This window comes from Sminthopsis crassicaudata, chromosome 5 (assembly GCF_048593235.1).
Source record: "Sminthopsis crassicaudata isolate SCR6 chromosome 5, ASM4859323v1, whole genome shotgun sequence".
NCBI classification, from domain to species: domain Eukaryota; kingdom Metazoa; phylum Chordata; class Mammalia; order Dasyuromorphia; family Dasyuridae; genus Sminthopsis; species Sminthopsis crassicaudata.
Window position 1 is genome coordinate 134,538,763 of NC_133621.1, and position 144,179 is coordinate 134,682,941.

At 33.8% G+C, this 144,179-nt stretch overlaps 1 protein-coding gene across 3 annotated transcripts; it reads right to left on the minus strand.

Moving 5' to 3' along the window:
- Window positions 1-21,416: 21,416 nt before the first annotated feature.
- Window positions 21,417-89,659, minus strand: LOC141543288 (uncharacterized). 3 transcript variants are annotated; one of them, XM_074268275.1, is made up of 11 exons: window positions 89,337-89,651; window positions 75,817-75,906; window positions 69,894-70,001; window positions 63,004-63,088; window positions 60,603-60,664; window positions 59,988-60,170; window positions 51,915-51,997; window positions 37,380-37,465; window positions 23,035-23,143; window positions 21,698-21,742; window positions 21,417-21,565 (listed from the first exon to the last, which is right to left on the minus strand). In XM_074268275.1, the coding sequence occupies exons 1-10, from the start codon at window positions 89,541-89,543 to the stop codon at window positions 21,715-21,717; spliced, it is 1,041 nt and encodes a 346-aa protein (XP_074124376.1). In that variant the 5' UTR covers window positions 89,544-89,651; the 3' UTR covers window positions 21,417-21,565; window positions 21,698-21,714. The 3 variants fall into 3 exon arrangements, 2 of the variants coding, with proteins under 2 accessions (XP_074124376.1, XP_074124377.1); XR_012482402.1 differs by lacking the exon at window positions 37,380-37,465 and having other exon boundaries at window positions 89,337-89,659; XM_074268276.1 differs by lacking the exon at window positions 69,894-70,001 and having other exon boundaries at window positions 89,337-89,652.
- Window positions 89,660-144,179: the final 54,520 nt, after the last annotated feature.

Sequence of the window (144,179 nt, forward strand, 5' to 3'; positions counted from 1 at the left end):
AGAGTAAAATAATTGAAAGAACATAATATTATGTTTATAATAGGAAAAGGGGAGAATCAATAAAAAAAAACTGCAGAGACAGATGAAAAAAAAAAATCTAAACAGTCCAGGTGACAAATTAGTTAAGAAAGCAAAACCTTGTAATCTGTTGCTTATAAAACAAAGACAAGCAAAATGAAACTGGGGGAAATGGAAAAAAAAATTATTATGCTTCAAATGAATAAAAAAAAGGCTTACAATCATCAGACAAGGCAAAAAAAACTTTCAAAAATAAAATGGGACAAGGAAATTATATAATGCTAACAAAAACCCAAACACACCAATACCAATAATAAAAGTATGTGCTCCAAATGTTTTTGCATCCCAATCTAACAGAAACATTATCTGAGCTTTGAGAAGAAATAATAACATAATAGTGATAGGAAACTACAACATCCCTCTAATAGTTTTGACTATTCTATAATAATATTTGGTTAAGAAAGATAAGTAAAAGGGAAAATAGAAAACTAAAACTTTTTTGAAAATTAAAATTTAAAGACATGCTTTTTAAAAATAGGACAGCAAAAAATATATATACATATTTTTCTGTACCACATGGAATTTTACAAAAGTTGACTATGTACTTGATCTCAGGGATATTGCAAAGAGATGTAAAAAGGCAGAAATAGTCAACAAAATCTTTAGAGACCACAATTCAATAAGAATAGATCTTGGTACAAGTAAAACATATAGACCCAAATGGAGACTTAACAATGAAATCATAAATAATGAAAGGATCAAAAAACAAATCATAAGAAGAAAATCAATATGTAAAAGATAATGACACAACATAGCAAAATTTCTCAATTCCAAAATAGTGCTAAGGTGGGGCAAGGAAAATCATATCCTTATAATCACATATTAACAAAATAGAGAAAAGGAAGATTAGTGAACTGCATATACACTTTTAAAAATTAAAAAATTAGTAAATACACATAAATTAGTACAAAAAGATATTGAAAAGTAGAGGGGAAATTAAAAAAAAGAAATTATAAATAAAACTAAAAGCTGTTTCTTTGAAAAGATTGACAAAATGATAAACCCTTAGCTGATGTAATTAAAGAGAGCAGAAAATTAAATCAATAAAATAGCAGATAAGCAAGGTTGAAATCATGGCACACCAGAAGAAATAAAGACTATTCAACATATTATGTAGAGTTATAAGTTATAAAAACTGAGACTACAAAAAAAATAAAATATCTTCAAAAATAAAAAAAAAACAATCACACTATCAGAAGAACTGATCTTCCATAGCCTGCTGTCAGAAAAAAAAATTAATCTAGCTTTAAAAGAATTACCAAAGGAAAAATCTCCTGGCCCTAAAAGATGCACAGGAGAATTTTATCAAAGCTTTAAAGAAAAATCAATACTTATACTTCACAAATTATTCTCAAAAAATTAAGATAGTGCCCTAGCAGAATTCTTTTACATTGTTGGTGGAGCTGTGAAATGGTGCAAGCAATTTGTAGTTCTGCAAATAAAGAGGCCAAAATATCTGTACCCTCAGATCTGTAGACTCAGATACTGGGCTTATGCCCCAAGGATGAGGAAAAAAATTCCCCATCCATTCCAAAATGTTTATAGAAGCACTTTGTGATAGCTAAGAATTAGAGACAAATTAGAATCCATTGATTTGGGAATGGCTTAATAAATTAAATAAATATAAAAATCTAATGGAATACTACTCTGTTGTAAGAAATTATGTGTATGATGAATTCAGGAAAGAAGTGATGCAGAGTGAAGTAGGGATAGCCAAGAAAATAATATATGCATAATTACCACAATAATGTAAATGGAAATAATGCCAAAAATCAAAAGTAAATACAACAAAATTATGAAGATCAAGTGCAATTTGAAGAGCTCTGAGAAGATATCTCTAATCTACTCTTTTTTGGAAGTGGGAAGTCCACAAGTGTTACATTTTGCACATTTTTTAAATACTTTTTTGCTGTATTAATCATTTGTATTGATTTTTCCTCCCTCTATAAAAAAAGCACTTTCATATAGCATGGCTCTTAGAAAAGAAGAGGGGAAGAATTCATGGGATAGTATGGTGAAATAGCAATAATATGGTGAATTGATAATTGGTTTTTAAATAATGTTATTGATATTATTGATTATATGTTATTCTAAACATTCCAAAAACTAGATTTTTTCTGATATCTTTCACAATTAACAACCAACTAGAAGCCTTAACAAAAAGAAATACAAATGTAAAAGTATCATATTCCAAATGTCATCTGGTATTGAATAGTTCTCTACCTTTTGTCATTTACAGATACAGTATTTGGGGATAACACCTCTTTTTCACATCTGACTCTTGTCTTAAGTCATTACCAATTCAGTTATTAAATCTCATTCCAGCATCCTAAGGCAATCAAGTGGTATGTTCTGACATTTTTCAGAAACTAATGGAAACTAATGAGCTCTAATTTGTTAATTAATTCTGATTATCCACCTTAGTTAATACAATAAATCAAAGATATATATTTTCCCATAAACTTTCACTCCTCTCAAAATCCCTAAACCCATAGGCTCATGTATTTAAAAAATTAAAGTTTCTAGATTTACAATTTATTAAGAAACAAATATTTCACAGTTGTTTCAATTATGAATCATAGTGAAAAAGATCAAAATGGGAATTATCTCTATAAGCTACCAATTATAACTGTTGACTTCTCAACTGTAGAAAAAGTCCCATCTATCTCTTAGATTGGCAATCAGTTTTTAACAAATTCTTTTTAGGATATCATCTTCACAATGTAAGAAGTAAAACTCAAGTCTCTCAGGATATATGTCTTCAATCTTTTTGAAAGGAGTCAACTCTGTCTTGTAAGACAGTTTTCTCTAGTTCTTTCTCTGTACATCTCAAAGTATCTTTCCAGCTTTGACAACTTGTTGATATATTTCCTAAAATCAAAATTAAACAGTGTCTCCAAGATTTTTACTCCCTACTAAAGATATTGTGACACTACTCATAATTCCTGTGAGAAAGACTTATTGAAAATTTGGTCATAAGAAGAAAACATTATAGCTGAAAATAAGATTGATGAGGATGTTGAGTAAGTAAGAGAGCAAGGGACTTAGCAGTTTATTATGTTCTTTTGTACACAGATGCAACAGAGACAAAGGATGAGCAATGGGTAAGAAAGAAATGCAGTTACAGCAATTCAGAATTGGAAGTTATTTGAATGACATGTATTCCCACTTGTACCTATACAACACATCCAGTAAAAAGTCACCCAATCTCTGTATGAAAGCTTCTAAAAAAGAAGAAATAATGACATCAAACCTAAATTTTATTCTTTGCATTCTTACCAATTACTTCTGGTTCTATTCTCTCCTCTAAGCCAAATATGATTTCTTTTACAAGACAGGTTTTTAAATATTTAAAGACAATTATTATTTTCTTCTCCAGTTCCTTAATTTCATCCTCCCCTGGCAAGGACTCAAGCCCCTTCATTATCCTGATTGTCTTCCTCTTTGGACTCTCCATTTCAGTGTCCTTCCTAAACTGTGATTCCCACAATTGACGTCAGTATTATAGATGTGTTTAACTAAAAGAGAGTACAACAGTATTATATAACTTTATTCCTGGAAGCTATGCTCCTTTTCAATGCAGTCAAAATCAAATTAGATTTTTTGACTGTCACATCCCATTATTGACTGCAATTGATTTGCCAGTCACTAGAAATTCCTACCTCCCTATTCTTTTTCAGAACTACTATTTAAGTATAATTGTTTCTTTAATAGGCCATTCTAGAATTTTCTCAGGAATGGAAATCAAGCGTAGTGACCAATAGCATTCAGATTATTCTTTTGTTTTCCATCTTCCCCCCCTCCCACACCTTTTATAAAAATATCTAGACAAGATGTTTATACCTACAATCTGTGTAACCCTGGGTAAGTCAATTAGCCCAGTTTCTCTTTCTGTAAAAGAGGTGGTACTTTCCTCATGTTCTATGATCATTCACATACCACCAGGAATAGCTCAGGAATCACATCTGCCAATTCTTTTAGTGCTTGAGGATGAAGTTCATCCTGGGCTGGATTAGGGAACCAGGCTACCTCCTTTAAGGATGTTTTCCTGGCTTTCCAAATTGTTACTTCTCCCTCAAAACTGCTTTTAACTTATTTTCTATTTATCTGTGAACAAGGTTTGCTCTCTCAGTAGAATATAAGATCCTTGAGAGAAGGGATGGTATCACTTTTACATTTGTATCCATTAAGTTGCAAATTTCTAGATTAACAGAGACTTCTTTTTTTATTAATAGTTTTTATTTACCAGATATATGCATGGGTAATTTTACATTGACAATTGCCAAACCTTTTGTTCTAATTTTTCCCCTTCTCCCCCCCCCCCCAGATGGCAGGTTGACCAATACATGTTAAATATGTTAAAGTATAAATTAAATACAATATATGTATACTTGTCCAAACAGTTGTTTTGCTGTCCAAAAAGAATCAGACTTTGAAATAGTGTACAATTAGCCTGTGAAGGAAATCCAAAATGCAGGTGGACAAAAATAGAGGGATTGGGAATTCTATGTAGTTGTTCATAGTCATCTCCCAGAGTTCTTTCACTCGTTGTAGCTGGTTCAGTTCATTACTGCTCTATTGGAACTGATTTGGTTCATCTCATTGTTGAAGAGGGCCATGTCCATCAGAATTAATCATAATATAGTACTGTTGTTGAAATATATAATGACCTCCTGGTCCTGCTCATTTCACTCAGCATCAGTTCATGTAATTAACAGATACTTCTTTTGTTTTTCTTTGTATCCCCAGAATGTAGAATAGTGCCAGGCACATAGTAGGTGCTTAATAAATGCTCAATGACTTACTGGTGCCTAGCATAGTGTCTGGCATAGAATAGGTGCTTTAATAAATGCTTGCTAATTAAATAGTTAAATGAGTTAAAGAAAATATAGTTATAAGAATGGACCATTTATCGTGAAGTTTTCTTGATACATCATGTAATTTGTTCCAAATGAGAATGGATGCTACTAGCATCCTTAATATATACTGACCTGATGAGCTTTGATTCTACCCATTTCATACTTGATTTCTTATCAATAAAAGGAGATTTAGGATTTTCTTATGATCTAACAATTGCTAGAAATGCAAATCTGCTAAATTGATTGGGCTACATATCTTCTAGCAGTATTTTTAATTCCAAAATATAGTTCATTGATTCCATTCATCTATTACATTGTCTAGGAAAAAATATGCCTACCAGAATACTTGGCTCAATAATAAATATAAATTTTCATCACAGTGGAAGGTCTCTAAACCACTGACAATTACATTATAAAACATACTGCATTGTCTGTTTATAGAAACAGATCCACAAACAAGGTTTTTTTTTATTTTAAAAAGTTAAAAACTAGAGACATATTCTGCACAACATCTTCTCCCATTAGAAGATCAGATGGATCTGGATGAATCTGACCATCCTCAGTATCATTTATATCTTCATTATGTCACCATAAAAGAATACCTAGTATGATTATATGGAGGGAGGTGTGGGGGTTTTTGTGAACACAATGATATGGTAAGCAGATCATGCCTAGAATTGCCTTATAAGAATGAAAGAGATTAGCAGGAAAACTGAACTTCTAAAACTTGATTAACTCAGGGAGGAAAGCTCAACTTAATTCAAAAACAAAGAAATGACTTAGGCTGTATACAAATTATCCGTGGTGATACAGAATAGAATCAGTTACAAAAATGGAGACAATATAAATTTGATTTTCTCAGTTTCTAAGATCTCTTCCAGTTCTACATCTTAATTATAATCCCATTATTTCAAGTATCCCACACTCCCCCAACAAAATTCCTCCTTAACACCTTCCAAATACAGGATTCATATCACATCTTCCACATCATATCATAATGACTGTCCCACTCCATACCCAGCCCTACAGGAAGATTTCATTTCAAAGTATTAAAATTAATGTTATCTTCTACCTCAGTCTTAAGTCCAGTACATCTGTTCCTTAGGCTTGTACTTGCTTGTCCTTCCCTTACAAGAGGTAAAGGATAATAGGAATAATAATAATGAAAACAGTAATTTCCAAAAACTGTGTTTGTTATCATGAGTGAACATATTCTTCACTTAAATGAGACAGAAAGCATTTCAGGAACTGCACAGAGGAAAATGCCTTTCTAGCATTGCCACAGTAAGAACCCTTAGAAAATGGTGCTATTAAGGAATGCCTTAAGGAAATCTTCCATCAATGAAAAAGCTACTTAAGAGAGTACTTGAAGACCTGCAGGAAAGAAATTACTTTCATAGCTAACAAATACACAGAATAGTAAACTTGAACACCCATAATGTCCAATTAAAAACAAAAAGAAAGCAGGTGGAAAGAAATCCCCTCCCCCAAAGAAAAAGCATATTCTAAAGTCCCTTAACCAGCAACTCAAAGTAAAAGTCAAAATGTTAAATAAAGAAATCAAAACAATACAAATAACAAAACCAATTATTCAACATCAATCACAAACTTTGCTATTCTAACTTGAGAAGAAAATTGGTTGAGACAGAATTTTCAAAGGAGAATATATGGAATATGTGTGGTCATATGTTGTCGCAAGAATTCCAAACAACAATGCTTATAAGATAAAGTGAGAAACAGAAAGCTTGAGTAGTTTTCATACAATTAAGGAGAGAATAATTATTTCAAGTGTAGTATCTGAAACTTTAGCATCTCTGCAAAACTCTGAAGTGATGGACATATATAAAATCCTTAATTGTTGACTAAACATTTTATAGTGGTACATGAATTATCAATTTCCTTTCAGATGTAAGTTCCATCCCATCTTTCTTAACAGAAAGCAACACATATTTACTACTAGAAGATGATGCCTCTGGAAAAGTAAGCTAATTATGTTTGCATACTTTGTATAGGGGCAACTAGCTCCCGCAATGGAGAGAGCTTTGAGAGCCCAGAGTCAGGAAGCTCTAACTTCAAAATTCATCCTTAGACACCTACTATCTATGCAACCCTGGGTTAGTCAATTAACCCAGTTTCCTTTTCTGTAAAAGAATTGGAGAAGGAAATGGCAAACCACTCCAGTGTCTTTGCCAAGAAAACTTCAAAAGCAGTCATGAAGAGTCAGACATGATTGAAATGACTGAACAATAAAGTACTTTTATACAAAGTAGTCTTGGATATTGCTAATTTTTTTTTCTTTTTTGGAAACTTATAAGAAAATACCATATTGCCTGAGGAGGAAAAAACCCCCAAAAGTTCCATTGGTGCGAAGAACAAGTTATTATCAATTTAGTAATTGTTGAACAAGCTGCTCAAAAGGGTTATATTTTGCTGCCTTTGTTGAATAATGCAAATCCTTGAGTTCTGAACTTCTGGTTTATTTGTACAAATAAATAAAACAAACCCAAGTAAAATGAGAATGCTAGAGTATTTGCCATATAGAAAATGATTCTACATTTAAAACATATCACCAACACTATTATGTCAAAAATAATTCAAATGAAATATGTCATCACATGGACAATATCCAAATGGACTCAAACACAACATATACATAAACAAGAACAATAAAAATACAATTGATGAATGAATAAACATAATGACTAGAAGAGGGGTAACAGAAGGTTTCATGGAGGTAGGCATCTGAGTTTAACCTTAAAGGAAGACAAGAATTATGAGAGGTATAGGTGAAAATGGTGTTTATTTCAGGTATAAGGGATAGCCTATGTAAATATAGAGAAAGCTTAAATGCCACATGTAAGAGTTTATATTGTCACTTGGGGAATCACTAAGATAGCTGTTTAACTTGGTTTTTTTTTTTTTTTTTTTTTTTTTTTGGCTTGAAATCTATTTCTTCAGTATGGAAATTTGAATCTCCTCTTTTTAACTCCAAATGGCTCTTAAATTTTGTAATTCATTCAAGTATTCCAGCAGAGGACCACCCAATATTCAGTATCTCTACAGTATTATCTCAAGTCTCATGTGTATAATCAAATACTTTCTTGAATTTCCTTTTAAATTTCTGGCATTTTTTTGAGCAACAGATTCTCTTTTTTATTAAAAGGAACTACAAGTCAAATACAGTGTCCCTGGATTTACTTAGAAGACAACCTAGGCTGGCTCATTTACAACAAATAGGTTTGCCATCTTGAATACCAGGTTATTACCTGGTTCTGATAATGTCAGATTCTTCCTTTAAACAGGTAGGGAGATGACAATTGAGACAGTTTCTGGTGCAAAGTAAAACATCATTAAGGCTTGTTGATGACATTTTCTTGATTTATGTTTTCTATATTTTCTGAGGAGGTGAAATACAGGACATTTTATATCCTATGTGTATTGTTAAGAAATTCTACTCAAAAGGAAGGACTAGATATGAGTTACATATTCTAATGTTTTTAGTATATAAGTAATAGAGCAAAGGGTTATGATTTAGGGATTAGCCCTCTGCTCAATAGAACTGAACCTAGCTTACTAATTCAAGAACTTGGAGTAGTAAATCAAAGGCAATTAACAGGTGCTTATACATTTGTTCATATGAATATATGAAGAAGCAATCAAACAATTTGTTTAATTTTATAGGTACTAAGTAGAAGTAGAATTTGCAACCAGAGTCCAACTCCGATGCTCCATTACAACATATAATATCAATATAAAGACTCTCTTCTGATTTCTTCCAGTACTGATATTGCTATAGGGGATTGACACTTTGACTCAGAGCTATACACATTTTCAGAATTTGAAGATGAGACACTGGAGTGTTTAGATCACAAAGAGTATTTAGCATTCACTCTCTGATCCATAATTTCCTTACCTGTAAAATGGGGATAATAATCATATGCACAATGTTAGGCCTATGAGACTTTCTCACTTTAAATTCAATATTAGAACAAAATGAGGGACTTGTAAGTCATTTAGTGGCTAGCAAAAGGAGGGTTAATTACCTAGTTATATATCTAACAACAGGCAAACTCCAGCACTTAGCTTGGATAGATATGCTTCCATTTGTCTCCATATGAAAATTCATCTGCATAGGACATCTCTCAAATATGAAGGGTTTCAACTGCATGTAGGTTGGTCTTTTTATCCCTTTAGGTGAGCAGAAAACCATAGCAATATGACCAGATACTACCAGGAAGCTGTTCCCATAAAGGAAGGAAAGTTGGAACCTTGACTCCCTAGGCCAATTAAGTCCTGGGACAATTTGGTTATTTTTCTGGGGGGAAAAAACTAATCTAAATATACTTGCTCAGATTAATTCAACCCATCATACTATTATTGCTCACCTTCTGACCCACACAATTCCCATTAAATAAATAAGACCAAGGTACTATTGTATACCTTGTCTTAGACGACACAGATAGTTACTTGCATCTTCTATGACATTAACTTTCCATCCATATTCTATTTTCTGCATCCTTGATATTTTATTCTTTTGTGACTTAGTCACAAAGCACCCAATAGCTGGATTTCACCCTGCCAAGTCAAACAACGATTATCATGATGAAGAGAACATCTTAATAACTCTTTGTGGAGAATGGAAGATATAATTAACAATTACAGACAGCCGTAATCCCTTTCATGCACAGTCATCTGATTTTCAAATTTGTGTATCCCTGGAACTTAATAAAATGATGAAGACATCTTTTGGTAAAAGCAGATTTACTGTCACAAACTACCTTTGACAGAAATGGTAACTATTGTCCACTTACCTCAGAACAATCAACCGTTCCTTCCCTTGCCAGAATGCTCCTAATCAGTAAAAGGTAATAATCCAGTCTCATGGATTGAGTACCCACTCATGATCCACAATTTCCTCACCGTAAAATGGAGATAATAATCATATGCATGTTATTATGGGATAGACCTATGAAAATCTTTTACTTTGGTTTCAATATTAGGACAAAATGAGGGACTTTTAATAAGTCTTCAGTAGTTAACAAAAAGAGGGTTACTAGAAAAGATATTTACTAGAGGGTTACTAGAAAAGATATTTAATAATAGGCCTCCATATTTTGTCTCCATATAAAAATTTATCTGCACGGGCTCTCAAATCTGAAAGGTTTTTACTCCCTTTGGGTGAGTAGAAAACCATAGCAATATGACCAGATTCTACTAAGAAGCTGTTCCCATCAAGAGAAAGAAAGTTGGATTCTTATCTCCCTGGGCCAATTAAGTCCTGAGACCATTAAGCTGTCTTTCTGGAGAGAAAAAAATGCTCCTAAATCATGTGGGATGACAACTCTGTTATATAGTGATCTTATCACACAACTAGGATTTTTTTGTGTGTGCTATTGGCAAGAGGAACAAAAGTAGTTGGTGATGGAGAGTTGAAGACAAATACCCAGTTACAAAGAGGGCTGCCTGCCTCTATCTCAACTAGAGAAAAAGAGGCACTGGTGAATTATTTAAGCCAGTTCTAGTACCTAGTTTAATTAGTTGATTCTTCATCCTGGAAGCCTTATTGAAGGTTGGACTAGATTGGTAACATTATTGCAAACAATTGAACACTTTTTGGGAAGGGGCTGAAAAAAGTCTTGAAGTCAATCTTTTCCTTTCCCCTCCTCAGTATATCACATTAAAAGTAGAAGAGACTTCCCAGAGCATTTAATCTGTCTGATTTTACAGAGAAGGAAGCTGAGGCTCCAAAGAAGAGAAGAGGTTTGATCACCACAACTTCTCCCTGAAATTGAGGATGAACTGTCCTCAAATGGAATCCAGATCTCACAGATTCATAAACTGCTAGCTATTGAAAGGACTTTTGATATCACCTAGTCCAACATCTCATTTTTCAGGGGGAAAAGAAGCTATTGTCAGGATAGAAACTAGAATCTCAGTTCCTAACAGTCAGACCATCACTCTGACATTGAAATTTGGTCTCCTCAAGATCAAGATCTCATGATTCAATACAAGGAGTTGAGAGGAGGGAATATGCTTCAAGGCACATGCTGGCCCCAAACTTACCTTCATTTCCATTTCAAGGAAAATTTAAGCAACTTGGGAGGGTGAAGTTCCAAGGGAAAGAAAAGTGTCTGATTCTTTATCCTTCCTTGCTCCATATAATGACCCACTTTATTGAAGAGCCAACATAGTATTCCTAATATACTTAAGTGTAATTTGGAAAATAATAGTCTTGAAGTCAGGAGAAATCTGGCTTCAGATTCTGATTCTGATACTTGCTGGCAGGATGATCTTGGGCAAATAGCTTAACCTGGGCCTTAGCTTCTCCATTTGTAAATGAGAACATTACCTTTAGTGCTTTCCTTTATAGGATTGAGGATAAAATGAGCTAAGTGGTAGAAAACATGATATGTCCGTTCTAACAGCTTACACAGATAATTTTTTTTATTATTCCTTATAAGCCACTGACTTTAAAAAATGACATTCGCCTAGAATTTTTAGCTTTTCATTTTCAAAATACATGCATAGATGGTTCCCAACATTCACCCTTCAAAACCTTGTATTTCAATTTTTTTCTCCCTTCCTTCCCATGTTCTCCCCTAAACACCAACCAATCCAATATATGTTAAATATATGCAGTTCCTCTATACATATTTCCACAATTATCATGCTGCACAAGAAAAATCAGATCAAAAAATTAGAAAGAAAAGAAAAAGCAAACAAACAAAAAAAGAGAAAATACTATATTGTGATCCACCTTCAGTTCCCATAGCCCTCTCTCTGGGTGCAGATGGCTCTCTCCATCACAAGTCCATTGGAACTGGCCTGAATCACCTCACTGTTGAAAAGAGGCACTTTCATCAGAATTGATCACTACATAATCTTGTTGCCGTGTACAATGTTCTCTTGGTTCTACTCACTTTATTTATCATCAGTTCATGTAAGTCTCTCCAGGCCTCTCTGAAATCATCCTTCTAATCATTTCTTATAGAACAATAATATTCCATAACATTCATATATCATAACTTATTCAGCCATTCTCCAACTGATGGGCATCCACTCAGTTTCTAGTTTCTTACTGCTACCAACATTTTTGCACATGTGAATCCTTTCCCTCACTTAAGATCTCTTTGGAATACAGGCCCAGTAGAGACACTGCTGGATCAAAGGACATGCAGCATTTGATAGCCCTTTGGGCATAGTCTGGAATATTTTTTTAAATTCAGATTTTTCCTTTTAAGATAGTTATATAAAAAGGTAAATTCATGAATATTTCATTAATGGGGAGGATAAAACAAATTACTACAAAAATACTTTTAAAAGTACATTTAAAAAGGTATAATTCCATATTAAGGCAAGGTAAAAGTGCAAGACAGAGGGGAAATTTTTCAAGATGGGGGAAAGAAAAGAGAAACAGATGAAGGTTAAGGGAAAAGGAAAAGGAAAGAGACTGAAAGCCACAAGAGAATAGAAGAAGAATTCAGATAAAAGGAAAAGAATATTATTTGAAAGGCACTAAATAAAAGAAGGGAAACAATGAAAAAATCTGGTTGGTCCTAAAATGTTCATTTGGGCCCAATGATCATGAAGTATAATAATACCATATGCCATTTTCCTCTGAAATATTGATTACTTGATTAGATATTACTAACAGTTCTCTTGCTTTTTATCCTTGTCTTTACAGGATGACAACAATACATACACCAAGAAGAAACCATTTTCTAAGTTCCAGTGTCATTGACAAAATGCTTTAGACTGGGTTTGTATCACAGATCAGGGAGATACCCTAACTTGTATTTATATAGCATAATTACTAACAACCCTAATCTAAACATCCCATTTTAAAAGTACCACTGACAATTATTGGCTTTGTTGGAATCAATCCTGAGACAAAATTTTATATAGGACATGATGTACAGATTTAGAGTCCTAGGAATCTTAACCTGAGGTTTCATAAAATTTTTAAAAAACATTTTGATAAGTGTTTTTCAACTTAGTTTCCTTTGAAATGCTATATATTTAATACACTTAAAATATTTTGAGGAATGAATCCACAGATTTCATGAAACCAAATGGGATTGCTCATGACATCAAAAATTGTTTAGAACCTTATCTGGAAGATAAATATTTGCTTGTAAATTTTTTCTTTCTGCCAATTGACTCTTGACTTGAAAGAACAGAAATAGAGCATCACATTCAGTCACTAGTTTTTTACAGAAAATCACACTCAGTCACTTTAACTATGGAGTTTATTGACTATTTTACAGAAAATCACACTCAGTCACTTTAACTATGGAGTTTATTGACTATCTATAAATGGATCTAGAGGACCAAGTATAGAAAGGAGACATGGAAGAGCATGCTTCAGAGCCCTCACCAGTGTCTAGCTCCAAGAGATAAAGCAGCACTCTCCAAAGTCTCAAGAAACTAGGCCGGTCTAGCACAGGACTTCCAAGATGGCCTGAGGAGCTTAAAGTCTGATGGATTTTTTGTTTGCTTGTTTTGCTTTCTTTCTTTATTCCCTTTTTGTTTTTCCTAAGACGACAAAGAGACCTGGAGGCTTTACAAATGATGCCAATCCAGAGTAATCAGACCCTAAAGAGCAACCTTTCATCACACCAGTTAGAAATAGGACAGCTGAGGATAAGCATAAGGATTGGTAGTGTTCCTTGGGTGTCTGTGCCAGATTTAATATTCTTCAGTCATTCTAGCTGTTTTTCTAGTTTCCAGCTCTATTCTATGGGGAACAAGTCCAGGTTATTCAGATTGTATTACCCTGTAATATAGTCAGAAGAGAATATAATATTACCATTTTTTCAAATATTTAAATATAGAAATATAGAAATTCAGAGAATTTGTTGTTCTTGTTCATTAATCTGCATGAAAATCATCTATAAGAATGAAGAAGTTATCAGGAAAGTGAAGAGAGAAGGGACTGACAGCTTTACAAAAGAATGTCACTAGAGCTGACACCCTGGGGTAAAGAAATAGTGGAAATCTGTCCTCAGCTCATGTGCTGGACACCTTTATGTATTTTTGATAACAGTAAAAAAGAGTATTACATCCAAGAGTCAGAAGACTTAAAGTCTTGACTCTGCCACACAATTGTATGATTTCGGACAAGTTATTTAACTTATCTGAGCCTTAGTCTACTCTGTAAAATGGTGTAAAAGTAACTCGATTACCAGCTTCATGTATTGTAAGAAAAGTACTTTTAAAAGTACAAAGCAAAATGAGATATTACAGTATCTGGGGGGAAAAAGAGACCTACAGAAAGATAGAATAATGTCAGAAATTAGCTATTTTAATCTGTACCTGAACAGGAATCCCTAGGCAATATTAGTCAGTAATAGTGATCATTAAGCCTCTGCTCTAAGACTTTCAAGATAAAGCACTCACAATCTTCCCAGACAGATCATCCTATTGCTGAATAGTTTCAACAAAGTTTTTCCCTAAATCTTTCCAAAATCTGTGTCCTTACAATTTCTATTATCTTTTCACCTTGGAGGCTTGGTTATTGATCAAAGCCTTTCTTGAAAGGCACAAATTGTTCAATCTAATCTTGAATGCTTATCTCTTGCATTCAATATTGTTCTGAGTTTTGGGGAATGATAATTCTGGATTCATGGTTCTTGCTTCTTAATTTGTATTAGACTGTTATTTTAATTTCTCCAATCATATCTTCCTTGGTTTATTATTTTCTTATCAGTGTTTAATTTTTGTATTATTTCTTTAATCATGCCATTTATTGACTAGAAAACTTATCAGGATATTTTATATTGCTTCTTTGTCCATTTCTGTCACTTCTGATACTTTAGCTGTTTCCATTATTGAGTTGTATTTCCTTTTTAATTGCCTCAGCATTTTTTATTTTCAATTTTGATTGTGTGTGTGTGTGTGTGTGTGTGTGTGTGTGTGTGTGTGTGTGTGTTTGAAGCCATGTTTCTTTCTTGGTTTATTTTTTTAAAAGGACCTGGCTTTCAGTCTTTCACTCTGCCATCTTAGTTGAAAAGTCATAGAATTTCAATTTTTAGCAATAAGTAATGAGATTTTTTTTTTTAGTTTAAAAGTTTAGTTTAGTATCTTTTAGATAGGAAATTTATCAGTTATGCTTTTTTTTCCCTTACAACTTATGCTAAAAAATGTTTAAAAAAATAAAAAAAAATATGTTACTTAATTTACTGGCTTGAAATCCAATATAGAGAAAAAAGCAATGCAAAATACATGTGGATTTTAATTTAATCCAAAAACATTTAAGGATCCTTAGTATTGAGCTGTAGTACAGGACTTTCTCTTAATGTGCTTACAATCTAATGGAGAGAATGAATATGTACAATATTCTACCATAATATTTTAAAGGCATCTATAGGTCATAAGAAAATGTATTTTGATTGTTATTTTAACGCTACCTTTTTCCTCAGGAAAATGACCACCACTCTAAGAAACTCAAGCTATCATTTTTTAAAAATAGTTTTTATTTATCAGATATATGCATGGGTAATTTTACCACATTGACAATTGCCAAACCTTTTGTTCCAATTTTTTTCCCCTCCTTCCCCACCCCCACAGATGGCAGGTCGACCAATACATATTAAATATGTTAGAGTATAAATTAAATACAATATATGTATACATGATCAAACAGTTGTTTTGTCAAATTAACATTTTTAAAAGTAGTATTCAAATTTTAATAGAATTACTTAACCAATTTCACATTTCTGCATGTTCAATACATTTTTTAGATCATGGCAAACAAATACATGGGAATAAATAAAATAATATTATTTTGCTGTTAAAACCATTTCTCTTTAAGCAGATTATTTGTATAACAACAGATGCTTACCAGCTTTACAGATAAGATTCCTAGATAATAAAGTTAATTTAAATGGCAGCTTCCTAATTCTTTATTTAATTTAATTCCCCAGCTTTCATTTATCTTTAGCATTAAAATCATTACTATTCTCATTGATAGTTCCTTTCTGAACCTGAAATGAAGCATAACATTTCATAAATATTATTTTGTAATCCCACTCTTTTCATCAGTAAACCCATAGATTAGGCTCACTGGCACCCCCTAATGGGTTCTCAGTGTCAGTAATTCACCTCTTCAAAACTGGGTATCCTTGTAATTCAGATTTGCCTATGGTACAGAATGAAGGACAGCCTTTCTCTTATCTTTTGCCCCGCTCTTTAAATAGGCATGATTTCTTTGTTAAGTTTTACCACTAAGCACTTTGGACAGTGAAAAGTGGCAAACTTATTTGGATCTTATTTTATTCTGAATTTTCATGGAAATAAAGACTTAAAAGATCTTTCCCATCCCCTTGCCCATATTAATTTTCCCCTAGCTTTTCCTTTTTGATCTGCCAAATTACACTGTCTGGTCAAATTCTAGATTGTCTATTCTAGTCTTCCCAAAATAGCTTCCTCAATCTTTAACAACATGGCGAGGAGCCCCAGCTCTATATACAAGCACTACCCTAATAATTACTCCTCTCCTGGGTTTCAGAGCTGCAATAAACATTATTTTCTCCTATAATCTTGATTCATTCATTATGAAATATGGAAAAGCTCCATAGTTATCCTCTGAGCAAAAACAAAACAAAACAAAAATCCAAAACCAAAACTCTTCCCTATAAGGATTTTAAAGATTTGAATATTGCTTACTAAACACTAAAGCATTCTTTTGCCTTCATTCTATTTCCCCTGGTTAGTTTGTTGAAGCAAATGTAGAAACCTTTACACAAATTATAATGGCTAGTTTTGCTATTTATGGTGAAGATGTTTCTCTAGGATGACATCTGGTCCTCTTTAGATGAGATATGATTCTGGGACTAAATGATAAGGCAACCATGATTACCTTGCTTTTCTTCCTCAGATCCTAGACTTTATTTATGCCTCTTGTTGGCACAAGTCCCATTCCACATTGAACTTTCTGCTATTCAAACCTGAGCTCCCAATAGATTTTCAATCAAAATTCTTTTTTCCTGGACTCCTCAGCTTTTTTCACTTATAGGCAAAAAGGACCTAACAAAGATACCCTGGGGATGAGAAACTGGAAATCTGCCCCTAGCTTCAACCATTTCCCTGTGCAGCTTTGATAATATTTTCAGATGTCTCCTCTTTGTTCCTGAGATAATGAGAGTAGATAATTACTTTCTAGAATGGTTAAATTGAATTATATCCTAAAATTCCAATGGAAATAAATACCATGTACAATTCATGATAGTAGAAATTTCCCCCCATTATTAATGACAGGATAAGGTACTACCAGTTTTATTAGAAAAATAGGCAAAATAGTTTTTTCTTCATTTAATCATTTCTTTACAACAAAGTAATATTTGAAGGTTAGGAAATGGAATACTATAAATAAGAACAAGAAAACAAGGAAAGTCCAAAGAAAATTATAGATGATACCAAGTGTATCTTAAATTAAAACATTAAAATAAAGAATAAAAATAGAGAAAAAGCAATAACCTAGCCATGCCAGAAATGCCATCTAGTTCTCTGCCCCAAGCAAGAATTCAATGACCTTGGATATGGGATTAAGTTTAAAATCACATTTTTGTTTTAAATATTTTTTAAGGCAAGGAGCAAGAGAAAATTGAGATACTATTATAAGAGACTCAGTGGGAAGCAACAAAAATAATTGAACAATAAAAATAGGGCTTTGAAAAAAGATTAAAAGAAGAGGGCTAATACCCTAAAGAAAAGAAAGCTGAGGAAGAATTTAATTATAACCTTTGTGGATACTCATGTTAGAAAAAAGCTGCTCTGATTTGTACTAGAAAAGAATAACAGATTAAAACATTCTGACCTAGAGACTATATATTCCGATATTTGATAAATAATACTGTGAAGCTTATTGCTATTAACTTTCTCCTAAGCAGCAATTCTATGATGGCATGCTAAGCAAAGATTTTCTACAAGCCCATAGATTAGAGGAGATGAAGTGACATGGAAGTTGAGTGACAGTGAAATATTTGAGGTTTCTTTGCATGTTCTTCACTTAGTTTTATAACCTAAAAATGTAATCAAAGAGATGAGTTTTGGGGAGGTTTTGCTGCAATATAGAGAAACTAGCATCTTAACTGTATGCTAGGAGCTAAGTCTAGCTGCTCAACATGAGTTTGCCTGCTTGTTGTTTTCTGACAAGCCACTAAATTGCAGGAAGGAACATGAACCAGTCATGATGGGAGAGGTTCTCTGGAATTTGGTAAAGATAAGGGACATTGGAGGTCTGATTGTAGTCTAAGGCAGGCTGACTAATGATTTCAGGGACTCTTGAATAGGACTCCGGAGCAGAAGCTAATTGATTTTTTCTTTGTATATCTAGAACCTAACACAGGGCCTGGCACACAGTAGACACTCAACTAATAAGTGATTTTTGATTTAACTTAAGCTTCATATTTAATGCTTATCTGTTCTGCTACTGCTCCATAGTTGGTAATCTTTGAAATATGTAAAAGTCTTAAGCAGCTGCTCTCTTCTAATAATTTAGAAAGATACTAATTCCAAGATGAAAGTTTCAGAGAGAAATTTCAGGAAATTTCTTCAGAAAGAAACACTGATAACGAAAGGTGTTCAAAAGTGGTCTGAATTCCCACTAAAGGTCTTCAAATAGTGAACCTCCATTTGTCAGTAAGTACACTACCAGATTTCTGCCTACAAGTGTGAACTAAATGACCTCTGAGGGCCCATAAAACCAAAACTAGAGTTTGTGAAATCCTTAAAAGAAAGCCATAATGGAGCATATATTGGGAATAACAATCTGTCTCACTTCAACATGATTATTGAGAGCTTTAAACTATTAATACAGATCCAACTTTTTTTACTTTAATTTTTTCTTAGTTCTTCATCTCTCTCCAGTCCCACTCTTGATTGTTCAATACACTCTTTGACCAGCCAGGACATTCTTACCTCCTCTCAACTGGCTTTCTCTTTTATGTTGTTCCCAATAATTCCTGGTTTCAACTTTGCCATGGTGCAATGGTATGTTTTATCTTTATCCACCATATTTTTGCTCTAGTTCCCTCCCCCTGTGAACATGTGTCTATCTCTGAGCAATGGCAAATTTTACCTTAGAATCATAACTCCCAGAATCATAAAATCTCAGCACTGAATAGAACCAAGGAAGCCAACTAGTCTGACTCACATTTAAATAAAAGTCTCTTCAACACTGATGACAAGTGGTCATTCAGCTTTCATTTGAAAACCTCCACAAAAGAAAAACCTATTCTCCTTCTAAGGTTGTCTAATTTACTTTGGAGCAGCTGTAATTATTTAAAACTTTTTTTCTTATACCAAGAAGAGACTACTTCTCCACAATTTTTACCCATTGCTCCTACATCTATCCTCTGAGACCAAGCAGAACAAGTTTAATGTCTCTTCCATATATTGTTCTTCAGTGTCCAACTCTTCCTGGCCCCATTTGGGATTTTCTTGGCAAAAATATTGAAGTGGTATGACATTTCCTTCTCCAGCTCATTTTACAGATGAGGAAACTGAGGCAAACTAGGTTAAGTGACTTGCTCAGTCATATTTGAACTTGGGTCTTCCTGACTCCAGGATCTGCCTTCTATCTACTACTATTTGTGCCTTTCATGTGATAGACTTTCACATATTTAAGGCAGTTATACATCCCCACCGAATCATCTCTTCTCCAGAATAAATATCCCTTGTCTCTTCAGTGAAGGACATAGTACATATATCACATCGTACCCAATCCCTTACTAACCTGGATGCCTTCCACATGACATGCTCCCACTTGTCAAAGTTAATCCTGTAATGTATTGCCTAAGCTGAACACTATATTTCTGATGTATTCTGACCAGGGCAAAGAATAGTAGTATTCTTTTCTCATTTTGAACACTATTCCTATCTTAATACAGCCTAAAATAACATTAGTAGTTTTTTAAATTTTTTTTACTGTCATGCTACACTGCTGAGTTTCCCTTCAATTCATTCCTCTCCCAAATTTCCCTATTTTTGTTGAAATATAACCAACCTCTAGTCACCTATGTTCACAACTTCCTGTCTTTCCCAGTTTCTTACTCATTTATCCCACATATTTAATCAGTTGTCCAATCTTATTCACAATATTTCTTACATAGTACTCTTCCCTCTACTTATATGGATACCACTTTAGTTTAGGGTCTCTTCTCTTGGTTAAATTATTGGCAAAACCTTCTATTTAGTCATTTTATCTCAAGAGACTTTTCCCTTATTTCAAAATAGCTCCATTCAACTGTTGTGATTTTCCTTAAGTATAAGTATTATTTTGTCACTTGCCTACTACTCAATGCACTTCAGTATTCTATGTTTGCTATTTAAAGCTTTTCAAAATCTGGCCCCAATCTAACTTTGCAGTTTTATTCCACAATATTCTCCTTCATAAATTCTATAGTGCAAATTGGTCTTATTACTCCTCATACATGACATGTCCATCCTATCTCCATGCCTTTGCACAGACTATCTTCTTCCTCATTTCCAGTTCAAAGACTAACTTAGTCCTTCAAAGTTCAACTCAAACACAATCTTCTACATCAAGCTTTTCCTAATTCTTTTACCTGATATTTCCTCCCATCCATCCCCTTTTTGTATAAATCAATACAAATCCAAATACGTACGTCTGCCTCAAAAGAATTTAAACTTTATGAGGAAAGAGATTGTTTTTCATTTTTGTATCCCTAAGCATTTTGTATAAGGCCCAATCCATAGAAAATGCTTAATAAATGCTTTTGGAGTATTTGACTCTTAAGGCAATAAAGTCTGATAAAATTTTTAGATCTTTACATGAACTGTTGTCTAATTATATCTTCTCTATTCTGTATTTATGAGAAAATGTTGAACCTATTTATTTAAGAATTTAACTTTATGCTATTTGCCTGTTATTCTATTTGAGCTCTTTGGAGGATCTCGACCTTGATAGTTTAAACTATCTCATCCAGTTTCATGTCATCTCCAAATGTGACAAGCATAGCAAATATGATTTCATCCAAATCAATGATAAAAACATTGAACACCACAAATCTCCAGCCCTTCTTGGACCCAGAAGATCCAGATATCCACTAAACTTGGAGAAGGCATAAGAGCATGGACATTTGATATTTTTGTTTTGTTTTGTTTTTGCTATGTTAAAACTGCTTAGTATTTCTTCCCCCTTTTCTTCTAGATACTTAGTGAAAATTGTTTTGCCCACTTCAGTCCTACACATACTGAGTGTAGCTCAGTGGGATTATCAGAAGTATGCTTCCCATGCTCATAGATAGAAATATTCCATTCCTTTTCCAGCAGTCATACACACCAGCAAAAGGCAGTCAGCCACTCCTTGTAATATTTTCATTACATAGTTTTGACTGTTGACTTGGCTATTTTCTATTTCTTTTGGTGACCCACAGGAAAGGTAAGATTGAAATAAAACCTTATCAGCTTGGATGATACCGTAGTGTAATATGCTAAGGTAAAGCAGTGCATTCATTTTTACTATTTTAAAAAGGAAAACATTATTATTCCTGAAAGGAAGACTCAGATGACACCAGCATGGCACTGTTCTTACAAGCCACTCTTCAAAATTCTGGAAAATTCATATCTGAGCTCCTTCCTCTTTGTGCAGAACCATAATGGATCTAACAAGTAAGAAAAAAAAAACAAGAAACATATTTATTTCTATCCACTTAAGAAACTGGTCCCTGAAATGTAGCCTTATATTTTGTTTAATTAGAAGAACTATTTAGAGAAGTGTGAGAGATTTGACTAACCTGCTCTCCTTGGAGTCTCATAGCCACTGGTTTATCTTCACAGGACTAGGAAATAAAAATAATAATTACAACACTTTCAGCTGTAGGTAACCAGAACTGCTCCTTGTGTGGAAAGGAAGGAATCTAGGCTATTGAATAAGGCTAGTAAAGGGAGAGTGAATATGTGAAAATGCAGAATAACACAATTTAAAACTAAAAGGGAATCATAGAGATCATCCTTTCCAAGCCCCTTATTTTATAGATAAGGAAAATGAAGCACAGAGATATTAGTGCTGTGGTAAAAGCAGGGAAAGGCTTGGTGAAAAGGGTGGATGGGTGCTGAAGTTCATATGGGACACAGTTGACTAGATTTGCCTCTTCTATTGCTGGAAATGCTAAAAACTTTATTGATATTGTACAAAGGCAACAAAAGAGTATTTCAGTGCTTATTTGTTGGGTGTAGAAACCAAAACAACTGAGAAAATCAACAAAGCTGACTGCATTCTCACAAAGCAGAAAGCAGTGGTGGAATGTAGAGAGCTGAAATTCCAAAAAGGTATGCTTGAATCAGACAACTGAGCACTTAAGGCTAATTACTTATTCGATGTGAGATAATGGTTCTAAATACATATTTAGATGAGATGGTGATATGATGGTCGCTCCTCACCAGTGTTGCTTGCTGAATGTTTGATAGTGAGATAATCGTAAGCAAGGATTGGAGGGGAGGGAGAGGGGGTAGAAGCCAGAGTCACTTGGCAGGAGGAGGAGGAGGAGGAGAAGGAGAAGGGCTGGAGACTCTGGACTCCAGAATCCAGGATATATCTTTGGCAAACCCCATGGCAGCTTGCCTGCCTCTTTCGATTTATCCTGACTCTAGCTGACCCTGAGACCCTCCAGGGAGCTATCCCGTACTTTACAATGGATTTTGTGAAAATTAAGAATTACTTTTGAATTTTTTTCAGTCACTAACAATAGGAACTAAGAAAAACCCAATTGTTTCAAACTTGTCCTCAAGTATTTCAAAAAAATCTGTGATTTCATCAGTGTGTTTCTTCCTCCTACCAAAGCAACTAGGGGCCTCTACAACTTAGTAGATGGTCATTAAGAGTTGATGTGGTTGAAATATTACTTTTCAGTTAATTTGGTCATGAACACAGGTCTTGCATAAAAGACATGCAAGATGTTATAGATTTTGAGAACACAGGGCCTAGACAAACCATAATGAGGCATTTAAGGAAAGGACTGTAGTATAGAAAATTTTTATAGTGTTAAAATTATGTTTGCTAAGAACTGAGTGAATTGGTTTCTTCCTATTTGACAAATTCATCTCATTTTCAATGAAAGAAATTTTTATTTACCTTAAAGAGTAAGGTGATATTGTGGCTGATTTCTTCAAATGATCTCTTTGTGTGGATAATATGGAAGGCATTCTAGGAGCTTTTCTCAGATTCTGTGAACTCTTTTTGCCTAAGGAATCAATGACATTTTTCACACCGAATTACATTTCAATATTTGTTTAGAAATTGCCTAATACTAATTGTAATGCTTGTTCTCTAGTTACTGAAATAATTATTTATTATGTGTTTTTCTAAAAAAAACAGTTGAAATAGGGCCAAATTTGTAAGAATATGAGCTATTCTTTAAATGATGAATATATATAGTCAAGGAAATATGTGTAGACAATTTTAAAGAGGAAGAAATCAAAGCTATCACTAGACAAATGAAAAAAAAGTTCTAAATCATTAGTAATAAAATGTGAATTAAAATCAGGTGCCACTTCACAATGACCAGATTGGTTGATTTGATTAAAAAAAAAAAAAAGAAAATGCTGTAGAGGATCTAGGAAAATAAGTACACTAACATACTATTTGTAGAATTATGAACTAGTTCAATCATTCTGGAAAGCAATTTGGAATTATACTATTACACTCTATATATCTTTTGACCCAGAGATATTGCTACAAACTCTATACTTCATGAGATCAAAATAGAGGGGAAAGGGCCCATATGTACCAAGTATTTACAGCAACTCTTTTTATTGTGCCAAAGAATTGAAGAGAGGCCTGTAATCTTGGGAAATAGTTGAAGAAATTATGATATATGATGACTATAGTGGAATACAACAGTGCTGGAAGACTTGTATGAACTGATACAAAATGAAATAAGCAGAACCTGGAGAAATTTAGCCCTTTATAGAGTGGGAGTGGGGGAAATGAGAGAACTTTGAATTGAAAAAAAAAACACTGACAAAAATTTAAAAAAAAGAAAGCTTCCAAAACATGGTAGTGAAAAAACTTCCAATGAAACTTCATATTTCCAAAAGAACTACACAACTATTAGATTATCTTCCTAGCCCCTCTCTCCCAATTCATCAATTAGAAAGAGTAAATTCTGGGTTCATGACTCAGAACATGCCAAAGCTTATAGACTATTCAATTTAGGAAAATTCAAAGCTGCTGGGATTCCCTTACTAACAAAGTTATAAATGTTCATTTGTTTCACTATGCTAGTATTTTTATTTCCAATGTAGCTAAAAAATATTATCAAAAGGAGCTTTGAATTTTTTTGTAGTCTATAAGCCCCAACATGTTCTGAGTTTTTCCATTACTGGCTCAATTTAACAAGGCACTAAAAAATGCAACTAAAAACATCAAAGACAAGATGAGGAAAAATGAAACAAGTAACCACAAAGTAATTACTACAGAAAGAAATAAACTGAAGATTACCTCTGTTGCTGGTACTCCAGCTTCAAAAATGCTTTTACCTATTCTATGTGCTTCTCTCATATGGCCCTACCTTTCTCATGACTACTGTAATTTTAGGCACAATCCCTTTGAAATAAAACCTTAGTAATATCCTGGAAGGCTTTACCTCATCTCCTTAATGGATTGGAGCCTGTGAATTCAATTATCCTTGGAGTAAGCCTAAGTAGAGAAGAAAGTTGACTGCTGAGAACAGGCTAGTGCCCAGAAGAATAAGTCTCAGAAAAAGTATAGAATAAGACTGGCACTCATTATCTTTGCCAAAAAAAAAAAACCCATATGGAATCATGAAGAGCTACTCATAACTGAAAAACAACAATAATAAATGTAGCAAATGGAACAAAATTGAAAGGAAAAGAAAAAGGGAAATTAGAAAGGAAAGTTATGTGAATTACAAAAAAAGGACATTGTTAGTAATACAATGGAAATGTGGAAATGGAAGACTTTAATATTCCTCTGTCAGAGATTGATAAATCAAACAAAAATAAATAAGGAAATCAATTAGCTCAACAGAGCTAATTAGTTTTAAATGACCAGTGGAATGAATGGAAATATGAAAGAATATTAAGTTTTCTGTAACAAAAGAATAAGTTCTTAGCATCCCATAGTGTCTTTGAAAGAGCCATAATGTACTAGAGTGTACAGGAATCATAAACAATTATAAAAAGGCAGAAAAAATAAATACACATTGTCATTACTAAGTAGTAAAACATTCTGATCTTTCTACCATAAAACTTTTGTTGAGAAAAGAATTAGTGAATAAATGGAGAATACCAAATACCATCAAAAGAAAATTATATAGATTATATTTTAACAATTGGGAAAATACTTATTTCTGATGAAAAAGTTAGCTATCTATATAAAGTCAGATTATCAACTTGTCAGAGGTAAAATCAGAATTACAAAAAAGCAATGAGAAAAATGAAAAAAAGTATAAAACTGAAACAACTAAATTCTCAATTAAACAGGATGTAAATATGGAAAATGCACAACAGAAATTACTCCAATTACATAATTTTGCATAAATTGTCTCAGCAAGCATATCAAAAGAGCTTCAAAACTATTATAATCAGCAAACATCTGACTTTGTTGGTAAAGAGAGCAAGATAACTTGTTAAAGACAGCATTGATTAGAATATAAATTTGTAAATTTTTAACAGGAAATGTGATCAATAGTCATCTTATAAATCCGAGAGAAACAGTGGAGGATAAAGCCAGTTTATAGAAAATTTGATAAGACCTTCACATAAACAAAGGAATTCTGGGAGTATTTAAGGGCAAAAAGGAAAGAACAAGCAGAATAATAATAGAAAAGATATATAAAAATCATTGTAACAAATTTTTTCTGCCAAGGGTAATGGAACCCCTGTACTTAGACCCTAACATTACATGCACTTATGTATTTACTTCTAGGAGAGGTAGAAATGGTACTGAGAAGAAAAATCATCTTTATTTGTCAAGTATAAATAGAAAAATAAATCCAATATAGAAGTGACAATTGTAGAGACATTGAGGAATTGATTAATACCGAAACATTAGGAAGTGAATACCAAAGACATGGACATTATCTTGGTTCTAATTAGGTGATTGAAAGGTCATCAATGGCCATGGGTGAATTCTCTGTGACAGACTTAATGAGGTCATGGACAAATGTTGCACAGGATGAGCAAGCATTATTGGAGAGAACTTCTGAATCAATGAGATCATAGATCCATGTGAATATTTTGAGTATAGATTTGATAAACTAAACTAAGAACTGATGGGCTAAAATTGATTAGTTAACCCACTTTAAAAAAGAAACATCAAATTACCAAAATGTAACAAACCAGACAAATTTATAACCATCAGAGAATAAATAATATTAGCAGAAACTACTACATTCACTTCATTGTATATTAGCAAAACTGGGGATTCAAAGGCAGTGAATATATATCTATAAAAATGATTTTTAAAAATTTTGTTTGGACCTGTGATTTTATGCACATTGGGAGCTCCCAGTAAGAATTTTCTACAATGTTGCTGACCATCATTGCAATTCATAGTCATAGAGTAGTTTTTAGTCCCATAGCTAGATCATATCATAGATAGGACTTGAATCCATCTTCTTGACTTCAAAGCCAGTTTTTTATCCATATGTCTATGTCTTTCATACACACAAACAAAATACCTAATTTAACAAAAACAAGAGATGAAATCAGAAATAACCTAATTGAAGAAAAATTCTAAGAAAAAGAAATGACAGAATTGGAAATAATCCAAATCCTATCCAAAAAAGTATACATAAGATTAATTGGAGTACATGAAAGCTATGATTTAAAAAAAGAATCTTGATACAATAAATACAATTTATAAAATGAGGGTTTAGATTGGATTATGTCTAAAGTCCCTTCTAACTTTTAAAGCTTTTTTCTTATGATTCTAAACACTGGCAAAGTAGAAAAAGTTTAACTCCATTTGCAGATGACTTGATGGATTATTTAGAAAATTCCAGAGAATTAATGAAAAACTACTTGAGATGAAAACTTCAATAGTATTAAATTATTATTAAAAACCCATAAAATCATCATTCCTATAAAATACTTCACAAAATTAGAAGGAAACAGTATGAAAATTTCCTTTAAAATAATTAACTGAATAACTTATGATACATGAAAATTATGAAATATTATTTTATAAGAAATGATCAGCAGGATGATTTCAGAAAGCCTTGGAGAAACTTACATGAACTGATGCTAAGTAAAGTGAGTAGAATCAAGAGAACTTTGTACATAGAAACAAAATTATGGGATGATCATCTTTTTGGTTGTTGTTTGCTCACTTTTTTCTTTCTCATTTTTTCCCCTTTTTGATCTGATTTTTCTTGTGCAGCATGATAAATATGGAAATATGTTTAGAAGAATTGCACATATTTAACATATTATATTACTTGCTGTCTAGGGAAAGGGGTGGGAGAAGAGAAAGAGAAAAATTTGGAAGACAAGGTTTTGCAAGGGTGACTATTGAGAACTATTTTTGCATATATTTTGAAAATAAAAAGCTATTATTTTAAAGATGAAATAATTAAAATAGGAGAGGATTCTGGGAAGAGGCAAAATAGGTCAGAAAAATCCAAGATTTCCAAATTTCCCCCACAAAGACGAAATAGCACCTCAGGATGAATATAGAGCAATAAAAATAAACTAGAATTAGGGTAGAACAGGTTTGGCAGGTAAACACCTTCTGGCTAATTCCTTTGAAACAACAAGCAACAAGCCCTGGGGCTAACTAGATTAAGGAGGTAATCTCAGACTCAGCCACAATAACTTTCAATCTGCAATCAGTGTGAGAGTTAGACATTTGAGTCAGAGAAGATTGAGAGAACATATAGTGATAAGGATTGCCAGGCCCAGTTGTGTTGAGATGTGGTCCTGGGCAAGAAGAAACCAACATCCATCTGGTGAATGTAGAAGCAATGGGGCAGAGATGATGCTGCCTGTGGGTACTTATAGGAGAGTGAAATTCTTGGTTTCAATTCCAGACCAGAAGGGAGCACTGACGGCAGAGGCACTATCATACAAACCCATAACTAGAGGCTGCTATTTTTTTTTTTTTTTTTTTTTTAATGAGCAGACAAAAAAAGAACCTAACCATAGAAAATTACCATGGGAATAGAGAAGATCAGCATTCATTTTCAGAGGATGATATTGAAGTGAAAAAAAAAAAAAAAAGCTTCTCCTTCCCCAGTGTTGTCAAATAGTCACCTCCTCAAAAAGATTTCATTGAATTTCTCAGAAAAGACTTAAAATCAAATGAGGGAAATTGAAGAAAATAAAAAATAAGAATAAGAAAAATAAGATTATGAAAAGAAAGTCAACCAATTAGGAAAGAAGAGCCAGTCTCAAAGAAAATAATTCTTTGAAATTTGAAATACAAGATCCAGGAGAAATATAAGATAAACATCAAAGGCTATTTGCAGGGGATGCAATAAGGACAAACTGTTTATGTTTTATATGTGGAAATAGGATTGTCAATAATTGAGTAGTTTGAGAATATGATGCAAAACTATTTAGGAAAATATAAAATAGATTAATTTTCTTTTACAAATGAGGTTTGAGAGGAAGAAATGACATAGAGGAATTACAAAGAAGAGGAGAATTGGTAGTTCTGAAACCTTACTCTCATCTGAAATGGTTTAAAGAGGGAAATATGTATGTGTGTGTGTGTGTGTGTGTGTGTGTGTGTGTGAGTGTTTGTACTGAATTTAGACTCTAAATTCAGAAATAAATAAGAGGATAAGGGAATGGGGTGAAGGGAAGGATAAAGGAAAGATTTTTAGAACCATACTCTGATGAGGTTGAAGAAGGAATATATGCTCAATATATGCTCCCCCTAAAGACCAAGGACTTTTATTTATCCTAACTCTTGCTGCTCCTGAGATTTCCAGGGAGCTAGTTTGGACTTAACACAACATATTTAACATATATTGAACTACCTGCCAACTAGGGGAGGAGTAAGGGTAAGGAGGGGAAAATTTGAAATACAAAACATTTGAAACAACATTGACAAGGGTCAATGTTGGAAAAATTACCCATGCATATGCTTTGTAAATAAAAAGCTTTAATTAAAAAAAAAAAAATTAATGAATCAGCAAAGAAGAAAGAACCCTACCATTGAAACATATTATGGGAACAGGGAAGACCAGTGTTCATATCCAGAGGATACTACTTTAGTAAAAATAAATAAATAAATAAATAAAAATAAAAGCTTCTGCCCCAAAGGATAACATGAAATGGCTCCCTGCCCAGAGAGAATTTATAAATTCAAAAATCAAATTGGGGAAAAACTAAAAAAATAAAAATAAAAATAAAAACCATGAAAAAAAAAGAAGAACCTTACATAAAGAAGTTAACCAACTAGAAAAAGAGATATAGAGTCTCAAAGATGAAAATAACTCTTTGAAAATTAGAATTGGGCAAGTGGAAGTAGTGAAGCTATGAGAGACCAAGTAGTAATAAAACAAGATTCTAAAGAAGGAAAAAATAGAAGAGAATGTGAAACATCTTATGAGAAAAATGACAGATTTGGAGAACAGATCAAAAAGAGAAAACATAAGAACAATTGGGCTATACAAAAAGTTGTGAGCAAAAAGAGAACCTTGACACAATAATGCAGGATATAATCCAAGAAAATTGTCCTGGAGTGATAGAACACAAAGTAAAAGTAGAAATAGAAAAAATTCACTGATCCCCATTCTCAAAGAGATCCTTTGTCTTAAACTCACAGGAATATAATTGCCAACTTTTGAAATAAAAGCAATAAAAAAAATTTACAAGAAACCAAAAAAGAACAATTCAAATATGCTGGAGCTACAATCAGAATTATACAAGACTTATCAGCAGCAATAATAAAAGACTGCAGATCCTGGAATCATTTCTACGGACAATCAGAACTAGGCCTGTGGCAAAAATATCATACACAGCAAAATTATCTATAGTTTTTAATGAGAAAAAAAATGGACATTCAAGGAACTTGCAGATTTTCAGGACTTTCTATCAACCAAATCCCAACTTAACAGAAACTTTAACATATAAGAGTCAATATGAAAGATCAGTTTTAAGGAACTTAACATGAACAAACTGTTTGAAGATGGACAAACTGTTTACGTTTTTTTTTTTGTTTTGTTTTTTTTTTTTAACATGGGAAAATTTATACTTTATGTTTAAGATCCACATCAACAATAGGGTAGCTCAAAAGAAAGATTGGCAGAGTCAAGGTAAAAATAATAATCAGGTTATACAAATGAAGTGCAGAGGAAGAATAAACACAAAGGCATTAGTGGGGGAGGGAGGACTTGTAGTTCTGAAAATCTACTCACATTGGGAATGAGTTCAATAGGCAACACAATATATATACTATGAAGGGTATAGCACACTCTAAAATCTACAAAGAAATAAGGAGGGAGGGATGGACAGATGGGGAAGCAAAGAGTGAGGGAAGAAGGCAAGGGTGGGTTTCCTGGGTGGGGGAAGATTAAATAATAGCAAGGCAAGTTATGGAACAGAATGTATTTAAAGAGACAGAGGTAGGAAAGACATATATGTGTGTAAGGTGTGTGTGTGTGTGTGTGTGTGTGTGTGTGTGTGTGTGTGTGTGTGTGTGTATATTTATCGACATGAGTATATATAAATAATATTTTTTCTCAATTGTAGTTTGCTTGGGAATGGGGGTAATGAAAGGGAGAAAAAGAATGAAATAAATAAAGTGTGCAGCAGAGAATCAAAGAACAATTTAAAAGGAAGTAAAGAAAAAATGGACATTCATGAATATAATTTCTTCTATTAACATATATATTTTCTTGATCTGACAATTTGTTATACATTTTGAATCCTCTGATATTTTGCTGGGCACTACTAGAATATCAATGCTCTCTCAGTTTTGCTTTGTTTTGTATTACTTTTGTTTTTCTTTTTTTCTTACCATTTTTTCAAACAAAACAAATTTTTAAAAAGATTATCAATTTAGCAAAATGCTATGTTCACTGTGAAAACTTGTCACCATATCAGTAGGCTTACTGTTTAGAAACAAGTAGCAGTAGTGGTGTGCTTAGAATCCAGGAACAGATCCTGGTCTCCGTTTAAGATTTTAGCCCAGTTTGAAGTCTGCAAAGTAAAAACAAGGCAGGAAGCCTAGGCCACATTTACTTTGAACCCCAAGAAAACAGCAACAGAATTGTTCCAGACATTCTCTCCAGAAATGCAAAACCTGCCCATTATAAAAAAAAAATAAAGTAAAAAAAGGATTACTATGGCAGAGGAAGGGAAGGAGAACAGTCTCCAGAGTGCCAGGAAGGGTCTACCAAGTTAAACATACAGCCCAAGGAATCTTGGTCACAGCTGCCACTTGTTCATAACTTGCAGAGATTAGTGGGAAAATGGGAAGATCACATGAGCTACCTTGTGATTTTGGTTTACTTGGTTATTATCCTCTTAGGGGACTTAAAAGAACATGAAAAATGAAAGTATTAAGTTGATTACAGAATCACATTTGATGTTCAGAAATTATTAAATTGGAAGATGTCTGAAGCTGTCCAAGTACAGATGCACTGCCAAGTATCAGTCAAGTATATGAATCACATAGTTAGTAAACATTTATTAAGCACCTATTCTGAATCAGGCACTGTGCTGGGGATGCAAAAAAGGGTAAAATACAGTTCTTCCTGTAAGAAGCTCACAATCTACTGGATAAGAAAATATACAATCATGTATAAAAACAAGCTGTATATAGGACAAATTGGAGATAATCTCATTGTGAAGCCACTAGAATTAAAGGGAAAACAAGAAAGGCTTCTAGTAGAAGGTGAGATTTTAATTTAAACATGAAGAATTGAAAAGTGAATATTAACACAGAGAAGAGAAAACCACAAGTTAGTTGGCCATATCCAAAGAAATTTGTGAACTAAAGATTTTTCTAAGATAGGCTGCTTTCTAAAATTATGAAGAACCATTTCCATTATCTCATTTGCTCAATGATCTCATTCTTCAGCATGGTGTATGGTTGAGATAAAATGAAAACTGAAAGACAATTTAACCTGACTCCTTTGACAACATTCAAATTATAAATTCACCAGCAATGTTCTATGCAGATCTACTTAAGACTTCTGCTTACTCCAATGTTAACCTAAAAGACTTAAATAGGGTTTTTCCAAGAAATTGATGGTATCAGAAATATACTTCATTTGCTAGAACAGGACTTAGTATAAATGAAATGTTAATGGATATAAATGATATACTTCTTGGTTTTAAAGTGACCTTTCACTCAGTGATCTCAGGAATGCAAACATGAACACACACACACACACACACACACACACACACACACACACACACACAAACTCATTTACTCTATAGAAACAAAACGTAGAAAATCTTGTATCCAGAGTAAACAATCTGACATTTTAATTGAAAATCTAGTCATCCAGTTTGGTGTTTATTTGAAATATTCCCTACTAAAACAGTATATGCTATATATAAACCTGGTCTTTACCATTTTATAGCTCAGCATGCCATAATTTGGACATGACATTTGTCATGAGAAAGTTTTATTTTCTTTAGTCTCTGATTAAAGCCTCTAATTGAAGAGAATCCAACTTTTTCTCTTTCTCTGTGAGAATATGTATATATTTGTATAGGAGAGAGTTAATTGGCAGGAAAGAATATTGGGGGAGACTGGAAAACATAACTATGAATATTAGAGTTTTTAAAGATTATTAATATTTACTACTTACTATTTAAAGATTATTACTATTATTATTACTACTCTGAAATCAATTTACAAGCATTTATTGAGTACATACTACATACCAAATATTTTCCTAAGCACTTGGGACCCAAAGAAAGTGGGAGAAGGGAAAGTAATTGAGATCTTCAGGGAATGAACATTGTAACAGATCAGACAATGGTTAAATAATAGGTAAGTGCAAATGTAACACTTTCTTGGTGTCACACTCAACTTGTACTATATTCACAGGCTGAGTTGGCCAGACCAATAATTGTCCTCAGGTTTCTAGGAATAACCCTATAGGTATATACATATATATATAACATATACATATATATGCATACAAATATAAGTGTAAATACATATGCATATATATATATATATTTTTCAACATTATTACCTCAAGTCCCAACTAGGGTACTTCCCATTAATAAACTGTAGACTTAACTAGCTTTGGGCAAAAATACTTAAAGGTTTCTCTACTTGTATTTTATGTAGCATTCCAGTCCTACATCCCTGCTGAATACTAAGGAAGAGTTACAGAGCAATTATCAATATATTTTATATCTTCAGCATGCGAATGATATCATTGTTTTATCCCTTAGCTGAGATAGATCATAAAACTGTATTCTAGAGCTGAAGTTCTAAAGCTATGTGACCTTTCATTCATTCACTAAAGAAGCAATTGATAAATATTATGTGCTAGGTACAGAAATAACCAAGTTCCTGCCCTCAAGGAGCTTACATTAAATTAGGGCAGAAACAACAGGTACATCAATATAAAAGATAAAGTAAATTCAAAGGATCTGGCTATGTATGTGTGTTGAGGATGGGGAAGATGCCCATAGCCATCATAGACCTCTATCATAGAAAAAGAAATTCCTCTGGTAAAATAGAAACAAATGCATATGAATGAGGCAAAAAAGTGGTCTTTGAGTGAGAAAGATTCAGGTTCAAATGCAGGCTGTGTTGCAAACTAACTATATGGCTAAAGGCAAATACCACTTAAATCCCCAATGATGAGACTTTTATTGCAAGTGGTCTATATCCTTCCACTTAAAAAATCACAACCATGGAGATTTTTAAAAATAATGTTGGTGGAAGTAAAATGGATAAATTTAATGACATCTAATTAAAATGTTTTGCACAAATAAGCAAGATTTGAAGAAAAGCAGAAAATTGGGAAAATACTTTTCTAGCAAATTTCTTTGATAAAAGCTTCATTTCTCAACTATATGGAAAACTGAATCAAATCTTTAAGAATACAAGTCATTCTTTGGTTGACAAATGATCAAAGAATATGAGCAGACATTTTTCAGAAGAAGAAATCAAAGCTACTTATAGTCATATAAAATGCTCCAAATCACTATGATTATATAGAAACACAGATTAAATAAAAAGTCTCTGAGGTACTACCTTACATCTACCAGATATAACGGAAAAGGAAAATGATAAATGTTAGAGGGGATATGGAAAAATATTGCCATTATTGGTAGAAATTGTGAATTGATCCAATCATTCTAGAGAGAAATTTGGAACTCCTGGAAAAGATATAAAACTTGCATATCCCTTGACCCAGCAATACTATCCCAAGAATCAAAGAAAAATGAAAAAAATATTTGTATATACAAAATTATTTATAGCAGCCCTTTTTGTGGTAACAAAGAATTGGAAATTGAGGGGATGTCCATCAATTAAAGAGCAACTGAAAAAGTTGTGGTTTTATGTGACTGTGATGAAATATTATTCTAAAAGAAATGATGCTCAGGATGCTCTTGGAAAAACCTGGCAAAATTTACATGAACTGAAACAAAGTGAAATGAGCAGAACCAGAAGAACATTACACATAGTAACAGCAATATTAGTATAACAATCAATTATGAATGACTTAGCATTTTTCACAACACTGAGATAATTCTGAAGTATTAATGAGGGAAAATGGTACTGATCTCCAGAGAAAGAACTAATGGAATCTGAATGCATATCAAAAGTATCACTTTATTATTTTTTTCTTTTTTTGATCTGCTTTTTTTTTTTGTAACATGGATAATATGGAGATGTCTTGTATACCTTCACGTGTTTAATCTATATCATACTACTTGCCTTCTCAAGGAGGGGATAAGAAATAAAAGGAAAAATATGGAACTCAAAATTTTTTTAAATGAATATTAAATTCTGGGATGGAAAATGCCATCCATAACCACAACTATGGAGACTAAATATGTATTGAAGCATGGTTTTTTCACTTTTTTGTTGTTTGCTTTTTCTTTGTTTTTTTTTTTCCTTTTGATCTGATTTTTTTTCTGTGCAACATGAAAAATATGGAAATATGTTTAAAGGATTGTATATGTTTAACCTACATAAGATTGCTTGCTGTTTTGGGAAGGGGGGAGATAAAGGAGGAAGAAAAAAATTGGAACTTAAAAATGAATGTTTGGAAATATCTATGTGTATTTAAAAAAAATAAAATACTATTGAGAGGAAAAAATAAGAAAATATGAGTGCTAATTTTTCTTTATACTTAATTGAGAAAAAAGATAAAATTTAAATGCAAAAAGAAAATTAATCTTGGCACTAGCTAATTTTCCCACAAGATAGTTTTTGTTGACCACGTAAAAGGTTAAACAGGACATTCAAATGAAGCACAGAGATCATGGATCATAGATTTAGAACAAGAAGGAATCTTTGAGAACAAAGGTCTACCTCTCCTCATTTTACAGGTGAGAGAATTGAGGATTAAAAAGGTTTTTTGCTTAAGGCCACATAAACAGTACATGGTAGAGGCCAGATTTGAACCTATGTCTTCATTAATGTTCTTTCCACTGTACCCCATGCTTAGATGGATCTTCTTTACTTTCTTATATGCACTTAGAGAGTTATGAAATAATAATGTTAATTGGCCTTTTTGGAAACCAATTTACTCAAAGACATATATCTCCCATCTTCCAGATTTTTTTTAGCTAAACATTAGCTACATATACTAAGAACACTACAATACCCAAAAAGGAAAGCCCCCGTATTATTAATCTACATGAACAGTTTGGCCAGGATAGCAATCCAGTATTCATGGAATGGATTAAATAACTGTAAGGAAAACATGTCTTTCTCTGATCTCTTCCTTTAGCAGAATATTCAATTCTGATTTCTGAATGCCCTAATAGTAATAGCAAGCACTGAGCCCCATGTTTTCACCCTTTTCATATGCCAGCCTCTTTCTCCAACTCTGAGATTCAACGTAAATTTCCCAGTTAAAATCATAATAACTACTGTATTCAAAATGGTAGACAATCTAGATTTTAAACTATTTTGTTGTTTTAACTATTATGTTCAAACATACAATATTACAAAATATTTTATGACATTCAAAAACTCTTCTTATATTTTATTCCAAATTCTTAAGCTTGATTTTTAAATTATTTTCCATCATTTGCCAGGCTGGATATTGGTAGAATAGTAATAATATAACATGTTATTCATTATATAAAATAATTGTGTTACTAACTTCTTTCATTAGCCAGATATTTTCTCTGAGTTGTTTTTCAAAAAGTGTTGGATTTGCATGGATCTATTCACATATTGTCTTCTAGTTCTTGCTGTATATACTTCTGAGGTGATGACTAAGCTAAGTTTGAAGTTGTAGACCTGAGAAAAACTAATGGTTCCTACAACACCTGAACCTATGCCTACAGATTCCTTTCACTTGTGCAGTAAAAGTTACAATTTGAACATAGATTTCTCCTGACTTCACATCCAGTATTCTCTCTACTTTTTCAGGAAGTCATGCATATTAGCCTTGTAGTCAAATAAAATTTTCTTAAAAATATTTATACTCAGAGGATTGCCATTATGTTCTTTTAGAATGCTGATATTTGATTACATTAGCTGTTGCTCAACAATATTGTCATTAGAAATGTTGAGAAAAGTTTTTTATCTTTTGCTAATGGCAAACTGACCAGATATCTCCTCTTTTCACCAGTGAAGATGCTACATAAAGTTTATATGCATCTTAGAAAAAGAGAAAAGAAGAATTATGCCCTTGTCCATTCTAAAGAGCCATACGCTAAATAAATTCTGTTACTTAAAATCTCTCAAACTTAATTAAGAACCATTAAAGATGAATTTTGCATAGTAAAGAATTTTAATTTAGAAACAAATGAACAAATAGACTATGACCAGGGTAGTTTAATAATCTAGTTGGTAAGCTTGTAAATTGAAAATGGATCTTCATTATCTTTAGTTTAGTGAATTTTATAGTCATGGCAATCATAGAAATGAGACATGGGGAAAAAAAAAGGATATCTAAACAGTTTCCAGAGATGAGTTCTAAAATAATTTCTTCCTTTCCCCATCTAATGTTTGCTTTATTATTACCATTCATAATTTTTGCAGTTTTCATTACAGGTTGTGTTTATATAACACCAAAACAACAGTTTAGAAAAAGTGAGAAATTTAACCAATTAGCTAATTGTTTTGTTCATATACTAGGTTGTCTGATTTTTCCAATGAACCAACCATTTAGATGAATGGGGCATAGAATCATAATCTAAACTTGATTTGACTCATTTCTTCCAATTATTCTTGGCATTATTAATCATAACAATATTATTTAATTTCCTTCTTAATTTTCCACACTTGAGCATGCTCTCTATTTAGTATCTATTTCCAACCTTGAGAAGCATACATACATGGTAAGTTTGAGAAATAGGATGAATATCCTTCAAATAGATTCAGTGATGTCACAGTGTGAGGAACATTGAGGGACCATAGAAATCTGTACAAAATAGACAAGAAAGAACATCTGCTTTTTTAACCTTCTAAAATTATTTTTAAAAAATCATTTTACTTCTTGATTCCATGTACTTTTCTCTATCCAAAGAATCAAATGTTATTCATAATAACTCTGCTGCTTAAAATCTTTCGCTGAGAGAGTGTGGGTTTGGGGGAAAGGGTCATAGACCAGAAAACATGGATTCAAATTTTGCCTCTTTTTTCCTTACCTATAAAATTATAAAGCTGAATTAGATGAACTCACTCCTCTGGCTCTAAATCTATTATTCTATGATCAAAATTCTGTTGGCTTTATTCTAAGGAAGAAAGCAAAATTTCTTTGGACTGGGATTCAAGCCCCTCTATATTTATCTCTCACTAAATCCCCTTCATATACCCTTATGCTCTAGCCATAATGAACTACTTATTCAATTAACATGATTTTTTTTCAACTAAATTCCCAGAATAATGCAACATCTACTCAACATCTATTACTTATTAGGCATTGTACTAGATAATAGAGATACAAAAGCAAAAATGAGATTGTTCCATTCTCTCCTTTAACTCTTGAGAATTCTTCAATCTAAAAATTTTGAGAATTTTTCAGTCTAACTCTACAGATTCTACCTGATTTTACCCAGGCTAGATCTTATCTTCTCCTCCAGTCATAAGAAGTGGTTTGAATATTCTATTCACAAATCTATTTTGTACTACAATTATTTGTGTACATACCTTATTTCTCCCACTAGAATACATTCCTAAATTACTTGAGGGCAGGTACTACATCTTAGGTGCTGAAGAAAATACAAAGATAAATAATTCCAAAGCTTTTGACCTAATGAGTTGTTGAACTGAATAGTTCTAAATAGAAGGTACTCTAAATTATAATCTCTGATCAGGGTGAAAAGGGTAGTTAGAGAAAGTTATTTATATAGGAATTCCTTTTGCAAATTGTAATGTCTGGGCTAGCTTTCTGGAGGATCTTGGGACCAGCCCAAGTCCTTGGTCTTAGTGGAGGAGGCAGGAGAGCCACCAGGATGGTCAAAGATAGAATGTCATTTCCAGTCCTTCTCAGCCCTTATATACCTTAGTACAATTACATCATTTCAGCATACTGAATATGTGTGAACTAGAGAACCATTACATCACCATACTAAGTACTAAGTATATATATGAACTAGAGAACCATTATCTCATCAATTCCACTGAGTTAACACCTTGTTTCAAGTATACTTCTCCAGAGTTCTGGCCCTCTACAGCAAATGATCAGGTTTTAATTTTCATTATCTTAAATTCTACTAAGAGAGAAGTTCTATATTTTATATCTATGATTCTTTTTCACAGATTTCCTGAACTTCAGTTTCACTATTCCCATATTACATCATTTGTTTATCTTTCTTTTCCCATTAAGACTTTATGACAAGTTTAGAAGAGAATATATTGTAATCAAGGAGAGTTAATAATATAATCAATATGCAATTTTTAAAGTTGTTAAGAAGTGACCAACAAAAAAAATAGAAAAGTCACAAAGGTTTCAATGAAGTTAAACTGTTTACTTTATGTGAAAAGATGAAACTTGTAACTCCTAAAAACTTTATTATTATTAGGACAGTTAGAAGGAAATATATATATATATATATATATATATATATATATATATATATATAGAGAGAGAGAGAGAGAGAGAGAGAGAGAGAGAGAGAGAGAGAGAGAGAGAAAGAGAGAGAGAGAGAGAGAGAGAGAGAGAGACAGAGAGAGAGAGAGACAGAGAGAGAGAGAGAGAGAGAGACAGAGAGAGACAGAGAGAGAGACAGAGAGACAGAGAGACAGAGAGAGAGAGGGCACAGGTTGGAGTTGACTATGACGGGATGATTTTTAAAAAATACTTAAGGGGTAAGAAAGAGGGATGTACTGGGAGAAGGGATAAGACAGAGCTAGAATGAGGAAAGTCTGAATCTTGTATTCACAAATCATTTATCATAAATCTCATATAAAAGAGAAACAAAGGGAGGAACTTTTATAGTGGGGGGGGAGATGGAATTGGGGGAGTGGCAATTTCAAACCTTAGTGCCTTCAGATTAGTTCAAAGAGGGAAAAATGGAGGGTGAATTAAATGAAGCAGTAGTCAAAAGCCAAATGTATTCTGGAAGAGGTATAAGACGGAGGGAGGGAAGGAGAGAGAGAGAGAGAGAGAGAGAGAGAGAGAGAGAGAGAGAGAGAGAGAGAGAGAGAGAGAGAGAGAGAGAGAGAGAGAGGAGAGAGAGATGACACACACACAGAGATGACACAGAGAGAGAGAGAGATGACAGAGAGATAGAGAGACACAAGGGGAGAAAGAGGAGAGGGAAAGAGGAGGAGGGGGGAGAGAGAGAAGGCCAGAGAAAAAAATAGAATGGAGGAAAATACAGTGTAATCATAATTGGGAATGGGAATGGAAAGAACTCACATCTACTCACAGAAGTAGATAGCAGAATGAATTAAAAACTAGAATCTAACTATGTAGTGTTTAAAAGAAACAAAAAAGAAATCATATAAACAATAATTTAATTAAGCAGGATGACAACAATAAGAACACACCAAAATTTTGGGAATGCAGCCAAAACAATCCTTAGGATAAAATCTCTATCTCTAAAGGTATCTCTAAATACCTTTATCAATAGAATAGAGAGAAGAGGTCATTGAATTGAGCATGTTACTAAAAAAACTAGAAAAATAACAAATTATAAACCCCCAATGAAACACCAATACTGTTGCATAGTATATGATGAAATATTGTGCTAGAAGAAAGCTGAGTGGGATGCTTTCACGAAAATATGGAAAGACTTATATGAATTGATGCAAAGTGAAGTGAGCAGAATAATGAGAATATTGTACATAGTAACTACAACATTTCATGATGAGGATCTGAATGACAGCTATTCTTAGAAATACAATGATCTAAGATCATTCTAAAGAATTTATGATGAAAAAATGCTATTCATCTTCAAATAAAGAACTGATGGAGTCTGCAGACTGAAGCATAATTTTTAAACTTTATTTTTCATGTCTATTTTTTCTGTTTTCTTTTTCAACAAGGCAAATATGAAATATATTTTGCATGACTTCATATGTATATTCTTTTATCAACTGCTTGACTTCTGCCTTTTTTTTCTTTTTGCTGAGACAATTGGGGTTAAGTGACTTGTTTTTTCTTCTACCTTTAAAAATTTTTTAACTGTTTTGACTTCTCAAGAAGGTAACAGGAAAGGCATGAAGGGAAAGTTGTAGCATTCTATCCACTATGTCACCTGTCTGCCTCCATATGATAAAGTATTTCTGATACTCTGTTCTCTGTACCCAAATGTGTGCTTAAAGAAGCTCCTTCATTCTAGCTGTAAAAGGGAGAATCAGATTTAGCAGACAAGTATTTATGCCTTACCTTTAATCCCTCTGTCTGGTTGATGCCTTGGGCATATAGTAAATTAATGAACTGGGAGACTGTAATTAGATTTAAAAGGAAGTGTTTATAAGGAAAGGAAAGTAAAACTATGGTCCTCTCTCAGTATTTATAACTTTTGCTGATATGGGTTAGGGTTTTTTGCTTGTTTTATAGGGCTATATGTTACTGCTATTCATTCATGTCCAACTCTTCATGACCCCATTTAAAGTTTTGTTGGCAAAGATAATGCCATGGTTTGCCATTTCCTTCTCCAGTTTACTTTTTAGATGAAGAAACATGCAAAGAAAAGCTTAAGGGCCCCTTGCCCTCCAACACCATATTAACCTGGATTTATGTTTTGAAAGCAACCAAAGTATGAAAGTAAAGAATTGACTACATAAGGGGCCTTTGGATGGCAAGGGAAGAAAAAGTGATGATAATTAAAGAGTTGTCTTCATAGTAAGAATTATATTCATATTAGGATTAAGAGATGCATATTTGATTTAGAAATCAAGGATCCTGACTTTTGTATACACTAGACTAGATGGTGACCAGAACATTTTGGGCATTCAGAAAATATCAGTTAGTGATAATACTGCCAAAAATATAATTGATGTGCAGAGAAAACCCAACAGCATGGCATTTTTACTTTACATGGAAAGCCTGGTAATTTTATTTTTAACTGAAATCCAATTTAACAAGATGAGTATAATCAGAGATTTACAATTTTTAATTTCTGGACTGAAAATGGTACACTGTTAATTGGAGAATGTAAAATAAAACTTGTATGAAAGAAGCAAATTGTTGAACAGATTCCTTTTTAGGTAATTGCAAATCTGGTTTCATTTCCTTTGATACTTTCTTCTAGTTAAATTGCTTGGTGTTTTATTTTTTATTCTGTAGCAAAGTTAGTGGAACTGAATGTTTTAAAATCTTCTACCACCAGTAATCCAGATAAAAAATTAATTGGATAAGGGAAAAACATGATTGTGACTTTTCTATGCAGATATGCAAATATGCCCAGAATGAGGATGGTATGATGAATTTATACAATACCTCTCTTCTAAGGGATTCAAATAATTTCACCTTTATTAAGTATACTTATCTTCATATGTAACCTTTGGGGAGCTGTGTCTAAATTTCACAGATCCCAAAGCACCTTTAGGGCTTTCTAAAAAGTAATACAATCTAATTAAACAGAAAAACTACAAAAGACAAAAACATTTCCAATAATGCTTTGTTTTCTTCTTTCTCCAAACATTTATTTTCCTGTTCCCTACCCAATCTTCCAGAAAAAAAACTTTATTGCGTGCATGTATGTAAGTGTATATGTATATTTATGTATGTTTTCAGTAATATGGAAAACTTATTTTTTAGGCAGGAAAAAATACTCTAAGCTTAAGGGTTAGATTTTTGTTAAAATTTGCATTTAATTTATAGCTTCATGTTGAACCTTATTTATATATTGCAGTTGCCAAGCATCTCTGAATTGAAACTACCATAGGGATCACTTTAAGGAATTTAGAGATTCTTTGTCTTTCCTGGGTTCTCCTTTTGATAGAGGGCCATGGGGAATTGGACTCTCTTCCCCCCAAACAATTTGCCTAAATGCTTCGTAGAAACTAGTTATCCCCTGACACTTTAAAAAGGATATTTCTTGGAGCTGTAGAACTTGGGAAAGGTCATTCTCTGACAAAGCTTCAGCAGAATATCAGAACCTGTATCTGGCATCACTCTGAACTCTAATAATAAGTCTTGGATCTCTGTGGCTGCTGGCAATATAAGTAGACACAGAAGACTCCTTGAACTTAGTAGGCAATATAAAATAGTAGAAAAGATAGCCTTTGCCTTAATATCAGGCATTGCCTTCAACATTGCCAGATTTCTAGTGCTGGTTGTTTTTTTTTGTGGTCTTTTTTAAACCAACTTTTTGACTTGGAGTTTAGACTGAAAATAGAAGAAGTCAGTGTTCAATGAAAGCCAGCTGTTTGGGAGATAGGAGAATAAGCCAGAGATAAGGAAATCTTTTCAGTATTTGGTTAGTTTGGTCAGTGTCCTCATCAAAAACTCAAGTGCCAAAATAGTGATTTCAGCCCCAGAGGAAAAAATGTGATAAAAATATTTTATTTCTTCTCCAGCTAGACCTATCTGCCCAAAGAAAGTAGCACTGTTAATAGGCACAGACACAGACACAGAAATCCTAAGAAAAGAGCAACAGGAAACTACTGAGCAGAGAATAGGATTTGTACTGAGGCAGGGCAAAGGAGATATTGTGGCAGCTATGGCCCTTTTATGGCATTCTTTCACAGAAGTCAGTGTGTTAAGGGCCAAGGATAAATGGCAGATCATTATACAATAGTGAATTGACTGACTGCAAGGAAATAAATGGATTTGGTATAAGAATAAAAAATCTGTGTTTAAAGTCAAAATTAAAAAAAACTGGTCAGGAAATAGAGTTAGGGAGCAACTTCAAACAAAACCCATTCCCAAATAGATAAGAGTTTGCAGAGCTTATGAGTAAAAGTTCTCAAAAGACAAGCAGACCCACTGGCAAATTATTGCAATATTGCAGGCAAAAGGCAATAAAGACCTGCTTTGGAGTGATGGCTATGTCAGAAGAGAGCAATAGTATTCAAGAGAAGATGCTGAAATCAAAAAGTGAAATCCACAGGTGTTAGTAACATATTGGAAATATGTATTTGTGGGAGAAAAGGATAGCAAGGAGTCCAAGGTGACTCCCTATGCACCATTTAACTTTTCTTTTTAAGCATGCAGATGCTATGCCATCTGAATACATATTTAGCATTTATGTCAATTTGGTGTCTTATTAATTTAGATTTATAATTCAGCAAAATGTAGTTTTCCTGTTTATCTCTTTTAATTAAAACTATTTTTGCTGCTGCCTTATTTGAGATCATGACTGTTACCTCTGCCTGTAAACCTGAACTGAAGTATAATAAATACAGCTTTAGTCCCTTATTTCTGTGTCTATATTTGTTTCAAATGTATTTTGTAATAACAATATTTTGTTGGATTCTGGTTTCTAATTCATTCTATCACCTTCCATCTTATGAGTGAGTTCATTCCATTCACATTCAGTTATGACTACTGTAATTTCCTTCCATCCTATTTTCTTATACTTTTCTTTCTATTTCTCACTGTTGCTTAATAAAGAGTGGTGACAGATGTGTATGTTCAGCATGAGTGCACTATATTTGGTACAATTTGTTTCTGTTTCCCTGCCCCTTTTCTCTTTCCCTTATTTGAGAAAAGAACACTTTATTATGTTTTCCTTCTTTCTTTCCCTCCTTTCTTTCTTCCTTCCTTCCTTCATTCTTTCCTTTTTCTTTCTATATTCTTTTAAACCTTTCTTCATGATCCATTCTTTAAAGTTTGTTTTGCTTAAAAATAATCTTTCCCATAAATCTTAAAATAAGAAATTTATCAACTTCTCAAACACTTCCACGGCCATTGCAGAAGTTAAATGGCAGAAGCTAATATTAGTAACAGCTCTAAATGGATATGGAAGGCCAACACTAATGCCTTCCTTTTAGAACCAGATGGAGCTCTACATTCTTCTTGATGTCTAATTTGGTAATTTTCATCAATTCTGTCAATTGGTCCATAAAATCATGTATATAGAGAAGCATATGCTAGTTTTTGGAGAATGATAGTATTAAATACTCTTCTTTTAGTCAGAGTAAAGTCTCTGCTCTTTACTATTCTTTCTGATGAATAATTCCAAGAGGAATAGGAGAGAATCAGATAACACACACCTTCACTGTCTCTGACAGGGCTGCCTACCATCCTTGGATTGACCAATAAGTAGATCTGAATTTCAGCACAGGGGTTCCTAGAAATAGATCAGTTATACCATCAACTGTTCTATGTGGAGTCAGCTTCTCTGCCTTGCCTATACTAAACATACTGCAACAGCTTGATACCAGAAAGCAAGCTCTGATGAAAGTTCTGGCTGGCACTTATAGCATCATGGTTAGTTTACACACTTCTTCTAGAAGTCCAAGGATGGAATGTGACTTCCCCAAGTCTCACAAATGTGCTTCAATAGCCAACTGATCTCTAGAACCACTAAACTAAATGTAGTACAAGGTCATCCATAAGTACATGCAAGGATTTTAACTCCAGATCAATAGTTCAAACTTAGAATTGTCCATGTACAAATACCAGGCTGATGAGTTCATTATAGCTGAGATCCACAGTCTTTACATCCCTGGAATTCAATTTTAATGGTTAGAAAAGATGAATGAATATAACAACAGTTAGGGGATGGAAGGAAAGCAAAGAAATCTTGCTTCTTCATTGCCTGGAGTTGTTGACAAGCCAATTTGTGGATTTTTTTCCTGGTGGATGGAACTACTTTAGGAATAGGTGTTAATAAGACTGAAAAATGGGTCTTAAAATTGCTTTTGGTCCTTAAGCTGCTTTTGCAATTCTTGTAGTTCTTGCAGGCTCACAATGATCCTGGATTGTCTGCCACAAAGCTGGGCATAATCAGAGGTTATTTAATGAAAACACACTGTAGAAAAGTACAGCTTATTGACCAAAGCTAATTCATCCAAAATCAATGTGGTCAAACCCTCCCAAAAAAAAACTATCAAAATTACAATATAGTATCTCTGCCAATTTCTGACTCAGAATCCAAAAATACCTGGTATAAACCACCATGGTTCACTAAACCCTGTGGATTCCATCTCTACCATATCTATGTTTTTATTCCTTCCTTTTCATTCCAACTGACACTGGTCAAGTTTAGGCCCTCATTACTCTCACTTAAAATTTGGGCTATTCCAATCCTGCTCAGAAATTTTCAAGGTGGCCCATCACTGCTGAAAATCAGCTCACCAATCCATATCCAAAATCTCATTCTAACTTACATTTAAATTTTTTTCTTAATTACATGTAAACAAAAATATCTTTCATTTTTTATAATTATGAGTTCAAAACTTTTTCCCTTCCTTTCCACATTCCTCCTTGAGAAGGCAAACATTATGATATAGATTATCCATGTGCATGTGGATATTGTGCTGGATCTCAAGTCGGAAAGACCTGATTTCAGACACTTACTAGTTCTGTGACCTGGGCAAGTCACTTTATCCAGTTTGCCTCAGTTTCCTTATCTGTAAAATGATTAGGAAACAGCAAATCACTATAAGTATCTTTGCTAAGAAAATTCCAAATGGGGTCATTCCATCATCTACTCTGCAGGCTCAAATTCCAACTTCTTCTGAGTGATCTAATCTCCATTCTTTTGAGGGAAGAGGAGAGGAGCAACAAGGACCAAAAAAGGAGTATCCCATCTGATGGTGCTGGCCCACTGACTTCATCTTGTGCTGCTTGTGTCTTCTTCCTCTGAAAGAGGAGAGATATCTTCCACTTTATGATAAATATATTCATAGCTGGCCATATTCTTATACATCCTAGTGATTCTAACCTCCTGCAAATCACTGTTTAGACTCCATGTCCTATCCACCACTACCTGATTTCTTATTCTTTATATCCTTCACTTCTTCTATTCTAACATCCCAATCAAATGCTAGCTAGTTATCCTTTTTACTTTGCCCTCTGGAAATGATATGGGTTAAGATTCCTTTCTTATTCCCAACCCCCATGAATTCCAATGGGAGATAACAGACTCTCCCAGCCCCCATGGGATCTGAGCCAACTTGGGCTTTCCCAGATCTGCTCAGGTTTCCCAACCCCCACCCCAAGCACAAACAGTTTCCTCCTTATCTAAAAATCCATTGAATTCTATTCAAATTCTAATCCTGGCTGAAACCCATCCAGGAGCCAACGTGGGACTCCACCCACGAGCCCCTTCAAGATTACCAAAAGCCACCTATGATAAAAAAGGGAAGCTGGAGTCCACTTTTTGCAGAGATTCCCAGACATGGCATCCTTATGCCAGTCATATCAAGGATTTCTGCCCACCGGACCTGTAGCTCCGGTGCCCTCTTATCTCTACCCTCAACTTTACCAACTAAACTTTACTTCCAAACCCCACAATAAACCTCTTTTATCAATCTAGGTTTTTGGGTCTGTAAATTCCTTTACAGAGGACTCTTGTGCTGCTACTAGACCTCATTTAACTCTGTATCCTTGCGCCGAATCCAAAGGGGTTGCAGGGGAGCTCCATTTGACTTCCTATACCTCTAATCTGCAACTAGACCTCAAATAAACCTAATTTCATTTAGATATTCCTTATCTCATCAGAATGATTGTTCCATAATCAATGAACTTCCCTTCCCTTCATCTTTTTTTCTTTTCTTCTCCCACTCCTTCCATCTTCTAGTAATCATCAAGTCTTGACTCCGCCCAAAGAAAAAGGCCCTTCAGTCCCCCTTTCTAGCACTGGCTATACTTCCACTCCTTCCCTTTGTCACACTGGTTAAGATAGGGGATTTAGAACACTCCTTGTCCCCTATCACCATTTCCTGGTTATCCCCCTACTTCTATCACTCAGTAACTTTTTTTACCTTAAGGTCCACTTGTATATATATGTACATATTCCACATTTTTCACTTAAGTAAAATCCGGGTAGATATTGTCTACTGACCTCCAGGATATTCTCTTTCCTTCCTCAATGAATTCCATACCTGTTCCACAATCTTTCTCTCTTCCCCAACTCCTGCATTTATATTAGGAGATATATGAATGTATATCTATGGGTGTGTGTGTGTATGTATGCATGTATGAATACATACATATGCAGAGACAGAGACAGACAGAGACAGAGACCCTCAAACACCCTAATCACTTAATCCCTAAGCCAATTTACTACCCATGAATCAATCTTCCATCCCATCCCAGTCACACACAAAGATCTTGATCTTGGTACCCCCCACAAATGCTGAAGAATTCTGAAATAGTTATTTTGATCATAATCTATTGGCTTTCCACCTTTCCCTCAGCACTCCTAGACCAAAACCTACTCTGTCCATACTGTGATCACAGATCCCCTAAATTCTCGGTTTTCTCCCAGGCCATCATCTATGCACTAGCCACTATATTCTCTTTTCACCATCTTGACCTCTTGATGAACCAGTGCAATTCTATACTGACTTCTCTTTAGTCCCCAGACTCTTTATACCGTATTGCACGCTTGCAAACCTCATCCTTATACTACTCCCAAGTTTGCTGCCTTCATTCCTGCACATGTGATAGTACATCAAGGTAGAGGAAATTGTGCAATCATTTTGAGTAAAGCCACTTCAAATTTCTGTTATAATAACCTCAATTAAGTCCTTATTGCTGCTAGGTAATCCTGCTGTATCTCCCTTATAATTTATTATACTATTCTCTGTAGTGGTTCTTCCAAATCTTTTTACTCCTCCTTAAACCACCCACGACTCTCCCCTTCTTTGCTTTATATTTTAGTGAAAAAAATTGAGATTGTTGACTATGAAATTCCTTTTCTCTCTTCTTCCTTAGTTCATATTCATATCACTTAGGTGCCTTCTGCCACTATCTCCTCTTTCATCCTTATCTCACACAGAGATTTGACCCTTCTCTTTTTCAAGGTAAACTTCTCTACCTGCACAAGTGATCTATTCCATCCCATTTATTTCAACAGATTGTACCTTCTGCCATCTCTACCTTATCACTTATCTTTGATCTCTTCTTATCTTGTCCCTTGGCTTCTTCTCTACTACTTATAAACATGCCCAATGACTCCCTCAGTTGCACAAAACCCCTCACTGACCCTTCTATCCCTATGCTATCCTATATCTCTTCTGCCCTTTGACTAAATTCTTTGAAAAGGTGCCTCCTCTCCCTCTCCTTCCTTTTTTCTTAATCCCCTACAATCCAGCTTTCAATTTCATCATTTCACCAAAATTCTTCTCTCCAAAGTTACCATCGATATCATAATTACAAATCAGTGATTTTTTTTTCTTAACCCTCATTCTGTTTAAACTCTCTGGAGCCTGTGATCACTGTCAGTCACCACCTTCTCCTAATTTCTCTCTTCTCTTTAGGCTTTCAGGGTATCACTCACTCCTGTTTCTCCTCCTATCTATCTGAACACTCTTTCTCAGTCAATTTTAATGGCTTCCCATCCAATTCACACCCACCAATTGTAGGCATTCCATAAGGCTCTGTTTTGGGCCCTCTCTTTATTCCTTTATTTGGTAATCTCATCAGCACCCCTGGATTTGCTTATTATTCTCAAATCTACCTCTTTCATTTAACTCTCTGCTTAACTCCAGTCTCATATTTCCAATAGCCTTTCAGACTTCTCAAACTCAATGTCTAGTAAACATCTTAAACATGTTTGAAACCGAACTAATTATTCCTCCCCCAACACTAAATCTTCCTGATTTACAAACTTCTCAATTACTGTTGAGGGTAACACCATCCTCCCAGTCCCCCAGGCTCTCTCATTAGGTCTCCTCCTTGCTTCCTTGCTATCTCTCATCCCTCATATACAATTTGTTGTCAAAGCTTTTCAATTTCACCCTCATAGCATTAATAAAATGTTCTCCTCCTTCTTCTCTGATATTATCATCCTCCTGGCACATGTCCCTCATCATTTAATGCCTTAACTATTATAACAACCAACTGGTAGATTTACCTGTGACAAGTTTCTCCATTTCAACACATCTTCCAGTCAGACACCAAAGTGATTTCCTAAAGTATAAGTCTGACCTTATTATACCAATCATAATCAATACTACCTCTAATCATACTCAATAAACTTCAGCGAATTCCTTTCACTTCCAAGATTCAGATACAAAATCCTCTGGCATTCAAAGTCCTTCATAATCTAAATTTCCTTATTTTTTCATTCTCACACTTTATGACCCTTGTCACCCCCATTCCTATGAGCCTGGCCTTCTTGCTGTTCCACAGACAAATCATTACATCTCTCAGTCCTAGACATTTTCTCTGATTTCCCAATGGCCAGAATGTTCTCTCTCCTTTCTGCTTCCTGGCTTCTTTGGCTCCTTTCAAGTTCCCACTCAATTAAAATTCTACCTTCTGCACTAAGCCTTTTGCAATCATTCTTAATTCTAGTGCTTTCCCTCTCTGACTTCCTAATGATCTTCTAGGTGACTTGTTGATATATATTTGTTTGCTTGTTATCTCCCTAATTAGACTGTGAACTCCTTGAGGCTAAGGATTGTCTTTTGTCTCTCTTTATATATCCAGCATTTAACACATTTTGGGCATTTAATAAATGCTTATTGACTGATTGAAGAAATTATGTTCCAGTGGTCAAATGCTAACCAATTTTTACATCCTCTCCAAGAGACTCAAATAAAAAAAAAAAAAGCCAGATGGAGAGAACATCTTTCTACTTTCACTGTACCACGAATCTGCATCTAAAACTGTTGGTACTGAGCCCAGTTCAGCACCAAGCCTATCTGATAAAGACCAATCCAGAGAAAACGAACATTTTCATATCCTCAGGAAAAAAAAATTTAGGATAAAACTAAACTTTTTTTTCTCAAAGTAAAACAAAATGTGGTATAAAGGAAAAATAAGCTTCACTGGCAGAAATGAGAAACTTGCTTATTAAAGAAGTGAAATTTAGATTTTTTTCCAGTCCCTATTAACAGAATATTGGTACCTAAATATGCACAAAGAAAATATTGTAGTTTGCTTTCTCTTATGGAAGACCTATTTGGGTCAAAACACATTTTTAACAGTTTGAGGATGCATCATTTATGTTGATACCCTACACATATATACATGATAATTTAGGCATTTAGTATTCATTTCAAAGAGTAATAGAAAAACCAAAAGCAAGATCAAAGAAAAGACAGCTGTTCAATTCACTGAGGGATTTTATAGTTTCCATAACTGAAGGAATCTTTTCTTTCGGATAAGTGTTTAGAGTAATTCTAGTAATAAGTTATATTAAAAATCCTTATTCATACAATAGCAGACAATTTTGTCATCAAATACTTAAGTTGCTCTCTTTACTATTCAGGAGAAAGAAGCATGCAAAAACTTAGTATCATATTAAACTAAAATCTTAAAAATATCTGTTTACAAAAACAAAACAAACAAAACCAAAACACAAATGAATAATTTTCTGTACCTAGTCCCCTGCTTTTCTTAATCACAAAAAGAACCTGTAGCACATACCTATTTGAATATTGTCCTATTCAGTTAATTAGATCATGCTGACAGATATGCTCTAATACATATGAGTTTGTTTGTATGTATGAATATATGTGCATATGACAATGAGCAGAAGTATGGCATAGCAGATAGATAACTTAGAATCAAGAAGACCTGGGATAAAGTGTCATCTCTGATACAGAATAGCTTTGTGACCACTTAACCCCTCAGTACCTCCAGGGAACTCTCTAAGGCAGTAAATTGCAAAAGAGCTGCATTGGTAAAGGACATTTCCTTACCTAGTTTCCTAGACCAGTAGAAGCTTAGGTCTAATACCATACATATGTCTAAGCCTCCATACATGCCCCCATGTGCTTACACTCATATATTTCATGGACATTTAAAGGAATACACATTTTTATGAAATAAAAATTGTTCATCAGGGAAAGAGGCTGGGGTAAAACCTATAGATATTTTTTAAAAAGTGAATGATCCAATATAATTTTTTTAAGGAGGCTAATAGAAAGCACTTTCTAGTCAATTATATCATGCTTGGAAAGAATAACAAAAGTATTTAATCTTTTCTGTCTTCTCTGAGTCTGAAAAGTTGTCTTTTTTTAATTGGTTCATTTATTTCAAGCTTGGTACCTAATAGTGGGGTTAATTCTTCCCTTCTAATTATGTAAAGTCCTTCAAGCTCCTTTAATTTGATAATTTTGAAAGATCATTGTTTTGTGAGGAATCTCTTTACTGACACAGGTCTCAACTCCTCCATCCCTTTGTATCTGTTTTGATTCTTATGTTTTCCTATAGATTGTACAATAAGTAAGTAAGAGTAAGAGAATCTCTTTTTAATATTAATATTGTCTAATGGAAGGGAAAAAATCTGCCTCTTAAAAGAAATGATTCTTTTGCTATTTGGGAACTTCTCAGCTGTTTCAGTACTTACTTTTCAAAGAACTCTGCCATTTTAGGATTCTTAAAGTTGGTTACATCCAAGAAGAGCAAGCTTTTCTGGCATATTTTATAAGCCTATTTAAAAAAAAAAAAGAAAAGAAATTCCAGCAATTTCTCTATTAGATATTTCCATTAGAGATGTCTAAATGTGGTAACAAATGATGTTGGCAAATTTTTAATCTCAAAAATCATTACTGTTTTTGATAATAATTTGTTTATCATTACTAATTATACACTAATTGTTTTATAAAATCTCTCTATGGTGCAAAAGTGATTTTACAATTTATAAGTAATCTAGCATATGAATCTCAAATAATTAAATAATAATAGAAATATTAAATGGTAATAGAAACATTCAATGATTAGATGGCTGTAAGGTAGAGATTTTATTACTGATTGCTTCATTGCTTTACAAGATAAATTGTTCAGATATTTACAGATTTTTAAAATTTACATACTACATCTTTCCTTCAAAAGAAAAATAAAGGTGGAAATTTTCCACTTGAGAATCAAATGATTTACAAAAAAAACTTCTTTATTTTCTGAAGACAAAAATCTGAACTATTTAAGCTTGAGTCTAAGACCATTAAAGAACAGGGAGGAATGAATGGAACAATCTTCTTTGATTTCCAACCCATTTTGAAGATGATATGGGTTACCAAGTTTCCTTTAACTTCCACTTTACCACAAGATCTTTATGAGTTACTATTAAACTCTGGACAGCAATTCTTCATTGTAGCAATACCTTGAATGATGTAATTGCCATTCAAAAAAATTCAAAAATTTAAAAGATGCTGTGATTTTAATGAAATGCAATTTCTAATAGTTGGCCAGATAGTTACAATTCTCTAAGTTATTTTATACTCTATCTGTCCTATTCTTATCATCTGGATTGGCAAAATATCATTTATATCCTCTAGTTGGTTAGGTAATCATTAGCACATTCCTACAATTATATAATATCTGGTTCTGACTTTTTTTTTAAAAATCACTTCCATTGTTCTATTTTTGAATTCATGGATTTTCATGTGGATGTAAAACTTCTCAGGTATTAAAGATCATTGGAGTTTCAGTTCCATAAGGAGAGTAAATGTATCTTTTTCATCATTCTGTCATTTACACTATAAAGTGACAGAGCTTTTCACAGTACATCAAACCAAAAATTATTTAATGGTGGGAATCAAGGCACAAGGGGAATTCCTGAGGCCAAAGCCCTTGCTTCTACTATTCTCTGAAAGCACCAAAAAACAGAGGCCAGAGGTAGAAAACATAACTAAGGTCTGGGCATATCAATTAGAAATTGAGGAGCATAAGGATTCAGAGAGAAAAATATGTGGTCAAAAACCAGTAAATGTATATGGAATACAGTATTTGAAAATAAGGTACACCACCATTGATCCAAAACAAATACTTTACAATTTGACTTTTTTGCTTCATGAAACCCTCTGCCAATCTTTTAAATCCTAGTTTAGGGGAAAATTTACTTCTCTTGGTCTTTTTCTTGAGTTTTAGCTATTGGAAGGTCCAAGCCATGGCCAATCTTTCCTGAATCAGAAATACTGTTTTTGAACTCAGATGTCTGAAATTAAATCCTTCCAAAGCCATTTGCTATCTATGTTGACTCCTGCTTAAATCATTTCCTCTCTTACAAACTCAGTTCCCTCAACTGTAAAATGAAGATGTTGGTTTAGATTATTTCAAAGTTCTTTGAAATTCTGAATTCTTTGAATTTGACTTCTGTGAAACAATACTGTGGTCAGCTCCATGTAGCCCAATAAATCACTATTTTTTAAAAAAAAACTGAGCAAGATATATTTCTTTATATTATATACTGATCTAATCATGTATCACATCTCACCAAGTCTTAGTGATATCTATGAGGTCATATTTATCAAATTATTTTAAAATGTCAAGTTTGTTTGTAATAATATTATATGTTCAGATACAGATATTTGAAGTATAAGTATTGTTTCTATCCCAATTATTTTCTCATGTTAATTACTGGAAATGTATTCAATCAAATGACAAGCCATCTATTAAATGCTAACTGCATGCTAACTGCTAGGGATACAAAGAAAAAATGAAATATACATGTTCTCAAGCAATTTATATTTGGTTAGTGGATATAAATTATTCATATATAAGTACATATAGAATAAATACATGGCAACTTTTTTTTAAGGAGAGAAGGCTAGAACAGGCAAGGGGTTCTTCTTTCTATGTTACTCCCATTCAATTCACCACAAATTTGTATATTCATTAAGCACATAGTATGTTCAAGGAATATTCTAAATGCTTAGGATAAAAAAAAGGTTACTGTCCTCAAATAATTTATAATTTTCTCTGAAGAGATATGATTTAGATGCATAAGTATTGAATATCAGATAATTTGAGGAAAGTGAAGATAAGAAGAAACTCAAGGGAAGGGGAATCTAGAAAGGTTTCCCATAGGAAGCAACATCTCATTAAAAGCCAAGATATTCCAGATATGTGAAGTAGCCTGTACAAAGGCGATGATTTAGGAGATGCAATTTTTGAGTTCGGGGAAAAGATATATCAGGTTGGCTAGAAACGACAATGTAGGAAGGGGAATAATATGGAATATTTGGAAAAGTCAGCTAAAACTACACTATGATGAGCCAAACATGGTAAGCTTAGGAACTTATATTTTATCAAAGTGGTAATGGAAACCACTGAAGTTTGTTTTTTTTTTAATTTAAAGTAGTTACATGGACATTTTCATTCGACAAACATTTACCATGGGCAATGAACCATGCTAGACTCTGAGAAACAGAATAAATGCTATCAGAATCTCAGAGCTGGTAAGGATCTCAGAGGCTGATTCACCTACCAGACCAAGAATCCTTTCTACAGTAGTCATCAAGCCTCAGATTCACTACTTCTGATTTTAATAAATGTTAGAGCTTGATTATTCTTCTTTGTAATTTTTAACCATTGCTTTGATTGTGATTGTCACCAAAGGCCAAACAGAACAAATACAATCCCTCTTCCATTAGTGAACCTTTCAGATACAAAATCTTTTGAAGATAGTTACCATGTCACTTTTTATTCAAAGTGAGGATGCTGAATTCAATTGGATCCTTGTGTGATAACATCTCCAGTCCTCTCACCACCCCAGCTGCCCTTATCTGGATGCACACTAACCTGTCAAACTCTTTTCTAAAATGTGGCCTACCAAAAATCCTATTACATTACATGTGGTCTGATTAGGCAGAGCACAGCAATGCTTTTGGGTTCTGGGAAAATATATTTCTCTTAATGTAGCCTGGGATTGCACTAGCTTTCTCAGTTGTTATTTGAATGTTGGTTTACATTGCACTTTCAGCAACTAAAAACTACCAACTTTCCCCCCACATACATTGATGTGTCTATTCTTTTCTGCTGTGTATTTAATTTAACCCAAATGTAGACCTTGGATTTCCAGTCAGATTTAGCTCATTGTTCTAACCAAATGAAATCCTTTGGGATCATGAGTATCCCCCAATGTATCTGTTACCCCTCCTAACTTCATGTCATATTCAATTTTAACAAGATCTTCTTTGGCTTTCTTCAAGTTTTTAAAAAAAATGTTTGACCCCTACAAGGCAAAGGACAGATTTCTGGGTACTCCACTTCAATGGAGGAAGAGAGTGAAGAGAGTTTCTTTTCAAGCTGGTATTAAACCATTAATTATATGCTTTGGATCTGGTCATTTAACTAATTTTGAATCTACTTCCCTAAACTACTTACTGTCTAGTCCTATATTTCTACACTTTATCCATGAGGTGTTTTTTTTTAATCACATTCTTAATACATAAGTAAACAGTTTACTTATATATCATTCCCCTTATCTACTATTTTAGTATCAAAATATCAACAAATTGAGATAGGACTAATATAATCTGCAAGATAAAAACATGTCAAAACTTTGTGATCATAGATTTCTTTCCACTAACCATCCCTTTGATACCACAATCTATAATTCTGCTAGCAATTCAAGTCAGCTTCAATGGTGTATAATTTATAGACTAAATTTTCTTTTATTTTTAAAATGTAGCTGTTTGCCCTTCTCAATTCTTATGGCATCTCTCCTATTCTCTGTGATCTTCCAAAAATTAACTGACAATGACTCAGAAATCATATTTGACAGTTTGTTGGGATTTTTTAAAAAAACAACTCAGGTTGTCTAAACCTTGTGGACAGAAACAATTGGATTCAAATTCTGCCTCTTTTTACATATGGACATGTCACATTCTTTTAGTGCTCAGGAAATCTTTTAAGACTGTAAATTATGTAATAACTGCTAATCTATATCATTGGAAAGAGTGTCTGTTCTGGTTATTTCTTATATTGATAAAGCTACAAGATCAGACTTTAAATGTGTGTGTGTGTGTGTGTGTGTGTGTGTGTGTGTGTGTGTGATGAGAGAAAAAAGAAACAATTGCAACTTTAAGAAGAAAAAAAACAAGAGCCAAAAACCTTCCATTTGTGTAGTCAGAGAAGGCTTCATGGAGGATTGTACAAGGAAACATTCTCTTTTGTCTTTTATATGGACTCAGACTGTCAGAGTAGGAAAGGGCCTCAAAAATCCAGTCTAATTTTTCTTTATTTTAGAAGAAATTGACCCCACCTATGCAAGAAAACTTGGCAAGCCTAGAGCTTATTAATAGGGGAGGAAGGGAGAGAAAAGAGAGAAGGAAAAAGAAAAAAGGAGAGAGGAAGACATAATCACTACATATACTTCAATTTAATCATAACCAAGGCCCAATTCCAACCAATATACACCTATACAAACAAGTTAGAACTAACCAAGGTAATAGCCCAAAAGGAATGACCTTTGTGTGAACAATTTTTTAATGTCTCACTAAGAGCAAAGAACTATGTTAAGCACTAGAGATAGAACGGAAAGACAGTCCTTACTCTCAAGAAGTTCACATTCTAGTGAGACAACATGTATGGAAGATTTCAGCAGCAAGTCAAATGTAAAATTCCTCTGCATTTTAGAATGTGGAGGTGAAGCTGATGGTGATGATTCTTTTTTTAATAGATTTTTATTTTTCAAAATACATGCAAAGATAGTCTTCGACATTCACCCTTACAAAACCTCATGTTCCATATTTTTCTCCTGACCTCCTCCTTCTCTCCCTGACACAGAAAATAATCCAATCTAGGTTCAACATGTACAATTCTTCTAAACATATTTCCACATTTATCATGCTGTACAAGAAAAATCAGATCAAAACGGGGGTCAGGGAATGAGAGAAAAAAAAAAACCCAAGCAACCAATCATAACAACAAAGGTGAAAATATTATGCTGTGATCCACACAGTCTCCACAGTTCTCTCTCTAGATGCAGATGGCTCTCTCCATCACAAGTCTTTTGGAATTAACCTGAATCATCTCATTGTTGAAAAGAGTTATATCTATCAGAGTTGATGATCACATAATCTTCTTGTTGCTGTGTACAATGTTCTCTTGGTTCTACTCACTTCACTTAATATTGGTTCATGTAAGTCTTTCCAGACCTCTCTGAAATCATCCTACTGATAGTTTCTTATAGAACAATAATATTCCATTATATTCATATATTTAACTTATTCAGCCATTCCCAACTGATGGGCATCCACTTAATTTTGTGGGAATAATTTTGGTGAAATGATGGGAGATTAAACCAGATTATAAAACAATGAGGAAATTGAATGGGCTAAGGGATAAACCAGAGGCTTATCCTTACTTTATACTAGTCAGAAAGAAAATCCCTCCCCTCCCAAAAGTGTTAAAAAGTTGTTGTCCCACTGTTTCCTTTTATTGTTCTGCCTCAGTTTCCCTAAATTGTTTTGCCTCAACCCCCCTGGTTGAAATCCCCCTTTCCTGTTCATTAGGACTGAGATAATTAGGGCTGTGTAAATGTATAATCGCAGATAAGAATCTTCTAGTTTAGACATCCTGGCTCCTAAATCCTCCTGTTATCAGCATTTATGGTCCTCACCCCTCACTCTGTCAGAATCCAATTGATGGCCCATTCATGGAAATTCCTGATTTTACCTTGTTTGGACTTCACCCCTTGCCTTTCTCTCCCTGACCTCTGGAGCCATATATAATTCATTAGAATCTCACATTCAAAGCTGAATCCTTTAAGACATCAGACCTGGGACCAAAAAATGGATCCTTTGGTCCCAGAAAATCTCTCCCTCGCAGAAATCCTAATAAAATATTAAAAACTCTCTAATCTCTTTCTTGCCTCAGTTTCTCCAGTATTACAAAATAAGCATATTTATAGGCACAGTGTTAAGGAGTCAATGGAGATAGAGAATGAATAGGAAAGGTAAGAATGAAAGTCACTTCTTTTAAAACAGCCAAGAAGAATAGAAAGTAAAGAAATTTTAACATAAAAAAGAGGCAATTTGATGAAACTTCTATTGACAAACCTTTATTTTCTCAGAAAAATAAAGCCAAGTTATCTGCTGAGAATGTGGGATGAGGTAATTTTAAAAAAGAGATTTAGAATGAGGACTATCCAGATTTTTACTGATGACATAGGAAAGTTGAAAAGCAGAGATAAGGCTCTAGTCAAAGTCATGAAACTTCTTTAAAGCTGGAAATCCACATAGCTTTATTGATTATTTGAAAAGCACTTAAGAGCCCAGTACAAGGGGAAGAAAGGGAATATTTGGTTTACTTAAGGTTGGAGATTAGCAAGAGGGAAATGGTGGTAGGTCAAAGGAGAAAAGTATTTTTTGGTGGAAATAAACACTATGCTGAAATGACTAAGAGGTCTGGGCTTGATAGGAATTCAAGAGGAATCAGAAAAGAGGCACTGGATTGGAAGAATAAATAAGAACTCAAGGATAAGGTCAGAAAGCAAGTTCAGAAAGAGCAAGGGAATGGGAGAGGTAAACTTGTCATCATGGAACAGAATTTCAGAGTTCAAGGACTTACTCTTAGTACTTGGTTTTATAATTTTATTTGAACTTTTTTTCTCTTTAAACTTAATCTCTTGACCAATCTGGAAAATCTTTTGCAAAACATGATCTTCCTCATCACTGTAAAATCATTTGAATATCTTTGAAATATGCTCCAGAAAATCATATTGCTTTTCAGCATTATCTAGATAGCTAGTTTCCACTTATTACATTCTCTCTTTTCAAAAAAATTCCACTTCTAGTGGAAGGATTGATGAAAATACTAATTATGTCCCTATTATATCCTTCCTATTTTTCTACCTAGGATTTTCAAAATATAAAAGGGTACCATCAAAATATTAAATAAATCTTGGCAGACTCTCAGTCAAATCTGTTATTTGCTCTGCAAGGTTAGCATACCTGGCAAATTACCAGAGCAATCATTTCAAATTATTGTTCATCTTGACAAAAATTTTAAATTTCTTTAAGTAAAGGTCAATTCTAATATTACAAGTGCCCATTTAGCTCTATTTAGAATGTATATTTGTATGATTTCTTATTTTTTATCAATTATAATCAATATGCCGAGACTATTTTGATGAGGAAAGATGATATGACCACTGTTATTATCACTGTCCCTAAAATTTTCTATTATGACACTAAAAAGGAAATTCTGATGATTGATTGAGCTTAGAAAATGAAGTCTTCCATCATGTCGAAAGGTGACATTCTAAATAGGCACTTGTATTTATCCCTGCAAAGCTTAAAGCACTATTCAACTATAGGTGATTATTACTATTATTATTATTATTATCAAGTAAAAAGTCTGAAGTATAGGGATTGAAGTTATGAATTCAACACTTTTATAGAGGTATTCATATTTTTCTTTCTTAGTTATTGAAAAATAAGAACTAATAAATGTGACATTTTTGATATTTTATGGGACCATCTCTACAAGTCATACCTGAAAATTCTTATTCTGCTTTGAAATAAACATTTGAATAAGTGACTTTCATCAGAACTTAATTTCAATAATTTGTATTTTATGATTTCCTGAAAATAAGTATCACTCTAAATTGAATTTTCTCTACTTTATTTCTTACTATAACTATACAATTTATAAAATATAGCATATAAGTAAAATATTTTTAAAATGTATTTACCTTTTCATGATCTCTATTCTCGTCATTTTTAATGTTAGAATTAAGAGAATTGACAGTTGCTCCTCTTAGTATCAAAGCACAAGCATGGTAAGGATTTAGCCTAAGGCCCTTGTTTAAATCATAAATAGCTCTTTTAGTTTCTTTGTATGAGTTCCAAACTAGGGCTCTGACACAGTACACATCCTGAAAAATGCAAAGTTTAATAGTGAAGACATAAATATAAAGATGTTATCTTTAAACTACATAAGAAAAAAATTTAAATTAGGAAGGCAAATATAGTAAATATTGATAAAAGAAGTAAGAAACTGGAATTCCAGAGCTGACCTGGCAATTAATTAGCTCTGTGATCTTGGACAAGTCACCTAACCTCTGAGTTTCATTGTTCTCATCTGCAAAATGAGATAAGTTGTCCTTCATGCAAAATTTCCACTGATTTAAAACATAGTTGAAGAAATAAATTATATTCTAAAGAGATATAAGGCAAAAAGACAGCTTTCAAAAAAGAAATAAGTAGAACAGGCAACAAATATTCAGTATTCAGAGCATATGGAAAGTTCTTATGAACTTTGTACTTTCAAATATCATTTATCTTAATATCAAAATTAATAAACCTACTGGGTTCAATCTGTCCAAATTGATAGCTTTGTTAGCATCTTTTAGAGCTTCTTTCTTCTTACCTAAATCAATGCAAAAAATTACATTAAGCATATTTGCCATACTTTCTTACCTAAATTAATGCAAAAATTACATTAAGCATATTTTCCATATGTATTTTACATTTTATTTATCAGAGAGATATGGATAATAAATCCACACAATATTGTGATAAATATGAATTGGTAAGATACAATGAGAAATAATCTCATTTTATTTTTTTTTAAGTATTGGCAGACAAAATGTCTATAAAGTGGTCAAATATGAACAAAACAACAAAATGAAAAATAAACTACTTTGGCTATCTAATTACTATTTATGTTTTCATGGGAATTATTTCCATAAACTCAGATCAGAAGATGCTGGGCATTAAAATACTCTGCCTTTTTCGAGGCAAATACCAATAGCTATAATTATTCTTATGAAAGGAACAAAATTCAGAATTAGGAAGAGAAAAAATTGGAGATCAATTTTATGATACAGCTGACTCCTAAGTTTCTTTCCCTTAAATAGAAGAAACACATTATTAAACTAAGGAAACTTGGCAAAAAATATTTCTTTTAAAATTTTCAATTCCTCCTACCAAATTGAACATTGTGAGTCTAAGGCATTTATATTGCTATTCTAAAAAATCTTCTAGCTTTTGTAATTTTACCCATAAATCTGTAATTTTAAACCACAGGACCTTAAATTTAGAGTTAGAAGTGTGTGTAGGTATGCAGTCTGAAGACCATCTAATCCAACTGCCTCATTTTATATATAAGTGACTTACCAAAAGTCATAATAGTAGAATCAGAGATGAGAATTGGTTCTTTGACTCTCAAGCTATTGCTCTTTCCACTATACTATGACTGGGTATAAATACACGTCATCACAATAGGGATTATTCCTTCCTCAATATATGATCATAGACTTGGAGCCAGAAGGGACTTTAGAATTCATCTAATTTAACCTTCACTTTATGGATGAAGGAACTGAGGTTCAGAGAGGGTAAGGAAGGTGTTCAACATATATATATATATATATATATATATATATATATATATATATATATATGGAGCTATCTTCTGTATATAATAATTATACTACTGAACCAGACACATTAGGAAATACATTTGGATTGATTTTTAAGCATATAGAAAAGGCAACAAATTTACACTCTTGAACATAGCAGGTGCCTAAAAAATGCTTTCCAAGTTTTCTTACACCTTACTTCTTGATACTTACTCTTTGAATGGTGGCACTGGCTTCCTAACTGTTCCACAAGCCAAAAATTCTACCTCTTGGCTCTGGATTCTCTGACTGTCCCTTATGCCTGGAATACCCTCCTTCCTCTACCCTATTAATCTCTCTGACTTCCTTTTCTTCCAATTAAAATGCCACTTTCTACAGGAAGCCTTTCCTAATCTATCTTAATTACAATGCCTTCTTTCTGTTAATTATTTCCTATTTATTCTGTAAATAGCATATAATTGTTTGCATGCTTTCTCACCCATTAGACTATAAACTCCTTGAGGACAGGGGCTTTCTTTTGCCCTAACACTTAGGGATGATCTTTGGCACATAGTAGGTGCTTAATCCATGTTTATTAATCGATCATATGATATATATGTAAAATACATATATAAACATATGTATATATGTACAAGTCTTATCTATCGAATATAAACTCTGATATCAAGGACTATTTTCTTTTTTGGTCTTTATATTCCCATTTTCTAGCATAACTATCTAGGACACAATAAATGCTCCCTAAATACTTTGTTTTATATTATCTTCCTATTGAGAAAGAATTTTTAAAAATTTAAAAATTTAATTTAATTTTAGTTTATCTTATTTTAATTTTAAAAAATCAGAATAAAGGGCAAAAAACATGGTAATTTTGTTTTCCGCTTTGAATTATGAAAGAATTGGGTTAGTTTATACTTGTGCTGGCAAATCTAGCATTGCTTTTCCCAGAATAAAGAAACTTCTTGTACTTTTAAACAATGTATCTATACATATAAACTACTTAGCTTATACCCTTTCAAATGCCAATGAGGAAAAATATTCATAATTATTGTTCTGCTAAAAAATTCATAAAACATTCCTGTAAAGAAAAATAGTTTTAATTTCCTGAAAAGCATCTATGTATCGACTAAATTCTTAAATTTTCCTGCATTTTTTTGTGTATAATATTTTATTGATTGAGGCATGCTGCTAGTTCAAAAATTACCATATTTCAGTCATTTCCAAAGCATCTATTCAGTGCAAGGCACTGTGATAAAATGAGATACTCAGGAACAAAATAAAATGATCCCTTACCCTTAAGGAACATTAGAAAAACCAACAACCCATTCAAGGAGAAATAATTGTATCTTACCACGTATGACATGAGAAAATGCTCTTCTAGAAAATATAGGGGTATGGTAGAAAGTTTCATACTTAGACCCAACTTCACAGCCATTCTGAAAATGAAATGAAAAAATCCAAAATCTAAAGAAGTATGATTTTAAAAAAAGAATAGCTTTTATTTTAAAATACATGCAAATGTAGTTTTCAACATTGCAAAACCCTGTGTTCCAAGTTTTTCTCCTTCCCCCATCACCTCCCCTAGACAGCAAACAATATATGTTAAATAAATGCAATTCTTCTATGCATATTTCCACATTTATCATGCTACACAAGAAATATCAGATCAAAAGAAAGAAAATGAGAAAGAAAAAAAAGCAAGTAAGCAAAAAAGGTACAAATACTATGTTTTGATCCACACTCAATCCCCTTGGTATCCTTTCTAGATGAAGATGGCTCCCTGTATCACAAATGCATTGGAATTGGCCTGAATCACCTCACTGCTGAAAAGAGTTAAGATCATCACAATTGATCATCATACAATCTTATTGTTATGTATAATGTTCCTTTGGTTCTACTCACTTCACTTAGCATCAGTTCATATAAGTCTCTTCAGGCCTTTCTGAAATCCTGCTGGTCACTTTTTGTAGAACAATAATACTCCATTAATATTCATATACCATAATTTATACAGCATTCTCCAATTGATGGGCATCCACTCAGTTTCCAGTTTTTTGCCACTTCAAAAATGGCTGCCATAAACATTTTTGCGCATGTGGGTTCTTTTCCCTTTTTTTGATTTACTTAGGATACAGATACAGTAGTAGCACTGCTGTATCAAAGGATGCGGACACTTTAATACTCCTTTTGGGAATAGTTCCAAATTACTCTCCAGAATGGTTGGATCAGTTCACAACTTCATCAACAATGTATTAGTATGTCCCAATCCCCTCCAACATTGGTCCTTATTTTTTTCTGTCATTTTAACCAATCTGAGAGGTGTATAGTGGTGTCTTCAGAATTGTTTAAATGTACATTTCTTTAATCAATAGTGATTTAGAGCATTTTTTCATATGACTAGAAATGGTTTCAATTTCTTCATCTGAAAATTGTCTGTTTGTATCCTTTGACCATTTATCAATTGGAGAATGGCTTGTATTCTTATAAATTTGAGTCAATTCTCTATATATTTTAGAAATTAGGTCTTTATCAGAACCTTTAAATGGAAACATTTTTCCAGTTTATTGCTTCCCTTCTAATGTTGTCTGCATTTGTTTGTACAAAAAACCTTTTTTTTTTTTTTAAATTTAATAGTTTTTATTTACCAGATATATGCATGGGTAATTTTACAATACTGACAATTGCTAAACCTTTTGTTCTAATTTTTCCCCTCCTTTCCCTCCCCCCCAGATGGCAGGTTGACCAATACATGTTAAATATGTTAAAGTATAAATTAAATACAATATATGTGTACATGTCCAAATAGTTGTTTTGCTTGTATAAAAACTTTTTAACTTAATATAATCAAAATTATCTATTTGATGTTCAATAATCTGTTCCAGTTCTTCTTTGGTCACAAATTCCTTCCTTCATTACAGATCTGAGAGGTAAACTATCCCATGTTCTTCTACTTTGCTTATAATATTACTCTTTATGTCTAAATCATGAACTCATTTTGCCCTTACCTTGGTATATGGTGTGAGGTGTGGATCAATGTCCAGCTTCTGTCATATTAGTTTCCAATTTCCCCAGCATTTTCTGTTAAATAGTGAATTCTTATCCCAGAAGGTGAAGTCTTTGGGTTTACTAAACATAAGATTACTATAGTCATTGACTATTGTGTCTTGTGAACCTAACCTATTCCACTGATCAACCACTCTTAGCTAGTACCAAATGGTTTTAATGACCACTGCTTTATAATATAGTTTTAGTTCTGGTATACTTAGGCCATTTTTCATTTGCATTTTTTTCATTAATTCCCTTGAAATTCTTGACCTTTTGTTCTTCCAGATGAATTTTGTTATTATTTTCTCTAACTGTAATTTCTTGTCAGTTTGTTTGGCATAGCATTGAATAAGTAGATTAATTTAGATAGGATTGTCATTTTTATTATATTTATTACATATGAGCACTTGATATACTTCCAGTTATTTAGATCTGCCTTTATTTGTGTGGAAAGTGTTTTGTAATTGTGTTCATATAGTTCCTGGCTTTGTCTTAGCAGGTAGATTCCCCAGTATTTTATATTATCCACAGTTATTTTAAATAGAATTTCTTTTTGTAACTCTTTGCTGGACTTTGTTAGTAACATATAGAAATGTTAATGCTTTGTGTGGATTTATTTTTTTCTTGCAAGTTTGCTCAAGTTGTTAATTGCTTCTAGTAGTTTTTTAGTTGATTCTCTAGAATTCTCTAAGAATAATGTATTATGATTTTACAAGACAACTTTATAGGTATATCTAGAAAAAAGCAATACTGTTCATAAAGCTAATGCTATTAAGTCATATCACTGACTTAGATATGTTAAACAAAAGACCTATGTTTTTTTTATTTACTTCAAAACACCATTATTATTCACTTTGGTCAGGTTCTATAGTATAGCTCCAAGACAAATATTTTTCTGGGCATTACATATGTCATCATTCTACTATAACATTTCCTATAAATTGTACTGAATTTTTATTTTGTTTTGTTTTAATTGTGTTGAGTTTAAAAAACATTAGGACTCAAGAGACTAAGTCAAAAACCATACCTAACAATATAATAAACTGATAAGAATCAATGTAGATCTTTAAGGAGAAAAACTGGAGAAAAAACAAACCAGCAACAATTCTGATATGTAATTAAAGGATTCACATAAGACATGTCATTATTATTAAACTATAAATATATCACAAATATGAAAAGTAGATGTCAATTTTTAAGGTAATTTGAGAGCCATTCCCTAATAGTTAAATGACCAAAGATTAAGAAAAGACAATCGCCAAATGAAGTAATCTAAGCTATCAGAAACTACATGAAATAAATGTTCATAATGAATTAATAATGAAAGCAATTCAAATTAAAATAACTGGATTGTACCTTATACCCACCAGATTGGCAAAAATGACAAAAGAGAAAACTGACAAATATTAGAGGTTCCCCCCCACAAAATAAATACATTAATGCCGTATTAGGAGTGTGAATTGGTTTAACTCTTTTGGAAAGAATTTGGATTTAAAAGTTCCCAAAGTTATTAAAAGTCACTAAAATTTTTAAAAGTCCCCAAGGTTACTAAATTGTATGACTCAGCTATTATTGCTAGGCCCATGCCCAAAGAGATCAAAGAAAGGATGCATAAATGTATGTATATAATGAAAAACATACACACACACACACACACACACACACACACACACACACACACACACAGAGAGACAGAGACAGAGGCAGAAACAGAGACAGAGAAAGTGTGAGAGTGTTTTTCTGGTAGAAAAATTATGTCAATACATACTTCATTTTATTGTGCTTCACTTTATTGTATTTTGCATATTTTTTTAAAAAATAAATTTAACATTTGGGGCACCCTATGTGAAGCAACTCTATCAGTACTATTTTCCCAACACATATACTCACATCAAGTCTTTGTGCCACATTTTGGTAATTTTCACAATATTTCAAACTTTATAATTACTATCATATATCTGTTATGGTGATCTGTGAACAGTGATCTTTGATGTTATTACTGTAACATCAATTTGTTACTATTGTAATTGTTTTGTGCCATATAAGATGGTGCACTTAATGTAAATCTTACAAAAATGCTGAAAACTATATTTACTTGTAATTGGAAAAATAAAATACTATTGAAAAAAATTTTAATTCCAATATTATATAAGTTATTTGGGGAAATGGTCAAAGAAGTAGTCCTACCAAGTTCCTTTTATCCCACAAATATGATTCTGATACCCCAACCAGGAAGAGCAAAAACAGAAAAAGAAAAGTACAGGGCAATTTCCCTAATGAATATTGATGCAAAAATTCCAAATAAAGTAATAGCAAGGAAATTACAGCCATATGCCACAAAGACCTTATAATATCACCAGGTGGGATTTATACCAGGAATGCAGAGTTGGTTCAATATTAGAAAAACTATTAGCATAATTGACCATAATCATAACAAAACAATCAAAATCATATGATTATCTCAATAGAAACAGAAAAAGCTCTTGACAAGATACAATACTAACTCCTATTAAAATATATGTATAAGAATAAATGGAGTTTCCCTTAAAATGGTAAGTTGTATTTATCTAAAACCATTATCAAGCACTATCTGTAATGAGGATAAGATAGAAGCCTTCCCAATAAGATCAGGGGTCAAGCAAGGATGCCTATTATTACTATATTTAATATTGTATTAGCAAGACTAGCTATAACAATAAGAGAAGAAAAAGAATTTGAAGAAATTTAAATAGGCAAATTCAATTAATTAGAATCTTAGAACAGAAAATTTGATGGTATACTTAGAGAATTGTAGAGAACCAACTAAAAAAAACTAGGTAAAAAAATTAAGTGGTAATCATTAAAACATTCTGGTACCGGTTAAGAAATAAGCTGGTACTGGTTAAGAAATAAGAGTGGTGGATCAGTAAAATAGATTAGATGCACAATACACAATAATGAATGATGATAGTAATCTGGTGTTTGATAAACACAAAAGATACAAATTTTTGGCCACAAGAATTCCTTTTTTTGAAAAAAATTGCTGGGATAACTGGAAAGCTATTTAGCAGAAATTAGGTATGGCTATTTCACACCATATTCCCAGATGAGGTAAAAGTAAGTACATAATTTATAAATAAAAGGTAATATCATAACAAATTATGGGAAAATGGAAAAATTACCTTTCATATCTATGATTAAGAAAAGAATTTATAAGTAAACAAACTAGAAAATATTATAAAATATAAAATGGTAAATTTTGATTATATTAATTCATTTAATTAAAACATTTTTGCACAAACTAAACTAATGCAGCCAATTAAAAGGAAAGGACGACTGGGGGAAATTTTTAACCGTAAGTTTTTCTGATGAAGCCTTCATTTCTCAAATATAAAGAGAATTTCTCAAATATAAAGAGAACTCATTCAAATTTGTAAGAATATGAGTCATTCTCAAATTGATAAATATTCAAAGGATATGAATAGGCAGTTCTCAGAAGAATTAAAGCTATTTATAGTCATGTGAAAAACCGTTTTAAATCACTATTGATTAGAGAAATGTACATTAAAACAACTTTGAGAGACCAGCTCATACATCTTAGATATACAATGGAAAAGGAAAATGACAAATGTTTGAGGGAATATGGAAAAAAACTGGTTGGTGGTCTTGTGAACTAACTCAACCTGTCTTTTTTTTTTAAATAGCTTTTTATAGTTTTCAACATTCACTCTTACAAAACCTTGTGTTCTAATTTTTTCTTCCTCCCCTTCTCCACCCCCTCTCCTAGAGAGCAAACAATCCAATATATATTAAACATGTGCAATTCTTCTATACATATTCCCACAATTATCATGCTATACAAGAAAAATCAGATCAAAAGGGGGAAAATGAGAAAAAAGCAAAAAAACAAAAGCAAGCAAACAACAATAAAAAAGTGAAAAAACTATGTTGTGATCCACATTCAGTTGCAACAATCCTCTTTCTAGATGCAGATCACTCTCCATCACATCTGGCCTGAATCGCCTTATCATTGAAAAGAGCCAGGTCCATCAAAATTGATCATCATATAATCTGTGTACAATGTTTTCTTGATTCTACTCACTTCTCTCCAGGCCTTTCTGAAATCATCCAACTGATCATTTCTTAAAGAACAATAATATTCTATAACCTTTCATATATCATGACTTATCCAATCATTCCCCAACTGATGGACATCCATTCAGTTTCCAGTTCCTTGCCAGTTCAAAAAGGGCTGCTACAAACATTTTTGCATATGTAGGTAACTTTCTCCTTCTTTATGATCTCTTTGGGATACGGGCCTAGTGGACACACTACTAGATTAAAGAGTATGCACAAATTGATAGCCCTTTGGACAGAGGCCCAAATTGCTCTCCAGAATTAACCCAACCATTCTGGAGAGAAATTTGGAAATATGCCCAAAGGACAATAAAATCTGAATACCCCTTGATCCAGCAATACCACTATTAGGTCTGTATCCCAAAGAGATTAAAAAAAAAAGTTGGTGGGGGGGTGGGGAAGGAACTACATGGGGAAAAATTCATAGCAGCACTTTTTGTGATGGAAAAGAATTGGACATTAAGAGGATGGACCTCAATTAGGGAACGACTGAAAAAGTTGTGGTATATGATTGTGATAGAATACTATTGTGCTAAAGAAAATAACCAGATGCTTTGAAGCCTGAGAAGACTTATATGAACTCATGCAGAATGAAGCAGAATCAGAACATTGTACACAGTAACAATACTGTCTCATGAATAACTGAATGATTTAGCTATTCTCAGCAATATGATGATTCTAACAGCTTTATAATGAAAAATGCTATACACCTCCAGACAAAAAAAATTGATGGCTTCTGAATGCAAATTGAAGGTTATTTTTAAAATTTTATTTTTCTTGGGGTTTTTTTGCTTGTTTTCTTTTTCATTATGGCTAATATGTAAATATTTTTGCATGACTTCACATGTTTTAATCTGTATCAAATTGCTTGTTTTCTCAAAGAGATAGGGTAATGATGAGTGGGAGGAAATTGGAACGCCAAAGTTTTTAAAATGCATGTTTAAAAATTTTTTTAAATGTAATTGAGAAAAATAAATTTAAAAAAATTTCCTCCACTTGCTCTTCTGAATATGTTGAAAAGCAAAATAAAATTAATTTTTATGGAAAATATAAATATGCTATATATGACATAAATTTTACCTTAGGTACAGATGCAATCTCTTCTGCAAGTGTTAATTGTTCTATTGCCTTCTTATGTAGATTCAAGTTTTGATAAGCTACTGCTAAGTGATAATAAGTTTCAAATAGCTGAAAAATACAAATATTTTTCTTTAGACCATGAATAACTTTGGACTATTATTTTTCTTTTCAAAACAAACAAACCAACCAAAATATGAGCTATATAGCTTGTCATTTTCACCTACGTCACTGTGACATAACATTTTCATTATAAGATCTTCAAGTAATTGTTAAGTAACAATTTTACAATCTGAAAATCAAAGTATCTTGCTTAGAAAAAGGTACCTTGATTCTAAATGTGCCCATCATTCTTTTCTTCCATCATAATTGCAAGGTTTATTTCAAGGATACAATAGGCAGACAATGTAGAATAACTTATGAAAATGAATTTGGGTTGGTATGGGCATCTAGGTGGCACAGTGGATAGAATGCTGGGTCTAGAGTCAGAAGGAGAACCTTTCCTGAGTTCAAATCTGAACTCAGACACCAGCTGTGTGACCCTGATCAAGTCAATCATGTTTGCATCAGTTTCTTCATCTATAAAATGAACTGAAGAAAAAAATGGCAAATCCTTGCAGTATCTTTGCCAACAAAATGGAAAACAAAAAGCCCAAATGGAGGGACAATCAGACACAGCTGAAAAGGCTAAACAGCAGCAGCAACACCAGCATTGTACCTAATTTAAGTACTTAATTTAAATACAACAGCTAGACAACCAACAGATAAACAATCCAATAAACAATATCCATTATTCTTATTCTTAAGGGAGCCCTGGGGACTGCAAATCAATAAATTAAAAACCCAAGATGTGGCTTAATGATCTCAGACAATAGTATTGAGTAAATTAATTAAAAAGATAGCAATATTGGCAAATTTATCTTTATATTTGGCCTACTGTTTCCTTCACATTTAAAGGAAGAACTTCATTTTTAAAAAATTAACATTTTTTGAGCCAGCTCATTAGTACCAATTGAATACCAGAGTTTCATGTTTACAAGACTGGAATGTTAACTTAATGATTCTTGAATTCAAGATTCCTGTTGTTCTGCCTACACAGTCCTACATTCAGCTCCAGGCAAACATAAAGCAGTAGGAAAAATAGCTTCCTATTTTCTTTCCTCAACCAAAAGTTCTAATAGTATCCATAATAATTTGCATTTGCAATTGTATTGTGAAGTACAGTCATTAACAACTTCCTTCCAGAATTCCTATCATACCCATGTATGTCACCATGGGTAAGTCACATAACCCCACAGGGTTGTGAAGATCAAATGAGATAATATTTAGCATAGCCCCTGGAATGTTAAAGGTGCCATATAAATGCTTATAACCTCCCTTTCTTCTATTTGAATCTAAAAATATTTCCTCAACCTTCATCCTACTTGCATTTGTCACTATATCTAACTGTTAATCATCTTGTCTGTCTCTCCTCATATGATTCTTTCCCTTTCTCCCATTTTTTGGTTTCTCCTTTCCCCATATTCTTTGACTGTGGATACTTGTTGCTAGTCCTCAACCCTCTGTCTTTTTTTTTATACTTCAAAGTTGTTCAAAATTAAACTAATATTTCAATAATGTGTCTCTGCTATTTCCTCTCAAAAATTCATCTCACGTTCCCAATATTTTCCTTCTTTTCATCTTACTCCTCCAAAACTCAAACCTTAGAGTCTCCTTGGATTCTTTAGCATTGCTCACACAGTCCTATTAACTCAAATTTTTAATCTGCTCCCATTCAATAATTACTTTATACAATGAATGCCAGATTTGCAATAAGGAAAAACTAAGTTCAAGTCTGATTTCAATTGCTTAGCAGCATGACTTTGGAACGAGTTATTTAACTTCTCTCAGTCCTGGTTTCCTCAAGTAGCATCTACTTGACAGGATTGTTATAAGGGTTAAATGTGAAGTCCCTTTAAGCTAGGATCTTTTGATTCACAAATCCTGGTCAAAAAGCATCCTTTTGAATTCCAATGATATCTGGGCTTTCCCCAGCCCCCACTGGATCTGAATTAACTTGGGTTTTCCCAACCCCCACAGTTTCTTCCTTATCTGAAAACCCATTGAATTCTATTCAATGCTGAAAGTGGCTGAAAACCCGCTAGAAGCCTGGGACTCCATCCACCTTCAAGATTATAAAAAGGGAAACCCTCCCAGGCCACTCTTTGCAGGAGCCCCTCCCAAACATGGTATCCTTCCAGCCATGTAAAGGTTCCTGTCCACCTGGTGACCAACTGTGGCCCTGGCATCTTTCTACCTTTACCCTTTCTTCCAAATCCCAAATAAACCTTTTTTATCAATCTAGGTTTTCGGGTCTGTAAATTCCTTTACAGGGGACTCTGCACCGTCACTGGACTATCCTTGAGCCGACCCAAAAGGAGTTCCCTTTTTCCTAACTCTCATCAATAATACATCTAAAATGTTTTGCAAACATTAAGTACACATATACATATGCATAAATGTACACACAGAGATAAACATATAAAGGGAAAGGGGAGACTGTTATTCCATAAGGTAATTTGGGCTAAAGACAATACAGATAAAAATTTTTTTTAATCATTGTCTTTTTTCAAGTCCTAATTCTTTATGTCACAAAAAGGGAAGATTTTAAGAAAACATCAGTCCTTTAACTTCAGGTTTTCTGAATATTCAGCAGTGTGACCCTGTAAAGTGAGTACAAAACTGATATTCTGTTCATTTCTACAATTATCTTAATTACTATGGAGGAGCAAATGATGCTGATTTTAGAAACACTCAAATTTTATTGGTCACAGATGTTTGCCATTTATTCAGGAATTCAGGTAGTTATAAGAGGAATAGCTCTTTTGAGCTTATTTCTTCCTTTTAGAGACATGGAAAAAGCAAAACTAAATGCTTTTTTAAAGTACTTGAATGTGTACATCAAGAGTCTCTTCTGAATCTTCTCCATGCAAATGATGCATCTTGTCAATCTGCAACTGTCTTAATCTCCTGGGGTTTCATTCCTAATGCAGTCATCCCACATACTCTCTAGGCTCAGTTGTGACAAGACTGAGGAACATGTGCATATGACAGATATTCAGAAATTCCTTGGGAAAACTATTACCTGATAGTAAACTAACTCTGCACAGTAAACTATCATAAGCCAAGGTACGAAAATAAAATGAAGATGATAGAGACTGGACTCACTTAAAAAAAAAAAAAACACACACTCAAAATCTTATTTTCTAGACTACTGTTTATTTCTCTCATGTCAGTCAATCCCTATTTATTTAATACTTATGTATGCCCAGAGCAGTGCCTAAATTTGGCTTCTTGAAGTTGTGACATTTATAAGAAGGCTAAGAACCAATGAAAATATCAAAAGCTGTTTTGTGATAGTTACTTAAAACTTATTAATACATATGACCAAGTTTTAGAAGACCAAGATCAAACTATAGCTAGAGCTTTAAAAGTAATAGTTCTTTCCCTTGACAATATAAGGGTGGCCACTTAAGTAAACTGAGTCCAAGTTAATAGTCATGAAGAAGGGACCCTGAAACTCTAAAACTCCTTGAAGGAGAGATTCTCCTTGAACACTGTGTCTGTGAGACCCTGCTCCATAGGAAATAAGATAAACAGCTTCATTCTGTTATCTAGGTGGGGTTGGTTCAGCTCTGAGCTAATCCTATTGAATGGAAGAGACTCATTCAATTCTATTCAAATTCAGCTTAAACTGAAACCCAGCTTGTAGCCAAAGCCAATTCTAAACTCATTTCTTTGCAGAGGTCCTGACATGCCAGCTATGCTATGCTTGCTATGCCAAGGAAACCTCTGTCCACTGGAATGATATTCTCTTCCAATGCTGCCCTCTCTTTATCCTCACCTATTTCCCTAATGAGACTTTTTGCCTCTCTGTTGGGATTTCTTTAAACTTCACTTCTCTGTCAGAACTCCTCCACTGAGGAATTCAGCCTTTCTATTCTTGCATACTAAAGGCTGACTTCCAATGCCCATAATAAACCTCTTTTATCAGTTTATCCTTTTCGGGTCTGTAAATTCCTTAACAGAGAATCTCTGTGCCACCAAAAGAGGATTCTCCAAAACTCCCTACCTTTGTGCCGAATGCCAAGGGGGTGTAGGGGAGCCAAACCTCTCCCTGCCTCTAGACCATATTTAACTCTCTGACTACCAGAAATCCTAATCTCATTTTGGTTCTCTAAATCTAGACTTCATCATTTGGTTTCCTGAAAGGGAACCCCAAAAACTAAACCTCATCAGTCAGTTGTAATTGATCATTGTTGAATAATATTAAAAGAATTTTAATTGTTTCTTGGTTAAATCTACATTGTTTTATATTAAAAATGAAGTTTAATAAGTAAAAGGTTATTCTAAAGCTACCAAAATATTCAACAGTTAATGGAGAAAACAATTCATATATTTTTTTTAAATCTTGGGCAAAACACCTAAAAAAAGCTATATCACAATATCAATTTTGGACTTTCCCCCCAATAGATCCTAAATGTTTTCAATAGATTATGAGATTCTATGCTTACTAAAATAAATGACATATATACATTATCCTATTGAGTCCTATAAACTATTCCCCATAAAGATGAAAACAATGATTAAGATAGCTTCATCAATCAATCAAATAAGTATTAAGTGCCTACTATATACTAAGCACTAGAAAACACTGGGAATACAAAAAGAGGCAAAAGGCCCTCAAGGAGGTTGTAATATAATGGAGGAGTCAACATGCAAACTAATATAAACAAAGCAAGCCATATACAGTATAAATAGAAAATAATTTATAGAAGGAAGGCTCTAGAATTAAGAGAGGCTAGGAAAGGTTTCTTGTAAAAGATGGGATTTTAATTGGGACTCAAAAGGAGAAAGGGGAGGCAATGAGGAAAGTAGAGGTGGGGAGAGCATTTCAGGTATGGAGGACAGGCAATGATTGAACATTTTACTCTAAAAAATAGCAAGGATTCTAATGCCAGAGGATCCAAGATTATGTAGTGGGGAATAAGGTTTAAACCTGAAAAGATAAGGAGGTTGTATTTAAGTTATGAAGAGCTTCGAATGACAAAAAAAAAAAAAAGGATTTTTATCTTAAAGACAATAAGGAGCCGCTGGAATTTACTAGGGAAGGAGAGGAAGTGGAGGTAGGAGGAGAATGGTGATATGGTTTGACCCTTGATTTAGGGTCTGAATATAGTGGCTGAACATAGGATGGATTGAAACTAAGAAGAGAATAGTGACAGGCAGATATGTTATCAAGTGTTTGCAGTTGCCCAGGGTAAGGACATGAGGGCTTGCAATAGAATGGTGGCAATGTCAGAGAAAGGAGTGTATTTGAGAAATGTTCTAAAGGTGAAGTTAACAGACCTTGATAACAGATATGTTGTAGGAGAAGGATGTTGAGAGATAGGGAGGAGTGGAAGATGACTCCTGGGCTACAAGTCTGAGGAACTGAAAGGATGGTATTGCCCTCTACATTAATAGGGGGGATAGGAGCACAAAAGGTTTAAGAGGAAAGATGGGATCAGTTTGGGACGTGTTGAATTTAAGATGTCTACATCCAGTTTGAGAGTCTGAGAGGCAGTTAAAGATATAGTTTGTCAGTCAGCAGAGAGATTGAGACAGAATAAGTAGAAAGTTTAACAAAGGGATAGTAATTAAAAACATGAGAACTTCATCATTTTAATAAAACAATCAATTTTAAAAGGTTGCATAATTAGTAAAATTTCTTATTCTTATCTTGTACCATTAACTTTACTGAAGTTACAAAGATGCCCTGCACTGTATGAGCAATACAAACTATGTCTCAGGGGGGACAAATTGAATAGCACCCACAAAATGTGATAAGGAAGTTTCATACAGGAATTCAATAGCATTCTTGTTGAGTAGAGAGATTAAAAATTACCAGCTGAGCAAAAGGCAGGTCAGTGTCAAATATTTTGAGAAATTTAACTTTGTTCACAATGTTCAACAGTTCAGTATAGTATTCAACAGCCTAAAAAAAAAAAAGAAAAAAGATTTTAATTTTTAAAAATAGATTTCTAGATTTTCAAACAATTACTCTAATAGTTGAAATGATTGTGCCTGATAAAATTCTAGGTTCAATTAATCAATAAATAATTACTGGAAAACTACTATTTTCAAAGTGCTATTTAATGTTATGGGAGCAACCTGCTAGTGACTCCTGGTGATCTAATTAGATCCCTTCATGTTGAGAGAATGATAATACAAGGAGACTGAGAGGCAGTTGCATCTTCTGACCTCTCTCCCCTTACCTCTGATTTAGTTCCCATTTCACAAGCAACATCTGCTGTCAAAAGCTAATGTGCAATTCCTTCAATTGTGTTATGATTCACAACTATGGGATTTTTCAGAGAACTGCCCCACACATACACCAAATGTCTACCACATAAACCAAGTGGTACAGTCCCCTTTAATCCTTTACAGACTTTTTGGGTTTCACACTTCTGTGTGGTCCTTAACAATTCACCAGTTTTTGTTTTATGGGAATTTGATTATTTTTCCCCCAACAGCATGCTCAGTAAGTTTGTCCAATATTGTGAAGCGGCTGTTATCTGAGTCCACATATTGAGGAATACAAACAGCACTATTAAAGTCTTTTCTATCCTTTTCCTCTGGATGGTTACAGGGTAAGATGCTGTAACAGTTATTGAATCTTGTGAGATGCAATTTGCTTTTACATCATAATAGTTCATCATGGAGGCAAACTTTCTGACAAATGGAAGAGTAGGATTATAGTCAGAGGAGGCATTTTTCTTAAATCCCTCATCAGTCTCCTGGCTCAGCCCATTAATGTGTTGTCCCATTAAATTATCCCTACTGAAAAAGTCTTACTGGGTCTCTTCTTCCTTTCCTTCCCTGAGGGTTACTGAAGGAACTCTCCTGGGAGGATCCTACTCCCGAACAGCTCTAGAGCTGCTGCTTCTTTATTTCTTGTGTTTCTTGTACCCCACATTAGGCGCCATTTGTTACATGAGCAACCTGCTAGTAGCTGCTGGGGATCTAATTCTGACCAGCAGAATAGATCCCTTCATGTGAGAGGATGATAACAATACAAGGAGACTGAGAGGCAGTTGCATTCTCTGACCTCTCCTTTCTTCCCTCTTGCCTCTGATTTATTTCATTCTCAATTCTCAAGCAATATCTGTATCAGTAAAGGCTGATTTGCAATTCCTTCAAGTGTGTTATGATTCACACCTGTGGGAGCTTTTGGAGAACTGCCCCACTGCTTAATGGTACAGTCCCCTTTAACAGGCTTTCTGGGTTTCACATTAGGAATGGTCCCTAACAATTTAATGTACAGTAATCACTACTGTAATATTAAGAAAATACAAACTCATGAATTTAGGATAAAATAGAAAAATATTAAGTAAAAAAAAATCAGGATGAAAGAGGCAGAAATTGAGACAGAGAGAAACAGAGACCAAGACAAAGAAATAGGAAGAATATGGAAATCAGGACAAAGGAAGATCTAGTTGAGTTGTTTTTTTTAAATACCTTCTTATACTTTACTGAGTCAGAAACTTAAAAGCTTAAAGCCACAAAAAAGTTGTAAATTGTTATATGTGGAAACCCTAGCTCATGAATAGATGAAAACAAATGACAATTAAGAAGCTTTAAAGATTCATTTTAAACATCAAAATAATTGTAGCAAATTCTATTAAAAATTCAGATGTTGGGGGCAACTAGATAGAGCACCAGTCCTGAAGTCAGGAGGATCTGAGTTCAAATCTGACCTCAGACACTTAATTCTTTTTTTTTTTTTCCTTTTTTTTTTTTTATTATATATATATATATATATTTTATAATATTATCCCTTGTATTGATTTTTCCAAATTACCCCCCCTCCTTCTATTCCCTCCCCCCGACGACAGGCAATACCATACATTTTACATGTGTTACAATATAGTCTAGGTACAATACATGTGTGCGAATATCATTTTCTTGTTGCACAATAAACATTAGAATCCGAAAGTACATGCAACCTGGGCAGACAGATATTAGTGCTAACAATTTTCATTCCCCTCCCAGTGTTTCTTCTCTGGGTGTAGCTACCTCTGTCCATCATTGATCAACTGGAAGTGAGTTGGATCTTCTTTATGTTGAAGATTTCCACTTCCATCAGAATACATCCTCATACAGTATTGTTGTTGAAGTGTACAGTGATCTTCTGGTTCTGCTCATTTCACTCAGCATCAGTTGATTTAAGTCTCTCCAGGCCTCTCTATATTCCTCCTGCTGGTCATTTCTTACCGAGCAATAATATTCCATAACCTTCATATACCACAATTTACCCAACCATTCTCCAACTGATGGACATCCATTCATCTTCCAGTTTCTAGCTACAACAAAAAGAGCTGCCACAAACATTTTGGCACATATATGTCTCTTTCCGCTCTTTAGTATTTCTTTGGGATATAATCCCAGTAGTAGCGCTGCTGGGTCAAAGGGTATGCACAGTTTGATAACTTTTTGGGCATAATTCCAGATTGCTCTCCAGAATGGCTGGATTCTTTCACAACTCCACCAGCAATGTATTAGTGTCCCAATTTCCCCACATCCCCTCCAACATTTGTCATTATTTGTTCCTGTCATCTTAGCCAATCTGACAGGTGTGTAGTGGTATCTCAGAGTGGTCTTAATTTGCATTTCTCTGATCAGTAGTGATTTGGAACACTCTTTCATGTGAGTGGATATAGTTTCAATTTCTTCCTCTGAGAATTGTCTGTTCATATCCTTTGACCATTTATCAATTGGAGAATGGTTCGGTTTCTTATAAATTATGGTCAGTTCTCTATATATTTTGGAAATGAGACCTTTGTCAGAACCTTTGTTTTTAAAAATATTTTCCCAATTTGTTACTTCCCTTCTAATCTTGTTTGCATTAGTATTATTTGTACAGAAACTTTTTAGTTTGATGTAATCAAAATCTTCTATTTTATGATCAATAATGATCTCTAGTTCTCCTCTGGTCATAAATTCCTTCCTCCTCCACAAGTCTGAGAGGTAGATTATCCTCTGTTCCTCTAATCTATTTATTATCTCCCTCTTTATGCCTAAATCATGGACCCATTTTGATCTTATCTTGGTATATGGTGTTAAGTGTGGATCCATATCTAATTTCTGCCATACTAATTTCCAGTTTTCCCAACAGTTTTTTCCGAATAATGAATTTTTATCCCTAATGTTGGAATCTTTGGGTTTGTCAAAGATTAGATTGCTATAGATGTACCCTTTTTTGTCCTTTGTATCTAATCTGTTCCACTGATCTACCGGTCAGACACTTAATTCTTGACCCCACTGAGCAAGTAACTTAACCCCAATTGCCTCAGCAAAAAAAAAAAAAAAAAAAAAATAGAAGAAGAAGAAAAATTCAGATGTTTTAAAGGAGAAAGGTATTAAATTATAAACATAACATTAGGGATTTTAGCTATAAAAAGTTTTTTAAAAGCATATCTTTGTTAGGTTCCCTGATATCTATTTTACCTTTCACATCAAAAAAAGGAAAAAGATTGGCCAACATATTTTGAAACTGCATACATTCATTTCAGAGGAATAAGTGGTATCATTATATAAATGAGTTAAATTTAAGACATAAATCAATAGATTTTTAATTTGATGTTTAAATTAGGATATGTATAAAGTAAATTGTAACATGCCCTCCTGGCATTACTAGTCTGCCCTAGGCCCAACAGAGTTCCTTTGACCATTGACCTTTGCAGTGTCAACTCTACCCGGCTCGCCTCCTCTGAGGCCTTCAAAGGTCTGTGGCCACGATATCTTGAATCTATAGTTTAATAACCGGTAGTGCACTCAAGAACAGCCATGTGTAATCTTAAAAGCCTTTATTATACCTACTCACATAATACTCTGACTTGATGCCCTGACTTGTCAGCTCCCTAGTGAATACCTGGTCTGAAGATCCACGTGTTCACTACCAAACTCCTTACCTCTCTGGGCTATCCATCACCTTGGCTTGGCTTGGCTACCCCGGGTTAGGGAGCCAGGTTGAAGAGAGCGACTGCTGTCTGCAGTGGGCTTATAAAGGGCCTGTGAGGTCTCACACACAGCCAACCAGGGAGAGAGCCGTCACCCATTACGAAGCTATCTCAATATGGCCAGGATCCCACCCACAGGACAGTCCTATATCCACAGAGAATACTTCCAGGCCTCAATCTCCTGTTGCGCTGTGCCTGCCCATTTAAATGGCCCTTACAATTCCCTTCTCTTGTTTTGCAGGAACTGTATCCTTACAGTAAATATAACATTTAAAAAATATATTTAATATTGTAATATATAATTATATATAATACCAATTAATATATGTTAATATATAGTACATATATTTTATTACCTATTATTTAAATATAATAAAATACAAAATTATAAAATATTAGGTAGGTATCTAACATACATTTGTTGAATTGAATTGCAACAAAACATTCTAAACTTGGAAGCAGTCTTAAAGATAATCTAAGTTGATCTTATTGACAAAAAAATAAAGACCAGAAAAAATTAAGGAGCTAACCTAAGATCACAAAGGAAAATAAGAAGCAGAGGCAGGACTAGAGATGGCTTGAAGAAGTGGAGGGAAAACACTACATGGAACTAATACAAATTCCTTTTCTGCCACTTATAATTTAACCACTATGACCATGTGACAAATCATTCAGTCTCATTAAGCTTCACTTGTGAAATAGGGTTAGTGATACTTGTATTACAAGAAGCCTGGAATAATTGAGCAGTGACCTCAGTAGCAAAAACTTTGATTTGTATTCCTGCCTTTAACACCAGTCATTTGAAGGGTGAACCTGTGATACTCTAGGATAAAACAGTAATTTTCAATGGACTGGAAGTATTTTGACCCTTGCTATAAAGGAACTATTGTTAGGCTATCAGCTGAGATTCCAGTATACTAACTTTGGTACTTTATGTCTGACATTTCCTGCAAAGAAGCAACTCTGGAAGGAGGTTGTGGAGAAATCGGGATAGAAAAGGGGTCAGAGAGAAAGAAATAAAATATCTTCCATAATGCAGAAAGTGAGCAAAAGAGAGCCTACATGAGGATTGCCAGTAAAGTAATTCTTATAAGAGCAAACCTCAAATCCTTTCTCCTTCCTATAGGCTCCATTAAGATAATACTGTAAGTCAAATAGGGATGGCATAAGTCCACCAAAAGATGAAGGGACTCTAGAATCTCTTGGTTTTGAATCTCTGGTTTCAAGGCTCAAGTTTTTCTTTTTATTGATGGTCTAATCCAGACTACAATTTATACCTAAGCTGTAGTCTCTGGTTCACTGCAAGGGAATCTGAACTCGATAGGGGTCTTTTGGTATCCAAATATTGTTTTTCAGTCAGGCAGTCTTGTCTCTTTGTGATAATACAGTCCACAGCATTCCAAATCTTTCCATCCCCTATTATCTCTCAAAGTCTCTTCATATTGTCTTCGGGAAATTTTCTCTTCATCTCATTCACTGATATCTCCTTTTCCTTTCTCCATCAACTCTTCCCAGCAACAGTGTCTTTTCCAATGAATCCCATCTTTTCATTCTGTGGGCAATGTATTTGACCTTCAAGTGAGGAGCCTGAATTAATGTCTTTATATAGACTGCAGTACTTATCTTTTCTTTATGGTCCAAATCTCACAGCCATACATTGCTTCTGGAAAAAAAAAACAACCCAGTTTTGATTATTCAGATCTTTATCCGGAAGGTGATGTCTCTTCTTGCTGATATGCCATCATTTTACTTCCAAGGAGCAAGTGCTTTTTTAATTTCATGACTGCATTTGTTGTCTACAAGGAGCAAGTGCCTTTTAATTTCATGACTGCATTCATTGTCTGCAATAATCTTTGAGACCAAGAATATAAAATATGACATTGCATCCATTTCTTCTTCTATAAATAGAGCCAACATCTTAAGAGATTTTTTAATGTTAAGCTATTACACTCTTCTCTTTCACACTCATCAAAAGACTTCTTAATTCCTCTTCATTTTCTGTCATCAGAGTATTATCATCTACGTTTCTGAGATTGTTAATATTTCTCCTGGCAAACTTAATTCTGGCTTTTGACTCATCCAACCTGGCATTTTATATGATGTACTCTGTATATAAGTTAAATAAAAAAGGTGACAATACATACTCCTTTTTCAATCTTGAACCAATCAGTTGTTCCACATCTAGTTTTAATGATTGAGCCACATACAGGTCCCTCAGGAGACAACTAAGATGATCTAGTACTCCTATCTGTTTACGGACTTCTCACATTTTGTTCTAATCCACACAATCAAAGATTACAGTGTAGTCAATGAATCAGAAGTAGATTTTTTTTTCTGGAACTCCCTTGCTTTCTCCATAATCTAGTAAATGTCAGCAATTTATTCTCCAGTTCGTCTGCCTCTTCAAAAACCAGCCTGTTCTAGTAATTCTCAGCTCATATATTGTTGAAGCCTAAATTTCAGAATCTTAAAGCATAATCTTGCTGGCATGTGAAATGAGCACAATTATTCTGTAATTTGAATATTTTTTGGCATTGTCCTTCTTTAGGATTGAGATGGAAATTGATATTTTCCAATCCAGTGGCTGCTGTTGAGTTTTCCAAATTTTGTAGGTGTATTGAATGTAGCACTTTAAAAGCATTATCTTTTAGTTTATATAGCTTAGCTGGAATTTCATCACTTTCTCTGCTTTATTGTTAGCAATTCTTCCTAAAGCCCACTTGATTTCATTCTCCAGGATGACTGGCTCTAGATCAGTAATCACACTATCATGGTTATCAGTGATGTAATAATTTTATACAGTTTGTGTGTGTGTGTGTGTGTGTGTGTGTGTGTGTGTGTGTTTACGATCTCTTTTTAATCTGCTTTTGTTAAGTCCTTACCATTTTTGTCTTTTATCATAACTATTTTTGCATACTTTAATTTTCTTGAAGAGATATGTCTTTCCCATCCAATTGTTTTCTTCTATTTCTCTGTATTGCTTATTTAAGGAAACATTTAAAGAAAATCTCATTAGTCTCTGGTACTCTGCATTCAATTGATTATATCTTTCCCTTTCTCCTTACTTTTTCACTTTCCTACTTTTCTTAGCCATTTATAAAGCCTCATCAAACAGTCATTTTGTTTTCATGCTTTTTCTTTGGAATGTTTTTGTTGATGCCTCTCTTATAATATTGTGAATCTTTTTTCCATGATTTCTCAGGAATTCTATCTTCCAGACTTAGGCTTCCTTTCAGAGTTGACCCAGCCATTGTTATTATCCCCAATAGTGTATTGGACACCTTTTGACCTGAGAGGCTCATATTCTGATATCATCTCTTTTATCACTTTAATACAGTGTATGGATTTTTCTTGGCAAAAATACTGGAGTGATTTGCCATTTCCTTCTCTAGTGGATCACCTTTTGTCAGAAGTCTACTTTGACCTATCCATCTTAGGTATTCCTGCATGGTATAAATCATATTTTCAATGAACCTGGAAAGCCCCTCTGCCATTACAAGACAATGATCCAGGAGTAATAAAAATAAATGTTCTATTTTTAAAAAAATATATAATGTGAGTCTGCATGCTTATAAATTAGAATAGGTAACTAACCTTGGAGAAGCATCTAATAATAAAGTTCCTCAATTTTACCAATTGGGGAGAAACGACTCAGAAATATATAAAAGTCTCCAAACTAAACTGGGCCCTTCATGTCAGGGGAAGACCACTGGCACAAAATTATAGAAATATCAGTAATTCATGTTTCCTGGCATTACTCTTAGTATTCTAAACAGTTGATAGTGCTTAAGTTTTTAAATTCATTTATCATTATATCAAGCAAAAGGCCTTGTGTAATACAAACCAATCTCCTCTCAAATTACAAGAAATAATGATCTTCCCTTTCTCCTTTCAGTGTAGATGTCTAATATACTATCTGCTATTAAACTGTGGTTATTTCAGGCTGCAAAAAGAAAGAGAATTAAAGCAAATGAAAGTTTTTATAAAAAAATTACTGGGCTCAAAACTGAGCTTGAAGAAGTTTGTAGTAGGGAATATGGCAAATAGACCAAAATACCAGAGTGATGCTCTTAAATTTTATTGATGAGTTCATAACAGCAAGACCTTTTAAACATCTTGTAATTTAATAAAAAATTAAAATTCAAGGCAATGCTTTCTGTGATACTACTGCTTGCTTATATTCTTATTATCACAGTATCTCAGGATTAGAAGGGATCTCAGAAGCCATCTAATCTCAAAACCATAACTGAACAGGAATTCTCACTACAACACACCTGACTGAATCATCTGGGTACTGCTTGAGTTAATCAACCAAAAAGCATTTATTAGGGGCTTAATATATACTAGGTACTATGCTAGTATTGTTTACAGTTTACAAACACAAAAAAATGAAAGAATCCCTCTTCTTGGTGAGTTATTCTTATGCAGGAGAAAACAAGAATATAGGTAAATATCTGAAGAGTATAATGATAATATTAATAAATAAAAAGTAGCTTGGGAAGTAAGGGACTAGCAGTTAGGGGAATCAAAAAGGCTTCATGTGAAGTTATGCTTAAGCAGCATCTTAAAATAAGAGAGAAATTTTATAAGGCAATGGCAAGGAGGGAAACTATTCCAGGCATGAGGAACAGCCAGAGCGAAGGCAGGGAAACAGAAGATGGAATGTCATGGGTGAGAAACAGAGAGAGCCCTACTTGTCTGAACTGCAAGGTACAGAAGGGAGTATAATACATAGAGAGTCTGGAAAGATAAGCTAGGGCTAGCTTGTGAAGGACTTTAAAAGCTAAACAGAGTTTATGTTGGCAGTATAGTTTATTGAATAGGATAATGAAATTGCCAGACATAAAGGGGAATCCATTATCCTGTAAAGCATTCTACTTTTGGGTAGCTCTAATTAGCAAATCCTACTCTTGCAAGTTGCAAAGACCATGTGGAAAATCTCCTGGAAACAACAATGGTTACAAGTTACATATTGATAATGATGATCTAGGTTTCCAGAATGTTTACAAACTGCATCTACCAATAGTAGTCTAACTTTCTGTGTCCACAGGAAGATGTGAATAACAGTGACAAAGAGTTCCCAATACCCTACACATTGTGGTGTTTAATAAATAATGGTTTGAAATTTTAGATTTTTGATTTTTTTAGATTTGATTTTTGAAGTTTTTGAATTTTAGCTAGGAAAAACCTGGGCTCAAATCTTAACTTTTTACATTCACTAGTTATGTGACCAAAGTCACTTACCTTTTTTTTGGATCTCTCTTTTATGTAAAATGAAAGTAGTAATAGATTTATTTTCTACATGATAGTAGTATTATGGAAATCAAATGAAATAATGAATTCATAAAGTTTTTTAAATCTTAAAGTGATACCCATTAATGCCAATTAAGTGATAAGAAACATCATCTACAATGATGATCAAATAAAATCTGCTGAAACCATCTAGAAATATATAATTCCAAAGTCACACATGTAATATATACAATCTAAGTTTAATGTGGTTGGTGTGTCCCTAGGTATATCTGACTGGTATTTACTCTAAGGTTATCGATACCATAACCTTACCCTTAATCAGGAAGGGGGGATTGCATGTTATGAATTAGTTGTGCACAAAGTATTTTTTTCCTTTGAGGTAAATCTGTATTGTCCCCCTTGAAGTCCTGGAGCAAACTTGTTTTTACCAGAAAATCAAAAGAACTGAAAGGTTCTAACTAAGGTGGAAAAGTTTTGAGTGTGGGCACAGAGAAAAACTGTTAGTCAGCTGAGGACTAACTTAAGTTAAGAAAGACCCATGACTAGGTTGGTTATAGGTGATTAGTTTTTCTGCCACATCAAATCATGTATACTTATACTAATATAAAGTATACTAATGAGCAAAGGATTTGAGATCTATGTCCATTTTTTCATTAGTACTGATAGTTCCTCCACAGACATAGATTTCAAACCTTATGTCCATGGAGGAACTATCAATACTGATGAAAAATGACCTTGTGCAGTATAGAAGTAAACCTGGAGTAAAGGGAGTTCCAATAAATTACATAAGGTCCCTTCCAATTCTCAATTCTAGCTCAGAACAAATGGTCAAGAAACAGATATCTTAGCAAAAACTGAGACTATCAATCTAGAGCTTCATTTATCATCCTACTACACAGGATTGGGATTTTTGACTTCAGAAACAAAATTTGGAGAGAGTTCTGACCTAGAAGTGTTGCAAACTATATCTCTAAGTATGTTGTCTGTACTAATGAAATTATGGAATAACTATTAAAGTATGTTTCCTTGTAGTGATTCAATTTTTTTAAAGCACTTAAATACTTACCATTTATCAAGCAAGGCATCTTCCAGATGCTAAATTTATCAAGACTCTAAAAAAGACTCAAGAAGTTTTGATCCCTCCTAAAGATGCAATATATTAGCAGATGAGTCAAGACAAGATCATTTGAAAGAAGAGTCCAACAACTAGGGAGATTAAGAAATATTTTCAGAGATTTTAAGACATAAGAATAAGGAAGGAATGCATTCTATGTATTCAGGAAATCATTCAGAGGGTAAAGGAGACAGTAAAGAAATAAGGGTAACTCTTGAGTTTGTATACCTGAGTGACTGGAAAGATGGTAGTGATTTGCAATAAAAGTCGTTACATAACCTAAAGAAGTTTATATCCTAGCTTCAAAGAGTAGAACAGAGAAAAAAGTAACACAACCTGCATTCTCTTCCCCCAACTCCTTGGGCAAAAATGAGTGAAATAACATTTTGGGAAATGGGTGGCAAATGGCAATAGATGGTGTCATTGAGCTTAGTCCTTCAATTTGCTGGTTTATGTGGGAAATCAATCTATGCAGCTTCAATAAATGGAACCATAGCCTTCTTTTCCACCTCACCTTGCCATGAGATTTTTCTGGGTTCCAATTTCTTTGAGGAAAAAGGACAACTACATATAAATTCAGTTTAATTCCAGAGATAAATACAGATTACAATGTTTAACTAAAATTTGTATTGGCCTTTGAAAGATTGAACTATTTAATGTGAACAGATTCTAGAGTAAAGAGAACTATTGGTGAATTTTCAGATGTTTTCTTGCATTTTAAAAAAGTTTTTTTTTTATTTTAAACATTATTTATAAAATATCCAAATACATAAACACATGCATTTGTAAGGGATTAAGCAGAAATTTGCATTTTGCACATCATTTAAAAATACAAATGTTTTGCATCTTCTTTCATTAAATTACAATTGAATTTAAAATAGGGGAACACAATGCTTTTCAACATTAACTTCATGAAGCTAAAAATTTACCTCCATTTTAGTTAATATTTGTATATGTTACATAGTACTATTTATTTTTAAGAGGAAGTCTAAGAGATGCAGTTGTTGTAGTTGTTTCCATTAAACATTAAACATTATATTTAACTGTAGCAGAAAGGATCATTTCCCTATACCTGCTACATATTTAATGTGATTGGTAACTACATTCCTTAGATGTATGTTGTTTCTTCTAGTGTCTTGTCTTTTCACCTGAAGGGATGCATCCATACTTCTGTTTATATTAAATCATCCTTCTTACTACTTGATCCCAGCTGTTCTCAACTTCTCAAGTGTTATCTCACTTCCTCATACTTTAATGTGTCTTTCCATTGTTTTCCAAAGCTCTGCAGCATACTTTGTAGTTTATATTACTTCAGCTCAGCATTCAGTAGTTACCTAGGTAGGAATCACTGTCACCCAATTTGTTTGGGCCATTAATAAAAAGCTGAAATAACAATAATGAGTTGACCTCACTATTGATCTTGGTTTGACATACAGTATCATAAAGCAGGCTGCTGACTTTCAAAAACTAAATGTGGCATAATTTACACATTGACATGATGGGCTCATTAGTTGAAAGAATGACTGGATACTGTGTGCATGTGTAAATAAATGTCAATGTAAAGGTGCAAAAGACAACAAAAAGATTGTATTTTAAAGTATAGGATGGTATTAGTTATTAATTTTTAACCAATTGATTAATCAACCAATCAAAAAATTAAGAATTATTAATAATTAAATATTCATTATTATTATTATATTTTTATGTCATTTCCTCCCAAAAGCACAGATTTCAAAAAGAGATGAATAAGTGACTAAGAATCAGAAGACCTGTCTAAATTTATTTTTGCCATTACTCTAGGTGACTCCCTTGGCCAGTCATCTCTCCTCTTAAGTCCTAAGCTTTTTCATCTGTCAGAGAGAAATAATCACCTCCACATCATGATGAAGCTTTAGAGGAGGACTTCAGCTCAGGGAATATATAGATTTACAATAGAAAAAAATTATATATACATACTAATAAATAATAGGCACCAGGAGAGAGCCATCATACCACCTGAGATTAACCCATTCAGGACATATCTAGTGACAAACTAACCACTTGGAAAGATTGAGATGGATGTGTTTTGTGTGTAACACTGGGATTTTATTTCTATTAAATAAAAGGATCTTTAAATCTCCTAAGTCTAAAATAGCAATTCTTCTCTATAGTTAACCCAGAAGAAAAACTTCTGGATACTCTGAAACCAATATTTTCCTGCATTAGAACATCAGGCAAAGATGGAAGAAAAGTTAAAGGTGGACACAGAGGAGAAAGAAGGAGAGAAAGATGTGAAGGTAGAGGAGAAGAGAGGGAGGAAGAAAAGGAAGAGAAGAGATGAGGAAGAGGTGGAGGAAGAAAAGTAAAAAAGGAAGGAGGCATGGGGGGCAAGGAAAAAAGAAGAGAGAAAAAGAGGAAAACCAAAAGAGGTTGGAAGAAAAGAAGTGGAAGGAGAAAAAAAGAAAAGGTGGAGTAGAAAAAAAAAGAAGGAGGCCATGGAGTATGAGGAGGGAAAGGGGAAGAAAGGAAAGAAGGGAGAATGTGGAAAGAGAAAAGAGGGGGAAATGGAGGGAGAGGAGAAAAGATGGAACAAGAAGAGACTAGATAAAGAAAAAGTTGGAGGGAGAGGAATAGGAAGAGAAGAGACGGAAGAGAAGAGGTGAAGAAAATTTGGAGGAAGAGGAGAAGGAAGAGAAGAGATTGAGAAGAGGAGAGGAGGATGCAGAGAAGAGGGGGTAGGAAAAAAAGGAGGAGAAAGGGATAAAGAGGAGCAGGAAGAAAAGAGATGGAAGGAGAAAAAGTGGAGGAAGAGGAAGAAAGGGGACCATGAGGGAGGAAAAAAAGAAAAGTGGGGTGATGAAGAGACAGGAGAGAGGAGGAAGATGAAGACGTAGGGGATGGAGTTAGAGGAGGATGATCAGGGAGGAAAAGGAGATGGGGGAAGTGGAAAGAACAATTGGGAGGGAGAGAAGAGGAAAAGGATTAAGAGGAAATAGAGAAGGGAAGGGCTGAGGAAATGGAAGAGGAGTCAGCTGTCCGCAAGCCGCGTCTGCACGTTACCTTTAACCATGACTTCGTTTGTTCACAGGCTATGGCTTTGCGCAAGGCTTTACTACCGGACTCCTGAAGATGAACCAAAATTGTGGTAGGGGCGGACAAAATTGTTTTTTCTACAGACTGCATGACGGAAGGACGGGATGATGAAGTGGATGAAGACAGGGACGGGGGTGACGAAAGAGCCAGGCCTGAGGACGTGAGGGAAGCCATAGTTTTGAAATGAAAAGGGAAGAGTTCCTCTGAGCTTCCAGAAGATTCTTCGGCTCTCCCTCAAATGTGCTTCTTTCGGGGCGTCTGGAACCTAAATTGGCCAGAGGCGTCATAGTGGGTTTGGAACCTGGCTCCGGTGGAGTAAGAAGAAGGCCTGGAGCCATTGGGGAGGGGTGGGGCCGCATGTGACCCAGGAGAGAGCCCCCAGGATTCGAAAAAGCAGCTCAACAAAGCACCGGAGTCCCCATCCTTTTACTTAGACTACCAAATCAGTTCAAATGACCTCGGCCAGCTCCTTCTGGGACAAGAGACAGTGAGACGACTACTAGATTTGGAATCATGAATTTGGAATCATGACTTGAGTTTGAACCTTAGCTCTGCCTGTCCATACTTGAGCAAGCAGCAAGCTGAGGGCAAACTGCCTCAGTTTCCTCATCTGTAAAGTGGAGACAGTGGTGAGTGGAAGAGTTAGATCTTCTCTAAATCCCTTTACAATATGAAATCTGTTCCTCCTTTTCCTCATTCACAAAATAAAATTAACAGTATTTGAATTCCTCTCTCAAGGAACAGTTGTGAATATCATGTCAGGTAACGTAAGTATGATGCATTATATTTGTAAAGTCTTATGTTATAAAAACTTTAAGATTTACAAAGCATTTTAAACGCACTAGCTATTGTTTTTAATAAAATTACTAAGTGTCATTCATTTCTTCACTAAGGTCCTGCCCTAATACCTCTAGGACATGGAGCTGATCTTTTCATTTCACCACATCAAATTAATTTCATAATTTATGTATTTCATAGGATTTAGAGTTGAAAAGGACTAGAATGATCTCATATTTTAATTTTATAAATAAAGAAATTATGATCCAGGTTAATCAAAGTTTCAGAGGTCACAAGTAGCAGAGCCTAGACCCTTTATAAGTTCAGTGCTGTTTGCATTGCAAAACTATGCACATATATGTTACAACAGTGGCAAAAAAAAAAAAAAAAAAAAAAAAAAAAAAAAAAAAAAAAAGTTCTAAGCACATCCTGGGATAAACTATCATCTCCACACCAGCCTAGTTAAAGTCAAAGAAATTTATCACTAAGGTATGATTTTTATTTGGTAGCAAAACTTATACTATGATTTAGTATTGCAAAGAGAGATTTCTAGAGCTGAAAGGGATCTGAAAACTCTTCTAGTTTACAAAAGAGGAAATTGAGGCTTAGAATGATCAGGATCTGATCATAGACAATTTACAGCATAGCCAGGATTAAAACCTCTTTTGACATTGTTTTTTCTATCTTGATGTTATCCATTAAATGAATTTTTTTTAATCCCAGAAAAACAAATACTATTTCTTCTCAAAGGTAAAATACATTGCTCATTCATTTGTCATGTAGCACTTGGCAAAAATCCAATTTCATCTTCTGTTTCTACTTTGAGAGAACATGCTAGTTAGTTAAAATTGCATCTAGTTCTGCTACAGCACTTCCTTCCTCTACCTGTTTATCTATTGTAGATTCTAATTATTTTATTGGTCAGAACCATCTCTAAACTTATAACTCAGAATTGAGCAAATATATAATTATATAATGTGCATATATGTAAGTTTTAATTTTTACCATAAGCCAAATGATATATTCAGTTCATCATAATGGTTTTTTAATTAGATAGCAATGTAATTAAATAATAATAGAACATTTCCGCTATAAACATTGAGAAAATAGCAGCACATACATACTTACATACTCAGCAGGATAAGATAGCTTTCATGGACAATAATGACATGGTGAAAGGGAACATGGGAGAATAGGGCACAGGAATAGAAATGAGCAACTCATATTCCCAGTGCTATAAAGGTGCTAATGTCTCTGTGTTATCCCACACTGTTCTCTTCTGGATCTGCTCTTTTCTAGGTACTGCTTTCCAGCCAGTCATCTCTAGATGCTTTGAGTGGTCACCTATGCAAATCCAATGTTATTTACCTCCTTATAGTTCCTTGTGGAATTCAGGAAAATTCCAACTCTGGATTTTCACTGGTAGTTCTCAAAATTCTGTCCCTCCTTCTCTATGCTTTCTGTTTCTCTTCTTCCCTCAAGTTTCAGCTAAAATTCCAAGAAGTCTTTCCCAATCATCTTCATATAGTACCTTCCCTCTTATTATAAGGCTCAATTTATCGTTTATGTATCTTATTTTTACTTGGTTGTTTGCATGATTTTCTCACACTGGAATTTGAGTTTCTTGAAGAAAGGAATTGCGTGTTTGGGGGTTTGGGGTGATTTTTCTTTGTTATTTTCTGTACTTAGCACAGTGCCTAAGTGCACAAGTGCTTAATAAATGCTTGTTAGTTATTACATAAAAGCAACATTCACTATACTTGTGGTGACTGTAGCTCCTATACCAGCTTTGTAGGTATTTCTACTATCTGCCAGAAAAAGCTATGGTTAAAAAGCCACCTTCAGTTTCTTCTGTTGGACTCCTTCAGCTTCCTCAGCTAAGGGATTTCTTCAGTGCTACCCACATTTCTTCTCCTTTCACTGGAAGTACTGAGAGAGGTAATCCTTTCCCAAATAACAGAGAATTACAGTAAGCCTCTAGCCATCATTCTCAGGAGTAGCTGTAAAACTCTCCAGCACAGTTGATTACAATTATCCCTAATCAGTATTCTCAGTCAATCAGCCTTTGAATCTTTTCACTTAAAACTTCTCAACCCATAGTTGTCAAGATTTCTGTAGTCTTTCAATCAGATGATAATGATCTCTATATTTTTCACTTGGCTTTCTTTCATCCAGTGGCTTTTTGAAGTTCTTAGTAGTGAAGAAAATAAAATTATTCCGTATCATTTAATAATTTATTCTATTCTGTAATTGGTTCTCTGCTGCATTATTGTCCCATTTTGTCAAGCCACATCTCTCTGTCTTTGACTTAAACTCAGGAATATAATCAAAGATGTGGTTGAAAGAAGTTGTATACTCTGGGTCTATGACTTCTTTGCCAGGAAGTGGGTAATCATCTATCATCTTCTTAACAAGGTTTCTCTCAAATAATGGTTATAAAGCTCTATGTATTATTTTTATTTAATTTTTTTCATTAATAGAAATCTAATTTTTTTCTCCTTCCTCTTGTCTCAGCCTAAGGGTGGGAATCTTCTCTTCAGCCAAACTATGCCAGGATTGGTTTTGCTCTTTGATCTCTTTATTTAGCTCATTTGTTAACTGTACCACTTCTGAGCTTTTCTTTGCTGAACTAAAAATTTTTTACAACTCTCCCCAGAGTCTTTGTTAACTTTCAACAAGATGATGAAAAAATTCATTTTATCATTTAGCACTTCCTTTTGCTAATGTTCCACCAAGCCTACATTTCCTCAAACGGAAAAAGAGTGGAGACAAAGTGGTAGGAAAATCCTTTTTAGTTATCCTTCTTGTATCCAGAAACCCCTCTGTTGTATACAAATAGCAAATGTTGAGGTGATAAAAATAATTCCCAGTATGGCTTTTGACCTTTCTCTTGCTTTCCCAGAAAAAAAGATATATCTGTTTGGTGCTACTGATTTGGGAACTCATAAATTCTGTTGCAAAGGATATCAAGATTGGTTTTATTTGCTTCTATGAAATATGGTCTGAAATAAGGTATGTGGCTGGGTCTTTGGAATTCTTTTTGCTATATTTATGTTAGTATTATTGTAAGGAGATCTGACTTTTACTTCATTATTTTTCATTTTCTCTCTGAAACAAATCAATTTGCATTTCTGAGCATTGCCCTTTATTAGGCAATATAGGGCCTATATCTTTTAAATGTTTATTGCAAAGAAGATTCCAGTAAATAGCTAGAAAATAATTTTACTGAAAAATAAAATACTAGAGAAATTGAAGTATGTAATTTTTAGAGGTATCTCTATTGTTCTTTGTAATTGTCACTTAGAGTTTGAAACTCTTGATAAATTTTATCTGATTTGTGATATAATTACTTCTAGCAGAATGTACAAGGTCCAGCCTAATGAATTAGCAGAAGACAATTTAAGGAAAGGTAAATTGGTTTAGCACAGGATTGCAGTGACATATGTCACTGCTATCTATGTGTCATGCTATGACACATGCTATGTGTTATGCTAATGACCCATCCCTAAAGTGTTGCTGATAACTTTGAAATAATGTAGATATGTTTAATGAACTAAACCTGAGTTGGTATGGATAACTGTTACTCCGTCCTCACCACCAAAAACCTATAAAAATAAGGTCCAGCATTTCCCTATATGCTGCAGATCGTGCAATTCGAGTGTTCCCAACTCTAACCTGAGATTGCCTAAGTGACAGACTCTCTGTGCCCCTCTCCTTCCTCACTCTCTTCTCCATTGCTACTTCCTTCTACCGCCCAATTCTCCTATCTCATGGTATCTATCTCCATAACCCAGTACAGTTTCCCTCTGCACTTTCTGTGCTTTTGCGACTCTCTTCATCTCATTAAAGTGTGATTGATGTATTGTTCTTCACTTGCTGACATTGTGATCTTTTCCCATGCGTCCAAAAAAACCCCCAAACTCTGGGTATGTGTCCCTACCCCAACACAAAGGAATCCCCTGGTGATCCCATTCCTTTACTCAAACTGGGAGCACCAAGAGATGCAACTATATATTACTCAGAGTTACACGTACTTCTGAACAACCAAGGTGCAGTGAATTCATGGGTAGAAATCAAAGGCACAGAGTTGAATCTTGTGTCCCTTCCTAGGAGAATTTTTCCTTTATTTGATTTATAATAAATTAATAATTCCATAAATTAATTGGCAATTAAGTAATCTGACAATTACTTTTCTTTCATGAGGTTTCTATGGAGTGGTTAAATTTTTTGTAACCTAAAATTAAAATTATCAGTATGGACCTAGTCTCACCTCTTCCTCTAGAACTATGTAGATATTTTGTATATGCCTACATATATGTATGCTTACATGCTCTCCAGATGGAATACAAACTATCTGAAAGCAGGTACTGTTACATTTGTCTATATATCCATAGAACCTAATACAGTCCCCAACTTATATTAAGAATTTAATAAATGTTTATTTGATTTATTATGGTTATGGATACTCAATGACTAAAATATTTATGATGTAAATTACTAGCATCAATTAGTTCACTGCATTGTGATTTCCTCAGTATGGGAACTCTTTACCAGATTGCAATTTAAGAGACATATATAAAATTAAGAGGTTAAGTGATTTATCCACAATTATAAAACTAGCAAGTGTCAAATCTAGATTTTTCTGAATCAAAATCCCACACTCTAGTCTTTTTTCCCCTGACTTTATTTAAAATCTATTTTAAATTTTTTCTCCTCATAATTCTAATAAACAAGAGTGTATTTTAGTAGCACCAGTATGTTATAAGCATCTAATAATGAAGTGGATTTAATGCAGGGGAATTGGAGTCAGCAAGATCTAAGTTCAATTCTGGCTTACTAACTGTATGATCCTGGGCATGTTACTAAAATTGTTTGCCTCAGTTTTTCAACTTTAAAATGGACAATAGAATACCACCTATCTCCCAGAGTTGATGTGAGGATCAAATGAGGTAATTTTTGTAAGAAACACAGCACAGTGTCTGGCATATAATTATGTAAAAGTATTCATTTTCTTTTGGTAGAAAAGGTTGTCTTAAAAAAAGAGTTGCAATTAATTGATAGGACTATCAATTATAACCTTACTTCTCTATCAATTTCCATAACTGCAGGGCTTTTGCTACCTGATTTTTTTTCTTTTCAATATGAGTTACTCATTCATTATATATATATTAAAACAAAGTTCTCCTGGGAATAATAAAAACATGTATAAAGCATTTCATACAGTAAAACTATTTTATGGCTATTATTTCATTTGATCCTCACAAAAGCCTAGTGAAGTAATCAGCATTATTGTGCCCATTTTCAGATGATGAAACTGAAGAAGATTCAGTGACTTATACTTTCATAAAACATAAAATGGCAGAGTCAAAACTCATTTATTAATTTATAAATGTTTATTAAATGGTCTTTTAATTTATATCACTGAAATATTTATGGATATTGTTCTCTTAGTTCTGCTTATTTTCATCATGCAAAGCTTCATGTGAATATTCCTATTTCTTTCCTGAAATTCTCATGTTCATCATTACTTATTGCATAATAATATTGCAATTCATTAGTTTGTATATTCATTTCCCAATAAGTGACTATACATTTTGTTTCCATTTTTTGCTACCACTGAGCACATAAAAAACCAGAGAAGGTCCTTGAGAATAGACAATGAAACATTCTCCTCAGATCTTTTCAAGTATATCTTGCCAGATATGGTGTATTTATCAAATGTCTTTGCCTAGTCACTTTTTTTGGTCACAAGAGAAAGTTCATTGTGGAAGATAGGTAAGAAATGACTATGAATTAAAGACAAAAGGCAGCAATAGAATGTTTTTTAAATGCTTCATAAAGGTTTACTCTGTATAAGGCATAGACCTTCTGGCCTCTGTTCTTTTGATCTTTCTACTATGTTACACTGTTCCTGTTGACTTTTTTTATGCCAAATATGTTAGTAATTCATTCTAACATAATCAATGTGGGGGAAATGACAACTCTATTGAGTACAGAAAAATTATCCAATAAGAATAATAAGTAAATAAAAATAGAATATCTAGATAATGTTTCATTTTAAAATTAAACCAATATGTGACCCACAGAGATACTTATGAATGGATTCATAGTCTCCATTTCTATTTGAGTTTAACATGACTGAACTACATCATTGCATTTGTTAGAAAGCAAAACATCTGATCTATCCAATTTAATTCAATATTTATGAATAATTGCTTGTTGAATTGAATCTGATAGAATGTTGGCTATGGTTTATAGTAATATCTTTGTGACAGTATGTAATGAGAACTCCCAACCCCAAATACTTCTTTTATATTCCCCAAAATTTTTCAGAGGCAGCTAGGTAGTTCAATGGATAGAATATTGTGCCAGTCGTCAAAAAGATTCATCTTTGTAAGTTCAAATCTGGCCTCTGACACTTAGAATTGTGTGATACTCGCTTAACCCTGTTTGTCTTAATTTCATTAACTGTAAAATGAGCTGAAGAAATAGAAATAGCAAACCATTCCAGTATCTTTACCAAGAAAACCCTAAAAAGGGTCACAAAGAATTGAAAATGGCTGAACCAATCACAACAAAATTTTCACTTCATTTTGTAATACTACCTGAAATCCAGTGAATGACTCATATCAGTTAACAAATTCTTTTAAAAGACAAACACTTCTAGGTGGAATGTCAGCTCCTTTCATGATAAGTGTGAATGAAGTGAATTCTAACCATTGCACCACACTTGGAGAAGCTGGGAGAAGGAGAAATTTGGTGGAGATAAAGGTAGTGATTTTGAAAAATGGGGCTCTTAGGAGAGAAAAGTCACAAACTGAACACCCAGTAAAGGTATTTCTATAATCAGAGGGTATTTTCTGTCTGTGGAGAAAGATTTTTAGGAAGAGCACCAATGAAAAAGGAGAAGAGATTCCTAAAACATCTCATTTACTTCATAGGATTTGTCCATGACAAGATACACTCATTTGGATTATAAAGGTCAGAAAAAGACAAATTAAGTAAATCCTGTAGATAGTTTTCTTTCTTTAAAAAAGCATCAATGTATGACTAATATGGAAATATTTTGCATGACTACACATGTATAATCTATAACAAAGTGCTTACTTTTTCAATGAAGAAAAGAGAATTTGGAACTCAAAAAATTGTAAAATATGATTCATAAAAAATTTATACATAATTACAAAAAGTTTATGAAATTAAAAAAAAAACACAGGAATGCCCTTATCAATCAACAAGTTCATTACTTCAGGGATTTCATTGTATGTCCTGAGACTTTCCTCATTGTCATATACCTACATTGTAATCATTCCAGTTTTAATAAAAAGTCTTTTTTTTATTCCTCTGACAAAAAAAAAATTACCTGATTGCTATTACCAACTTCTTGATAAAATTTTGCATACTTAGTTAGCTGGCCTTCTAACAGTAGTCTAGCACCAAATCTATCCTTAAAGCCTTTCCAGTTTAGAACTATCTTTGTCTAATTGTTTTTCTCTGTCACAAGAGTTCAGTACTGTGATTCATATTCAAATGGTTGCCATAGTTGTTCCACTGATGTACCTTTCCGGATCCCATGGTTATTTATATGTTAAAATGAGCAATCGGAGTAAGACTGACAGATTTAAGAATAATTATCATAATTGTAACTAACCTTTATAGTGCTTAAAGATTTGTAGATTTTTTAAACTCATTTTATTCTTGCAACAGCCCTAGAGATAAGTGCGACAATATTTTCCCCAATTTTATTAATTAGGACTTTGAGGCAGACAATAGGTAAACAACTGCTGGGAGTTACACAACTATTAAATTTCTGAGGCTAAACTGGAATTTATCTTTCTGATTACAAATCTAGGACTCCATCTTACACCACCTAGTTGAATTAAACTTAGAATTTGTCCACAGTATTGCTTAGCTTAAAAGTTATATGATGGAAAGCATCTTAACTCATCTGGGCTAAATCAAAAGCTTTATGTCAGTCAGTTAATCAGTCAATAAGTATTTATTAAATAGCAGGCACTGTGTTAACTGCTGGGGATTCAGAGACATAGGACAAATTCTGCTCTCTCATTTATGAACATTTATGAACAATCTATACCAGATAAATTGCAAATAATAATTAGAGGGAAGACTTTAGAAGAGGAAAACAATGCTTTTTACTCTGAATAAGACAAAACAGTTGATGATCTCTTCTGCAGCCCTTCTGAATGTTTTCATTTCCTAAGAGCTGGCCTTTTATTTCTTGGTCTTACAGCAGTTTCTAAGATGTAAGATGCAGGTCTTTTCTCCACCAATACAGCTTGTTCCATTACCAGCAGTGCAATTTTTAGAAAAAGGTTTGCAAACCACATAGGAAGTGAGTTTTAGAGAGGCTAAAAAAGATTAAAAATAAAATCTTTAATAATAATAATTCCCCACACATATAGTACTTCAAGATTACAAAGTATTTTCTTTTACAAGAATTCTGTGAGATAGATAGCAACAACCCAATGAGTATGTATCATAGCTATGATTATTCTCATTTCAGAGATTGGGAAACTGAAACTTGGGTAGGTTGTGACTTACCAGTGGTGCACAGGTAATAAGATTTAGTTAGAGATAGGATACAAGCCCTAACTATCCTAACTACTACTCCAATATTACTTTTGCTATCCTATGAAAGAATCTGATTTTATGTGACAGTATCCTCTTGGGATGATGTAGGATTTCTGTATTTACCCTTGCTTTCTACAAGTGGGCTCATTGTACCAGACTCTTCCTATGTAGATGTGACCAATAATAGCTTAAGTCCTTGTTCAGGTATCCAGTTTTGTCTAAGGAGAGGATTAGGCAGAGAAGTCTGGGAAAAACACTCTTATAATGAATTTGGATGCTAAGATAACATGTAAAACCCTGGGAATCATTTCAGCGCAAAGATTTATTGCAAACAATGAAGAAGAATAGTAAGATAAAATATAAAAGGAGAGTGATTTTACAACTGATACACATATACCAACAGAATACAACTCATTTAAGAGCAGAGCTACATTGAGAAGCACAGAGACACAGGTAAAGAAAAGGGGGAAAAAAAAGGTAAAAGGAGGAAAGATAAGCTCCAGTGGGAAGGTGAGCTCCCATTGGAGGAAAGTATTACCTCCAAAGTAACCTCCTGAGGGTAGGGTTCTTATACTCTGATTTTGGGTGGCCCCCTTGGAGCTAACAGATTTGCATATCAAGAATCAGGGCAAAAATTTATTTTAGGGGGCTTGTTATCAGGGAGAAAAAAACAAGCTGATAGTAGACAAAATATTTGGGACAAAGAGTTCAACTAATCTTCAGAAAATATTATTATCAATACTTTCCCATGAATATGTTCTATAAGCTTACTGCCTCCCTTAAGAGGAGACCATCATGATGACCTCAAGACCAGCAATATTAACCTTATAGCAATGGTTTTCTTATAAGCTATAACCTCTCTTAAGAGGAGGTTGTCATGGTCTCAAGACCACCAAACCCAATGTTATAAAATACATCATTGTAAGTATATGGGATTTTAGAAACTAATATAATTTACTATTGGAATAGAACTCACTAGAGTTCATAGATACATAAAGGATTTGTGTTTATATTTTAGAGATAACATGAACTTGGATGGGGGAGGACTCTACATCTTCATCTCTAACTAAAATTAAGCACTTTCTTCAAATAGGACTATAGGCAAGAAAACAGTATTCTGGGAAGGACTTACCAGATTGCTAAAGGCATTTGTGACACACAAAAAATAAGAACCCCCATCCTTGAAGCATTGTCTCATTAATCTTGAAATTTATACTGAAATTTTGTGAGCTATAGCCAACACATATGAATGAAATAAATCCAAGAAGCCAAATAATTTTACTTTATTTTGATTTTGAATGTTTCCTTTTCTCTACATTTCCATTAGTTCTATGAGAAACACATTTGCTTATTTTTTTTGAGAAATTTCTGTAATATTTCTAAGTGAAACCACCAAATTATTGCTCTTATCATTCAAGTAGGATAGTAAATTGATTTGTCAAAAATAGTAGTTATTAAAAAAATAGTAGTTATTTTCCAAAATATTCTTGGGTTTAGACATAAAGCATAAGTAAAATACCAATACTGAATCTTTTTTTGTGTGTGTGTGTGTGTGATGTCATTTCCAGGTCATTGAGCATGTCTCGTCATAACCATGCTTTCTCAATCAGAATTTAACACATACAATAAATAATTACATGATTACATGATTCATTTGCAACTCAGGAGAGAGGTCATGATTAGTGATATATTTGCTAATCAGTGAGGATTAGTCATTAAGGTGATTTCTTGCCTAATTATATGATCCATTCTCATCTTGATCACATAATATTTGGCTTATTCCATTTTATTGCCTAAAGGTTAAATGAAGTAGTTCACATATTGATCAGTTTTCTAAAAATATGAAGGACAATATTCAGGGACTAAATTCCTCATGAAGATGTATATACATGCCTCTAGGAAACACTGGAATTCACATTACCTCAGAAAATGGCCTCTGATCAATAAGGCTTATTCTGCAAATGGTTCTTTCTCCCCCACCCTTTTTACTTTTTTCTTTTTTTTTCTGGTTATACATGTACATTAATCTTTTTAAATACACGTTTCTTTATGAATCATGTTGGGAGAGAAAAAGCAAAACAAAAGGGAAAAACCACTAGAGGAAAAAAAAACAAAAGAAAAAGAAATGAATATAGCATGTGTTGATTTATATTCAATGTCCATAATTCTCTTTTTGGATGCAGATGGCATTTTCTATCGAAAGTTCATTGGGATTGTCTTGGATCACTGAACCACTGTGAAGAACTAAGTTTTTCCTAATTGATCATCACACAATCTTGCTGTTATTGTGTTTAATGTATTCCTGGTTCTACTTGTTACACTCAGCATCAGTTAGTGTAAAATTTTCAGGCCTTTCTAAAATCAGCTTGTTCATCATTTTTTTATAGAACAATAATATTCCATTATTTTCATACACCAAAATTTATTCAATCATTCCCCAGTTGGTGGATATCTCTTTTTTTCCATCACAAAAAGAGCAGCTATAAACATTTTTGCACATGTGGGTTCTTTCCCCTCCCTGCATATGGTTCTACCAGTAGGGAAGGAAACAATAAGGAAGGCTGAAAATATGCTGATATTTAAAGTCCTACATGTATCATTCCTATTATTCCTTTACTTTTTCCTGGACTGATATGAAATATGAAGTTCTGGGGCTTATGGATTCAATGTATTATAGAACTAAAAAGGATAGTAACAATTCAGTAACATCCCCTTCCACCTTGCTTTAAAAAAAATCGGATTGAAGGTTCAGAAAACTGATTTTAACCAAAGTTACATATTTAATTAGCAGTATAATCACGACTAGAACTAATGTGTCCTTACTCCTCTTGCTTTTTGATATTCTATTTTAGAGAACTGTTGTGCTATGTGGAACACTCCCAGTAACCTTGGATATTATTGGTTCTGAAAGCTCCAGTTTGAAAAAGAGATTTTATTATTCAGTTTAATACCTATTACCTATATTTTAATATCTAACACCTATATTATTTAGTTTAATACCTAATAATATAACATATAATAATATTCTGTTTGATACCAAATATCTATGTTAATACCTATTTATTATTCAGTTTTATAACCATTCAAATATCAATCATTTTCATCATTCAACTAATATAAGCAAAAATGAGCAAGCATTTTTAAGTGTCTAATTAAAGAGTTAAACACTGTCTTAAAAAGTACTGGGGATACAAAGATGAAAATGAAATAGTTTCTGCCTTCAGGGATATTATAGTCTATCAAAGTACATACTCTGTGTAAGTTCAGACAAAATAAATTCAAGTTGAAGAGGGAGCATTAGGACTGGGAGGTGGTGCAGGAAAAGCTTTTAGTTGGAGGTGATTGAGCTGAAATTTGAAGCACTGTGTTAGGTATTAGAAGTACAAAGATTTAAAATGAAACAGTTTTTGACTCATCAAAGCTGTACTTAGCCACATTCAGTTATATTATTTTAAGAACTTTGGTAAGGGAGCCTTACTCCCTTTAGCTCTCCTGCATACTGGCTGATGCTTGAAATTCCTTTAACAAGGAGAAATGCCTTTCATTCTACAGTTAGAGATAAGGCCAAAAATAAAAATGTCTCTGAAAGATATAAGCTATAACACTCAAATTTATACTAAGGTATAAATAATAGACACCATATACCGAGGATGTCAGTGGGAAGGATAGAATGGCAATAGGAGCAAAGGAAACTGAAACCAGAGGCTATAGAAGTTCATGACAAACTTTAACAACTTTAAAGGAGGAGTTTCCAGAGATTCTGAATCTTTGTTATGAGACTTCACAACATTAGATCAGATTCAGAGCTGAAAGGGATCTCGTAGGTCAGTTAGCCCAATTCTCCTAATTTTATTGATAAAGAAACTGAGGTTTAGTGAGGTTAAAAATTTAGCTAACAATTATTACGCCGTAGCAATAAGTGGTGCTATTGAGAGTTAATTAAGCTGGCTGGTCCACTCTTCACTTCAAGATATAAATCAGAAAAGGGGGTGGGGAGGGTGAGATGAGGTCAAAATCCCAACTACAGTTCAGAGACAGGGCTTTTTTCTTTAGTCCTTCCACCTCCTCCTCCTCTTTCTCCTCTTCCCCCCCTCTTTTTTTCCTCCTCCTCTTTTTTTTTCGTTTTCCTCCTCTTCCTTTTCCTCCTCCTTATCCAGTTTTGTTTTTTTTTTGTTTTTTGTTTTTGTTTTTTTTTTTTTTGCCTCCATCCAAATGGGTTAGCCCATGGTCCCATAGTTGCTTTAGAGGCAATGAATCAGTAGTAAAAGTTTGGCTATTTTAGTTTTAGGTAGTAAAAGGTCTCAAATTCCCTTGTTGAGTTCTGCATTTAAGAACTTAGAGTTGTAACAAAAATAGATGATAGATATCTCATAAAACAAGCCCCACTTTAAGATTCTCTATCATGAACCATAGATTAAGACCATAGATCCGAACTAAGAAAATTTCTTAGTCATTTAACAAAATACCCAGAGCTCTCACACTATACACTTATGTACATAAGTAGTGTACACAATAATGTACAAAAGGAAATATATATATATGTATCTGAGTTGACCACATATATTTTTGAGAAACAAAACTTGGTAAGTAAAAAAAAAAAATAACAGAATTACCCAATTAAAGGGAGAAATTTAAGGACCATTTAACATGTCACATTCACCTGAAAGGCATGTGCATAAAATCAGAATTTCATGAGCACATTACAAGGATCAGATCAAAGTAATCGATACCTCTCAAGTATCCCTCATTGTCTTTATTTCATCACTCTACTATTTCTCATATTTGGAGTATGAGGAAAAGAATATATACAAATAGAGAAAAGAATAGAGGGAGCAGGTGTCTCAGATAGTCTCAATCTTATCTGAATTGGGCAAAGGAGGTTGTTTATACAGTCATATAAAGAGTTTGTAATAGAAATATACATAATATCTTTTAATGTATTTTCTACTCTAGCCTAACAGAACAATTTACAGTTCCCTGATTTCATCACACCTTACTCCATATTACACTTCTTTGTTTTTATTGTTGCAAATCTCATATTTTCTATACTTTAAGGCTTGCAGCCTGTAATAAATTTACACCATAAATGCCTATCTTCTTCCTCCTTTTTTTCTTTCCCCTCAAATAGCCTTATATATAATCCTTCTCTTCTTCAAGGGTACTTTGCTTGACTTTTCCAATAAATCAAATCATTTTAGAGGATATTGTCTCACCTTTACTTGACCCCAAATTCTTGGAAAGCAAGAGTTGTGGAATTGTTGGGTTTTTTTATTTTTATTTTTGTGTACTTGGACACCTAACACAGTGTCTTGTATATAGAATATCTTATACATGGAGCTCACTTAAATATTTCTTGCACTAAGACTAGCTGATAATTACATAGCAAGTTAAAAAGTCTTTGTTAAGTACTTAAATACACTAGACACTAAGGGGATACAAACTCTGACAATTACACAGCAAGTCAAAAAGTCTTTGTGAAGCACTTAATATACATAAGGAACTAAGGGAGATGCAAAGATGGCAAAAAAAAAATATCTACTCTCAAGGTGTTCAATAGAGAAGAAAACATGCAAATAAGCTCTATACAAACAAGATGGAGACAGGATAAATTGAAAGGGAAAGCAGAGGATTGAAGATAACTGGAAAAGGAGATAACATAAGTGATCATTTAGTTGCCCAACTCCCAATTTTATAGATGCGGAAACTGAGACCTAGGCAGAGAAATTAACTTGTCCAAGAGCTTACAGATAATAAATCATTGAGTCAGTTTTTGAATATGTATTATCTGATGCCAAATCAAGCTTCAGTCTCCACAGCACCACATGGTTTCATTTTTGTATTTATATTTCCAGGGCTATAGGATCTCACAACAAACATAAGGTTATTGTAATGGGTATCATCACTGTCCTTATATTACAAATGGGTATCATCAGTATCCCTGTATTACAAATGAGCAAACCAAAAATCAAAGGTAAGTGGTTTGCCAGTATTTGCACAGTTCACAAGTTTCTAAAATGGGTTTTGAACTCATTGGCACCAGATCCAGTTCTGCTTCTCCTTTCATTGGATATATGTATGATTCATAGTATTAATCAAAATTGTGGTTTTATTGGCCTGGATAGATAAGTGTTTTCTCATATAGATAAATGTTTTATTTATATACATATATACTCAAATGGATTATTTTATCATCAAATCTTACCTGAAAAAGGTATCAAGACAATGAAGAAAAGAGCTAAAAGAAGGCAACTGATCTTCATGGCCAAAGTAGATTAGGTTGAAGTAACTGAAGATAAATGAAAAATGAATCAGAATTTCTCTACTTAAAGAGATGTCCTAGTTCATCAGGATCTTAAATAGAAGGAACATAAGTGAACATTTAACTGCTATATGTTTCTTGCTTCATGGTTTTTAATATAATGTGTCTGCTCTTCACTGCACACACATACTTCCTAATAGTTCAAGGCCCATTGTTATAGACAAGAATGCTTACTGTTACATGCTCATAATACTTGACTCTGCTCAACTCCACATTAGCCATTCACAAGCATCCTAGATCTCTCTGACACTCTGTGAATTTGGAAAAGTTATATAATCACTGAGTTTGTTTCTTCATCTATAAAATGGGAATAACAATAACTGACCTTCACAGGTGATTATGAAGATACAAAAATATGTTAGTAAAGTACCATAAGTAAAGGCTGCTTGATGCAGTAGAGAGCTGGCCTTAGAATCATGAAGACCTACTTTCAAAAACACATAGCTAACAGCCTCCCACCATATTCTCTGCCAGGGCAAGCAAACAGCATGAATCTCTTAGTGTCCCAGGGAAACTCTGATGATAAGCTACAGAATGGTTACTAATAAGAATTGGTAGAAGGATTTCCCTCACTGGGAATTTTCTAAAACAATGAAATCATAGTTATGGACCAAAATAAACATTTTATATATTTATTATTAGTTATTATTATTGTTTTCCTCCCATTTCTGAGGCGGGGGGGAATGTCTTTCCTTCTTTCCAAATTCTTTCTGTCCTTAAACTCATAGAATTATAGCTCTAGATCTGAAGAATCTCCAGAGATAATCTAATGCAACTCTTTTATTTCATAGTAAGGAAAGTTGTAAAGGGCTAGAACTGAGCAATGCACTTGGATAATGAAGCACGTGACACTAATTGCCAATTGGACAGTTCCCTATTAACTTGTTTGAAGGTTGACCCTCCCCAGCTGTTCTGTGCTGACTTGATTGGTGGGACAAAGAGGGGGAAGTGACGTGTGTGGGAGGAGTAGGAGGAGGAAGAGGAAATTGAGATGCTGACACTCAGTCAGTTTCTCCTGGCATTTGGGGGAGGAAGGTGTGTGTGAGATTGCTAGACCTAATCCCCTGACCTTGACTGTAAAAGATCAAGAATAAAGACGTTTAGTAGTCCTGACTCCAGCTGATTCCTGGGAAGACAGAGTTCTAGCAGAAAGTAAAACTTAGGGGAGTTTTAAATCTTGTGCCCAAGGTTCCAAAAGTGGTAAGCATTAGAGATAAAATTTAAGTCCAGATACTTTGACTCCAGAGTCTGTGCTATGATGTCATAAAGATGTCAATCAACATTCTATTAGAAGTTTGGCCAGAGGGGTGGAGTTAAGATGGCAGAGTAGACAGGGCTTTGCTTGAGATCTTCCTAGCTTCCCTCAGAATCAACACTAGATCAAGCCTTTGAAAAGATTTCAAAGTGACAGAACCCACAAATATTTGGAGTACAACGGATTTCCAGTATAAAATATCTTGGAAAAACTTCAGAAAAAGTCTGTCTCAATTGGGCAGAGGGGGAACATGACCCAGTGGAGGCATGGCACAGGGAGGCCCAGGGCAGAGATCCAGGCAGGGAATATAGTAGGAGGCTGTTAGCTAAATTACAGCAGTGTTGGTACTCTTGGATCAGAAGGCCAGTAGGATCATCAAATTAATTGTGGGACTTCCAGCACAACTACAGAAGACAAATATTGAGCCCCTGAACTCCAGCATAATAGGTAGGACTTGGCCAGTCCCATTTAGCACACTGGGGAAGCCTGCAACACTGGCTACAAGGCAGCAAGAAACCCTTGTTACCCTATAGAGAAAGCTCAGGGAGACAATCTCCCTATGCTCGGGGAGCAGACTTAAATCTTTAAAGATGAGCAAAAAAGCAAAAAGAGCTTTGACCATAGATAGCTATTATGGAGACAGGGAAGAACAGAACCCAAACCCTGAGGACATTAAAGGCACAACACTCCAGATGAAGCCTCAAAGAGGGTTTGAACTGGTCTCCAACTCAAAAGCCTCTCTTGGAAGAATTCAAAAAAGAACTTAAAAGAGAGTTAGCAGGAAAATGGGGAAAGAAAATGAAATCTTTGCAGGATAGTTTGAAAAAGGAAACACAAAAATTCACTAAAGAAAACAACTCCTTAAAAACACATCTGGTGAAATGGAAAAAAAATATATATATATATACTGAAGAAAACTTCTTAAAAATAGATTTGACAGAAATGGAAAAAGAAAACAACTCCTTGAAAAATAGAATTGGTAAAATGAAAAATATATATAATCCAACAAACAAAACAATTCCTTTAAAAGTAAAATTGGCCAAATGCAAAAGGAGGTTTAAAAAAAAAAAAAGCTAAGTGAAGTAAATAATTCACTAAAAATTAGAATTGGACAAATGGAAGAGTATGGCTCAATTAGACATAAAAAGTCAGTCAAAACCAAAAAAAAAAAAAAAGAAAAGAAAAGAAAAGAAAAAAAATAGAAGAAAATTTAATATACCTCATTGGAAAAACAACTGGCCTAGAAAATAGAGCCAGGAGAGATAATCTAAGAGTTATTGGACTAACTTAAAACCATGATGAAACAAAGAGCATGTATGTCTTTCAAGAAATCATCAAGGAAAACTGCCCTGATATACTAGAACCAGAGGGTAAAATAACTATAGAAAAAAATCCATTGATCACCCCCTGAAAAAGACTCCAAAATGAAAACTCCAAGGAATAGAGTAGCTAAATTCCAGAATTATCAGAGCAAGGAGAAAATATTGCAAGCCCATCCAGAAAGAAACAATTCAAATATTGAGGAACCACAATGAGGATTCCTCTGGACCTAGAAGCTTCTACTTTGAAAGATTGAAGGGTTTGGAATATGATATTCTGGAGGGCAAAGGAGCTTGGAATGAAGCCAAGAATTAACTACTCAGCAAAACTAAGCATTATCCTTCAAGGGAAAAGATGGGCATTCAATGAAATAGAGGATTTTCAATTATTTTTGATGAAAAGACCTGAGCTTAACAGAAAATGCAATTTTCAAAAGAAGTATAAGAAGGCAAAAAGGGATGAAAAAAGAGTTTGGCCAGAAAAAAAAAAAAAAAAAACAGGAAAAAAGGCCAACTGAGAAAATCAGCTCATTTATCCATTTTATACAGTATCATCAATTTTTGTTATCACTAACTACAAGTAACAATAGTCTATACTTACTAAAATACAAATGCATTGGGAAAGACATTTGAAAACTTTTAGTTACTTGTATAAAATCATGAAGTTTACTAGTCAAATATAAGGAGTGAAGGTTAATCAAATTTTCTATCAAAGGTCAAGTCAGTTGTCCTTTATTACAGTCATATCTGAGAATGATAAAATGTCATGTAATTTAGAAGGGAAAGGAATCAGATACAGATCCCCATAAACTACCAAGTTTCATGTTTCATGTTTATGAACTTTCAGAGTTGTACATTTGAAGTAAATCAAGCATGGATTTAACCAATGGCTCCCTGAGGAGATAGTTTTACTTCTTGAAAGAATATTTTTAAAAATAGGAAATACACTTTCATCAATCCAGTAAATTATAGTGAAGAAATTTCTCTATCAATGCAAGTTAATATTTCCAATGCAATTTATAATCCTAGAGATATAACTGAGGCATTGAGAGTTAAGTGCACATGGTAATCCAGTCAAGATATGTTAAAATGAGCCTGTAACCCTAGCCTTTGTGACTTCAAGACCAGCTCTCTATTCACTATACATAACTATGCTTCCTCTCACATAGAGGAAAATGTCATACAATATAATAAAATAATCAAGAATTATCTATCACTATTCACGAATGATTAACATGAAGCTAGTCTTTTGAAATGCTAAAGTTGTCAAGGGTGATTTTTCAAAATGAATAAAGCCTAATTAGAAAGAGAATAAAACCAGTAGACTTCTCCTGAACAAATTAAATATGCAAGAGTTCTAAGCAGTTTATCACTATGTATGATAACAGCAGTAATTTTTCCTTGTGAAGGTGCACATTTATTTTGGAGCTTTAAAAATATGTGGAACTACTCTTTTTACTGTATTCTGTGCTGTAGGAAAGTTGTACAAGTATGAAAAGAGTAGTAATAATTGCCACACAGACTATAACTTTTTAAAATAACTGTTTATTTTTAATTCTATCAATACTTTCTTTCTGAAAATAACTTTTTACAAAATGAATTCTGTTTTCCCCTTTGTGATTAAACTGTTGGAGAAAGCCATCTACAACTGGTGACTCCACTTCCTCCTCTGTTATAAACCTTCAGCAGTCTAGCTTTTGATCTCATCATTTAACTGAAACTGCCCTCTCCAAAGTTACCAATGATCTCATAATTATTATAATAATATACACATATGCAATAAATTATAATCTTACAATTATAACCTTTTCTCAACCCTGGCCTTTCTTGAACTTTCTGCAATATTTGACACTGTCAATCACCTTCTTTTAGGTATGTCTTCATAATACTGCTCTCTTGGTTATCCATCTACCTGTCTGATCACTCTTTTTAAACTCCTTTACTGGCCATTCATCAGTTTCACAGCCATTATACATGGCTGCTCCAAGGCTCTGTCCTGGGCCTTCTGTTTTCACTCTATACCGTACTTAGAGAACTCACCAGCTCTTATGGGTTCAGTTGTCGTCTCAGATAATTCCCAGAGGAATACTCTCTCTGCTTAGCTATTCTGATGTATCTGCAACTACTGCTCAAACACCTCAGACTGATGCAAACATGACATATGTAAAATAGAACTCTGTCTTTCCCCTATGCCATCCCATCTTTATGAACTTTTCTATAACTATTTGGGGGCTCCACAAGTATCCTGAAGCTGAAGCCTCAGTGTCCATCTTGAATTCCTCATTATCACTCACCCTTGCCAAATCTTGTCCTTTCTATTTTTATGACATCTCTCCTACATATCTCCTCCTCTCTATTCTTATAGACACAAATAGCTTTTTAATTGGTTTCCTTGCCTCATATCTCTCCATTCCAATCCATCTTCCATTCAATTGCCATGGTGACTTTGCCTAATTGTAATTCTGACCTTGTCACTCTCTGCTCAAGTGTTCCAGTGGTTCCTTATTATCCAATATAAACTCTTCTGTTTGTCATTTAAAGCTTTTCACAAACTGACCCCTTTCTACTTTTCCAGCTTTCTTAAACTTTACTTCTGCGTACTCTAGGATTTATATATACTATCCTACTTGCAGTTCCTTGAACATTTGACACTCTGCCTTCTATCTCTGTTTTTGCACTAATTATTCCCCATGCTTGGAAGGCATTATCTCTTCCCTCTGCCTCTTAGATTCCTGAGCTTTCTTCAAGATTCAAATTAAATGCTGTCATATGTAAGAAGCCTTTTCTGGTGGTCTAATACCTTCCTCTGTCAGATTACCTTCATCTACTCTGTATATATCTTCTCTACACCTAGTTATTTCCATGTTGTCTCATTTCACTGTCTGCTCCTAGATGGCATGGACCAGTTAATTATTCTTTGCTTAGTTATAGTACTTTCGGGGTACATAATAAATGCTGAATAAAAGGCAGGTAACTGACTGACTGATCAGTTGGCTTCCATTAGAAGCACAGTGATTCAGTGGAAAAAGTAGCAAACTTGGGATCAGGAGGAAGTGGGTTTTGAATTACATCTTCAACACTTAGTTTGTGGCCTTAGAGCTTCTGTGAAAAACAGGATAATAATCACAGGAAAGATATAAAGTATGAAGAGTTGTTTGCAAACCTTAAAACATATAAACACCAACTAATTTAATACTGGAGATAGTTCATTTTTCTTACAAAGGGGAAAAGCTCAAAACCAGTAGCAAAGAAATGATAAGATTGTGACTAATCAGGTGTTATAAATCAGGAGACAGGAAGTCTTGATTTCAAATCTTGCATCTAATACTTAACTTTGGGTAAATCACTTAACCTTCACAAGCCTCATTTTCCTCATTTGAAAACTGGAAATGATAGCACGCAAGTCACAGATTTGTTCTAAATATCAAGTAAAATAATATACACAGGATGCTTTGCAAATATCAGGTAAAAGCCAACTGTTGTAGTTATAGCTGTTGTAGAATTTTCTGAATTTTGAATCACTTTTTAGATGATAATCTCTCTCCTCTATTATGACAGTTGCTTACTTTCCCATTGTTCTCTAAGGCATTAAAATATTTCCTATCCCTGGATCTTCTCCCACAACTGCCAGACTTAGATTCTTGTAAATGTTTAAAAATTATACACAGGGAAGTAAGTATGCATTTACAGCGCTTGAAGGAGTTGGGTATTATTGCTTCCCTAGCAGTCTAAAACATAATGTATTTAAAATGGAAAATGGATTAAATCCAATGATTTAGAGTCTATGAAAGAAAATAACTTATGATATCCTTTCTAGATCTGAATGGAAAATTCTGTAATTTTTTTTTCTCAGAATCATACAGTATAACCTAAAACAGTGCTACTTAGGACAATGTTCCCTCCCCATAGAAGGAACTTTAAATGAATGATGACAACAACAAAGCCACTATTCTAATTAATTGAAATTTTTAGTCTCCCATCAGATTTGATCTCTCATCTATCTGCAACCCAATGATTATAGCAATTAATACGTAGAATTAAGTTTTTCATCTATTGCTAGATGCAGTTTGAGGCAGAAATCAAGCATAGTGCTATTGCTGCCTGATATTTGATAACTGTTATACAAAATATGCAAAATTTGGCTTTATTCTTAGGTTATGAATTATCCTTCCCCTAAGATATATAAAAATTTCCTCATAACGACATCATTCATATTATATCTTTTTTTTGTAGAACTTGTCTTAATGAGTCAGGCATTGTCATTTTCAAATGCTCAATATGGGAAAAACTATCCTTTCATTTATCATTTAAAAAAAACATTCAAAATAATGAAGAATACTGCTCTAGAATGTATGAGATGAAACCAGGTACTTTTAAAAAACTATTTGAGTCAGACATCTAGGTCTATGAAATACAAAATTAAAACAAGGGAGAGAAAACCTGCAGCTCAATTTTAGCATTTGAAAGGGGAAAAGAATAGTTTTAAAGTATCCATTTCATTTTTTGTGTCCTCAAATGGTAAATTTATGGAGTCAGGGTGAGAAGGGTCCTGAGAAATCATCTAATCAAGCTCTTAATTTTTCAGATAAATAATCTGAGGCCCAGAAGAGTTTAATTAACTTGTCCGAGGTCATTTAGTTAGTCACAGACTAGGATTAGAACCCAGGTTTTTTGATGCTTGCTTTGCTATATGGCATTACTCCTTATCTTGCCACACCCTTTTGATCACCATACCTAGCAACTCAGGCAACAGTAATGATCCTAGGTAATCTTACAGAAAATCAGTTAAATGTTTGATCCCCATTTTGGATAATAATGCTACTCACCATCCATAGGCAGATCTTACTTTTTTCTTATTCCTTTTCCATTACAACGTAAATTCATTGTGAGTAGGGATTGTTCAGTTCTTCTTCAGTTTGTATCTTCAGTGCCTGGAACATAATAGATACTTAATAAATACTTGTTGATTGGTTCCTGTCTCTCCTCTCATTCCCAATAATTATGGACTTACCAGGCTATTTCTATGGGCAGTTAAGTGGAGACGTTTATAGAGGACAGAACCTGGAGTCAGGAGGATGCACCTCTCTGAGTTCAAGTCTGACCTTAGACACTAGCTATGGGATTCTGATCAAGTCACTTAATGCTATTTGCCTCAGTTTCCTCATTTGTAAAATGGAGTGGAAAAGAAAATGGCTAACTATTCCAATATCTTTGCCAAGAAAACTCCAATTGGGGTCACAAAGAATTGGACATGATTGAAAAAACTGTATGATGACAAACAAAACTAGGGTATTTCTAAATTTCATCCATCTACCTACTTAAGGATTTCCATGATTAGAAATATACATTATGACCTCCAGTCTGTGCACTACATACAAACCTAGGAAAGTTCCTTGTTGCAGTATGATCTAGAGCAGTGAAATGAATATTATGAACAAAACAAAACAAAACAAATTGTTTTGTTTTTTGTTTTCAAAGGGGGAAATTAATAGAAGTGTCTTTTGTATGCTGAAATAATGAGATTTAGATCTGGTTAAAAGTAAAAAATAATGAAAGGCATTCATATCATAACACATTTTACAAAAAAAAAATATATGTCCATTATCTCCTATGAGACTCACAATAAACTTAGGAGGTCAGTATATTTTGACCTCAGCCATTGAGGGTTGGAGGAATGGAAATGGGGATGGGGTTTTGAATCTCTTGCCTCCAAATTCAGCATTTGACCTATCTCCCTTTTGTAGCGAATCCATTTCATTTCAAACAGTTTTTATCTCTATTCCAAATGTAGCTGGTAAGAAAATGTCAACTAAGTAACAAAAATATAAAGTTGAGCAGTGAAATAAAAAAGGTAGAAAAAAATGGTCCAAGTTAATATATAATATAATATAATTTTTAAAAACCAAATAAAGTAAGATTTGTTATGAGAGAGCTCTGAAGAGGTCTACATAAAAGGTCCTACAAGCATACTGTCAAACTGGAATAGAAAAAGGGGCCACCAAACTACAAGAATCCATGTGAGTTCATATTGACTTTAAAAAATGTGTCAATGTTATCAACATTGTATTATACTTTTATTTCTTTTATTAGGCAGTTCCCAATTATATCTTCATCTTATTCAGCAGCACTTGAGAATTTTGCAGGCCTCAAAAGTTGATACCTAGGTCCCAAAGAACCCCAGCCTTTTCATAAACATTTCAATCAAAAAATTTTAAATGAACAAGAAGAAAAATAATAAATTCAAAGAGAAATAGCTAAATGTTCTTTTTAAGTTAGAAAATGTGATAAAATTGATTGATGAATTGCTGAATTGCTTATGCTATTGCCTGCATATAGCACTGTGTGAAGGTGATTAGAAACTTCTGAGGAGAGAGAAAAAGATTTAGAATTCTAAAATTTGTCAGAGTGAGATTTTTTAGCTGGGGACTCAGAACTGAAAAAAAGAGTTATTGGTTCACACAATTTCCCAGGTGTCTTGAACCTTGTCTAGACCCTTACTAAGAAACGATTATTACATATAAAATTAGGATGAGTATGTACACTAAGGGAATTGGTAGAGTAAGAATTAATCAAAGAAGAAATACAAGATCGACTGGGGGAAAATCCAGGAGGGAAATGTTGTTAAATAAAGAAGGGGAGCTGAGTCCAGAGAAGAGCAGCGCCAAGTCATACAGACATAATTTTGAGAATATTTTGAATGACTTTGATACTGAAGTATTAAGCTTTAAGTAATAAAAGAAATTACGGTAAGGGAAAGCATTGTTTCTCCACCAGGTAACACCCTTACCTCATACAAATTGTCATCAGGTTTGGAATAAACATAACTTCCAACAGAGACAGCTGAGAGAGAAGTCCATCTGCTGACTGTAACTATTATAGAGGGCAATTGTGTGAATAATGTATCCTCGTTGATTAGAAAATAAGAATCAATTTAACATTATTCTAATTTGATAGAATGCTCATTAATTCATCAGTACAGAAAAAAATTATATTTACTGGGGTTCCATTGGAAAAATAAGTTAGCAACAGTGTTTGGGCAATTGTCTGGCTAGGAAGCTAATGAAGCAAATATCTGACTTTATCATAGTCTGGTTTCAAAGGAAAACCAGTCTTTCAGAGGGCAATGGACCAACAGAGTGGATAGAAAATCACAGTCCCAAGAGAAGGTTGTTCAATCATAAAAATGCAAGAAGGGGGAGAGAATAAGAACACCTAACAGCCTTGCCTATCTACTTTCCAACTCAACAAAAAGCCACAATAGTTGTTACAAAACAAATTTCCAAAATTAAGATCATAGGAAATTAATCATTTAAATAGAAATAAGAGTCACCAAAGAATTTCTACACTTCCCAACCTCTTCCCACCAAAATGCCAGATTTTGTACACATAAATTTATGGCATAATTCTTTCAAACTTTTTCTAAGAACAAAAAAATTCCCTATTTATGAAGATTATTCTTAAATATGGTAAAAGATAGAAATTACCCAATATCTAAAACAAATGTGTTGTTCATGTTAAAATCAGATAAAACATAACACTAATAATAAGAATGATAATTTTCTTCAATTAAAAGAAATAAAAAAATTGGAGGGAGGGTCTAGAGCTGTGATTTTTTTTTTAGTTCAAAAGTGCTAATTAAATATTAGAGAATGCTATTATAGCAACAAAATTCATTACAATCAGAGTAGAGTTTATACAGGCATATAAGTTTGTTTAATATCAACAAAATTATCAACATGTTAAAAGTGTAAATGATGAACTTTTAAAACCTAGAGTCTACCAATAGAAGCAGAATTATACTTTGTTTAAATCCATCATTCATTTATGATTTTTGAAAAAGTTAACAAGCAGGAGTATCGGCTGATTTCAGAAAAGCCTGAAAAGACTTAAATTTACTGATGCTAAATGAAGTTAGCAGAACCAGAACATTGTACACAATAAACAGCAACAGTTTATGATAATCAGCTGTGATAGACTTGACTCTTCTCAGCAATGAGATGATTCAAGACATTTCCAATAGTATTGGGATGGAAAATAACTTCCACATTCAGAGGGAGACTATGGAGACACAATGTGAATCAAGCATACTATTTTCACATTTTTTGTATGTTTGCTTGCTTACTTTTTCTTTCTCATAATTTTTTCCCTTTTGGCCTAATTTTTGTTTCAAAATATGACAAATATGGAAATATGTTTAAAAGGATTACACATATTTAATCTATATCAAATTGCTTGCTGTCTTGGGGAAGGGGAAGATAAGGGAAAGAAGGAGAAATATTTATCTTTATATGTATTTGGAAAAATAAAGTATTCAGAAAAAAAGGTTTGAAAAAAAAGCATAAGTATAAGGGAATTTTCCTATACACAATTAAAAGTACCTACTGTACTCCTAAAACTAATGAATTATGCAATAGAGAAATATCAGAAGCATTTCTACTATTTAAAAAATAGCATATATCTATATATTTATTTGCTGTCTCCTATATCCTAGATTATATTTTGTGGTTGTCAGAAATCCACGATTCAAACCATGAAGGAAAAAACCTACAAGCATGTTTCTAGAGCACAGGAAGAAAACAGAGTAGTTTTAATTATCATTCACCTAATTTAATTCATGCTCAGCAAGACAACAGTTGACAGTTTTCTTCTTTTGCTTTTTCTCCCTTTTGTATTTTTTTCATCTTGCTAAGAGCAAATTCTTTATTTTGATTTTTAAAAAAAACAACATTTCTGGAGACCATAGATAGATATTTCCATCAATTCTTCATTGTGATAACAAGGTCTTTCACAAACAGCTTTCCTCCCTTGCTTCTGTGCTCAGCTTTATAATTTTATTGGTTTTTAAATTGCATTTAAAAAGTAAAAAGCATTGCTATAAATATATCAACAGAGATATAGGTGAACAGTGGAAGACTCATGGGAAAAATAGCAAACATTTAAATGTCCAGAGTATTTCTGAAGAAATTAGGTTGGGGATAAACTTCAATAAAAGTTGGGTTTGGGTGTTGTGTTTTGTTTTTTTGATTGGGTGAGATTTGTTCATGGGAATTTGGAAGAGGCAGTTAAGTGGTATAGTAGCTAGAACTCTTGGAGTCAGGGAGATCTGATCAAAGATGACTCAGATAATTATAAGTTTTATGATACTAAATCAGTTAACTTCTTTGCTTCAGTTTCTTCATCTATATAATGGGGATAATCATAGTACAGACCTCCCAAGATTGTTGTAAGAATCAAATGAGATAATTGTAAAGTGCTTACTTAGCAAGATGCCTAGTATATAGTAGGTGCTATATAAATGTGAGCTATTTTTTAGTATTAGCTGTTAGAAGAAGATCATGATATGAAAATTCTCAAAGGAATATATCTCACTCCATAAAGACTTCAGTAAAGTCCTAAGAATGAACCACCAGGAACAACAATAAACCAAAGTGGCATATATAGCTAAAGATTGTTCCATCCAGTCTGGAAAGAGACAGTGTCAAGTGCCTGCAATCCTTACAAGGGAGACAGTCCAGGACAAATGGAAGCCACAGTGTCCAGACAGATGGTTCTGAAGTCACAGCAGGAGATAGGACAAGCACAGCACCTGAGCAGCAAACCTCAGACATCTTGTAGGAGGCCTGTCACCAGTCTAATCTTATATAGGGCCATCTAATTAAAGTCTGTTAAGGGTACAACAAGGAAAGAAACCAATTTCTGGTTGAACACGGTATATATAGAAACTAAAATCAACTAAAGTCAAATCATCAAGATTTTCAGTCAAAATGCAATTGCAATTTCTGCAAAAGGCAGGGCCATTTCTAGATACCACATCCAGAATGGCAGAAGGAGAGGATCCTGACTAAAGAAGAATCAGGAAAAAGTGCATAGTTGCCAAAATAATTTCCCTAAAGCTCAGCTTTGACCCATCACTCTTACTCAAACCTCAGAATTGTCTCTAGGCTCAAGTACAAATTCCTCTGTCATTTAAAATCTTTTCTAAACTGGTACTACCTTACTTTCTATCTTTACCATCTACTATTTTCCCTCATGAACTCTCTTGGGATCTGGTTCCAGTTGTTCTCTTTGTCTAGACCTAGATATGAATCATGTCTACTGCTCCCTACTGGGTGTATCTCTGCTGCTTTAGTTCTTTTCTGCTTTTTTTAATCTTGTGGTTCCTTGTGGATATTGTTCCTTGAAGGCTATATCAGCTGTACTTAGTCTTCCAGGGTAGAATGACTAGAAAATCTCTTCTTGATAATTTCAGGCTGACAAGTATATTCACAGCCACTATGAACCACCACTCTTAAAAAGTTAAGGGCAATATCCCCAGAACAAGATTAAATCTTTTCTTCTAACTCTATTTAGCTGTGTAGCTACGATTCTAATTCTTTTTCTCAAATAATTATCTGACATTTATTTGTAAGATCTATTTAGGCTTTTCATTCAAATAACTTTGTTTCAGAACAAAAGTATCTAACCCTTGATACAGGATTAGATACATCTTGGGAAACAGAAATTGCTGTTATAGATAGAACATCAACTCGTTTATTAGATTAGGAAATAGCTTTTGTGGAGGAGCAACTTTTCATGTAGGTGGAATTCAATATTTGTTTAATGGTGAGGATGTTCTTATAGTACCCCTTTGCTGCTTGTTATTGCTTCTTCGTTATTTCAGGACATGTTGTTTCCCCAAGCTACATCAGAAACTAAGAGCAAGGGTATTGTGGAGGTATCTAGTATCATGCTATGCTTCTAATCAAAACTTAAATAAGTGTTAAATGCCAACTGAAAGAAACAAGAACATGTAACACTGTCAGTCAATAGCAATCAGATTTAATTTGTATTGAATAAGACAAAGTTGTTGACAGTCTTCTCTGCAGCACTTGTGGTTTTCTTCATATTCTTGACAGCTTTTGCTGCAAAAACTTCCTAGCTAGATTATCTCAATAGATGCAGAAATGATTTTTTAAACAAAATACAACATCCTTTTAGAAAACACTGGAAAGCTTAGAAATAAATAGAACTTTCCTTAAAATTGTAAGTAGTAATCTACTTAAAAATTATCAGGAAGTATTATTTGTAAGGGGACAAGCTTGAAACTTTTCCAGTAAGATCAGGGATGAAGCAAAGAAGTCCATTATCACCATTATTTATTCAATATTGTACTAAAAATGCTAGCTGTAGCAATTAGAGAAGAAAAAGAAATTAAAGACAATGAAGAAACAAAGCTAGCACTCTTTGCAAATATGATACTACTTAGAAGATCCTAGAGAATTGACTAAAAAGTAAACTGATCTTTTTAAAAAATAAGAAAAAAACCTAAGGACAGAAAAAGAGAAAAATTTTTGTCATGTGCCCAGCAGAACATTAGGGTGTATTAAAAATATGTAATAATAAATTTCCATTCAAGAGAGCATATATAATAATAGATGACATTATATTCATGACTATCTTTTCTTTGCTTCCTTATAGGTTATTCTTTTGTTCTCTTCTGTGCACTTTTTATTTTATTCTTTCCCCCCCTTCCATTTCCTCCTTCCTCCAAACAGGCTGTAGTTAAGCACAGATATATTTATATACATATTAACCCCCCACATACATATATCTATACACCCATACATATATATTCTCACACATACATAGGCATATATTCATACATAGACATGCACCTAAAATAATATTAATATGACTGACATATAATGCAGATTTCTCTCTTGATTGACTCTTTAAATTTGACTTTGATATCAATGATTACTAGCCCTACTTTTTTTTTTTTGATAAATTCTACTCCTGATCATTGTTATCATGTTTGTGTATATCTCTTATTTATATCTCTTATTTTCTATCCCTGATAACTCTTCTACTTTAATTCTACTCCTTACCTATTACTTAATCTCCCCCCACCCCTGGATCCCTCCCTTACTCCCCTCTTTCCTTCCCTCTTTATCCCTTTCCCATTAATCTACACACCTAGTCCCATTGCCATAAATCTGCACACCCTTCTGTACCTCATATTATTTTATTTCCTTCCCTGCCCTTATTTCTTTATAGATTTTTGCTATATCTTCATGATATTTGTGTGTGTGTGTGACACACACACACACACATCATATTCGATTTTTTGAGGTTTTTTTTTTCCTTTCCAGTCTATTTTTTTTCACAATGTGGCTAATATGGAAATATATTTTGCATGACTACACATATATAATCTATCTCAAATTGCTTGCCTTCTTAAGAAGGAAAGAGGGAAAGGAGTAAGATAATTTGGAATTCAAAATTTTAAAAAATGAAATGTCAAAAATTGTTTTTAATATGTAATTCAAGAAAGAAATTTTATTTAAAAAAAAAAAAAACACAACTAATCCTCTCTAGCTGACATGCAGACTTGGGTAAATTTCTTATCATCCTAAAAAGATCTTAGTCAACCTTCCCTTTTTAGTTAATGTCTGCTGTTGCTCAATAATTTTCCATTTCTACTAAAAGAGAGAGTAAAAACTTGATTAAAACACATATCACGATGGTTATCAACTGGGAAGTGAGTTTTGAAGACACAAATAATGATGAAAAATATATCTGAATTTTTAATGGTCACATCAAAAGCTTATCGATTGAGATACTTGGTAGAGGGTTGGATATGTCTAGGGAAACAGGAATCACTCTTTGAGGTACAACACCAATTATCAGATTTTGTAAAGAACCAATTTTAGTTTAAAAAAACCATGTTCTTCTCATGTTTTTTTTCAGTATGTTATGATCTGGTATAGATTAAATTTTTAGTTCTTTCAGGAAGTTGCCTGTGCAAAAAAAAAAAAAAAAAAAAAAGGTTATGAGTTGCAGTCAAGTTATAAAGTTGAGAAAAGTATTAAATGAGCAAATATAAGAATTTTAAAATAAATTTTATTTTCATGAAGATGCTCATTCTTTTCCCCCTCTTTTCCCAATCCCGTTGTGAAAACAAAACTATTACAAACTTTCATAGTCAAGAAAAACAAATGATCAGATTGCCCATGTTCAAAATGTCTCAATATGCGTTCTGAGTTCATCACTTTTCTATCAATAGCCTATTTTATCATGAGACGTTGGGAATTCTGGTTGGTCATTTTGTTGATTGGTCTTTGTTAGCCTTTCAAATTTAAACTTTAGCAATGTATGTAAACTACAAATCAGTGGTAAAGAGCAAGCAGACAATGAGAACCAGAAAGAAGGAGAGGTACTTGGATGAAAGGACATATTAATTCCTTTAGATGGAAGGAAGATAATCAGGGGTTTGATGATGACGATATACAAATTAGTTGTGTAATAGTATTCTTCCTTTGTTCTGTTACAAGGCAAGGGAAAACAGGAGCAAGTCAGAGGAAACACAGCAAGGATCTTCCAGTTCTGGAATATTAACTACAAATAAATCTGGGAAAGAGAAAGGGAAGACATTGACATATAAGGAAAGTTGCTGCTTTTGGTTTTTGATGTGAAACTATCCTTAAGATTTTTATTATGAGAGGGTATTAGATTTCCGTGAGAAAAAGACATCAGAAATAGTAACATAGTCAGAACTAGTATGGGACTAATGGAATTTTGCCATAGATTGCCAATGTGTTTGCTAGGGCAGGAGCAACTCCACAACAACTGTTATCCCTTTTGTGAAGTTCTTTGTGATCCCTTTCCCCATTGTTAAAATCCCATTTCTATGATGCATCTCTCATTGTACCACCTGCTCCCCAAGACCCACGATGACAAGCATATTGCTTCCTCTTTACTTCATTTATGTTCTGACTTTCCCTGATGCCTGACCCCTTACCACTACCTTTTCCTTCACCCTGTCCTCAATCCAGGTTTTTTTGTTGTTAAGTGCTCCCTGGACAATAAATTGTACAATAAGTGTCAATTTGCATTAGTAGAAGAAGTTCCCTTTGTGAATGAAAGCATAGATATGGTCCCCCTAATTTTTAAAAATTATATACCTTACAGATTTGTTATGGGGAGGAAAGCATGTTGCAAACTATAAAACACTATAGAAGTATGATCTATATTTCTTTTAAGTTTTTTAAAAAGTCTGCTGTCATTAACTAATTTAAATGAGTCCCCTTTAGATACCCTAATTTTAAAATGGAAGGTAGGGTTTCAACAAGAATTCTTTAAGGTAAATTAGTAACAGAGCCAAGGTTTTCAATAAGAAATGAAAAATAGTCACGTCTTAAAGTTGTGAATATATGATGCAAAACAAAGGAATCTGGTAGATCATTTGTTTAGCATTTTATATGTGTGCATATATACATACAAACACATTCCTATATCTAGCCAGTTTATTGATTTATGTATCCATTCTTAGGACAGTTTTGTCATTATGTCACCCTAGCCTAGGCTTGATAACAATATAAATGGACAGTCACATAGAGGCTAACAAGCTCAGCACTCTTATAGCTGAAAATCAAACTCCATTTTCCCATTAGAGGGTTTTAACAGATGGCAAGCTCAATGTGAGTCACCAAAGTAACATGGTGGCCAAGAAAATAAATGCATTCTTAAGCTTCATAAGAGATACATGGTGTTAAGAGTAGGGAGATGGTTGATACTGTTGCACTCTACCTGATCAAATCATCACTGGAGTATTATGTTCAGTTCCAGTCACAATATTTTAAGAAGTGTCTTGTTTAATCAGTATGGCATAGTATGTAGAGAGCCAGCCAGAAAGACCTAAATTTAAGACTGAGTCCTGTCTCTGATTCATACTTGAGTGGGTGACTTTGGGTAGACCATTTAACTGGCAAATACTCTAGGCTAAAGTGTCAAACACAACTACAGTATACTTGAATTCAGCATGAACCAATTAAAATTAAATTGGAAAATAGTAACAAAATAAATTTAAAAATTAATAAAATATAGATGATGTTACACTTCAAAACTAAATCAATTATGCCACCTTCAAGGATCCTTAGTGGATCTCTTAGATAAGGATCCCAAAGATCTTTAGTAGATTCTTAGCTTAGTGGCTTTTGTTTCTATTTGAGTTTAACACCACTCATTTAAGCAGGTTGCTAAAATTTTGTGGCAGAATGATGCTGACCCGGTGGGAGTTTGTTAAAGCTGGGAGTGGTTAAATGACTTGTCCAGGATCACATAGATATTAAATGAATAGATTCAAGTCCTTCACACCAGCTATTCCTGAGAATCCCTTAACCTTTCCTTGCCTTAGTTTCCTTATCTGTAAATTGTCTTTTGTTTTGTTTTTATTTAATTATTAAAGGTTTTTATTTACAAAACATGCATGGGTAATTTTTCAACACTGACTCTTGCAAAACCTTCTGTTCCAAATTTTCCCCTCTTTCCCCCCACCTCCTCCCCTAGATGGCAGGTAGTCCAATACATGTTAAATATGTTAAAAAAATAATTTAAATCCAATATATGTATACATATTTATACAGTTATCTTGCTGCACAAGAAAAATCAGAATAAGAAGGAAGAAGAAAAACTGCGAAAAAAAACAAAATATAAGCAAACAACAGAGAGAGCAAGAATACTATGTTGTGGTCCACACTCAGTTCTCACTGTCCTCTCTGGGTGTAGATGGCTCTCTTCATCACTGAACAAGTAGAACTGGTTTGAATCATCTCATTGTTGAAGAGAGTCATCTCCATCAGAATTGATTGTTCTATAATCTTGCTGCTGTGTATAATGATCTCCTGGTTCTGCTCATTTCACTCAGCATCAGTTCATATAAGTCTCTCCAAGACTCTCTGAAATCATTCTGTTGGTCGTTTCTTACAGAACTATAATAGTCCAAAACATTCATATACCATAATTTATTCAGCCATTCTCCAATTTATTCAGTTTCTAGTTTCTAGACACTACAAAGAGGGCTGCCACAAACATTTTTGCACATGTGGATCCCTTTCTCTTCTTTAAGATCTCTTTGGGATATAATCCCAGTAGAAACATTCCTGGGTCAAAGGGTATGCACAGTTTGATAACTTTTTGAGCATAGTTCCAAATTGCTCTCCAGAATGGATGGATCCCTTCACAGTTCATCCAACAATGTATCAGTGTCCCAGTTTTTCCATATCTCCTCCCTTATTTGTAAATTGAATGGCCTTCCAACTCTAAGTCACTGTAGCTCCCTAAACCAATGAAACTGCAGATCCAGTATCTATTTTTATCCTCATGAGAATGGTGAAGGACCTCAAAATCATGTTATGTAATAATTGGCTGAAAGAATGGAAATTTTTAATGAGGGCAGAAGAATGATACATAATAGTTGTCTTCAAGTAGCTGAAAAATTGTCATACAAAAAAGGAATTTGTCTGAGTCTTCTTGGCCCCAGAAGTCAGAACAAGGAACAAAGAGTAGAATTTGTGAATAGAAACATTTTTATGTTGATAAAACATTTCTAAAGGTACAACTACAGGGGAAAGGGCTCTCCAATCCATATCTGACTCTTGGTTCAGTAGCAAACATTTGTTGCAAGAGGATTTCTCCCCATATGACTAGTAGAATTACATAGTTCTGAATTGTGAATGGTGGTGGTGGTTAACCAACTAATCAATATTTCAGAAGGAAATTGCAATTTACATGTGGACCCAAGTGGACAAGCCATACATGACAATACCAATGAACTTCAGGGAACTAAAGAAACTACTGAGACACTTTCATCTGGCTCATCTCCACTACCTTTTTAGCTTCTTTGCTTCTCTCCTTGTCTTGGTATTTAGGGGATTTTCCCCTCTGTTTGTGCATGTCTCTTTTTTCCCCTCTGTGTTTGCCTAGATATTTCTTTCTATTTCAGTGAATGACCAAATATTTACTGAGTGCCTACTGTACTTATTGTTGTGTTAGACAATGTAGGAGGATATAAAAGAACCTAGACAGTCTATGCAGGCAATGAATTAAGTGCCTACTAAGTACCTGGCACTGTGCCACTCACTAGGACTGCAAGTATCATGAGTGAAACAATCCCCAAATGCAAAGATCTTAGACTCGAGGAGCATATAGTCTCATTATGGAAGAAGATATATTCATATTAATGGAAAAAAATTAACAATACACTACAGTACATAATCCATTCTAAATGAGTGGGAGAAGGATTAAATTTATTTTCTATTGCTTTAGAAAATAATACTAGGATGAATGAAAGGAAGTTATATGGAGTCATAGCTAAGATTAATATGTGGAAGAACTTTCTAATAAAACTCATCTTAATTCTGGCGCCTGAGGTAAGCACCACAAAATCCAAGGGGGAGGAAAGACTTTTAGACCTAAGGATACAAGGTCTAGTATAGGTGTTTTGGGGAGAAGAGGAGTCAGAATTACTTCACTTCCAGGACACTTCAAGGAATGCTTTCCTGGTATGATGGGACCAAAATCCTAATCCCTTCCCTTTTACAAATTAGGCTAGTTTTCCCCTAAAAGGCCACAAAGCTATTTCTGGGACTTGACTTCCATTAGGGCTAAAGCTTAAGCTATATTTCCCTTGAAATAGCTTTCTAGATTCTTAGCTACCCAAGGCTATAAAAAGGCTCACTTATGTGGTACAAAGATTGTATCAGTTATTAAATCCTTCTTTGCTCAACAGGAGTATTTCTAATGAAGACTAGGCATCTAAGTTTAATTCTAGAGCATCCTCCTTAAATATTCTTTCTATACTATGGATTTTTAAAAATTATCTATGAATATCTCACTTTATTTTATCATTGGACCTGAACTAACCACCTAGTGGACTGAGTCAATTCTCCCCTTTATACCAGAAATGTGGCACCTGAGATGGGAAGCATGGTACCTGGGAGCTTCTTATTTTAACTAATTATTGTTTATTAGACACCAAACTCAATCATTTCTACCTACTGAAGGGCTAGTGCCCTTTAAATTTCAATGCTCTTGAACAAAACCCTGATCATTTCTCTCTAGTTATAGTTCTGATTAGATATGTCAAAAATGACAAAGGTGGGCAGCTAGGTGGCACAGTGGACAGAGCACCAGCCCTGAAGTCAGGAGGACCCAAGTTTAAATCTGATCTCAGACACACTTAACACTTCCTAGCTTCGTGACCCTGGGCAAGTCACTTAACCCCAATTGCCTCAGGGAAAAAATGATAAAAGCTTTTCTGGGGGCTAGTAAATTTCTTGATACTACATGTATTTAAACAGAGACTGAATGACTACTAATCAAGAATGTTGTGGAGAGGATTTCTGTACTGTGTGAGAAGCTGGAGCATCTGGAGAGCTTTTATGATCCCCTCTGGTCTAAGATCCTATGGTTCTTAGAATATAGTTGTTTTATGGTTTCCTCAGAAGTGGGCTGTATAAATCAGGGAGGGCTTCCTGGATGAGGGAGACTTGCATCTGAACTAAATTCTTGGATCAAAAGCCCTGTATCTGATGCTGATGAGTAAAAAACCCCAAAACAAACAAATATAGTAACAGTAACAAGATTACATGATAATCAGCTGTGATGGACTTGTACTCTTTTCAACAAGGAAGTGATTGAAGGTAATCCTAATAGACTTGTGATGGAAAGAGCCCATCTGCATTCAAAAAGAGGACTATGGATATGGATCAAACTATATAGTATTTGCACCTTTTGTAGTTTGTTTGCTGTTTTTTCCCCCTTTCTGATGTTTTTCCCCCTTTTGATCTGATTTTTCTTGTGCAACATGATAAATATGGAAATATGTTTAGAATTGCACATGTTGGGGGCAGAGCCAAGATAGTGGAGAGGAAGCACGGTTCTTTTTTTTATCTCCTATGACCCTCAACTAATTAGCAAAATCAGCTTCTGAATTAGTTCTGGACTGGAAGAATCCACAAATATTGGGAGTGCAGCAAATCATCAGCAGAAGATAATTTCAAAGATTGCCAGGAAAGGTCTGTTTCAGTCAGACACAGAAGGAGATGGCCAGGCACAGGTAGGCAGAGCACCAATGCCAGCGTAAGATGTGCAGGCCCAGAGTGGTGGTGCAGTCTCCATGCTGTGGAAAATCTATGAGGAGGAGTCTATACCAGTATTGGCTACTCTGCCCTGGTTTCAAGCCAGTAGATCAGCAGAGAAGTTAGAAAATATCCAACACAAACACAAAAGATAGTGAAACCCAAAATGCCAGAGTCTCATGCCCACCCAACACTGGGAGTGAGTCAGCATAACCCCAGTGCAGTATAGCAGCTTGTAGAGGAAGCTTGGGAAATGTCCCTTACCCAAAAAGCAGATCCCAACTATAAAAAATATATATGTAAAAAGTCAAAGGGAACTCTCACTATAGATTATTTTTATGGTGAAAGAGAAGAAATTTCAAACCCTGAGGAGACTAAAGCAGATTGTCTCCAGATAAAACTCCAAAAGGTGTATAGCCTAGTCTCCATCACACAAGGCTCTCCTAGAAGAAATTAAAAAAGGATTTTAAAGGAGAGCTAGAAGAAAAATGGGGAAAGGAAAGGAAAACTTTGCAAGAGGGTTTGAAAAAGGCATATAACTCATTAAAATATAGATTTGACAAAATGGAAAAAAAAACTCCCTGAAAAACAGAATTTGTGGGGGGAAAAAAAACACCTTAAAAAACAGAATTTGTGAAATGGAAAAAAATTCCAGAGAACAAAACAACTCACTTAAAAGCTCAATTGGACAAATACAAAAAGAAGTAAACTAAATGAAGAAAATAATTCACTAAAAATCAGAACTGAACAAATGAAAATGAATGACTCGATAAGACATCAAAAATCAGTCAAGCAAAACCCCCAAAAATAAATAAAAAATGGAAAATACTTACTTGGGAACTAAGCTGGAAAATAGATCTAGACAATCTAAGGATTATTGGACTCCCTGAAAACCATGATGAAGAAAAGAGCCTAGACACTATTTTTCATTAAATTATCATAGAATCTGATGTCATAGAATCAGAAGGTAAAGTAGCCATTGAAAAAATTCACCAACCACCTGAAAGAGACCCCAAAATTAAAACTCCAAGGAATATTGTGGCTAAATTTCAGAACTATTGGACCAAGGAAAAAATATTACAAGCAGCTAGAAAAAAAACCAATTCAAATACCAAGGAGCCACAATAAGAATTACCCAGGATCTAGCAGCTTCCACCTTAAAGAATCAAAAGGCCTGGAATCTGATATTCCAAAAGGCAAATGAACTTGGAATACAGCCAAGAATAAACTATCCTGCTAAATTGAACATGTTCTTCCAAGGAAGAATATGGTCATTCAATGAAATAGGTGAATTCTATTTATTTCTGTTGAAAAGACCAGAGCTAAACAAAAAGTTTGACCTCAAAATATAGGAACTCAAGGGAAGCATAAAAAGCTAAAAAGAATTCATGAGAACTGTATTTCTGTTACAGATATACATAGAAAGTGCATGTATAATTTGACTTTACTATTATAATATAAAAAGGAACCAGAGGTGGAAAGGGGATTGTACCAGAAAAAGGGAAAAGTGGAGGTACAATTAGGGAAATTACATCCTATGAAGAGGCAAAGGAAGCCTATTATATTTGAGAGAAATATAATTATAATTTTAGGGGGATAAACATTGTGTGAATCTTACTCATCAGATTTGGCTCAAAGAGAAGATATAAGAAATATTTGGTTTACACAGAAACTTCTCTTACTTTATTAAAAAGTGGGAGGGGAAAGGTAAAAAGGGAAGGGGTTGGCTAAATAGAAGAGAATACAGACATAGCAGGGGAAAGGTATAAGAAAGGAGCAGGGACTCTAAAGGGAGAGGGATTCTGAAGGGGGGAGGGCTGCTTGAAGCAAGTGGTGCTCATAAGTTAAATACTGGGGAGGAAGGAAAGGGGAAAATGAAAGAGAAAAGCATAATCTGGGGATAATAAGGCGGCAGGAAATACAGAATTAGTAGTTTTAATTGTAAATGTGAATGGGATGAACTCTCCCATAAAACGGAAGTGGATAGCAGACTGGATTAAAAGCCAGAAAACAATATGTTGTTTACAAGAAATACTTTTAAAGCAGAATGATACATACAGAGTAAAGGTAAAAGGCTGGAGCAGAATCTATTATGTTTCAGGTGAAGTAAAAAAAAAAGCAGGGGTAGCTATTCTGATCTCAGATCAAGCAAAAGCAAAAATTGATCTAATTAAAAGAGATAAGGAAGAAAACTATATCTTGCTAAAGGGTACCATAGATAATGAAACAATATCAATATTAAATATATATCACCAAGTGGTATAGCATGGAAATTCCTAAAGGAGAAGTTAAAAGAGCTGCAAGAAAAAATAGACAGCAAAACTATAATAGTGGGAGGTCTCAACTTTGCTCTCGCAGAACTAGATAAATCAAACCACAAAATAAATAAGAAAGAAGTTTAAGAGATAAATAGAATACTAGAAAAGTTAGGTATAATAGATTTTTGAAAAAAAATTGAATGGAGACAGAAAGGAGTACGCTTTCTTCTCAGCAATTCATGGAACCTATACAAAAATTGAGCATATATTAGAATATAAAGACCTCAAATCAAATGCAGAAAGGCAGAAACAATAAATGCATTTTTTAAAAGATCATGATGCAATGAAAATTACATTCAATAAAAAGCCAGGGGGAAAATAGATCAAAAAGTAATTGGAAACTAAATAATCTCATCCTAAATAATAATTGGATGAAACATCAAATCATAGACACAGTTAATAATTTCATCCAAGAGAATGACAATAATAAGACAGCATACCAAAATTTGTGGGATGCAGCCAAAGCAGTAATAAGGGGGAATTTTATATCTCTAGATGCTTACTTGCATAAAATAAAGAGAAGATCAATGAATTGGGCTTGCAACTAAAAAAGCTAGAAAAAGAGCAAATTAAAACCCCCCAATCAAATACCAAACTTAAAATTCTAAAAATAAAAGGGAAAATTAATAAAATTGAAAGTAAAAAATTCTTGAATTAATAAATAAATCTAAGAGTTGGTTTTATGAAAAAACAACAAAATAGATAAACTTTTGGTAAATTTTATTAGAAAAAGGAAAGAGGAAAATCAATTGTTAGTTTTAAAAATGAAAAAGGAGAACTTCAATGAAGAGGAAATTAGAGCAATAATTAGGAGTTAATTTCCCAACTTCGTGCCAATAAATTTAATAACCTAAGTGAAATGGAGGGATAACTACAAAAATAAAGATTGCCCAGATTAACAGAGGAGGAAGTAAACTGCTTAAATAATCCCATTTTAGAAAAAGAAATGGAAGAGAAATGAAAATTAATACAACTCTGAGATATCACTACATACCTGTCAAATTGGCTAAAATGACAGGAAAAATGAAAAAGGAGAACTTCAATGAAGAGGAAATTAGAGCAATAATTAGGAGTTAATTTCCCAACTTCATGCCAATAAATTTAATAACCTAAGTGAAATGGAGGGATAACTACAAAAATAAAGATTGCCCAGATTAACAGAGGAGGAAGTAAATTGCTTAAATAATCCAATTTTAGAAAAAGAAATGGAAGAAGAGAAATGAAAATTAATACAACTCTGAGATATCACTACATACCTGTCAAATTGGCTAAAATGACAGGAAAAGATAATGCCGAATATTAGAAAGGGTGTGGAAAATGTGGGACACTGATACATTGTTGGTGGAACTGTGAACAGATCCAACCATTCTAGAGAGCAATTTGGAACTATGCTCAAAAAGTTATGAAACTGTGCATACCCTTTGCCCAGGAGTGCTCTACTGGACTTATATTCCAAAAAGATCTTAAAGGAGATAAAAGGACCCACATGTGCAAAAATGTTTGTGGCAGCCCTTTTTGTAGTGGCAAGAAATTGGAAATTGAGTAGATGCCCATCAATTGGAGAATGGCTGAATAAATTACAGTATATGAATGTTGTGGAATATTATTATTCTATAAAAAATGACCAACAAAATGATTTCAGAGAGGCCTGGAGAGACTGAAAGGAATTGATGCTAAGTGAAATGAGCAAAACCAGGAAATCATTATACATGACAAGAAGACTATATGAGGACCAAATCTGATGGACATGGCTTTCTTCAACAAAATGATTCAAACCAGTTCTAATTGTTCAGTGATGAAGAAAACCATCTACACCCAGAGAGAGAACTATGGGAAATGAGTGTGGACCACAACATAGCATTTTCACTCTTTTTGTTATTGTTTGCTTGCAATTTTTTTTTCCTTCTCAGGTTTTTTTTTTTCTTTTTAGATCCAATTTTTCTTGTTTAACAAGATAACTGTATAAATATGTATACATATATTGGATTTAATATATATTTTAACAAATTTAACATGTATTGAACTACCTGCCATCTAGGAGAGGGGGTGGAGAGAAGGAGGGGAAAATTTGGAATAGGTTTTGCAAGGGTCAATGCTGAAAAAAATTACCCATGCATATGTTTTGTAAACAAAAAGCTATAATAAAAAAATTAAAAATTATTATTTAAAAAATTAAAAAGGAATAAAAAGTAGAATTGCACATGTTTAACTTATATCAGATTTTTGCTTTTTAGGGGAGAGGGAAGAGGAGGAACAAAAAATTAGATCTCAAGGTTTTGCAGGAGTAAATGTTGAAAACTATCTCTGCATGTATTTGGAAAAATAAATTACTGTTAAAGCAAACAAAAACAGCTCTAAATCTAGATCCAAAGAACTTAAGTTTGAGTCTCAATTCTGTTTCTTATTATTCTGGGACTTTGGCCAATTTATTCAAACTCTCTTGGTTTTAGTTTCTTCAATAATGATCAGTAAATATTTATGAAACACCTATTACATGCCAAACTTTTGCCTAATTATTAGGGTTACAAAAAGAGGCAAAAGACAATCCCTGCCCTCAAAGAGTTTATAATCTAATGGAGGTACTTTCATTCTAATGGAAGAATTTATAATCTAATCTTCATCTGTAGAAATGAGAACACTGGACTACATGAATTCTAAAGTTACTATCAAAGTTAAATCGATTTTTCTATGATCATCTAATCCAACCTCATTTTTCAGAAGAGGAAACTAAGAATCAAAAATGTTTTGAAGTAACAGCAGATGGAAACAAAACATAAAAGAGTTTATGATAACATTGGTGGTGCATAAAACAAGCCATTCCATCTCTCAGTTCCAGTCATTTTCTCTGGCTGTCTCCTATGAATGCTCTCCCTCTCCATTTCAGTTTCCTGGCTTCCTTCAAATCTCTGTTAAATCCTAGAATCTATTGGAAGTTTTTCCAATTCCTCTTATTTCTAGGATTTTTTCCTCTGTTTGTAATGCCAGAGAAACTGAGGCAAGATAGAGATTAGAGAGCATTTAATAATTTATTTATAGGGAGATTTACTGGGACCAAATGGATCCATGGTTTGGTTCCAGGCTGAATGAAACTATTGTCTCCAAGAATCCAGCAAACAATGTGAGTTCTCAATGACCTATATACACATGGCTCAGACTTAGGGGGTAGATTGAGGCAGGGACAGAGTCAAGGTACTGAGAGCAGGAACAGGACTCTGACAATCTGGTTCTTACAGAGCATGGGGGATGGGAACAACCTAGTGGGGGAGGAACCCCAGAGATGGGGAGAGATATCTTGATAAGATTGTATCTGATATTCCAGAAGCTTGGGATGGGGAGAGGCATTCTGATATTCTAAAACAAGATCTTTTATCCTTATCAAATATTCTGATAAAGAAGAAGGAGAGGTTTTGTAGGTCTAAGCTTTGAGCTGATTATTATAAATTGAAGCAGAGAAACTGAGTCAGGACTGGATTAGGATAATTAGGGAGACTGAGTCAGGACAATAAAAGAGAACTGTGGCATAACATATTGATTATTTCCTATTTATCTTATATATAGCTTGTTTATATGTGTGTGTGTTGCTTGTTGTTTCTCTTGAGGGCAAGAACTATTTTTGCCATTCCAAGTACTCAGTTCAGGACTTAATAAATTCTAATTGATTTTTTTATTATAACTTTTTATTTACAAAACATATGCCTGGTACTTTTTCAACACTGACCCTTGCAAAATCTTCCATTCCAAATTTTTCCCTCCTCCCCACTCCTTCCCCTAGATGACAGGTATTCCAATATATGTTAAAATATATGTAAAATCCAATATATGTGTATATATCCATACAGTTATCTTGTTAAACAAGAAAAATTGAATCTAGAAAGAAAAAAAACCTGAAAAGGAAAACAAAAATGCAAGCAAACAATGACAGAAAGAGTGAAGATGCTATGTTGTGGTCTACACTCTATTCACTCCCTGAGTGTAAATGTCTCTCTTCATTACTGAACAATTGGAATTGTTCTGAATCAATTCATTGTTGAAGAGAGCCACCTCCATTAGAATTGATCATCATATAGTCTTGTTGTTGCCTTACATAATGATCTACTGATTCTGTTAATTTCACTAAGCATCAGTTCATGTAAGTCTCTTCATCCTGTTGAAATCTGAAATCATCCTGTTGGTCATTTCTTACAGAACAATAATATTCCATAGCATTCATATAGCATAAATAAATTCTTATTGATTGACTGATTTCTGTTCTTTCCTTACATAACATATTGCTCCTGCCATCCTTCCATTATGATTTTCTGTGATCAGAAGTAACATGAAATTTACCTGATTTATCTAATTACTTTATTATGTCCAAATAACTCTAGCTAGGACTGGGAGGACAAACTGATTATGTCTATAGTTTGAATTTTTTTCTACAGAGAAATAGGACTTATGAAGGACATATTCATATTCATATTCTCTCTCCCTCTCTTTCTCTGTCTCTGTCTCTCTCCTTCCCATTATATTCCACCCCATTCCTCCTCCATATTGCCTTATCTCATAGTCATCCAGTTCAAAAACTCAAGAGTCATTTTGAACTCTTCCTTTGTCATTCATCCATGATCTCCAACCAGTTTCCAAGCCCTATTAATAATACCTATTATAGCTATCATTTTGCAATGCTTTAAGGTTTGCAAAATGTTTAATTTGAAACATCTCATTTGATCCTCACCAGCTCTATCTGTCTGACAATTAGGTTCTATTATTATGCCCATTCTACAGATGAGGAAGGTGGGGGCAGACAGGTTAAATGACTTTCCCAAGATCATACAGCTAGGAAGTGTTTGATGCTAGATTTAGATTGTTTTTTATAACTCCAGTTTCAGTGTTCTTTTTCGGGGGTCTTCAATGAGTGAAGACCCTCTCATGGGAAGATGGCTTTAAACTATTCCCTAATTATGACTTGAGACTTTTGCAATAACAAGTTGAGCTGTAGCAGGGGAGCCAAACCTCTCCATTTGGTTCCCTGAACCCTGAGCCTGCCATTAGACCTTATCATTTAATTCCCTGATCACCAGAAACTCTAATCTCATTTTGGTTCCTTAAATCTAGACCTTATCGTTATATTTTGTAGTTTATGCTTTGCATTCCTTTACTGACAAACATCTTGTCAAGTTGGGAGATGTCCTTTCTTAAGAGACTGTAATAACCCCCTTTTAACTTTTCTTAACTCTGAGAGTCTCTGATTGTTTTTGTGGTCACTACTGTCCCATACACTTTTGACCATATTACCTAGCTGCTTATGCATTCTATCTCTGTGTTGTTGTTGTTGTTGTTTTAAAGAACTGGTTGTTAACCTTAAATGTTTATCATTTAATCTATGGTTATATGGGAAAGTAAATCTTCAGGTTTCTCTTTGAATTTACGTTATAAGAATGAGTTTGATATGAAATAAGTGTTATACATACAGGAAGACACTGATCTCTTTTTAATATATTTTGTCATATTTTACTGTTTTTTCATAGTGGAAGGAACTTATTGTGTAACCAACCTAGAAAACTCATAACAGTCTGATCTCCCTGTCAAAAGGACAGGAAAAGTAATTTAGAAGAATCATATCCTATGAACTAAATTCTCCAATTTTAATTTGGAAGGGAAAGATACAAAGGACCTAAATAATCAACAATTGATAATCCAGTCCTTGAATAAGAAAGAGTTGAATATTTCTAGAGTGATAATTTGTTGGTCTAAAGGAGCACCCAAATTGCTACAGTTATATAAAGAAGCTTTTATATATATATATATATATATATATATATATATATATATATATATATACATATATATATATATATATATATATATTTATATTTATATTTATATATATAGGCTAAGGAGATTTCTTAATTCTCTTAGGATTTACAGAATTACCAGAAATGAATCACCAACACTTTTATGTTTGTAAATTATATTTATAAATGAATGGTTTTATGTTTCTATTTTTATGACTTGTATACTATCCCCTAGGAAGATGTCTAATTTTCTTTTGCTACTTTATATCATAGGACCTTATTCCCTTGATTAATTTTTAATAGGAGAGTCATGCTGAGCTGTTCACAGACTAAGATTGGAGACGGCTTCTTGCTGCTTTCCCAGTGGAATGTTGATGACTTTACTTTTCTTAGTGGTCTCTGTGGACCATTGATTTCTTTATTCTTTTAATATTTTCTTTCTGTTGAAAGGAAAATATGAAGTTAAGGGAATAGAAGAACTGAGCAACTTGGAGAGTTAATGAGTGGCAGAGAGATAGAGCCTCTTTTAGTTTAGCACACTAGCAAATATGGATTTGCAGGTGAAATCTTTATGGGAATCCTCCAACATAGCATTGCTGAAGCAAAAAAGACCCTGTATATTTCTCATGAAAACCTGAATTTAGCCTCACACACTAGATAAAAGTGACAATCATGACCATAGATGACCTAGCCTATTTCTGTTCTTCTGCTTACTTGGACATCACACCTGTAAGGGGCTTCTACATATAAGAGCAGTTATTGTTCCCTGAAAATACTGACCCTGGAAGGTCCCCTTAAACCCATTCCCATCATGGTATACATTCTAATCCCATTCCCAACATAGTATGCATCCTGTTACTCCCACTATTGTATATATCCCAAACCCATTCCCATCATTGTGTGCATCTGGTTATTGCTTTAGTCTATGAAAAATATCTTTTTTGTATAACAGCTGCCTGATGACCTATCTGCACCTGATTGTTTTGCTAGTTACAATCCTATATAAACGCTGTTCCTCAATTATTCTGGACCAAATGATTTTTGAACATGAGTTCGATTAGGTTGGCTAACCTAAACTCTCCACAATTAAAAGAATAAAAACCAGTCACTGTTTTGCCTCAGTTTCTCTGGCATTACAAATTTGTTTTTACAATCCTCCATAGGTACTTGAAAAACTATTTGTTTTCAAATTAATCCTTTAATGCCATCAGAAATTTGCAATTCCATTGGTAATATGGATATATGGATTTCAGTCTGAGGCACATACTGTTAAACTCATTTGCTTCTACATAGATTGGCTGTTTCTTCTTTATGTACTAATGTGAAAGTTTCAATGGATCACTCTTCAATTCTCTGTTAAAATTCCAGCTTTTGTAAGAAGACTTTTAAGGGAGGATTCTGGGAAGAGTAAATTTCAAGCTCTACTGATTTTCCCCCACAAATAAAATAAATTTGAGCCTCAGAGTGAACATAGACCTGAAAAATCATGAAGACTTGGGGCAGAACAAGGGTCCTCCTGATACAACCTGAGAAAATCCAAAGAAAGGCCCTAGGCTGAGGATTAACCTGTTGAAGTGCATAAGCCTCCAGGCTAGCTTGGCAGAAACATCAAGTGGGAACCCTTTGGACTACCTGGATGTGGCTGGAGCTTAAGCAGGAACCAGAAACTTTTACCTCCCAAACTGTCCACTCAGGATTTAAGTCTAGCAAGACTGAGAGAATCTTAGCTGATTGGGAACTGGGTCCAACTGTGCTGCTAGGACATGACCCTGGCAAGAAGGAACTAGCACCTGGTGAGTGCAGATACAGCGGGGTAGAGACACTTATAGGAAAGTGATTCTCTTGGTTTGGGGTTTCTGGTCAGAGTAGAGGACTAAAGAGAAGTTTGAAACACTATCCCTCTAGCCTACAATTTGAGGTGGTTACACTAATATCTCTTGTTTTTAAAAAAAATGAATCAGGCAAAGAACAATTACTGTTACCATTGAAACATATTATGGGAAGAGGGAAGACCAGGGTTCATACTCAGAATGATATGGGTTAAGATTCCCAACCCCCATGAGTCCCAATGGGAGCTATCCGGGCTTTCCCAGCCCTTACTGGATCTGAGCTAACTTGGGCTGTCCCAGTCCCCACTCTAATAATCTGCTCAGCTTTCCCCCACCCCTACCCCCACCCCCAGTGCAGTTCTTTATCTAAAAACGCATTGAATTCTATTCAATTCTAACCCTGGCCAAAATCAGCCGGGAGCCAACCTGGGACTCCACCCACCTTTAAGATTACCAAAAGCCCCCATTATAAAAAGGGGAACCCTGGAGCCCACTCTTTGCAGGATCCCCAAACAGCATACACCGGCTATGCCAAGGGTTCCTGTCCTCCCGGTGCCAACCCTGGCCCTGGCGTCTTTCTACCTTTAACCTTACTTCCAAATCCCAAAATAAACCTCTTTTATTAATCTAGATTTTCAGGTCTGTGAATTCCTTTACAGGGGACTCTTGCCCCGCTACTAGACCTCACTTAACTCTCTATCCTTGTGCCAAATTCAAAGGGGTTGAAGGAGAGCCCTATTTGACTTCCTGTACCCCAAACCTGCCCCTAATTTCATTCAGGTACCCCTTACCTAATTCTCATAAAGAGGAGGACATTTTAAAGTCAAATGAGAAACACTGAAGAAAAAAATAAAAAATAAAAATAAAAACCATCCAAGAAAAACAAGAAGTCTATGGGGGAAAAAGTTAACCAACTAGAAAAAGAGGTAACATCTCAAAAATGAAAAGAATTCTTTAAAAATTAGAATTGGGAAGGGGAAGCCAGTGAAGCTATGAGAGAACAAGAAATAATAAAACAGATTATAAAGAATGAGAAAATAGAATAGAATGTGAAACATCTTAAAAATAACAGATCTGGAGAACAAATCAAGAAGGGAAAATATAAGAAAACTTGGGACTGCCAGAAAGTTGTGACCAAAAAAAGAATCTTGACATAATAATGCAGGAAAATAATCCAAGAAAATTGTCCTGGAGTGATAGAACATGAAAGATAAATAGAAATAGAAAAAATCCATCTATCACCATCTCAAAGAGATCCTGTGTGGAAAACATCAGGAATATTATTGCCACATTTCCAAACCCCCAGATCAAAGAGAAAATTTTGCAAGAAACAAGAAAGAAACAATTCAAATATATTGGAGCTTCAATTAGAATTGCACAAAACTTATCAGCAGCTATAATAAAAGATCACAAGTCCTGAAATCATATCTACTGGTAATCAAAAGAACTAGGCTTTTGGCCACAAATATCATATCCAATAAAATTATCTATAATTCTGAATGAGAAAAAAATGAACATTCAACAAACTTGCAGATTTTCAGGACTTTCTATGAACCAAACCCAAACCTAAAAGCCAATATAAAAGATCAATTTTAAGGAACTTAACATGGACAAACTGTTTAAACATGGACAAATTATTTATTTTTTTATATATGTATATGCATAAATATGCATGTATGTATAGACAACTCACATCAACAACAGGGTAGCTCAAAAGAAAGATTGGCAGAGTTAAGGAAAAAATAGCAATCGTGTTATACAAATGAGGTGCAAAAGAAGAATAAATACAGAGTCATTAGAGGGGGAAGGCGGGCTCATAGTCCTGAAAACCTACTCATGTTGGGAATGGGTTCAATAGGCAATGCTACATATATATCATATAGGGTATAGCATTCTCCAGAATCTATAAAGAAATAAGTAGGAAGGGATAAGTGGACCAGGAAGGAAATGATGAAGGGAAAAAGACAAGGGAGGGATCCTTGGGTGGCAGGAGGTTAAGTAATACCAAGGCAAGTTATGGAGCAGAATGTAATTAAAGAGGCAGTAAGGAAAGACATGTAAGGTATATGTGGATATGAGTGTGTGTATGTATCTATATATGTATACCTAAATATATCTCTTCTTAAATGTAACTTGATTGGGAAAGAGGTGATGAAAAGGGGGGAAAAGGATAAAATAAATAAGATGTACAGCAGAGAACCAAAGGACAATTTATAAGGAAGTAAAGAAAAAATGGTCACTCAATATAATTTCTTCTTCTAATATGTATATATTTTGATCTGGTAATTTGTTGTATATTTTGAATCTTCCCTGATGTTCTGCTGGGCACATGACAATGTTCTTTTGTTCTGTTTTATTTTGTTTTGTATTTCTTTTCTGTTTTCCTTTTTTCCCTTATTCTGTCTTTTCAAATAAAAAAAGAAGAAATACTACTTTCCTGGGCCTCTTTAATGTTAATAGTGCCTTCTTTATAAGATAATCCTCAATTTATATTACATGCATCTTATTTGTACATGTTTGTTTGGGTGCTATCTCTTCCATCACATTGAGAGCTCTTTGAGGGCAAGCATGTTTTTTTTTTGCCTTTGTTTGTATTTCCAGGGTGTAGCTCAGTCTGCTTAATAAATGTTTCTTACTTTGAATTATCCCCAGGATAATAAATTACTTGGGAGTAGGAACTGTTTCTTGTCTTGTGTTTGTATTTTCAGGTTTTTAGCACAGTGCCTGGCACATAACTTTTACCAAATAAATAGTTATTGATTGATGGATGGATGGATTCTAATAACCTTTCTCTCCACCCATATATTAACTTAGTTAAGATAGGAAAGAATCATTGACTCAGTGCACTGGAAAAAACTTAATTCTCTAAGAAAAACAATTAAGAATGTATAAATACATTAGTGTTCCACATTGAATGCCATTATGTCTTTTGTTTACCCTCAAACCCAGAAAAGAGACACTCAAAAGCCCCCATTTCACTCTGATCTACCTAAGACATTGAAGCTATAGAAACTGATAAAGGTTGTATCTACTTAATGCAAAAGATAAAGTGACAAGTAAAACTTCAATTATTAATTAATGTTTCAAAATATCTATGCACTTTTGTATCTTGTATACAAAACATCCAGCTGAAAATTTCTTTTTTTATCCAGATGCTTTGTTCAGATAGAATTTTTGCAGGGTTGTGAAGGAGTAAGACACTAGCCTCATTCTCTCTCTCTCTCTCTCTCTCTCTCTCTCTCTCTCTCTCTCTCTCTCTCTCTCTCTATCTCTCTCTCTCTCTCTCTCTCTCTTTTTCTCTTTCTCTCTCTCTCTTAAACATACATTATTACTTTGGAATTTCACAATAATCCTTGTGGTAGTAGGCATTACAGATATTATAGTCTTAATTTTATAGATGAGAATATAGGTGAGGAAACTGAGCCTGAGAAAGTTTTCATTAGTTTTCCCTTAGCCACACACATATATATGCAGAGATACATTTGAACCCAGGTTTTCCTGCCTCCCAAGTCACATAATTTATTGGCTATACCTTACTGCCTCTTCTTTCTGACTTAAAGAATATTCTTCCAGTCCCTAATTGTTAGTGATTTATAACAACATCCATTCTACTTCTTAAGATTACTCTAATATTGCTGAAATACAGATGTAGCTTACTTTACAATCTTCAAAGTATTTTCATAATCATTACTTTATTTGATCTTCACAACAACTGTATGAAGTAGACAGAGTGTTCATTCATAACTGAGAACATTGAGAAGCAAAGAAGTTGCATTTCTTAGAAAAGGTCACACTAATAAATGGCAAAACTAGACCTGGAACTTTTGATCCCTGCAGAAATAAAGAGGTCATTATTTCATCTATAGGGAATATTCTCTCCACATTCTCTTCTAGAAATTAATGATAGAATTGGATTAAACTGTGTAGTTGCAAGATAGCAAATGCATTATAAGATGGAGTGACTGAGTATTTTTTTAAATTAAATTAATTAGACTAAAAAATAACCAAACCCTCAACCTTGGTTTCACTAGTGCCATGATTGATCTATTCACCTGAAATAATCAAATAAGAAGAAATTTTACTGGAGTGTCATTTGTTAGTCTTACTATGATATGCAGTAGTAAAAAAAAAAAAAAAAAAAAAAAAAGAAAAGAAAAGAAAAGAAAAAAACCAACACTATTTCTCTTACAAAGGAAGCCTAATCAGATAAATAGTTGAGTTTTTGTAATCTCTAGTCTTCTTGCTTCAAACTGCATGAAGTAAAGGAAAACTATGCTTGATAAAAAGAGAAATGGCTTGCCTTTGGGGTGGAAATAACAGTATATTGCTCTTCCAGTATGTTGCTGATTTGTAGTGTAAGTCTAAAGTTCCTACAACTTTTTGCCTTGGTTTCCTCAACTGGAAAATGGGGATAATAATAGTAATTTCCTACCTTCTAGGGATTCTGTCATGGTTGTAAATTAAGTAATTTATTTTTAAGAGTGATTTGAGATCCTAGGGACTGGGTGTTATATAAATGCAACTGGCTCCCCAAAAGGTCAGGCAGTTTATCTCCTCAAGAGTGATTTATATTAGCTACCCTGGTTGTTTATCTTCTCAGTGACAAAATTGCCAGGAATAGAAAGAGCTTTCCGAGACCTCTTATTCTTCATTAGGGAGTATGGTGAGTGTTTTAAAGTACATGTCCTAGTTATTAATTAACCACTTAGTCTAGGAGAAGTGACCACAATTTTGCAATAAAATATAAGGGATTATTTTCCCTTGTCTTTTGAAAATGATTTTTCATAAAATTGAAAAAAAGTTTTTTTTAAATATGGGTAGTCTGTGTCATTGAAAAGGTAGCTTAACTTTTTATCCTTTTTTCTAGAGTCTCTTCAAAGATAATTCAGTTTTGAGCAGCCATTAAGCTTTGGTTTTAATTAAATCAACCTTTTCATTTACTGGGGCATAAAATAGACTGTCATTGGGGAATGAAATTTGGGTGCCAGACAAATGATTTCACACTTTCAACAACTTCTTTGGCTAGTCAAGAAACTTCCATTAATAATAGGAAGGATCGGATAAAGGCATTTCTCATATTCTTTCTCTGTCTTAAATATTTATTTTTAACACAAAAAGTTAAACACTTTGAAAATATTAAAATTCTAAGTCATTTGACAGTGTGCCCATTTTATTTAGAGTGAGCCTGGTATGATGGCACACACCTGAATTCCTTGCTTATAGGGAGACAAGACTACAGGATCATTTAAATTTGGGATTTCTGAGCAGCAGTAGGGAAATAGCTGGTTGGATGTCAGCTCTGAGGCTCACAACCAATATAGTAAATCCTTCAGAAGCAGAAGGCCATCAGGTTGCCTATGGAAAAATGAATTACCCAGGTTTTAAAAGAGTTTCTCATTACTCAGTATTGGAAATGCACTATGAATGACCATTATACTTCCAGCCTGGGCAACAAATGGAGACCTGTTATCAATGACAAACAAATAAATGCAATATTCAACAGGTTGATCAATAAATTTAACTTTTAACTTTCAATTTTGTAGATTGATATAATTTAGTTCTGCACTAAGTATGGTCACTATCAGTGAGCTTCCTTAGAAGTTAATTTTAAAAAAATAGCAAATTAGTTGAACTTCAAAGACAAAGGACTTTCCCCATAGATTAAACAAAAAAAATGAATTGTACAATACATAGTATTCCAATAGCAAATCTTCTTGCTTTTGAAGCAGCTTTTGAAATATAGAAGACTAGGACATGAGTATGGAACTAAATGTTTGTAACTTTATTTATGAATAGAGTTTCTAGATTTTGAATTTACATAAAAAGTAGGTTTCAAGTAGTATTTTCCATTTTCACCCAGTCACCTCCCATTCCTAGCCAAATTTCAGAAGAGAAATAGGATTACAAATAACAAGGGATATTTATGGAAGGGGGGAAGGGTCTGATTGAAGATTTTTAATCTAGAGATTTCTATCTTAAAAGACTTTGAAGTCAGAAACACCTGAATTCATATTCTGCCTTTTAATATATTGAATGTGTGACCATCCACAAGTCACTTAACTTCTTAGTTATCCCAGGTAACTTTCCCAGATTGGCAATTCAAAATAAATTCCTAGTCTGAATCACTAAACAGAGTTTCTACGCCAAGAGTTCAATATATGCTAATGAAATTATCCATGTTGATCAAAAACCATCTTTTATTTTCTTAAAAACCTAGAGCTTCAAAAGGAACTATTAAGATTGGAAATCCTGAGGGAAAAAAATCTAGCTTTAACATTTGCCTAAAAAGCTTTCTTATAAATTCTCATTTTAATTATATTCAAGTTAGGGTTAATAATTTGCAAATGTGCAAAGTTTATTTTATACAGAATAGAAGGGTTAAGTCAGTCTGGTATGCACAGAGTAAATATGTTGTAGATCACATTGTTAATTGTAAGATTAATATAGAACAACATAAAAATGGCATCTGGAATAATGAATCTAAAATAATATCATTCACATTTTAATATCATTATATGACGTCTCTGTGGCTTCCATAGCAACTGCTTTTACACACACAGTTTTGCTTGCGTAAAAATAGCAAGCACACTAAAAAAAAAAAAAATAAAAAAAATAACTTGGCTTAGTTTTAATGAACATGAAAATAAAAAGTGAATTCTCATGTAAAAATTATGCCTGTGCTCATATATGGTGATAAATGTCCAAAACAATTAAATATGTAACTTCTTCATGGGAAGTCCACCAGCCAAACATAATTATGAGAAGTTGCCTTTGAAAACTCAAATATGTTACATTAATAGTTTTATGTTATTCATGAATGTTCATTACTTCTTTATAACTATGTATGTCTTTTGCAACAAACTAGAAAATAGTTGATATTAAATTAATTATGAGATCTAAAACTTCTATTTCAGATATGGTTAATCTTTTTATCTTCTTTTTTTATCTATCAAGGTCTTATCAGCACTTTTTTCTAAACCATCTCCATTCATATAAGATAAATGCAATGCATAAAGCTGTCAACACCTATTTCCTGGACAAATTATATGCTGGGGTTAAGGTTATTGATTTGATGCAATCTCAAGAGAGAAAGTGCTATTGGTTCAAAGGAAGCAGTCTTGGCTGTTCCCCTGTGTTGTTTCTGCTATTACTTCTGTTTGAATTGGACTCCAGGTTTGACTTTTATTCTGTTGTTTTTTGTTTTTGTTTTTGTTTTTTATCTTGAATGATTTTAGGTCTTATAACTGTAACTTTAGCTTTGGCCTTGGACAGTAACTTTAAATTGATTTACTTGCTGAATCATCATTTTTTCTCTTGGTTTTTGCCCTCCTCTCCTGTATTGGGCAAAAGTTATGGTCCTGAACCCAGCTTGCAGACCTCTGTCCTAGTTTGTGAACAATTATCCATTCCAAACATTTGAGCTATTATGCCTAGAATTTTAGTCCTTTCTAAAATTAATATGAGAATAATTGGGTACTGATGGAACAGTATATGGGACCAAGCTATTGTTCTATAACAGAAAATCTTCAATTTTGATTTGCAAAAAAGAATTTTAGTGTAATCAGTTTTCTTAGGGAAGAGTAATTTATGTTACTCAAATGGGAAAAGCCAATTTTATTTGGGTTTATTATTACCACCTGGATATCTTGAAAGGCAAATATATTTTATTCTAACAACTTAATTGATATGCAGTATCTTAAAGCTGGATTATTAATGTTTTTACACACT

Excerpts from the sequence above, each read along its gene's own strand:
- LOC141543288 (XM_074268275.1), bottom strand. The coding sequence starts at position 89,543 with ATGGCTTCCCTCACGTCCTCAGGCCTGGCTCTTTCGTCACCCCCGTCC. Across the intron at positions 60,665-63,003 it reads ATTTTCTCATGTCATACGTG|GTAAGAAGAAAGAAGCTCTA; the intron begins GTAAGATACAAT and ends GCATTGATTTAG. Across the intron at positions 23,144-37,379 it reads CTATTTCTCAAACTTACCAT|GCAAAAAGAGTTCACAGAAT; the intron begins GTATGTATGCTT and ends TTGATTCCTTAG.